General features: G+C 39.6%; 5 protein-coding genes across 20 annotated transcripts; 2 read left to right on the forward strand and 3 right to left on the reverse strand.

Moving 5' to 3' along the window:
- Positions 1-10,762: 10,762 nt before the first annotated feature.
- CIB2 (calcium and integrin binding family member 2) lies at positions 10,763-51,687 on the reverse strand. Of its 11 annotated transcripts, none has more exons than XM_048317580.1 (7): positions 51,414-51,436; positions 47,138-47,810; positions 35,099-35,133; positions 25,709-25,820; positions 17,810-17,957; positions 17,516-17,711; positions 10,763-11,873 (listed from the first exon to the last, which is right to left on the reverse strand). In XM_048317580.1, exons 4-7 carry the CDS (start codon positions 25,796-25,798, stop codon positions 11,852-11,854), a joined length of 456 nt encoding a protein of 151 aa, XP_048173537.1. In that variant the 5' UTR covers positions 25,799-25,820; positions 35,099-35,133; positions 47,138-47,810; positions 51,414-51,436; the 3' UTR covers positions 10,763-11,851. The 11 variants fall into 11 exon arrangements, with proteins under 11 accessions (XP_048173537.1, XP_048173540.1, XP_048173535.1 ...); XM_048317583.1 differs by lacking the exon at positions 51,414-51,436 and adding an exon at positions 51,397-51,411 and having other exon boundaries at positions 47,138-47,774; XM_048317578.1 differs by lacking the exon at positions 51,414-51,436 and having other exon boundaries at positions 47,138-47,179; positions 47,642-51,026.
- Positions 51,688-51,977: 290 nt separating this feature from the next.
- IDH3A (isocitrate dehydrogenase (NAD(+)) 3 catalytic subunit alpha) lies at positions 51,978-65,636 on the forward strand. The gene is made up of 11 exons (XM_048317576.1): positions 51,978-52,085; positions 54,156-54,218; positions 55,913-55,996; positions 57,150-57,264; positions 57,805-57,992; positions 58,207-58,340; positions 58,939-59,041; positions 59,121-59,185; positions 61,365-61,449; positions 61,953-62,105; positions 63,978-65,636. The coding sequence occupies exons 1-11, from the start codon at positions 52,059-52,061 to the stop codon at positions 64,059-64,061; spliced, it is 1,101 nt and encodes a 366-aa protein (XP_048173533.1). The 5' UTR covers positions 51,978-52,058; the 3' UTR covers positions 64,062-65,636.
- A 257-nt stretch (positions 65,637-65,893) lies between these two features.
- ACSBG1 (acyl-CoA synthetase bubblegum family member 1) lies at positions 65,894-105,985 on the reverse strand. 4 transcript variants are annotated; one of them, XM_048317571.1, is made up of 15 exons: positions 105,823-105,985; positions 104,862-104,966; positions 90,103-90,185; positions 81,420-81,637; positions 80,700-80,788; positions 79,808-79,928; positions 77,911-77,991; positions 75,328-75,477; positions 72,904-73,080; positions 72,237-72,418; positions 71,389-71,622; positions 70,603-70,820; positions 68,711-68,850; positions 67,466-67,712; positions 65,894-66,842 (listed from the first exon to the last, which is right to left on the reverse strand). In XM_048317571.1, exons 4-15 carry the CDS (start codon positions 81,549-81,551, stop codon positions 66,766-66,768), a joined length of 1,848 nt encoding a protein of 615 aa, XP_048173528.1. In that variant the 5' UTR covers positions 81,552-81,637; positions 90,103-90,185; positions 104,862-104,966; positions 105,823-105,985; the 3' UTR covers positions 65,894-66,765. The 4 variants fall into 4 exon arrangements, with proteins under 4 accessions (XP_048173528.1, XP_048173526.1, XP_048173525.1 ...); XM_048317569.1 differs by lacking the exons at positions 104,862-104,966; positions 105,823-105,985 and adding an exon at positions 99,052-99,220 and having other exon boundaries at positions 71,389-71,619; XM_048317568.1 differs by lacking the exons at positions 104,862-104,966; positions 105,823-105,985 and adding an exon at positions 99,052-99,219.
- An 88-nt stretch (positions 105,986-106,073) lies between these two features.
- DNAJA4 (DnaJ heat shock protein family (Hsp40) member A4) lies at positions 106,074-112,261 on the forward strand. 2 transcript variants are annotated; one of them, XM_048317572.1, is made up of 8 exons: positions 106,074-106,182; positions 106,270-106,410; positions 108,079-108,259; positions 109,159-109,263; positions 109,970-110,197; positions 110,277-110,507; positions 111,042-111,142; positions 111,225-112,261. In XM_048317572.1, exons 2-8 carry the CDS (start codon positions 106,279-106,281, stop codon positions 111,441-111,443), a joined length of 1,197 nt encoding a protein of 398 aa, XP_048173529.1. In that variant the 5' UTR covers positions 106,074-106,182; positions 106,270-106,278; the 3' UTR covers positions 111,444-112,261. The 2 variants fall into 2 exon arrangements, with proteins under 2 accessions (XP_048173529.1, XP_048173530.1); XM_048317573.1 differs by lacking the exons at positions 106,074-106,182; positions 108,079-108,259 and having other exon boundaries at positions 106,329-106,410.
- Positions 112,262-112,696: 435 nt separating this feature from the next.
- WDR61 (WD repeat domain 61) lies at positions 112,697-120,061 on the reverse strand. Of its 2 annotated transcripts, XM_048317575.1 has the most exons (10): positions 119,961-120,061; positions 119,807-119,834; positions 119,353-119,458; positions 118,365-118,537; positions 117,157-117,305; positions 116,744-116,837; positions 115,881-115,974; positions 115,139-115,231; positions 114,416-114,494; positions 112,697-112,976 (listed from the first exon to the last, which is right to left on the reverse strand). In XM_048317575.1, the coding sequence occupies exons 1-10, from the start codon at positions 119,970-119,972 to the stop codon at positions 112,887-112,889; spliced, it is 918 nt and encodes a 305-aa protein (XP_048173532.1). In that variant the 5' UTR covers positions 119,973-120,061; the 3' UTR covers positions 112,697-112,886. The 2 variants fall into 2 exon arrangements, with proteins under 2 accessions (XP_048173532.1, XP_048173531.1); XM_048317574.1 differs by lacking the exon at positions 112,697-112,976 and having other exon boundaries at positions 113,025-114,494.
- Between the last annotated feature and the right edge of the window lie 5,714 nt (positions 120,062-125,775).

Raw genomic sequence — 125,775 nt, forward strand, 5'->3', positions numbered from 1 at the left:
ACCTTCACCTTAGCGGAACCCCCTCGGTTCGTGCCTCCCTCCTTGAGTTCACGCACCCGCGCTGCCAGGACAGAGGTGGGTTTCCCATCCCACCTTCTCATGTCTTCCCCATGCTCACACAGGAAAAACCACAGCTCAGCTCGTGGGGTGTACCCTCTCTCTCTAGCAGGGGGACGACGGGCTCTGACTTGGGGGCCTGTGACTCGCACTGGTGCCACACTGACCCTCCTCATCTCCTCCCTCATCTCCTCCCTCATCTCCTCCCTCATCTCCTCCCTTATCTCCTTCATCTCCTCTTTGAGAGGACTGCTATAACTGTCACTGCTAAGGTAAATACTGGCACCCTGCTATAGCCTGATTATGTACAGTACTTGCATATTGTATCACAGATTATTGTGAATGCTGAGTGGTTTTGGCCTACTATTATTTATTTGGAGGTGGAAAAGATCTTTCCTAAGCTTTTTCTTTAACCAAAAACCAGGCAAAATATTTTTCCAAATGACAGTTCCTGATGCAGTCTGACATGTCATTTGACGTCCCCCTGCCTCTCAGTCACCACAAGGTCCGTGAAGAACATTATAGTATTACATTTCCAGAATATACTCTTTTATTCTCTGCAAACAAGCCAGCCAAAGAATTACATGGTTTGTTTTAACTGCTAGCAATGTTTCATTCTCCAGCATTATCCTTTAAACACTAGATGGTGCTCCTTTCCTCTTGCACATTCACTATTTTTGTTCCCCTCTCAAAATGGAAAAAAGATACAAGCTGTGAATAAGCAGGGAAGTTTAGCTGCAGTTTCTGATTCAGTAGGAAAGATTTTATTTAACTTCAGTTAACTGGCTCATCTAACACCAGTTGAGTATATGACAACATTAATACATTGGCTTTACTGGTTTTTGCTATTGTTGCACTACATTTTGTCAAGAACTCTTCATTGTGAAAAAGCAACAATTATACAATTCAGTGAATGGCAGCATTGATTTCTAGTTGGACATCTGTGATCTGACTTGTGAAGATATCCAGGCAAGTTGGTAGCCATGTAGAGGAGAAAGGGTCAAACTAGACCCCTTATGAATAGAAAAGCAGGAATTACTTAACTGTGGCAAGGAGCTGAGCAATCCATATGCACATAATCTTTGGCCTGACAGGATTCATGTGGATCCCCACTGGCTGGAGAGCTACTACAGGGCTTGGCAGGAATGCTGAAGAGGAAAAGCAGAATTTCAAGTACTGTTGTAGACATTAAATGATTAATGGATAAGAGATATAACCAAAGATAATGATGCAATTAATAAAACACAATTATTTCAGCTGCTTACCGTGTAGCTTACTTCCATTTATATAGACTTTCTTTATATTATTACATAAATGGATATACTTCCATGTCATACTTCATTCCTTTGAAGAACCAAAATATGTATATATATAATGGGGACTTATAGTAGTGTCCAGTAAAAAGAAAGATTCTGTGATCACCTAGATTTACATCTGATTACAACTGCTAAATAGCAGTTATACAGCCCATTAGTGTCTTAAGTTGTGCTTACTTTCAGTACAGCATTTCAGAGGCCCAGCCAGTTTTCTCACCTGTCAATCACACTGTGGCCTTTTCCCTGACTTTCTAACTCATTTCTTAGTACACTGTAGCCTGGCTGACACCTTTCCATTGTATTAACTGCAACCATGAAATTGCATTTCTTCGGTAGCTCCCGAGCTTCCTTCTTTCCATGTACAGTAGCTGTGAATCACTTTCCTCCCTCGATTTAAGCTGTAATAGAAACCTCTTCAAAGACAGAACAGCTCATAACTGAAGCTTAATGCTGATGTCAGATAATTGCAGTCATGGGCATACTGAGAAACCTTCACTGTCTTGTTCCAGTTTTTTTTCCCAGGAATTGCAGGTAGTTACAAGGCCAGACAATGTGTGTGCCTTGGTGGATGGTTCTGTATTATCTTATAGCTACAGTTTACACACAATGCCCAGTGCCACCAGTACCCACGGCTGTAATTCTTATCCACACATGCTCTTCTTATTTCTTACCATTTAATCTTCACTTTGAATGACCATCTCACAGAAAGCTCGGATTCCTCTCCCCAGTCTTCAGATACTTACGTGAGGCTTAAAGGTGCAGTGGCAAGTTCAGTATAATCCACAGATGGAAAGTATGCTGTGAGTGAGAAATCCATTCCCTCTAGTTTCCATCTAGCATCAATGGGAAAGCAGCAGATAATGATGGAGAGCAAATCATTGCAGTGTTTGAACTTCAGTGGGATGAGTTCCAGCCTAAATGCTTTGGACAGAAATTTTTCTTTTGGTGTGGACCATGAACTGCTTAACATACTTATAGGTATTAGCTAAAAATTACATCAAACAGTCACACCAGCTCTTTGCAAATAAGCTTTTCTCAAACCTTTTAATTTTTGAATTCTTAACTTTATAACAAGTCCATTCATCACTTTTCAAGAAATAAATATTCCAGTAAAGGGTAACTGTATTTGTCGAACCTGAATGGGATCAAAAAACCCTAGGGATGGTTAACTGAAAGACACTTACGTAGTTTTAAAAAAAGAAAAAAGCTATAACTAGTATAATCTGAACTAAAAATAGGGAGATTTAGCCAGACTACTTGGTCTAGAATCTAGGCTACATTTGTCACATGAAAATTATTTTGCAGGAAATCTCTATTGCTATTTGTTTCCGCTCAAGACAAACATTACCAGGCAGCTTTTCCTGTGGTTTTCTGTTCTGGAGCTCCTGGCTTTGGCTTTGTAGAATGACAGGAAGGACATGGACAACTGAGGAAATACAGATACAAAAGTAAGTCAAAACATTTAAATCTGGAGCCAAACTAACCCCAAGTCCTGTCCAACTGAGGCAGATACTGAATAGTAGTGTTATTTTAAAAAAGGTAAGGAGAAAATTATCCCCTCATATCTAGACAACTGTTCTCCTGTTTCCAATGTTTCTAGAATTATATATGTCAAATTTGCAATTGTACTTGTCATAAAACGCTGTACATGTGTGATCAGTCTGAGGAGTGCCAGCTTACACCAACAGCACTGCATTCTATTGCCTTCTGGGGTACTCTTCACAAAGTGAGGGAATAGATACCCTACTCAAAGCCATTAACAGCTCTTGAAATCACTTTTGTTTGGAATCTTCTGTAGGCTTCACTGAGTTAACCTCAAACATTTACCAGAACAGCTACCCAGTCACAAGACTGCTGTGTACTGACATAACCCAGTTATTTCCTGCATGCAACATCTACACACAGAAGCAGGGCCTTTGGTGAGAAAAGGAGTATCTCAAGTAATGTATTCTGCAAAGGAAGCAGAAAAGAGAGAGTGCTGACAGAAGGGTGTTGAGAGAAGGCTGATGGAAGAACTGAGAATAAGTAAGGGGCAATGAGGACAATTAAGATGGCTTATTTACTGTCAGTGCATTGAGTGTCAATCCAGGTTCTTCAGTCCCAAATGAGGCACAGTTCCTGAAGGACACGGAAGCAGAACCAGCTCTGGCTGGCTACTTCTGATACAATGTTTTGGCAGGGTAATTGTGTACCTAAATACAGGGTTGTGCTGCTGTGGCTGTACTGCTGGGATTGAGGATACCCTCAGCACCAAGGCTTTCTGGTAGTATTTTACACCAGGGTATGGTTTGATAGTTGTTATATCTCTGTTCAAACATCCTCAAGGTACTGTTAGACATTGCAGTTACTGCTGAATAAACAAGCCTAAGTAAAAAACAGAAATGAGCCCCCAAAAATACCATTTTTGGGGACAAACTTAATTACAGTAATTACACTTAATTACACTAATCTTAAAGCAGAAAAAATGATAGTACTTAAAGTGGAATAGCTTTTTTAACCAAGAAAAGACTCCTTCTCATAGTATCTGGACACTCCCCTGTGCTTTTTGGCTGACTCTGGATACAAACTATACATCTTGTTCCTAGTTCAGTGATGGACAAAATACAACCCTCCAGAATAAAAACCTCTGCAAACACACACCCATGAAAAAAAATAGTTGGTGACACAGCAGTTTGGGCTCATCTTCCATAATCTATCTAAAATTTTGACCAAAATATCTTGTATCTTCTTGTGAACTTTGGAAAAGCTCTATTGAAAAAATCTACTAGTACTCTGCTTTTGCATTTCAACTGGATTGAAGACACAAATACAAAGAAGAGGAATTTCTATCCTCCAGATCCCAAAGTATTCCAGAAGCACATGTAGCTATTTCCATTCTGTTCATTTGCTTTCACTGACCATGTGCATTCAAAGAAGCATCAGGCTGAAATTCCATTCTCAGTGGTACTAGCATTTGAATACAATTTTTTTTTTGTTTAAACAAATTGTTTTTAGCAGCTCATTATGCTCATAGATAAAAGATGCAAACCAGTCAAATCATAAATCCCTGCTATGCATCACAGACAATTATAAATCAAAGCTGACACAAACCCCCAAACTTCTATTGTGAGCTAACAAAAATCATTAAAGAAAGGATAAAAATTGCTTCATGAGTTTAAAAAAAAAAAAAATATATATATATATATATATATAAAACAGGCAGCCAGCAACACTACTCCAGTGTCACAGTAGAAACAATGAAAAGAAGGATGGTCTTAAATAGAAACCACATCCCATTCACAAAAATGAGATCACCTATGAATCTTGATTTAAAATTATTGCCATGATTGTCTTTTCCTCCTGTCCCTGTAATGGCCTTCTAAGATAAAAAAGTTTAGAAATTGGCTGCCTCAGCAGTTGTGGAGGTGATTGAAGGTCCTGCTTGGGGGCAGGATAAATCATTAGATGTCCAGGGAAGTGACCTTGAATCACTTTCCTTTGGCATACCCTTCATTTCCCCCTTTTTTAGTGAAATATAAAAAGAAAGAAAGGCCATGAAGAATCGCATTTGTATGTTATTGGATCTGACATCAATTAAATAATTCCACCTGCTTTATATCTTAGGTAAATAGGATAAGGAAAGGTAGGAGATTTTGTAGGGTTCCAAATTCAGGGCACTGAATCAAGCTTCCTGGGTTTCATCAGCATTCATAACCCCCTCAGTTTCATTTTACTCAGTCAAGGTTTTTGCTAGGCTCTTCTCAGATAATAGGCTCAAATTTCCCTGCCCTGATATTCTCCAGGTGAATACAACAGAGGAACTGCAGAAACACTGGGTGTTCTATCTGATCTCTGCTGAAGATACAAATAAGAGTGAACCTTCAAAGGACACACTGATATTTTCAGAGGGATATAACAAATCTCAGGTTTCTTCCCAGAAGGAGTTTGAGCAAGTATTTCCTCTGGCTTTACCAGAATTTGTTTTGTCAAATGCTTACTCATAATGCCGAGGGCAGTGGCATTAGTGGGAAGCCTGCAGCCTCTTTGTGTACACAATGTCCTCATTTCAAGCAAGCAAATAAGAGGGAATGTTAGCTGAGTTCTGTACAGTTCTACAGGAAATAAAAATAGAGTGAGAACTCTGATGCCTGTGTTCTTTATGAGAACTCCAATGTTCTTTGTTTAGTGTAGTAAAGCACAGACTTTCAAACAAAATGTGTCAGGTACAGATGAAATGGCTAAGGAAGTTTTTTTGCATTTTTCAGTAGTCTCAGATTAGCTATTCATGTTTCAATAAGCTCTTCAAAACCAAAGGGACATACCAGAGATAATTACCAGTTCCCAATTCCCCTTCACTTATCTGTCATGCAAAGTTTTAAGGTTTCCTTCCATTTCATGTACAGTCTCATAAAGAATGAGAATTTACCTGCAGTAAATCTGTTTTCCATCTCTGCCTGTGTATTAGCATTTCTTCAGAAACAGAATAATTTATTATCTGCAGGTTTTGATTTTTTGTTTATGCATTCCATGCTTGAATAAAGTTAAATATTATTTAAGGACCTGATCTGATCTCAGCCTGCCTACTGAAGTGAGTAGGAGTCTTCCTGTGGAGATCCAGCCCCCATGGATATCTGCCTACTACAGAATTATCACAGTGAGAAAAGAACCTCCTCTAAGCAAATCAGGCCGAGCTTATGGCATTAATAACTCCCTGTTTAACTTGGTGAATTCCTTGGAAAGAAAGTAGCTCAAAACACATTACCTTCTCTGGACACCAATTATTCTCTTCGCTTTTTCAGTTAGAGGAGATAACTGGAAATGGAAAAAATACTGAGAATTAGTCACATGAGACTAAGTCAGTCCACTAGGAATATTCGCTAGCAAATTCCACAGAAAACCAAAGTTTGAAGATGTGTAGTAAGAGGGATTTGTGAATGCAAATTCTAATGCTGTTGTCATCATGAAGATATGGGAAATTACAATAGAGAATTTTTCTATACTTCCTTATCATATTTGGTTATATCATTAGAAAAACAATAATCACTAAAATCACCATAGAAGAGACGAAAAGTTTTAAACATATGAAAGCCCTCACTGAACTTCCTGGAACTGAATTTATTTCTGTGAATATACACATCAATTAACCTATTTGTTTAGGCAGAACAAAAACAGTCTTTCTGTTTCAAACTTCTAGAGGGAATTGTCTCTGAATCTACAGCTTTTTGTATGAACTTTATATCTGTATGAAGAAAAAGAAAGCATCATCATTTTCAGAAAACCCAAAACACCATTTTGGTTAAATTATCAATAATCATTTTCCTCTCAGGTCCTACTAGTCCACAGTGACAAAGTGGTCACAGTACCAAACCTGACAAACTTGAAGAGTTTGGACAACACTCTCAGGCACCTGGTGTGACTTTTGGGGTGCCCTGTGCAGAGCCAGGAGCTGGACTCGGTGATCCTGATAGGTCCCTTCTAACTCAGCATAATCTGCAATTCTCTGATTCTATAAGCTGATGTCTAAGTAGGAGGTAATTTCCTTTCAGCTGGGATGGGGGGAAATGTGGTGAATATCAATTTATTTCTAAGTGCCATTGAAGTAACCCTGAATGTTAGATTGCTAAAAAAAGGTAACTAATGATCAGCATGAATTCACTATCAGTGCTGCCTCTGGGGTGATGTGAGGCAGAGCCCACAATCACTGAGGATGAGAGGCCTATGAAAAAGCTGGATCCAGCTTCTGGACAGATGTATACCTTCCCAGACTGAACTGAAAACCATTTCCATCAAGTAAACAGAGACACCTTGTACCTGCTTTCTCAGAGCTCTACATGAGGGACCCGACCAAAGTCTACCATTTAACCAGCAGCTACCAATTCCCAGAGCTTGTCAGCGTGCAGAGCACAGGGCAAGCTTGATCCCCGTTGAATTGCCCAAGCTGTGATTAAGCCCACAGCAATGAGTTGCCTTGCTCCTGGCAGGCTGCCACATCCACTGATTTCAGTGGAGAAAAGTTACAGTTAGAAAAGGAGGAGGCTGGCCTGGTGCCCACAACCCTCTTCAGCAGAGTTAAACCACTCTGCCCTACATTTGCAGGCACATCCGGCCCCAATCTGCCTGTGCAGGAACTGGAGAGCAGGGTACAAATGATGCCTTGTGCTGCAGGGCACGTGAGCTTGCACTCAACAGCCACTGATCCTGTACCTGCAGAATGGATACAACATGAGTCAGGGATTTATGCAGAGAAACATGTGGCTCTGAGCAGATCCTGACTGAGAAAGAGCAGAGGGAAGGACTCATCTACATTGCAACTGCAAAGCACCCAGGGCTGACACACGTGGGCTCATCACTGCTCTTGCCAATGTGAGACAGTCATAGGGAAAGAGCAGTGGGGAATTTCATTTGGAGTTAAGATCGTAAAATGTCTTGCAGACAAGAATGGCAGAACTTACAGTTAAATAAAGGCACTTTTATCTGAAATGATGATGCTCTTTGAATTCAACCAAGAACAGACTCCTCTTTTTCCCCGCCAATGAGAATTTGATAGTCACTCGGTGTCACTGACATCTCTATAAGACACCCAAAACTGCAAAATGATACAGAGAAAAGAGGAGAACATCTGTTCACTGTGTCCTGTATTTCTGTCTCAGACACACATCTTCCTAAGGACATGAACAATTACAATTCTATTATCTTTAATGTCTTCCTCATCGAATTTCACTCCATTGTCTGTCCCAGATGAGGTGTAGTGGGCAATAACATTATAAACTCTTCTTAATCCTGATGTTATTTCAGCCCAAATTGATTTACTGGGGATTCTGAGCTGACAAGCGTTAATATTTCCCATCAACAACGAAAACTCTACCTTACTTTATATTCTGTTATTTTAGAATATAATCTTAACCTATTCAAGTGTCTAGAGTATGAGTTTTTACAGTTTCAGCAAGAAAATCCCTTTTTAACTTCTAATGTACATTTCAATTTTCAGGTACTTTATTAAAACATATTTTTATTAATATGCTGTTGAAAAGAAAAGCTTTCTCTGTAATTATGTACAGGTTTAAAATCAGTAATTAATCACAGTTTCATATTTTTGTTTGTGGCATCATAGATTCTGTTCAGTATCGTGTATTTCAGGGATATTGAAACAGTTAAACGAAATGATGAAGTTATGACTTGCTATGGTGGTGTGGTGCCACCTTGTGAGGTTTCACCGTAAGTGCCTCTAACATGTAGAAGGAGGTAAGAATTAGCCCTGGGGAGAAAAGGAGACTGTTCCTCTGTGACTGCAAGAAATTGCAAGAGATTCCAACAGTGAGCCTGTTGACAAAGAGGAGCATGTGGTTATTGGTTAAGAAAAGAGCATTCAGCATTTTAAGTTTACATTAAAAGGGCATGAGAGGGCACAAAGAACTGCAGCAAAACCTCAAGTACTTTCCCCAACACAGATCAAATTACAGACATGAGTTAATTCCACTGAAGTCAGCAGTTACTGGAGATTAATGTGGAAGTAATGCAGATCAGATTTTGGCCTGAAGGCTGTTGCAAATCTTGCCTTACAGTATTTCCTTAAAAGAACAATTAAAATAAACAAGTTGTTTCTTACTTTTTGATACTGTTTTAGTTACTTTCACAACTCATTTTGTCCCCAAGATGCTTTAACTGTATATAAAGGAGAGATAACACACAGCTAGAGCTACTTTAATAGAGGCTTTAGGTAATGGTTTTCATTTTTCTTTGTCCATTTTTGAAGGAATATAGTAATGTCTCTTCACATTTAACACTTTTCTGCAATTCAAAATGCTTTTTGGCCAAATCCAAAACTGTTTTAAATCTATATCTCCTTTACTGGTTCAGTTTCTTTTCATGTGGCCGGATAGTTCTTTTAGAGGAAGGCTGGTTGAAGACACACTTGCTAGAGAATCTGTTAGATTGTGCCAGTAATACAATTGCCAAAAGCCAGCTGGTTTGGTACCTCCTGACAGGATTAAATTTGCATCATGCTGAACTACTCATTCAACAGTCTTGCTGTAAGAAAACTTTCAGTCACAAGACATCCAGCTACAGACAACTAAGAAAGTGCAAATACAAAGCTCTTCAGAAATCTATCCCTTACCTTTGCCATCAGCTGCCGTAACTGCTCACCCACCACTAGGCAATGCTGAAGTATTTAGTGCACGGACGGGGATACACAATGTTGCTCTGGTTTTTGTTACAGGACATGAACGTAAGTCAAAAAAATAAAGGCAGTTAGGACAGCTGCACACATTTGTGCCTGCAGTATTCTGCAAGAACTCGTCTCTATGGACAGGAACATTTCTTCACAATGTGCTCCTAATTTCTTTTTCTCTTTGTTTCTCAGCTCAGGTAGATGACTTCGAGGTCAAATATCTGGCTGTGAGCTCAAGTGTCTCTTAACTGCTTTGTGACATTTAGGTCAGGGAGGACACAGGAAAACAACACAGTGAGCACATTCCAAGGCAACTCTTCCTTTTAGAGGGGAGTATGATGCAACCAAGGAATGACACACAGTGCCAGGAAAACAGGAATTTTAACTAATAACAATCTTAAAACACAAAAGAAGGTCGATGTCAAAAGGAACTGACCTATGTCATCAGCACCAGATCCTTTTTGTCTGGATAATCTGATCCAGAATCTTGCAACTTGGTATTTTACAATATATCCTAATCGCATCCTCCTACACACCTCACAATACTTCCAGGATTAAATGTCTCTCTTGAAATAAATTTAATAAAAATTAGGTTGATACTTCAATTAATAGGAAGTTATTTTAACATAATCTCCCTTAATACCAATGTCCTGCAGATAGTTTGAATCAGCCAATATATCTAACAATCTGCTCAAAATGAAAAAGAGGCTTGAATCTCTTTTTACTCAATCAGAAATTAATAGTAGAATTGATTTCTGTTAATTTTAACTTGGGTGAGGGAATTCAGTTTTTAATTCCTTTATCCAAACAGAAATCAGTAGGAGGAAGCATTAAAATGCCATAAACATCACTGAACATGATTGGTCCAAGATATATATTAAAAATAAATGTTATTACTAACATGCAAGTGTCATTTTCACTGTGCTGTATACCTTGAATATCCAAAATTTCCATTGAAACTTTTACTGTACAATCATAGAGCTAGAGAAATATTTCTTCTTTATTCATAGTGTGTAATCTGAACAGCAAACTGCCCTGCAAGCTCACCACACAGAAGAGTTTCCAAGGTAGATAAGCATCTCCATCCCTACAGAAATAATAAAAGGGTTAGGTTCTCTACTTTAACAACTTTCTGTATAACACATTTCATCCTTTGAAAGATTTAACTTTATAGTAATTGGAAAAATGATCAGAAAGGAAATTAGTTTGTGGTCAGCCTAAAAATTCTCAAAGCACAACAGAATGCTTCAAAAGTTTTAATTGTGATGACTTTGATACAGAAGCCATGTAAGTGACAGAGCCCTTCTGTTGACTGTTAGAACAGTAATTAATACACATATGATTGTCTTCAGGCCCCAGTACCTAAACAATACTGGAAGTAAAAAAAAAACAAACAAAATGATCTAGCTGATTTCCAGCTGGAGGGAAAAGAGAAACATAGAACTGCATTCATGCATTTTATGGGAGAGATTGCATAGCTTGTTTAGAAAGAAAATGTCTTTTCATGTCCTTAATAGTAGTTCTGTGCTTCTTCAACTTCTTCATGAGTTACAGATGACTGTGTTCCTCCATTCAACATTATCAGCCCATAGAATGGTAAAATGCAGGAGCCCCTTGGAGAATAAGGACACAATTTAAACATTTATCTTGGGAAGAAATGAATCACATATGCAGTTATCATATACAAAAGGCAAATATTTCAAGTTTTATAAGGACACAACAATCCATAAAATATTGGTTGAAGGTAAGCACCAAACCCAGCAGTTGCCATTTCGGTGGCTGAAAGGCAAACCTGGGCTGTGGTTGTCTTCAACACCAGGAGCTTGATCTTGACTGCAGTTCTTTCACCTCAGATATTTTCCATGCAAGATCCCCAGCTGTATGACACAGTGATAGAGGCATCTCATTATTTAAGGCCCATGCTTTCTTTCAAATACTCTTGGAAAACACACCAAAGCTAATCTTTCTCTCAATCTTTTTTTGGTTTTTTTTGCACTTTTAAGAGCAGTATTAAATATTCATAAATATAAAAACTACGTGGAAATACCTTTAATAATATTCTGATTCTGACTGTAAAAAAAAGGGGGGGGGGGGGGGGGGCAAGAAAAACCACAATCCAACAACCAACCATCTTTGCCAGAGTGCTTGGCCAGCAGTGAAGATAAAAATGTGACTGTTCCAAATATCCATTAGATCACATGATGCTTCTGTCTCTTTGCGGACCAGAATTATTTCAGTACTTTCTGCTAAGTTCTAAGAAGCCCTCATTAGAGGACCAAAGGCCCTGGAGTGCCTGAGATTCAGAAAGGCTGGACGGGCAGAAACATCTTCAGATTCTTATGTGGAAAGTACTGCAAAAGAAAGAAAAATATTAAGACATACAAACACATCTGTCACTATGCACAACATTTTCCTTTAAGTACACAAAGGAAGGTGTTGTGTAAAAAAATTTTACTTTCTTCTTTCACATTTTGAGAAGATTTAAATTTCATGCGAGAAAATTTCATCTTCTGAAAATTTTAGCTCAGGGGCCAAGCTCAATACCGGATTAAATCAGGTGTAAATTGCCCAATTTATTGGATGTCAAGTAGAGCTAAATGTTTCCCAATGGTACTTTTGCTATGGCACAGCTCTTGGGTTCTAAACAAGACAAATTAGGCAGGTAAATTTTTTTCTCTTGTTGGGACAAAGAGATCCTGATTGTTATCCTCTATTTGCTCTGTGATACAGGCAAGCAGAATGTCTTACATCTGCCACAAGTCTTCAGAAGAGTTCCTGAGCATCTCAGAAGGACAGGGAGAGACAATTTAAAGAGGGTGTGCTGAAACCTCACTGCCTATAGGCAGCAAGCTCTGTTCTCTGTCATGACAGTATCAACTGTAAGTTTCTTTCCTGAGTGACTAAAATGAGAAGAGACTATTATGTATTTTTGTATGTAAATTCTGCAATCTTGTTGCCTACTCTGAAAGAAAACCTTTTTGGAACATTCGAGAGGCTGAAGGGTTCTGGATGCACACTTTTTGGATTTTGTTTTACCAAAAGAATACTCTAACTTAATTACAGCTATTAGATTTGAATCAGAAATTCACTAAAGGACACTTGTGGTGTGTATTTGGAGGAGATAAAATTTCATATTCACCATAGGGTCCTTTGTCTCCAGGAATTTATTCAATCTGGGTGACAGTAAAAGATATGCTGTATAGCAGCCTGGCACACCAGCCTAAGTACTGTGAGAGAAAGCAGATAGTGATGCAAATAGTTTACTAGCACTAAGGTTTTTTAAATAAAAGAATTATAAATATCTTGTTCACAATTCAAGAAATGTTTAGGGACTATATTAATCCAAGCTCTTAAAAAAATAACACCCATACAGGTAATATCTAGGAGCTAAAAATCCATAACATTGTATGTGAAAATATTTGAGGCATGACTCCTCAAAAAAATCCATCAAAATCCACCTAACTGGAAATCTATTTCTATTTTGAATAGCCAAAATTTCCGTTGAAACTTTTAGTGTACAACCATACAGACAGAAAAATATTTCTCCTTTATTCATAGTGTCTAATCTGAACAGCAAGCTGTTCAGATTAAAAAATTCTATTTTTTTATCAGAGTGTCACTTTGGCCTTTGAAGATTCAGCTTTTTACTAAGAAGCAGCTGAAATACTCTGTGAAAAATACTGACAAAAATTATTTCCTTCCACTGTTTCATTGCTAAGCATCTCTTGCCAGTTAGTCGCCAGTTCTACTATTAGTCCTTAAGAACTAATTAATCTGTATGTTGGGACAGTCTCATGAGATGCACATTCCCTATAAGGGACCTTCCTTTACTTCAGCATTTGGTAGGATTGGAGCCACAACATGAACTGGTGTATGGGCCAAGGCCCACAAAGGTTTCAGAAATGCTGCATTTCCAATGCCATCATCTTGTTTAATGTGTTGTTTCCCTGTCTAGTTCTGGCAGCTCCCAGGTATTACTGATGCCATATTCCTCTCAAACCCCATTACATACTGTTACAGCATGCTTCACCCTCAGGCATTCAAATAAGCTGAAACTTGGATGATTTATAAAACAATTTCCTGTGCAAAACGTAACCAGTCTTGTAGAACAGAACACTCAGCTAATGCCAGCTCAAACTGCCAGTGCTTCCATTAAACTACAAGCAGCTTCTTAATGATAACAATTTTGAGTGAAATAAAACTATTGGGATCAAATTTTCTGAACTAGTAACTGTCATTATCATTTACAGCTTAGTCCAGCTTCTGGGATAACAGCCAGCTGCATAGATCTTCCCTGGTTAATGATTAACAGTGTTTTCTTCTAGTCTGGAAAAAATTCCTCAACGACAGCAGTGCAAATCAAGCAACAGACTTTACTGCATCTTCATTTGCCTGACAGCAGCACAAAACTGGCAAAGGATGTCTGTAGGAGATTAAACCTACACAGGGTCATTAAGTAAAGGTTTGAGAAAGGAGCGATGAGATAAGAAAAATCAGTCAATGTAGAGTGGATGAATTTCAGCTCATACCAGGTCAAAGTCTGGATCATGGTGCCAAAGTTAACGCCTGCTGTGTATGTTAAGTAGGCATGATAATTTGACAGCTTAAAAGAACCCCAATGTGTGTAAAAAAAAGTGCTTTAAAACCTGAGTACACATTGCTATAAGAATCTGGCCTTCAAAGGTTTTCCACAGAGTAAAGAAGGTATTCCTCCTCAGCAACTTCCAATCTCATGTTAATGATGATGATGATAATTTACAGCTGGATGAAAGCTCTCACTGTTTGTCACAAGCTGGGTGAGCACCGGTCCTATGTAAGGGAGGAGAGAGAACAAAGCATTCTATGGCTTTGTACAGATCACCTGCTCAAGCAATGGCAGAGCCAGGGATAAAACTTAACTGCCTGTAATCCTACGTTTCCTCCTTTTACAATATGAAGAGGTGGCTTTGGTGGGGAGAAAAGGAAAAAAACAGAGTAAGAAATCCTTTACTACAGAAAAAAATCATCCAGGGCCTTGTAAGTTATTCAGCATTTTCAAAGGGCTCACATACCAGCTGACAGGAGGGTATTCTGAGATCAGATATTCAGAAACATTGACTGTCCAAGGCTTCACAGCAAAATCCCTGCAAACTGCAATTACTCAGCATCTCCAATTGCTTACTGGCAATCATTTTCAATGTGGCTATTGCTTTGGTTCCTAGGTGTTCTATTTTAACAGCTGCTAAGCGGCTGGAAGTGTAAATCATTAGACTCCTGTGCTTCCTTGAATTTAAATTCTGGAGTGCATTCAACTGAGCACAAAAAGTGGAGATATGCAAAAACAAATGAAATTGTGACTGTTTCTGGACACTGCTGGGTTGGTATTTCTTCCACATGTCTGCTTAAGATTTCAAGTGGACAATTTATTGTAGGTGAAAACATGTTTTTATATATTTTTGCAATAGTAAGAAGCTAGTTCAGTTTACCACTGACATATAGGGTTGGTGACAGGTCTGCTATTAAGACACTTCCTGTGCTTTGCATGCTCTGTATTAGATTACGCAGTGAAGCTGCACAGCCCTGCCTGCCCTTTGGCTGCACACAGCCCTAGACTATCACTTAAGACAACCATTACAGCTGAAGACTCAGAAGAGAAGAACATGAGAGGCCAGGAATAGAGCTGGAGATTAATTCACAAAGATATAAGAAAGCATTGTTTCAGTAACTGAATAGGTAACGTGTCCGAGACTGTTATGGCACAATTGAACTTCATGAACAGGAACTGGGTTTTTTGTAGTGAGAGATCAGCTACAGGAATTGCACTCTTGTCCCATGTCACAAAGTCTGTCACATGCTGGCAGGCACTGGCTATTGCCACAGAGTGCTTGTTTAGGTTCAGTCCTAGTCAGACTTTGGTGTACCTATTGTGGCAATAAACTTCTATGAATCCATTCCAAAAGTCAAATCACTCTCTCTCTTTAGAGTGCAACATTTACACAGTATTTTAAAAATTAGAATAAGTTCCTCAGAACATGAAGTTCAGTACTAACAAATATGTCAGTCTGTGATGCACTGCATACAGGAAAAATAGGACTAACAATGTCCTAAAAAAATAAAATACCTTTACAGGCAAAATGAACAGTAAACCACAGTAAGGCAGAGGTATCAAATCTTCCATATAGATCGGTTTGGATAAAAGTAGTCTCATGATCCTGTCACTTTCTTTTCCTGCAGCTGCTAACTGTTTAAAACAGAAACCAAACTAGAGAACCTACACGTTCTCTTCTCAACTCTGAGACTTTTTTTCATTACACTCTCATTTTCCAATATAGCTTCAAAGACACATGTTGCTGAACCATGAGAAGCATCAGATTCTTCAGAGATTCTAATATTTTCTTTACATATATTTCCAGCTAAGAAATGGTTTTCTTTGTACTGTTATCCCCATAGAAGCTGCTGTTATATAGAAGCTGCCTGGTCAGAGGCTCTAAACCAGTATTTTGGTTAGGAGGTGGAAGGAGACCCTTTTTTATGTCATTAGGAGCTCTTAGGCCTGAGGACTTCAGAGATGAATTCCATGACCCAGCTAAACTCCTGAACCTGAAAAGAGGGAGAAGATTTCTCTTGAAGCCAGGGATGCAAAACATCTGCCTTAAACATGCACATTGCCATCTCAGACATGAAGGAGGTTTCTTGTCACAAGCATGGATCCAAGTATGTGTGTTTAAACTGAGCAACTGGATGCTCAGTCTTCCAACCCTTGGCAGCCTCATCCTTTGATTTCGTTGGTACTTTCCACTTTCTCTTACCTAATCTATAGTACTTCACATCTCAGTTCATCCCACTTTTTACTCATCATGTTGCCCTGATGAATACCCAGATCAGTGGCTAAATCAGTGGGAAAACACTCAGTGATTTTCACTCATTTCCTCATCTTCTCAAAACATCACAAAACTGGAAAAGAAGAAAAATTGTGACAGTCATTCCACTGGCAAACATTCCTCTCTGCAACTTTCTCAGGAAATGACTGGACTGCATAGCATCCTCAGCTTGGAATTCTCAGTCAGCAGTTTGCAAGCCTCTACAACACAGCAGTTAAGTCAGTCATGGCACAGGAAACTTCTGAAATTGCAGCTTCTGCTGAATCTTCAGATCTGCCTTCAATTCTTCACATTTGATCACTGTTCTCTACTGGATTTGTAGGTGCAGCAGAGCCTTTTGATTGATTAAAGGAAACCCTACCTGACCCCAGCAGCTTCTACACAAATAGCAGTATAAAGGAAATGTTTTCTTAGCTGGAAATATCTGTAAACAAAATACTAGAATACCTACTGAGCTGAGCCTCACCATAATGATGATGTGTATCTTGTTCTAAAAGGGTTTCCATTGATACACTTGATTAGTCAAGGAACACCTGAAATGTATAAAAGACTTTCACATTAACTTTGAGCGTCTCCTTTCCAGAAGCTGATGTTTCTCAAGGTTCACAGGAATCATGGGCTCCTGGCTTTGTTGTCAAACCCTTTAACGTCTTTTCTCAGAAACTTCATTCATGAAAGAAATACTATTCTGTGTTCTGCAGGACACTTTAAAGTTCTTCAAAAATCACTCTCACTCTCTCAGATCAAACAGATCAATGTGTTTCCATGTATATTTGTAACATGTATACAATATTTACACACATTCCTATGCAGACAGCTGGGATCCTTGCTATGGGCTTAAGAAAAAAACGAATTTGAGCTGATAACAGATCAAAATATTTTCCTGAACCACAGCAACAGGGATGGAGGGGCAGGGAAGGTGATAACTAAAAGTCATTGAATTCTTAGTCTTAAATTAGGAGAGAACTGGAATATGCCCTATAAAAGTAAACTGAGTTAGGTAAGACGTCATCCCCATGTCAGATCTCTAGTAAAATACTTATGTCTGACACTTCTTGTATTAGACTGCACAGTGATATCCTAGAAAAATACCTGGAAGTATGCAAGAGACTCCCTTTTTCTTAAAATAATACCTGAGAAAGTCCGGTGCCTTGGAAATCATGTTTTCAAAATCTGCAAATCCTAATTTCCCATCACCATCCATGTCAGCTTCTTCTATCACTTTCTCGCAAACCAGAGTGATTTCCTCTGCTGTCAGCTCTTCCCGGGTCAGCTTATTGAGGGTTTTTTCCAAGTCTGCTTTACAAATGAAGTTATCTGTGTTAAAATCTAAACAACAGAAGAACCAAAGATCACCAAGAGTCCTACTTGTTTTACTCCAAACACAAAAAGCACAAAAAGCACACCAGAGCACCCCCATACAGTACCATAGATCTTAAAGGCATAGATTGCTTTAAGCTCTCGGGGAGCCATTTCACTGAGCACGGAGAACATATCCACAAAATCATTGAAGCTCAGGCTCCCCTCTCCATCTTCTGAGAAAGACTCCACAATCCTTTCTTTGAAGGGATTCTCCTGTGAAAGACATATATAGACGGGTATTTGGAAGATAAAAAAACCTGCAGACTTCCTGATAATGAATATTTAATTGCATGGTTGGCTCTTTGAAGACAACTTTTTCTTTTTTTTCCCAAAAATGCATCAAAAAATTTACATTTGTATGCTTTGGCAGGAAGTTTCAGCAGTCCTTGCTACTGCATAGTAGCACTTCTGGCCTTTTATTTTCTCTGGTACACGTCAATGTCCAACCTGTGGTTGGACTATTAAAAATCCCAGAGATTTAAATGAAATTTAATCTCCACAGGAGATGATCCTGAGATCATTTCTAGCACCCTAGAATACAACAATATTCTAAAACAACAAACACACAAGCAAGCATAAGAAAAGCTGCTTTATTACGCCGAAAGCCAAACCAAATGTTTTTATAGTAAAAACCCAACATCTTTCTCACAGCTATGTAAAAAGCCTAACACTAATTTGTAACTGTATCTATAAAACTCTGAAAATCAATTCAATTCAGTTGAATAGGAACAGAACACAAACATCACTTGGGCTGTGAGCAGCATCTCATCAAAGCTGTGCTACAGATTTTATCTGAAGCCAAGACACTGATTAACATATTGATCCATAAATATAAGCAGCTGTTGTGGTGCATATCAAGTTCACTGTTTTTAATATGCATACAGCATTTTGTTTGGCTTTAAAATGAGAAGTACTGTGAAAGCTCAGAAGTTCAATCATATATCCATTTAATTTCTTTTTTTTTCCTGTAAATTTAATTACCCAACAGGTATTCATAAACCATCCAATTATTTTAAGTGAAATTTCAAAAACCAGCTGTATTTGAGAGACAAATGACCAGAAAATGTTATTTTTCAGTTTACTTGAATTCTTTCTTGATAATTCACACATAGAACAAAAGCATCTATAGAATACATTTTTGGCATAACTGTGGAGACTGAAAAAATAATGGCCAGGAACAAGACTGTTTTAATGGACAGGTGAAGTAGGGACCACGGAACCGTAGGCTCAAATGACAGCCCATTAAAGTAGTCAATACTAAATACAAATTCTCCTGCAGGGTTTGATGACTGAAGAAATTCCATGATAGGGAACAGGCGTACAGATTTCAAAGGACAGGAGATTAATAAGTTCACTGTTCAGATGAAGACAAAACCAGGCCAGATAAAACAAAAATAGAATAGAAAAGAGGGGTTCCTGAAAATAAAAAGACAGCTGCCTCAAAAACCAGCAGGGGCACATCTCTCCAGAGCCTCAGAATGAAAAACAACACCCCAGAACCAGGCAGATGGCTGAGAGAACCTCACTGTAAAAGGATATGCAGTGATCACTCATGTCTCGTGAATGATGTGTAGGTACAGCAGGTGTGCATCTGTGGGTACTGCTCTGGTTAAAGTATCTCACTTAAATGCCTGGAAATGTGCCTGGAAATGTTTGTGGAATATACATTTACCTGTTTGTAGGATACACGTGTACCTGTTTGTGAGATACACACACAGAGACATGCAGACAAGAACAATTGGTTCTATTGTTTCAAACTGCCAGTTTAAAAATAAGCCAAAGTAAGATTCATTTGGGTTGAAATATATGAAAAGGCCCATTTTCTTCCTAAAAGCACACAGAAATGGTGTGTTATATGTTTAATATTTGAGAATGCCAAATATCAGAATGGACATCAAAACATGTTAGAAATTTATTTTTCATTTCTAAAATGCTGTATAGCTTTCTTTGGAACAAACCCGATCAGAAGGAGGTGGCATGGTAACAGCAGTAAACTGACATCTTAGAGGCAGCATTGGGTAACCAACCAGGTGCACACAGATGCAAATATGCCTATCAGCAGTGAATATCAAGCCCAGGACTTTGTGCATTAGAAAGGCAGGATCTCACTGACTCAATAAGCATATTGCAGTTGCAAAAGATGAGTTATTTATTTGGCATGTCAGAGATCTTGAAAATACAGATGAAAATTAAGAATTAATTAAATGGACCTAAGCATACTTCTTAAGTAACTCTTTGCCAAATGGATCTCTAAAACCAAAATGAAAAATAAAATCTTTCCTCATATTGATTTCTTTCCTTTAACTTTCTCATATTATGTGTCTTCAGGCAGTATATCTGTGGCTTACACAATGGAAAGTATTAGCTTACCTTCACAGATACTTTTCACATCCTTTCTGTAATTTCATTACCTCTACTCTAAAGAGTACAGATTAGGGTTCCATCATATTTAAAGGAAGAGCCATGGGGGAAGGGAGCAAAGGAGAAAATGATATTGTTCTTTCCTAGATTGTTTTCCCATAAGCACTAATTCTTGAAAAAAGAATCCTTTTAAAACTAGAAACTTACACTTGTCTTAGAAATCTTTTACTGTACTTTCATGATAAAAATGAGAGAGGAGACAGAAACAATAAAGAATTGCTGTAGATACAAAAATGCTGCTAGCAAGGATTTTCTTGCTATTTTCTAAGCCCGTGAGAGACTTTTCTCTCTCACAGAAGAGGTAGCAGAGTATGTAAACAACCAAACACCTGCAGCCTTGAAAATTCTTGTTTATGGTACAGTAGAAAAATATTTTGACAATGGATGTTTTAGGATTTTAGCCAATCACCCCAAGGGGTGGCTGATCCTTTGTCCAATTAGACTATGAAGAAAAAAGTCTATAAAAGAGTTTGTAAAATAATTAAATAAATCAATCTTGCTGCACAATTCCTGCCTGCTGGATCTTCTCTCCTCCTCCTACGGCTGTGAGACACGGTGATATACCCTAGGGTTGCAATAATAAATTGCTATAACTGAAAAACAACTCTGCTGTTTTGCAGATTGATGTTGTGCCATCCATCTTTGTAAGGAATACTTCTTTTACTCAGATAGTTGTGTTTCTGTGCATTTTTAAATCTCACACAGCATCTATTCCAACATATAGACTTATAACACCTTACAAGAAAACACAACCATTTGTTTTCTAACAAACTATTAGAGAGTTTATTCCTGAGATTGCAGCTAAATCACCTGTTATATTCCCCTGTCCTCTAGTTTCCATCCCAGACTCTAGGAAAGCACTTCAGTGGCCTTTTGCCTTATCTGTTTTGTAGCTTCAGGAAATAATTTCAAGCATCCAGTCCTATTCCCACAAGCTGACTGCATTTTGGAAATAAAAGGTTTCAAGTGAAGTTTGAAGATAGGCCAAAATAATTAGGTTGGAGATATGGAGAGTCATTACAAAATGCTACTTAATTCTCATATCCACAGAAATACAATGATGATACTCTCTTTTGTATTTGAATGTAAGTCCCCACTGACTTTAGAGAACATATCTCAAAGCACAAAGCAGTCTGTTTTGCAGACTACTGAAAGTCTGAATCCTTTTGGATGCTTTAATCAGGACTTTTTCAGCAACAGTAAAAAGCTAACCTTTCTCAAATTTCAGGAGTTATTAAAAAAACCCCAAAACATTAACTGCTATTAGACAAACATTAATATAAAAATGGCTAAATTGTTCATTACCAAAGCTCCATAGGAAAGACTGGTGCTTTAGAAGGGAAGTATAATAAATCCAATAGCAAATTGTTCCTGGAGCAGATAAAAGCAAGTTTCTTTGCAGGGTTTTTTTCTTAATTTTCTTCTTCCTCAAAATCAATAACTTGGGTTTTATGTGTCTGTGATTATATTAACGTCATCAAACTTCTCTGCAGTGCCTGCAGGGTACTGTTTAAGAAACTCCTTCAGAAACTAAGGCTAAGATAGAGCTAAATTGATATGTTAATGTCTTAAGAGCAAAGACCATTTCGTTCTGTCAGAAGACAGAAGCACAAGCTCAGCAGTGACTCTTTACTGAAGTCAAAACAGCCAAATAATGAACGATTCTGGCTGTGTACAGAATTGCTTGAATATTACAGAACTTAACAGTACGTCATGGGACGATAAGGCATTGTGACAAGAACTGATTCCTAACTGTGTCAGGGAACTGCACAGACAATGCTGCAGATTCTCAGGGAGGTGCAGGTCTGAGGTTTGACAGAGAGAAAACAGCCCTCACTTATGACACCTGGAGCACACACAGTTGAGGTGCTTGGGTAAAAAGGGACTTCAGAGAAGCAAGGAGAGTGGTCTGAAGGGAGTAAAACATCCCATCATAACTAGAAATAGCTAACAGAATGCAGCCAAGGATGTTAAGATGAGCTAGAGGCAAAGATTGGCCAGAGTAGGGCTGGGGCTTGGGAAGAATAGCACCCTGCTCTCTCAGGTGTCATTTCCCATTACATGGAAAGCTTTGAACCTGAAGACTCACTGAAATCACTTCTAAAACCTCATCCTATTAACACTGTAGGAAGTAGTTTTATTTTGAAGCAACTTGCATGCATTCATGTTTAACCTCACTAAAAATAGGGTGCTAACATTAGTTCCGAAATGTGCAATGGAGTCACTGTTCCCTTTGTGTCCTTCCCGTCTCCTGTCTGATTCCTGTGCCTGCTGCCCATCGCATTTCAGCAGTGGATTTATGAACTACCTCCCTCACTCCCCAGCTAATGACAGGGCCTGCGAGGATCAATGAAGTTCCTGTGTGAGCCAAAACCCAGAAAGCAACAGACTGTAAAGGGAGTGAAACAAAAATGGTTCCCCTCCAGGAGCCCTTTGCTGCCCAACTCCTGAGAGAAGGATTGCTCAGCGCTGCAATACCCACAGACAGCCCACACTCTGGGGGAAGAGGCAGACAATTTGAGATGTGGGTATGGACACCCACCCACTGCTACCAGTCACAGGGGTCTCTGGCACCAGGTTATATTGCCACCTGCAGCTCTGTGGAAATGACAGGCATAATGTGACTGAAATCAGTTTTAATTTGAAAAAAATATCACTTTTGCTTTCTCACTGATCCCACACTGAACAGCCAATATCATGGCTACAGTTTTGCAATATTAATTACTGCAATCTCACAGGTGTCCAGATGCCCCGAAGTTAATTTATTAGACTGGTGCCTGCGTAACCAAGATTGTCCAAATTAGAGAACAGAGACTGCAATGAAACTGATGGACTAAAGTAGCTCTGTTAACTTCAGTGTAATGGTAGACCTAATCAACTTAAAGTACCTTTCCCTTCTTTACTTATTTATTTCTTGTCCCGACTTTCAACTTCTAAGAATCAGGAGTTAGTGAATAATTCATTACCAATTAAAGTGAATGACCATCAGCATTTTTTTTCCTTGAAACACAAAAAACCTGGCTCAAAACATTAATGCATGAGGTAAAGACCTTTCTTTATTGTAGCAGAATCTAATTTAGAAAAGTGCATTATTGATTCTATCCGTTTGTCAGAACCTGCAGTGGTATTGAGCTCAACATTGCCAGTAACTAGAAATGTAATGTGTATATGAAAAAAAACAGGTGCATTGAAATTAGCACTAATTTTATTAGAATTCAATAGACATTCAGGTCATTTATTTCTATTTTAAGATGTAAATGTTGGCTTTGTCTTCACCTTGATGAAAATTTACCGAAGAAACGAAACACCATAATGATTTTTTAGGCAGTCTGGTCGAGTTGCAAAGGTTAAATATTTTCTTTTTCTTGGTATATGAGCTGGAGTTAGTACGTAGCTCATATAAAAAAAAAAATAAACTCTTCCCCCTCACCCCCATCTGCACAGGTGCACACAAGATGCTTCATGACCAAGATGGACCCCAGTTTATAACAAAGATCCCAGGCATTTTAGTATCTTTTAGTGTCAATGCTTTGAAAGAGTTACGGAATAAGACCTAGTCTCCTCTTACTGTGATTTTACTGAAAACAAGCTCAGTAGCTATTGAAAGCCCTTTTCTCTGTGAGCTCCTAGAATTCCTGAAATAAATTGAGTGGTTTGACACCAATATTTCTAAGGTTCTTCTACAGGCTTATGAGACCTGAGAGAGGATCTGTATAAAATTCAACACTAAATTTGTCCTGTTATTTTCATAAAGTCAAGTTCCATTACCCTGGAGACATCTTCTAAAGCAGTGTCAGAAAGGCTCATAGACTTGTGGTGCGAGAAGATAGATTATGATCCACTTCATGTATGGAAGTCTCTTAGGAAGTCTATCATTACCACCTAAATTTGCTAAGCTAGCAAGATATGCTCCTGTATCTCAATCTAAATATGATCCTGTATAAAATTTCTGGTTTGTACATCAGCTTAAGTACCAGACCTTCCATCTCTAAAGTTCTCATAGAATGAACTGTTCCTTAAGTGTTCAGTCCTGTATCACTGAAGCCAGAAAGACTCTGTATGACCATAATTTCTCACTTCCTTTTCTAAGCTTAGCCTTGATTTGTCACAAAGCAAATCTCTGCCATCTGGCAGTTAAACTCCGAGGAATCAAAGAACTGTGCCAAAGGATTTCATATTGTGCTATCAAGATCCCATAGATGACAATGTAAACCCTAAGGAATACCAATGCCATTAGAAAAAGCATAAACATATTTTGCTGAAGAAGCCCGTGCTTACTGTGAAAAAGAATTCTAAATTATTTCTCAGCTTCTTCAGAAACATAAGCTGTCCATAGGCATCTGCTGAATCAGAGTCTGAAGAATAACTGAAGGATAAAACTTTTCCAAGGTTTTCTATTGAATTAAATGCTTGTATGTGTTTAATGTTTCCATTTATATGAAATGCTGGTCAAGCACTTTTTAACAAACATAAATCAACAAAATGTGCTTCTTGTTCAATGAATTATGTTGTCCCAGAATCAAACACACAACAAGTGTGGTATTAAAGGAACAAGGAGTTCCGTGAACTTCAACTTGAAATCTAATTTAAATGTTTTTCATTTCATGTTGACTTAGCGTCCTCCACAACTGAATTTCTAAAGCACTGTTTCTGCTTGTAAAATATCAGATATTTGAAAAAAAAATACAACACTAAGGAAGAATTTCTAGATCATTAAAATTATGTGACCTTGTATCAATTGCAAGGTTTTTATCGCATTGTTCTTAAAAAGCTTAATAATTCTTCACGCAGCTATCAGATTGAACACATAGTTGTTTCCACATAATAGTAATTTATAGCTATCAATTGATTAGCATACATAAAAAATAGACTGTGACAAAACACAATTCAATGAACTGTTTAAAAAATAAATGCTAAAAATCCACATTTGTCCTGTTAAAACCATATTAAATTGTTGAATTGAGAATAAAAACAAATATTGTCTCAATTTTTTTTGCACTGATTGCTTTATACCTACTGCTTCTCTCATTTGCAGTTACATGGACTGTTTCTCCACTTCCTATCATGTAATGTCTCCATGAAAATGAAAACTCCTGATAATTAAGAAAAATAATATTAATTGTGCTTAGGTAGCTGAGAAAAAAGGGGAAAACCTTTACTTCTTATTAGCAATATTCTGCATGCTGCTAGCAAATTTCCTATGAACACACTGAGATAAGAACTTCAGATTTCTAACCAGTTCTTCACACAGAGATCCCTGGGGGGGACGTGGCTTCTATGGGGGATATACACAAAGGGCAACGATAGCTAAATTTAATTCTGTTTCCTATTCATTTCCTTTAACATCTACCCCAACTATCTCTGCAAGAAAGACATTCACCTAAATATTTTCCAGTTTCTGGGTTTGGTTTTGCCCTTGAACAGTAGCAGGAAGGGGAAGACCTCAGCATGCCAGAGTGCTTCTGGATATCAATCTTGGCAAAAAGTCTGGCAGACGAGCTACAGAAGTTAATATACCGTTTGTAAGCAGTCAGAAGTGATACCTTTAGCTCAGGCATGTTTATTATAAGCTGCATAGGTAGTTTAACATCTGGGTCCTTTGTATAGTCCATGGGCACAACGTTTGGTGCCATTTCATGGTATCGGCCGTGCAACCTGTAAACAAGCAGAAACAAACAGCCAATAACCAATTTTAAATAACCAATTCCATTCAGACAGTAATCAGATACAAATTTGTCTTGCAGCTCTAATTGTTGTTTTCAGTGCACAAGTATGAGCCCACCAAATTCCCATCTTTTTGAAAAGAAGAGGGCTTTGATGCAGTATCCAGCATAACTGCTACCAGCAGCCATGTGTTCCCTGAGGTGTGTAACTGAGCAGTGTTTCACACTATGTGTATGTAACGTTTAGGCACTGCCTAGGCATGTGCACAGAAGGCCTGAACCAAGGTATGTACTATAAAATGCAATTCTTATCATATGTGGAAGCTTAGCCTTACACCTAAATCATAAACTGCTTAGGGCAGAAAGTGGTTCCTTTGTCGTGTCCTATGTATTAACAGAGTGTATTCTGATCTCTCAGTAGGTCACATGTACTACTTGTATATATTAAAAAGCTGTATTTTGTGACTTCTTTTCCTTTTAACAAAAAATCCTGCCTGCTCACTAGGCATACTAATGATTAGATATAGAGATTACCATGTTGTGACAGCAGAACATAAAGAAAGCAGTAATACAGAAAGCAATGCCTCAGCAACCCCTTCATTTTCCAGCTTTAGATGCAGCAGCCCCACAGCCAGCCCCACACTCAACTACTTCAGATTCCTGTGTGTAAATAAACTCAAAAGCTATGAGAAAATAATCTACAGGCATCCATTTTCTCATTATTATGGTGTGCCACAAAGAACACATGAAATGAAACACAGAAACACATTTTTTCTGCATCGTAGGAAACTGATGTCTTCTCCCTGCACAGCAATATTTTGTGCCATACCGGAAACTGGATATCCACTGATCTAAGCACATTTCAGCTGCTCACCACAGCTCACCCTGACATTTCATAAATACTGTGTAATTCAAGATGCAATAGCCATTTCCCTCACTAGCAACTGATTTCTCCATTGTAAACAACAGCTACAAAGATGCTTCTAAATACAACAGAAAAAGCAGCTTAAAAGCATTTAAAAGAAAGCAAACCTTTCAAGTCAAATATCCATCTAAGGGCTACCTTCTTTTTTAAAATCTAGAATACTGAAATGGTGTTCTAGTCTTCAACAAAATTAAGCACTCATTATTGGCAAAACTTGATCGTTGTGGACAACACTTCGAAATTCAGGAGCTGACAATCCCTGCTTATTTTAACCGCCAAGATTTGCTTCTATACTTTATCTAATATTAGATTTGTCTCTTTATAACATGCAATATCAACACAAAGTACACCTGTCACTTCTTGCTGACAGAATTCACTATCTTGTCAATCTATTTATACTGAAGTTGTGCCATACCCTTCAGCTGCTGAAAGAAGGATACTGTTTCCAACTCTAGACTAGACTCCGCTAGAGTTGTCTGGGAGACAGGCACTGGACACAGAAACGTGAAGGTAATTAACTGCAGATTTGAGGGCAGCTCTCATATCCTGTTTTCCTCCCAGCTAACTCTGCCATTAATTCACCAAATAAGTCAAAGATCTGTAGATGTAAGACCTTTCCACCTGAGTGGATTTCACACTAAAGCATCTAAATGAGTCTGTAGGAAGTGGCTCTGATCTAACTCTTGCAAACTAAATTACAGCAATAAAATACATCTTTCACATGCTTTTATCTGCAAGGATCCAGCAACTCTATTTGTAATAGCCTTATCACATGGCATGATTAACATTTATGACAGTGTAAAGGGCCATAAGATTTCTCTATACCCAACATATAGTATGTTGCACTTGCTCCATCATCCTTTGAAATAAAAAAAACTCTAACCAACTGAACAACCACAAAATACAGTAACGTCTCTTCCCACTGGAAGATCGTTGTGCTGAAAGGTTCTTCAGGGACACTATGTACTGTTTTATAATAAACCGGATTGCCAATATCAAATGCTGGACTTTGTAGAAAAAATAACAGACCTGCTTCAGCCTCTTAAACGGATGCCAAGAAAACCACCCATCACAAGGAACACAGTCCTTTGTGCAGGAATTCCACCAACACTCCCATTTGGTTGAATAACTTATGTTACATTTTGGCAAGGAAACAGTGCATGTCTGATCAATTACTCTGTAAGACAATGTAAAGCTCAGTAGACATTTGGGTTATTTACACCCATAATCCTCCTGCCTGTATGCAATACCTCACTACACCTTGTAGTGTTGTGCACTATGACAAATCCTGTGAGTCACACTCAGTTACCAGTTCCCAAATGCTGCTCTCATTACTGACTGTTCTCTCACATCTCTCAATAACATTAATTACTAACTGCAAATAGAAAAGAAACAAAGCTCTGGTAAAGGCTCTGATACTTCTCCTGTTTTTGTAGAAGCAGAAGGCTCTTCAGGTGACCTGAACATATCAGAGCTGTTGTGACTTAGAGGAAAGGCTTCTTGTCATTTTACTCAGCATGCCCTTCACAAGAAGGATATCTGAAGACAACCTAAAGCTGCTTTCTCTATCTGTTCTAGACACAGAAACATTTATTTCTTGTCAGTCCTGTCTGAACACACGCAGATTTGGAAAAGTTGCCATTATCATACAGAGACCATCATGTATATTCAGAAGCCCAAGACCAACCTTACTGTCTTTGCAGCAGTAACTACTACAGATCCTGCAGCTGTATTTCCTTTAAAAGATTCTTCTGGATGCATGCAGAAGCATTTTCCCATTCCTGGATGTGCTCTCTTTGTCAGCAGGATTCCTTATTTACTTTGCATGGAAGTAGGAAAGGAAAAATTGGCAGCGTCTTCCCCGCCACAAATGAGAGTGGGAGGGAATGTGGTGATAAATTCAATGGCAAATTTCATTTACTTATGATGCTCTGTCCCCACAGGTGCTGGTATATGTTTATGCATCATGTACAACATTCAAGGATTAAGGCTGTGATTCTGTATCACTTTAATCCAGTCTAAACCCAGACTGCTGATCTGCCCTTGCAGAAATTTGAAACCCACCAGGCACTCATGTCCCTTGTATAAGCACTAACACTTAAGAATGTGCAGTGAAGTTCGGGGATCTGATGTGTTTGAAAATATAGAAGTTTTCACAGTCAGCTCCTTGAGCTTACTGAAGCAGTTGCAACAGCAGTGGAAGAAAATGAGGGTTTAATTTTCTATTAAATTAATCAATAAAGTAAAGGCAGAACAAGACTTACCCCTGTAGAGAGCAGTAGTTTTAAAATCAACTCAGCTGCCCATCAACCAGTGAAAACAAAAAAAGCTGTGTTCAGAAAAAAAATCCTCAAAACAGTTTTCTCCCCACAGCCTACTTTTGATTGATGCTAACTTTCATTCTACCACTTTTTACATGGCAAAAAAGGTGGGTCAGAGTCTGTTCTCACTTCTCAAGGGTGAAGCATCCTGGAGTCAGCGAGGGTGACACTGTGGGTATTTGCTGGACACAGTTTGGGATGTCGCCAAACTTACAACAGAGCCTCCAGCTCTACCTGAATAGATCTGAAAAAAGATATTTCTAAGCTTACACCCTGCAGCAACCATTTAAGTTCACTATTGAGCTTTGGGAAGAAGTCAGACTGTACCCAAGGTCACCAGTGTGTGTGTTAAAACAAAACAGCTCTTCCTTGGCTTGGTGTGCATTCATCTCCACCATTAAATGTAGTGACAACACATTATATAGCTGGCTGGGCTGCCTTTTTAACAGGCACACTGCTGAAAACAAAAGATAAAAGCTTGCAATGGCTCACTGATTAGAAATAAGTAAAGGCTTTAAAGCGGCCTTTAGAAATGAATAAACATCTCCCCAGTTCTGGTCCCACAGCAACAGTCACTTGATTTATGATGCAAGGGGAAAACATTTTTATTCAGCAATATATATCCTATTTATTCCTAAATAAAAGGGATGTATTCAAAGACTTGTACATTACAATCAAGACCACCTCAAAGAGTAAATTCTAGATTGCTCAGAATTGTTCTGCATGCTCAGAAAAGAAATAAAAAATGGCTTAACTAGAGCAGTGAAACCAGACAGTCAGTGCTGATGGACAGTCGCACTAGGGGTTCACAGCAGCTGTGGTATGATCTGACCACACACAGGACGGAATAACCTGTGCCAGCAGCAGGACCAGAAGTGCCCAGCTGCTGTTCAGCTGCAGTTCAGCTGCACTTTTGGTTATTCACCATAATCAGAGCTATAGGCTCCGGTCCAGATGCCAGAGCTGAACAGAACAGCTGGAGAAGGACTTTCTATAATACACAGAGAAGAATTCACCACTCCAGAGACAAGCAGGAAAACTGACAAGTCAACCCAAAGCCCTGGAAAGAGGCAGGTCTCAACAATCGGCCTGTCCAACCACCTGGAGACTGAGATGGCTAGAAGTAAAAGAAGCAACAACATTGAAGATGGGATTGCATGGAATGCAGGACAGAATGCACAAATGGGAACTGATTTACAATCCTTGCTACAGAGGCTGTAGCACTGTACTGATGCAAATCAGTGAACTGCACATGCTCTCTTGTCCTGCAGTGCTTTAATGGACAGATGGGGAACAGGGCCAGACAGACCAAAATCTACAAGTCTGCCACACAGAGAGAAAAAGCTGCTATAGCTCAAAGAGAAGGAGGTTCTTTAATCTGGGCCTGAAAACCTGAGGAAGGAAGGGCCTTTGGGGCTGTCAGCAACTGATAAAGAAAGTACTTTCAGGGTCTCAGATTTATGCCATACTTGCACAAACTGTTTTTGCAAGAACAAATGTAAAATGTTGCACATGATAACTGAGGCATAAATCTCTGTACTGCACCAATTCCTTAGTGAATTATTGCTTCCAAGGATTGCAAGAGGTTAGAATAGTCTATTAGAGAAGGGGGGTCTACCATGTGAAGCAAAATGACAGGAAACATGGTACAAGGAAATACAGACAGAAACTGAAACCACAACTCACTAAATCGCCACAGTTCAACAAACAGATAAAGAACAGAGAGCAATGAGAAACACAAGCAGGAAGAGTTGAAAGCTGAAGGAATTCTGTTACTGATATGCCTTGTCCCTTTTATGTTTTCCACTTAAGTTATTTTCATTGTATCAATAAAATACAATAACTGGACACAGAAATCAGATTTATAAAAAGGCAGCATAAGATGAGAAAAAGTGGATAGATGAGTCTTTGCTAGTTTTTAGTTAGCATGTAAAATATTTATTCATCTTTGCAATTCAAAATGAAGCAGCACAAATTAATTCAAAAATAATTCAAAAGAATACTAGATAAATATCCTCCCAAATCATCTGCAGTAAAATATAAAAGAAATTGCAATAAATGCTTTTGGCAGACAATTTATAATACATTTATTCTAAGTCTAGTCATAGTTAGGAAACCTCTGACTTTCAATACATGTACTCTACTGTTCCCAGAATTATGTGATGCATACTAAGTATAGATAAAAACACTTTATAATGTTTTCCCTTCCTTGAAGCAGCACTCAAAGCCCTGCTCACGGGCCTCTTTTCTGCTGGGGATTCAAAGAATCACAGAAGGACTGAGGTTGCAAGGAACTCCTGGAGATGATCTGGTCCAACCTGCTGCCCAGCAAGGGCACCTGGAGCAGGCTGCCACATGCAGATGGGTTTTGACTATCTCCAAGGCTGGAGACTTCACAACCTCTCTGGGCAGCCTGTTCAGCGCTTGGTCACCCTCACGGTGTTTCCGTATGTTCAGCCAGAACTTCCTGTGTTTCTGTCTGTACCCACCACCCCTTTTCCTGGCACAAGCATCTGTCTCCTTTGCACCCTCCTGATCTCAGCTCTCTCAGCCTTTCCTCACATGAGAGAGTCCTCAGTCCTTTATGGCCTCAGTCCTCTCAATGGCCCTTTGCCAGACCCTGGAGCAGCTCCTTATTTCTCCTGTACTGGGGAGGCCAGAACGGGACACAGTACACCAGCACTCCAGACAGATCAACGCTGACAGGGATCCTGTCCTCTCAGAAGCCTTAGCAAAACAGGTACAATCTGACTAAAATATAATATAGGAAAAGTTTATCAAACAGAAATGCAGGAACTGCCTATAAGTCTTTTTTTTTTTTTCATTCACAGAGGATGCAGAAACATTTTTAACAACAAGAATAGTAACATAATTAACAAGATCAATAGTCGCTTCAGGATATATGTTCTTCGTGTATGTAGTTTCTTGCCTAAAACTCAGGAAAATTCCCAAGGGTATAGAGTTCCCCTCAACTTCATTCTTTTGGCTGGTGTTTTTTCCCACAAAGCTGACATAGGGCAAGTCCCCGTTTCTGCATACAAAACTTCAAACTCTTTAAAAGAAAAAGAGGAGCTGTGTTCTAACTCCTCCTTCCATTTATGTAGCAAGTTGCTCTACAGGCAGCTGCATCCCAAGCAGTTTGCTGCATTTGTGCCCTTATAAGGAAGCTTTGCAGACACTCGAAGGAAACCACTGCTTAATTCTCTGGCAGATTTCAGATTTAAAATCCAGCATTTGGGTGGATTAGCTACAAGGGCTCCTCTCACCTCACCTTTCATCCATCAAGAACAAGCCAAGGAACAGACAGAGAAGAGAAGGCAACAGAAGAATTAATTTTCTTCTACAAAAAGGTTCAAAGGTTTGCTGACATCCCAGCCAGTGTCCAGCTTGATCATTTAGTGCCATACTCCTCTGGCAGTTGTCTAACTAGGTTAAGTCCATTTCAAGTAATACTTTGTGCTTTTTGGCTAGGACAGATATCCAGGAACACCTGCGTTTGAATGCTTGTTTGGGTGCCAAACAGTACCAGTCTACTGAGAGAAGCAGAAACAGATGGGCTGGTGAGCCGATAAGCATTATTGCTGGAGTAAAAGCTTGTCTGCCAGAAAATCAGATTTGTAACACTGAGTAAGAGAAATAATGCCTTATAAGAGACAACCTAGCCATTTACAATCACAAGAGAGGCACGTTATACAAACAGATTCATTGCTATGACTAAAGTGGTTTTCCAACTTTTCTTCATGTCATTTTTTTCTTTTTATTCCTGTTCCTCTCTACAGGATGTTTTCCAGGATAACAAATCTTTTTTGAATGGTGATGCCCAAAACTGGACAGTCTACTCCTACTGAGGTCCCAGTACAGCTGACTGGAGTTCTCCCATTTTATAAACACTGCTGACGCTAATGCATATTAGAAATTAATTTCCCTTTTTTGCAAGAGCATTGCTGGGGTGGTGTTGTTAAAATTATGCTCACTTTGCTTAGATCACTAACCCCCAGCCCATTTTTTTTAATACATTGCATTCTGCACTTGCAAATTTTTCCTCAGTTCTTAGGACTTGAGTGTGTGAATTTCCTTTTATTCACTTTGACTCTAGTAATTTCTCTAACGTACTGAGTACTGCTGAAAAAGCTAATCTTGATCTTCATAGCATCTGCAACTCTCTTCTCCTCAATACTTCTTACCATTCTCACCAATCTTCTATGTTCAGGAGTACCTTGACCAAGAGGTCAGTGCGCTTACACAAGTAGAAAAGGACTAACACAAACTGGAATATGCAAAAGCCTTTACCAAAATAAAGATATGTTGCAGCTGCTTCTTTTCTCTGGTTTACAAAAGCAGACACTCACAGGAAGATTTGCTTTTAACAAATCCACAGTGGCTGCCTCTGAGCATGTATTAACTTACAGTCTGATTGTCTACCATCGTGTTCTGGCATCTTTCCACACAGAAAAGTTGTGTCCTGAAGCTGCACACACTGGTCTCATTTCCACACTCTCCTTAAGAAAACCAGGGCATGTTTTCAAAGGCCTAACACCACCAAAGCAATCAGTAACAGCTCTAAAAATTTGTCAGCTGTCCTATGAGTATTTTAGATAATGTTTTGAGTCAGTGATAACATAAGTATATCTACAATAGCCAGCATTCTTGAATATGTTCTTGCCCTGGGCCCATGACTAAATGCTTGCAGCTGTGATCGGCACTTCCCAAAATTAACCATCTTTAATAAATACTTAGGAATGTGTTTAGGTTTTCTGGTGATAAACAGCTATCAAACACCAATAGTGAGCTATGGTTTCTATTTTTCTCTTTTACCAGGCACTCTTGCCTCTGGTGCAGTCTTACTTTATATTTTTTCCTAGATCCATTTTCAGCATTTTGTGAAAATTTTCTCTTCACTTTAAATTAAGAAGTTATATTATTTTCTAATAATTTGCAAATTATCCACACTCAGATTACTAATCAAAAGAATGTGTCCTCAATCCCTCTGACCACAGCCTGCATTTATGTTGACTTAAGCTGATGCTGACACTAAAGCCTTGCACAGTGTGTAAGTCAATCTAAGACCTTACTGGTAGGGAAACGCTAAGTCTTGCTCTCCTCTCCTTTCCTCATTTTCAGTTGCATTTTCTTGCTCTGGCTCTTATGCCAGCTTTGGAACTCATCTGATCCTTCAGAGAGCTGATTCAGCTTATTAAACCAGCAGAAAATAGATTTACTGTTGTTTGGGGTTTTGATGGGCTACTTTCCCTGTAGGGACAGATAAAAACACTTAGCTTATTTCACCTAATTGCAATCTCATGCTGGTTTACATCAGTTTATAGCAATTTAAATTGAAGCTGCCATATTAATCCCTTCATTCCCATCTACACAACAGTACCTCTTCCTCACTAACGGTCATTAACAGTCATGCAAATGGATGGTGAGCCAGACAGGGCTTTCTTTTTTCCTTTTCGTAAGGTTGCTCCTTGCTGGATCATCTCACTGAACTCAGCAGCTGCACAAGAAATTCAGTTGAGCCTAAAAAAGGACTGGACGTGCACTTCTTCCATCTCACCCCTGTGAGTATCTTGCAGTGCATAAATAAGTGCCCAGCAGTACCTGGCTGCCCCTTCAATGAGACAGAGAGATTCTAAATCAGTAAGTGCTAATTAACCAGGGGGTCATAACCCATTTTATTCCTGCTCAGTAAAATTTCACCTCAGATATGTAGAAACACCTCTGGATTCTACACTGACTGTAGGACGTGCCCTCACTGGTATCACTGAGCAGAAAAGCAGCAAATCCCTTTCATACAAGTCACTGGCTCAACCCTAAAAAAGTCTATGATATTCACCTTAAGCTAATCACCACCATCAATCTCCTTATGACAATTACACATTATAAGTGTATCTTAAGTCAAATCCTACTCTCATTGGTTCCTACAGAATAACTGGCTTTATCTGGTTTCCTCACATGCCAGATAAAAAGATTTAGCCTCTTCCACATGGATCACAAATGAGAAGTTTAAAACAATTTACTTACCGAAGGATTTCCTTCCGAGTGAAGAACGTGCAATCCTGTTAAAGAAACAAAATGTGTCATTGTACTGCAGAAATATCAAAAACAATTGCAAAGAATTATTTCTCAAGCTTTTGGAAGGAAACTCAGATCTGACAGAGAAACGTTAAAGATGCCATTTGGGTGCCATCTACTTTTCACTCAGAAAGCAATATACACTATAAAATAACAGAAATATTCCAAGGACAGGCCTATCAGTGAAAAAGAAGATATTGGCAATGTGATAGTTCAGGAGGAAAAAAAAACCAGGTTGCTGAGACACTTCTCCAATGTGGAATAACCAGACCAGAAACAAAATTAAATCCAAAAAATAAGGTATATGCCAAAAGTATTCAATAAATGAATATGGAAAACTATAAACAACAAATAGATGACAAAAACCGTCTTCTAACTTGAAGTATCCCCCTACTAGAGAAAACTGGTTTAATAATAAAATTATGTGGTTATTTTTTAGTTATTAACTCTTTTTGCTAACTATCAGTTTGCACTATGGTCACTTTGGTGAAGGCCGCAAACTCCTCTATATTAGGAGCAGGGATAAACAGACAGCCCCTGCTCTGAACAGCAAAAAACTATACAGCTCTCTCTGTGCTGTCACAGAGTTAGAAATAACTTACTAAAATGCAAAGTAGAGCTTGCTGAACATGAGAGAAGAGCATACAAGCACTTGCATTCTAAATGGCTCTGTGATGTGATTGAATGTACACTGGTTTAATTCACTTCATGAACAGCTGTGTCATACTAGAATTCAAATACTTCACCAAAGAACCAGAACGTGAGCAGTGGAAGAGTTTGCATTTCATGCATTTCTACATCAGTCACAAAAAAAGTAATGATTTCAGGGGCTGTGAGGAAACATAATAATCAGTCCTATCCCATTCAAAAATAATCCCCTAACCTCCACTATCTTACCTAGCATGTACTTAATGGAAATTCTGCCCTTCATCCAAGACTAGGAACACTAGTAGTAATGAAATATTTGATAATCAGTTGAGAACATATTCATCAATTTAGAGAATATGCAACTTGATCTCAGAGCCAGCTCGTGAGAGTATATATATAGGGAACAACCACCAACACAGAAAATTCTTCCTGATTATGTGATGTGATGTGGCAAGGCATTTGCCTAACAATTCAGCTCTGTAGTTTTCCCCCTTTAATGTAAAGATACTTAGAATATATCATCTTTGAAAATCAGCTTGTGACAAGATGACAATATCACACTTGGTAAGTCATACTTAAAGGGTACAAACAACTACTTTGACTCTCCCAGTCCTGCTCTTCAAACAGTGAAAAGTATTTATTTCCCAAGCTGAGACTCATTTGGGCTAAATGCCTGCTTCTTCCAAGGAGGGGAGAAGCAAAGGATCCCAGCTGGCTGAAGCAAACAGCCCGTCTCAGGTGTCCAGGAACACTATCAGTCCCACAGGGTATCAATTATTGAGCTGACTTGCTCTCCTCCATCCAAAGTGGCAAGAGCAGCAGCTCTTCCTTCAGTGGATTGTGCAGTTACAGAACCCAGGAGGAAGCACCTTGGGAGCTGCTGACATTGATGTCACATTGTCTGGGACTGCACAAAGTGACACTGGAGCCAGGTGCTCAAGTCTTCCTTAATTCCACACAATCAACACAGTCAAACTGTCACTTAAGGATGCTTCATTTACTAAGAAAGGGCAGGTGTAATCTCGCAAATAATTGTAATGCTCTCAGCAGCAACCATGTGTCACTATACAGGCTGGGGAAAACAGCCAGCCACTTAACTAGAAGGGTGACAGGGAAGCAATACACAAATGGAGACAAAGATTAAAAAGAAAAGTTACCCTTTGCCTTGTAGAAGTCCTGCAAAATGCTATGGAAGACAAATTAGGAGGTCAAATAATTAACCATTTTTGCTGACAGTCCACACATTTTTTTATATTTTATTCTGAGTTGCTTCATGACATTGACAACACTGCTGCCTGCCTGTTTTTTAATCAACAAAATTTTTACTACTATAATCTAAACCCCAATAATATTGAAAACCTCTACAGCAGAAGTAGTTGCAACTATCTGCCTGACCACTGTTACTGACAGCACTATTCCAAGCACGCCTGCCAATTGCATGGAATTGTCAGGGATGAGGGATGTCAAAAAAAAATTTAAGAGTGGTCTCACTCTTAAGAGAGATCTTAAAGCTACTCAGGGTCAAAGTACCACAAATTCATTGTGACCTGGCCTCTACTTCTGATCCAGCCAGATGATACCACTTATGAAAGGATTTACCATTAAAAAGCCTGTCTGGTGGCAAATGGCAAATGCAAAAGCCACAGCTCCACGTGACCTCTGATAGGGAAGTCCAGCCATCCCTCTTGCTCCTCCCACCTTCTTATTTCTGCCTTTTCCTTTATGCAGACTTCACCTTGATGAACAGAATAACTGTATCAGAGAACTCTGAAGGAAGGAACTAATGTGTTTGTAAATGAAATAATGGATGTCTTTCCAGCTTGGATCATTTCCTTTTAGTGACTTAGAATATAGTGCTGGCAGTGCTGGTACAAGAGATGAAGGTGAATCAAGTATCGATCAATGGCAGGAAAGAGGGTGCAGAACTGACTTTTTTTCCCTTTTTTTTTTTTTTTTTTTTTTTGGAAAGCACAGCCCTCATTTGGATTAAAATCATGATGGAAAAGAGGTCTAAATAACATAATTACATTTTATAGTTGCTGCAACTTTAGCAATTTAATTCCAATTTAATTAAAGACTTTTGACCAAAGAAACATGGAGGTGAATTGTCGGAAAGGAAAAAAAAGTCTGACAACTCCAGCGAGAGGAGAAATTGCAGTCCAAAACCAATGTGGTTGATAAGAGCAAACTCCGTTTATTAGCAATCCAGAAGCACTTATATAGTATACCAGCTTGTTAACTCTTAAGTGGCTTAAAACTTATCAAAGCACATTTCTACTTCTACATAATTGGACTTACATTGGCAAGCTTCTACAGTTATGTTATGATTAAAAGAATTCAGAGTTCACCTCCCCTTCTCCAGGTCTTATCTACACAGCCGTAAATCTTCAAAACTCCCTTTTTGTTCCCAGCCCTGTTTTTTCCACACAGGGATTTTCTCATGGAGAGATTTTCTCACACACAGGCCTTTTGCTTGCAGGCCTATTGCTTGTATAGTTCTTTTATTGATCCCATAATTCTATCAGTGATCTATGCCCCTGATCCTCTAACCGAATGCCAACAGTGAATCATCCAATTTTCTTCTGGCTACTTCATTCATACAGAAAATACACAACGAAGGACAGTAAATAGTAAATTAACATGTTAAATTCACTCTCTCATAAGGAAAGGTGAAGTGGGCTCTGGAATGCATTTGTCATTTATGCACACAACTTTCATTTTCCTGCAAGCCAGACGTATCATGGAACACATTTGTTATTTTGTGGACTGTATTTGGGTTTGCTATGAACCTAAAAAGCAACCTGTCTGGTCTGTTTGGACACTAAAGCAACTGGGAGTCCCCCTAGAAAAGCACAAACTAAATACTGAACAAATAAACATTACCAGAGTTTTCATAATTCTTATTAGTTCAACAGTTCTGGCAAGAATTGGTCCTGGGAATCATTGCCTTTATTTCTAGTGGGATACACAGGCCTGTGAAAGGCTTCTGCTAACAGCAGGGCCCTGGGGATTTTAGCCTGTTTAAAACAGAGGCTCTGCCTTGACAGGTCACCTATTCCAGCCCCTGAGAACATACATGCCCCTTTTCCAAGATCAACTGTCCCACTCGGTCTATCCTTGTGCCTTTAATAACCAAGTTCATTAGAAGTCCAACGTGGGATCACTGATGGCTGTTTGGAGGTAAGATACTAAAATCCGCAATTATCTACTTAACGTCTTATAGCAAAGTGAATAAAATCAAGTATACAGAAAATAAATTTCCCGTTGATTTTCATGAGATCATGACCTTGTATAATCAGACCTGATTCTCAAATTTAGTGTTTAGATAGCTTAACTGCTTCTTAAAGTACTTGGAAGAGAGAAGAGGCAGACAGCTGGTGTATTTAGGTTCCATGGGTAGCTTGGCTCATGGCTGGTATTGGGACTTCCTGCAAGTCACTCAGCATTGCTTGTAAAGCACAGTTAACGATCTCTGCTCTTAACACTCATTTTTATAGAAGAGCGGCACGCACATGCTGTTAGTTTTATTCTTTTATTTCCTATGTCAGATGAATGAAGATTTAGGACAGAACAGACTGAAATATGGTGGTCCACCACCTTCTCCACTTGTCTGTAGGACCTTACTGCAAACTCCTAGGTTGGTTCTGCTTCACATTGATTTCTACAGTGATTAGAACAAAAATAGGGAGAGACAGAGAACTGCGCTGACAATGCTGCTGCTTAACTCACTGTAGTGTCCATACCCAGCAGGAGGTGTGGCTCCACCCTCTGCCCACACGTCAGCTCTTCAGGGGGATGGATTGCCAATTCCCGAGGGCAGCACACAGCTTATGAATGGCAGCAGAGCCCAGTGAATGGGAGGTGACCAATCACCACTTCCAGAAACAAGTATTGTGCATAAAGCACAGCTCTGAAATAAAGCTAATTTCATGGGGGTATGCAAAACACTTCACTACAGAACAAAAATTGGAGAAATGAACAACGGAATGAAAGAATAGAAATATTCAAGTATGCTGTGAAACAGTATTTCTTAAAGCCATTAAATGCATATTTCTCTTCTAAGGCAATACATATATATTCTGCTTTATATATGTATAGTTTCATAAGGTCAGGTTTACTCTGATCCTGCAACAGCTTCATTGGAAAGTTTTATAAATAAGAAAATAATATAAATCAGTCTTACACAATCAGTGCAAATTTAAAAAAAAAGTCTCAAACAAAAGCCAGCAAACTACAGATAATGCAGACAACTGTAAACCTTATAGCTATCTGAGAGACCAGCTCTTAAAAAATATTAACTACTGGATGCTGCAGCACTTTAAAATGTAATATTTCAAGCAAATTACTTCTGAGGTTTCATTTTGAAAATCACAAATGATGTTTTGTACTGTGCCAAAGTACAAAATACATGTAAGAGCATTTAATCAAAACACCATTAAAACATCATCCTGTGAAGCGACCAAGAATCTGGTACCAGACAGAAGCAAATGAACTTTCATTTAAGATCTATTATTAACTCTATTCTGGTAATGTTTTACAAATGCAATACTTTTATTCTACATTCCATACAACTAAGACTGGCATAGAATTGTGCAAGACTGAGTCAGACAGATTTTTACATATTTTCATCACTGTGAGTGTATGAAGAGTTAACAGAGTTAATGAGTTAAAAATGCTGTTTGCATCAGACCACCAATGAAAAATTTACCATACAGCTCATGTTTATTTGTCATCATATATACCTTACAATTACCCCCAGCCAACCAAAACACCCACTGAGTTTCAGAAGGAAAAAATCTGCAGCTGTAAGAAGCAGTCTATATATTCATACTGCAACAGGGAAGTAAAAACAAGTCAGACTTCAGCAAGGACTGAGAAGAAGCAAACTGCCAACTAAAGTAATTTCACTCAATCTATATATCCACCAAATGGTAACGTGAAACCAGAACCTGACCAAAGGATATTTTCACAAAAAACTTGCTCCATTATTATGCTACTTTTACTTGCATAGTAACAGCAATACTCTATCAAGTGGAAAATACTTTTTGCAGAACATCCTGGGGAATCTGCGAATGCACTTTTTGTATTCTTGCAAAGGGTTAATTTTCCAAGACCATGGATGAAGTCAAGCATGGCTTTTTAAAAGAGAGCTTGATGAACTTGTTTTACTTTACAAATGGTGTTTCTTGACAGATCATAACATAACTTGTTTCATCTGGTTTTGCATAATTCTCATGAAATACAGTTGAATTGCACTTTGGCTTCAATTTTGATAAAAGGAAAAAAGTGAGCTCTGTAATGGAGAAATTCTTGTGTAAAAGAAGCCAGTCATTATTTCATTACAGTACATATAGTACTGTATTGTATTGCAATATTGCCTATAAGACTGCCAGGGTAAACATCAGTTTTGAGACTGCATTAAATAATGCAAAGTAAATAATACCACTAATGAACAAATACAAATGACTAGCAATAAAATCAGTAATATGCCCTATAATCTCTAGGTTCCATAAGGGAAAAAAACCCTAAACAAACAAAAAAGAAGAACCACTGAATTTGTATCCAATTCAGATCCCTTATTCAAGTAATCCCAGAAAAGGGAATGAGATTGACTGAACAGTGCAGGAGTTTGTCCATAGCCCAAGTGCAGTTTCCTACTCAATACAATCTGCATTTCCTACTCAATACAATCGTTTTTCAGTTAGAAATGCTGTGCATTGAGGTGAATATATGGCTCTGATGTTGCTTTACTGCATACCTGTATTTTCCATTGCTTCAAGCATCTCTACACAGCATCACTCAAGACCCCCTAAAATTTCAGTTCATTTTCTTTTCTCAATATGAGACTTGACCAAAATCTGTAGGCAACTTTTAAAACCTTTATTTTAAAATGTTCGTTTATTACAATGAAATCCATCTTTCTTGCCTATCAATACTCACCTTTTCCCTCACCAGATCTTGGTTAGATTTCACATTTTCTGTATAAAAAAACCTCAACAAACAACCAAAACCCCCATGCACAAAACCCCCAAAAAACCACAACCAGAACTCTAAGGGCATAAGAATCATCAATGCCCAGTAAAATTCCTTTTCTTACAAGGCCAGCACTTTAAATGACGTGAATCTCTATGAGCAAACCAGTGCTAGCAAAAGCCTAATTTGCAGAACAATTCACTAATCTTATGAAAATGTAAAGAGGTGCCAACTAGAACACTATCGTAATAACAGGTGATATGATCTTAACAGCAGATACTACGGCAAGGTGTTAGACTGGAAAGCTGCAAATCTCCTTTCTTTAATTTGCCTCTACCTACTTTGATTTTAAAGAAAAGCTGAAAGGTTTAGTATTATCAAGTTCTGTTAGAGGTCTCTTTTACAGTTTCAACTGGCTACCCATCACGAGTCTTAATAAAGAGCACTTAAAAAATTTGTCCACCGACAATACTGAGGTCATCCCTGTGGGTGACCAGATTTACAACTCTTTAATTTAAATTTAAAGGTACTGCTAAAAAGTGGCTCTTCAATATCACATTTACAGGCAAAAAAGGTGCATACATATGCTTTTCAGAAAGCTTTAGATAAATCAAACATATTTATTTTATTTCATTGATATCATACTAATGATCTGAGATTTATGTACACTAGTTCTTCAAGCAGGTGATTTTTCTGCAGCTTAATCTCCACTCTCTAAAGTCAAAGCCACTTGCACAGGTTTTACCATACTTTAAGCCCATAAAGTCCTCACTTTTCCATCTCATAGTGTTTTCTATGGAACAAGCACGTAAAACATAATGAATTTTTAAAAAATTATAAAAATCTTCCTCCTGAAACAATATTTAGCTGTTATAAGCACAAAGCAATTTGTGCTAAAGACAGAAATAGCAGAAGTTACAACTGGATAATACAATGTCCAGAAATATATTTCAGTAAAGAAATTATAGGTCTAACCATGAGGTGAGTGAGGTTTTGAACAGTCTTCCAACAGGAACTGGAAGGAAGTAAAAAACCAAGATATATTTCACAAGAAAGACTGACTCTTTTGCTTCTGCATGCTGATACTATGAACACTGTACCCTGGACTACTACTGTAAGGAGTACAGTACTAACTCACAGACACATAAATTCACAAGAAACTGTTTAAGGGGGGAAAAAAAAAAAAAAAAAAAGATCCATTTATAAAAGCAATTTATATGTAGAACCCTTCCTGGTCACTGGGGTACAGATGTGAACAACAGACTGTTGCAAAGTGGACTGGTACACAGTGTTTTACTTTGGCCCAGGGTTTAGAGGCCCTGGTAACTTAGTGCTGGCCCAAGACATGAAAAACCTGCATTAAAAAAATTATGGAAACATTGCCGCATTCTTCTCTTTTCTATTCTGAAGAAATTCCACGAATGAGAAACAGGCAGGTAAGATGGCAAACTCCAAATCAAATAGCTCCACTTGTGTTATACAAACTGCCTTCTCCGCCAGGATGCAGTGGAGATGCAAGAGCTCTCTGTGTGGGTGGCTCCAGCAGTCAGCCCAGGATCTTTTTGTTTAAAAGACTCAAGAGGGATGCAGAACTAATGGATCAGAGGCAAATCACCATCAAAATGACATCTTTGTCTGATTCTTCGGAGCATGAGGCTAACGTTCCTTCCTAACAAATTCAGCAGGTCAGTTATTGTCCTGAAACCTGTTATTTTATGGTACTTTCCAAATATAACAAGTGCTATTACCAGGCAAAAATTAGCTCTGCACTAATGAACTGCAAGTCTGCCTGTAACAGAGAAATCCCAAAGGCGACTCAATCCACTGGGCCCAACTCCTGCCAGGCTTCGAGATCAATTACCCAGCATTATGAAAGGCAGGGGCTGCAGAAGCCATTAGAGAGAGGCAATTTCTACATGAAGAGCACTGAATTAGGGATGACATTTCAGCTCTTGCATTTGCCAGTTTATGTCAAGAAGATAACATTAATTACATTTGGATTTTGTTTTGTTTTGCTGCAGTTGTGCTCTGTTCTGTGTTCACTTTTATTGTTAGTAGGAAGACAGACACTGGTGCTTTACAGATCTTTGATTTCTCTCTTGCCTATCCAGCAGGAATGTGAAAAAGCTTTTTTGGATCTTGGACTGTTAAGTCTAAGACCATTAGCTTAGATTAATACATTACAGACTGCTGGTGAGAAGCATGACAAAGTGGTAATTAAAGAAGGTCCATTGTCACGTTTCCTACAATGACAAAAAAAGACTAGGTATTTATAAAATCATTTAATTTGTGCCTTATTTTCAGCATGGGATAATGGTTCAAGGCATTTTAGCATATACACCTGGCCTCACTCTGTGGCTCAATATTTACACCTGTGACAAGTCCATGCTAGAAGCAACTTGAAATAAAATTAGTAACTAAATTTATAGTTTCTATCTCAATGGCTTTCATCAAAGATCACAAGGGTAAAATGTTATTAAGTTACCCAGTCCCTTGAGGGTCTGCGTCTGTCCATTGGTTATCACAAGATAAACTAAATCTTGATCTCCTGTGCTGCTAACTCAATGCTTGTCACTTCATGTAGGAGAACAGAGCAATGCAGCCAGCCTGGCTGCCTCTCTTAAGTAGTCAGCTGCCTCCTTCTTTGGCACACTTCTACTCAATGCTTTGCCTCACTGTATTTTCAGAAACTTGTTCAAGATGCCCACTGTGCACAGAACTTCCTGCAATCCATTTCAGTGAGATTTGCAGTGTGCTGAAACATGACTAAAACCTGGCAATTCTTTTTTTTTTTCCCCCCCCTATTTAAAAGCAGTTGATTCAATGTTAAGTAAATAAAGAAGTACCAAGTTACTCCTGACATAAATGCACACTTACTTATGTTCAGGTAAGAAACTGCTTTCCAGGAGTGGATGCAAGCATAACGACACCTATCCTGGGATTACGTTAAGCCTATTTCTGTGACTTATCCTTAGAAGTGAATTTAGACAAGATCTCTTTTTTTCCTTTCTACTCTATTGTCAGCAAAGGCATCAGGGAGAGAAGGTGCTACACTTTTGTCAAGCTAGTCACAATCTTTATTCTGCTTCCTAGTTCAGACATTGAGGATGTGACTCTTCTCCCTCTATATGGAGAGGGAATTAAATGAGTATATTCAACAACCCAGCCTTAGAATATTATTACAGCTGCTGGAAGGAGCAGTAGAATATATGCATGTAGGTTACAAAGGAAGCTTTCAATTATATTAGAAAAAAACACTCCCCAAACCAAACAAAAACCCAAATCATAAACATATGTAGATTACTCCCTTCCATCCCCTAAGGCAAACCAAGATATCTTACCTGATAGGCATCTAGCTGTTCATCAGTAAATATCGTTTGCTTATTACCCATCTTAAACGAGGAATTCTTCCTCTCTGCAAATGCATCCCATTAGAAGTAGCTGGATTCCTCTGTATTGTAGGCATTTAGAGCACGTATACTCCGTGAGTGTGCTGAAAAAATCCCAGAGCCTGCATTGAACTGGTTTTGACTGTACCTGCTCAGTGAAGAAGGCCAAAGTCTGGGAAATCTTTGTAAAGGCTTGACTGGAGCGTGCCAGGAAAGAAAGTGTTAAAATCACAGGCGGGTGTCGTGCAAAAACAGGGATACCAATCTGCCCCTTTTCAGATGCTTTTCTAAGAGGCATACGGAGCTTTTATAACCCAAACCCCAAGCAGCCGCTCCAAGCAGAACGCAGCTCTCTCTTGCCTCGGGGTCCCACTCAGGGCGCTCCTCACGGCACCTCCAGGTTTTGGAGCAGCTCTGCGTCAGCCGGTGGCGCTGGGCAGCGCAGCCGTATTGCCAGGCACTCACAGCCAGCCTGGGAACTGGGGAGTGCAGGGGCACCGCACACAGACCCCAGCCAGCTCTGCGAGCTGCCCTTGCCCCAGGCTGCCAGGAGACGCGAGGCCGGGTGCAGCCTCACGGTGTCCTGAGCGGCCCCACTCCAGCGCCAGGTGCCGCGGGGGCTCCGCAGTAAACGCTCATGTCTGCACTGTGCCTATCGAGGATGTGAGTTCACTACCAGAGGTACCAAACTCCCGGGTACAGCAGTGAACGCAAGGACTCCTTCGCACACTAACTAAATTTTTTTAAAAGTCAGCAAGATTAAAGCAGTTTAACAGACGCTAACCTGACTCCTTAGGCTCTAGCAAGAACAGCTGGGAAGGAAAAAACGCTACCAACAGCCTAAGGCGAAAGCAGAAAGGGCCAGTAGAGGGCTCACGGGGTGTTTTAGCGCACCACAACCCTACCGACGGGAAAATAAAAAAAATTAAAGAGAATCTATGAGAAGCAGACAGACAAAATTATATTATCTAACATCTGCAGAAGGATAAGCTCTTATAACAACAGCAGGAAGAAGTCTAAGTGAGAAAGGATGGCAACGGGGAAGAAGGACCCGTTATAAGTTCACTTTCCATTCATGCACATAGGAACAGGAGAGGGTAAAATTCCTAACTTCTTTATTTACAGTCTACCAATGGTCATTATTTCCTCATCAAGATAGCAAGTTTAAAAAAAACACTTGGAGAATTATCTTGTGCTTTTCCCTACAGCTTCTAATGATCCTGGCCTGATAGCAGGGTTGGATAATAGGAGTTCACTTTACTTTGGCATATAACAACAAAGAACAACCATTTAAAAGTAATAGTGAAAGCAAATATATTGTATACATAGTAAAAATATCCTATGAAGTGTGTTGGATATATAGTAAAAACATTCTACAAAGTGCTGAACCACAGACTGTTGTAAGAGATGGCTTATTCAAATTATAACATTTAGAAATGCAGGTTTGATTAGCTGCAAACCAGCACTGCCCTGAGCTACAAAAATTACAAGGTATATCACATACACAAAATAAATGCCTTGGGATGAGAATGTAGGCAACAAGGTTTATTAGTAATAAGCAAACATCAGAATTGTAACATCAAAGAAGTGGATTCTAGCAATAGAGCATATTGCAGCACAGTTTCAGAATAAGAAGGAAGAAGCTACAGTAGTAAGGAAAATACAAACTGAATTATTTACCATCAAATCAAGAGTGCAAGACGCACCTGTTCAAATATCATACAGTTGTACTGACCATTACATGGTCAAACTGATCTCTGTTGTCCCAGCCACCAGTGGGTTTTTTTCTTTTCCCTGTTGTGTAGTGGCATTGGATTCTTATTATGTTCCAAAAAGCTCGCAATAGGTAAGTCAGAACATTAAAAACAATTGTAAAAAATCCACAAAATACAGTATTAAAATTTCTTTTAAACCAGAAAACAACAATCTATAAAGGCCCCTTGAAATTAAGAACTTGCACAGTTCTGAAAGTTCTTACCTGTCCTCAACTGTGAATGAGCTCCATCGCTGGCTTTAGTGGCTATATGTATAATGAAGCATGGTTAATATTTCTGATCTGGTGCTAGTGAAACACAAAAAATAACAGCTGTTCTCAATCAGACCAGACCAATATTTAGGCAAGTGATTTGCATGAAATAGCATTCCATTCACAGCCACCTACTTCAAGCTGCCCATCTATGCAAATCAGATTAAATATAAACGGCCAAATTACCTCTAATGTCATTATACAGAAGTTAATTGACAGCAGGACTTGGCTCCATATCTTTTAATCTTGTGATTCTGTACACTTAATGGGACTCCTACAGTGAAAAGCTGATAGCACATCTCTTCGTTTTTCACCCTGCTTTTATGTCCCTGGCTGCTTGGTCCCACTGTACCCCAGATGACACACACATCAGGAAGTCTCTATCTTTTGAATCAGAATAACAGCAGAAAAACAGCAGCAGAGCTTAATGGAAAGCATTAACCAGGTAAGGCGTACTTGTGGTTACACTGTAGGCCAGAGGTAGAGTTCCTGAGGTTCATAGACGTACTCCTGTTTCTTCCTTTGGGCCTGGCTTTCCACCCTGCCACCTCCAGTTTCTCTTGCGTATTAGGAATGCCTTGGGTTTATTCTGTTGTAGAGAAAGTATGCAGGGAAACCTGTATGGCTGAAGGAGTTAATTGCTTTAAAAGAAAGACTCAGCTTACCACGGGAACAGCATCCTCTGAGTATATGGACTGAAAAGAAACAGTTTCTCAAATTCTTCTTGCCATACTCTGAAGAGTATTTTTTTTTTAGTAAATAGAATTAAAGTACACATTTTAAAAAAGACAATTCAGATTTAACTGTTGAGGCTTACACTACACCAGCTAGCTCTTCTCAAGCATATCATAGTTAGTGGTAACTATATTTCAATGCATAATTATCTTGCTATACTAATTGGGTAAAATTTAAAGGCAGTATAACGCACAAAGTCTTCTTCACTCCTATTTGTTTGTACATGTCAAAGTTCAGATGATCTTCCAGTTTACTCTTCTGCACTTCTTCTATCTGTTCATATTTACCAAAGATTAGTTGTATTTGCCAGTTGGGCGTTAAGCAAACTTACTCCCAGCATGTTGCAGCAACAAATCAATACTTTTCAATGTGCACAACAAGAACTGACCTTAAATACTACCAGCACCACCACATTTCACTGTGTTTCAGTTTTTAAAAACTGTTTGCCAAACCAAGTGGTTTTAAGCTATTAGGAATACATAACATACATCTTGCAATCAGTTGCAGATAAAGTTTAGTAAGGAGGACAGTATATATAGAATAGTCTTGCCATTTCACTGCCCATTATACTAGAGACAATAGTTAAATAGCAACTGCTCATCTGTTCTAGAAGCTTAAATCCCAGAGCAGAAAACACAGTTACTCACACCCCCCAATTTAGTATTTGATAGCAAGATGGCTGTCAGCTGCAATGGCCTCACCTGACCACAGCTGCAGGAGTTTGTTTCCACAGCCACAGCTCAAGGGAGTGGGACACACCAGACTGGCAGCTCCAGACAGCCTTTGGTGCAAGTTTCTCTGCTCTGAAGTGTTGCAAGCCCTGGCTGCTACAGCAGGTGACTGCTCTGATTTATTAGGAGAGGTGTAAGTTTAACGACCTCCAACAGCCAGGTCAGAGTACCTTAAATTGCCTCTGTAAATTATGTAGTGAGAATGCGACCGTGGTTTAAGTATGAAAACTCTTCCTCCTCAGCAAAGGAAGATCAAGCTACTCAGAGCAGATCACTTTACCTGTTCATGAGAGGATCTACACAGAGTTTTAACAATCATGCCACACATCTGCTGCCTTCACGTGCTGGTTTGCTACAGCTTTTAATAGGGGAGAAAAGAATCTAAGAAATTTCATACCCATTATACCAAGTATTCCAACAACTTCCCTCTCACACAGAGGTGTCCTTGCAGAATAACTGTTCATAAAGAGTTACTCTGTTAGCAAAACAAACGGTTTTGATTCAGAGGGGCTGCCTGTACATTTATTCTGTTGTAACCTTTTATGAGTCCTTAGGGCCTACTGCTACTGCAGGTGTGAGTAACAGTGATCGCTACTTGCAATGGGAGAAGTTCTATCCTCCACTGGTGCTGTAGAAATTCCCCCTGGTATTTGGGACTTGTTTTATTTACTGGAAAGCTATTCACAAATCTGTTTGCATACAGATAAACAAGGAATAATAACATTCACCTACTACAGCTACTGTGGAGCTAAAAAAAAAGTTCCTTAAAGATGCTACAGAGCTACAAAACATTACAATTGCAATATGCTACACTGACTGTTATAACTTGCCCCCTATTTAATACTTATTGTGAGCTCTAAATAAAAAATGAACTGTAAATACACAGTTATGAAAAGGTAAAATATATGGAAAATGACAGTTTTTGCTACTTCAACGGGTTAAAAAGTTGCTTTTCCAACACATGGTGGATGGGAGGATGCTCAGACCCCACTAAATTTGTCTGGAAGTGCTATCCTGTGAGAGAAGGCTTCATGGGTCTGAGCCCTGCTCAAGGAATGAATAAACAGCTTGAGAAAGATGCAAGACTCATGTCTCTCAAACCAGGAAATGCTGCCAACTGTGTGACTAAATTGCATTCGCTATGAGGAGCAGGAATTTTCTAGGGAGTTGTATTGCTAAAGAAAATAAACAGAAAGGAAAACCTTGTGTGAAAAATTGTTGGTTTCATGATCTTATCTATCTAGCTTAAAAAATACACTATCTTAGAAAAGGGTGATTTCTGACTGCATTTCATTAAGCCTAATTTATCCATAATAAATCAAATAGAAATTACCTTTTTTTTTCTTAAGATGTTTTACACAAGACAGTGTCCAGCCTCAGGGACAAAATAATCATAAAAAAATAAGTAATGGTTGTCTAAGCAGACTAAACGTCATATAATGAATTTCCCTGTAGGGAGTCTCAGTATAGTGATCACTAGGGGAAAGACACTGCTGCTGTCTCCATACAGGCATCGTTTTCTTAGGCAAAATAACTGCTCATGGGTTATTACTGTGTTGTTCAGCCCTTCTCAGAACAGATCCAAACCAGCCACTGTTAACACCTTATTACTGTAGCATTATTATGGTAACACCCACAAGACATGGACAAATGGGTGTTGAAAATGTGTAAAAAAATTCTCCACAATATCTCCCCTCAATTTACAATCCAAGAGCGACCCAACAATGTAGATGCAGATATAGTCACAACACAAGAAAGCAACATGAATATATCTGTTAACTATGTATATAGTTACCAGAAGAAAATCAGTATTAAGAGAATCCAGCACATCTGCCATTACAGATATCTGAATAACAATTCTCAATTCAAAGCAACATCAAAACCAAGATAAAACACCAATAGAGGAAATGTTGTAAGTACCTCTTGTGTCCTGTCACAAAAAAAAAAAAAAAAAGCAATGATTCTCAGAAAATAGAGGCTACTAGTGCTGTATATAATCAAATATCAATTCTAAGAATTTCTACTCACACATTTAAGATAATAGGAAACTAAACACACAGTCTTAGTCCTCAGCTTTCAAGCACACCCAGGACTGAGCTAAGTAACTGGAAAGGCTGCAAGTAATCTGATAACTCTATCACCAAAAACTGGTACGAAATTACTCTGAGACAAACCCCAAATTTTAATGTTGCCAAGTGTAAGAAAGATAGGAAAAGTTTTTTAAAGCGGTCATTCCCAGAGGTATGAGCTCAAACTGCCTTAGTTCTAGTTTGGTGCTTTACCCCGCGGAACACGCCAGGCTCTCTGGCCACCCTTCAGCGCGAGCGATCCGTACGAGCGAGCTGCCCTGGGCAGGACTTTCGAACAGCTCCGTGGTGCGGCCCTCAGCCGGCGCTGCTTGGGAAGGGGCACTGCGCCCTCAGGGCCTCCCACGGCCTCCGCCGCTCCTCGAACTGATACGGCAGCAGGTTTTAAAAATAATGAGACAAGTACCTCAGAAATGAAGGCAAATAGAAGTCTTAAATTGTCCCGATTTCAACAGCTTTAACACTTTAAACTACATAGGCTTATGAGGCTTCTTATCTACTTCAACAAAAGTCTGACGTCTTTCTTAACAAGAACTATTTTTTTCCCATAAACAACCCAGTTCTAGAGGCTGAGATTTTACAAAACCATCGAACGCTTCAAAACTGGGGCGTCTTTGAGAACTGCTTGGTTGTCTCCACACAGATGCCACAACGGTACCTCCTCAGACACCACACCTGGAGCTCCCGCGTCCTCCGGCGGCAACCGGGCCGTCCACCCCCGCACCTCCCGCACCGCCGCGAGCGAGGTCTCCCCGGTATCACCCTCGCCAGGCGGACGGATGAGGGTTGAGGGCCGGGGGAGGAGGCTCGGAGCACCTCAGGCAGCCGCGGACGGGAGCTGAGGGGCCAAGGGATGAGGGCCGGGAGAGGAGGCTCGGACCGCCTCAGGCAGCGGCGGACGGCAGCTGCGGGGCCATAGGCTGAGGGCCGGGAAAGGAGGCTCGGACCGCCTCAGGCAGCGGCGGACGGGAGCTGCGGGACCATGGGCTGAGGGCCGGGGGAGGAGGCTCGGACCGCCTCAGGCAGCGGCGGACGGGAACTGAGGGGCCATGGGCTGAGGGCCGGGGGAGGAGGCTCGGAGCACCTCAGGCAACGGCGGACAGGAGCTGCGGGGCGCGGGATGAGGGCCGGGGGAGGAGGCTCGGACCGCCTCAGGCAGCGGCGGACGGCAGCTGCGGGGCCGCGGGCACTGCCGCAGCGGCGGTCCCGGGGCGGGGCCTCGCGAGGCGGGGCGGGGCCGCCGCTCCCCGCGCGCCGGTTCCGGTTTAGCGGCGGGCGCGGAGCTCTCGGGCCTCGGCAGCCGCGGTGCCCAGGCGCATCATGGCTGCGACCGCGTGGATGCCCACGGTAGGCAGGGGGACGGTCCGGACTCTGCCCCGCGGCGCCCGGGACGCGCCCCGGAGCTTGGTGGCGCCTGAGGCGCGGCCGCCTGGCCGCAAGGTCGCGGTGCCGCCGGGCCCTGGCAGCGCTCCGAGGGTGAAGGGCCGCGGGGCTCGGGCTGAATGGCGGCTCCGCAGCGCTCGCGGGTTCTCTCTCTTCCTCCTCCCCGGGGCGGCGGCGGGAAGGGGCCGTGGGGGCCGTTACTCGAGCGGGCCGGGCCGGGCCGGGGGGGCGCCGCGCCATCCCTCGGAGCGGCCTGCGGGGAGGTCGCGCCGTAGAGGTCACAGCAGCGGCGGGACCACCGCGGCTGCGGGCAGCTCCCGATGCGCGGCTGACAGACAGCGCAGCCTGGAAACGCCATTCCCGCGGTACTAGGCACTGCAGATCCGGATGGGGAGAACTGCTACCGGGCTCTGGCTGGCGGCTTTCTAGCCCCCACACCTGTCCTCTGGGATTTACTGCTCTTGAACCATTCGGAAATGCAGGCCTTATCCCGGGGCTGTCACGGAGATGCTGCTTTTTGCTTTGAGTAAATGAAATTTCTTTTGCACCTTTAAATAACAGCCTGCTAGAGGCAAAGTCATTGAGGCCGCCCCATTTAACCTATCTGCTAAAAAAGGAAGAACTGTCAAGACCTAATCACAACATATGACTTTAAGGTCAGAATGGATCAGTTTTCCTTAGGTGGATTCTTCGTTGATGTTACCAGTGTTGAACTGTATAACGTACTAGGCCCATGATTTCTGACAAGACAGACTGTGCCCTTTCCAGGGTTACCCTGAAATGTGAATCCTGATTCTGTATGCAGGAACTGTACTATGAGAACACTTGCACTCTACAGTCCACTTCACGTTTCCGTTTGATTGCTCTGCCTTTATCCTCAACCATATGGCTTGCTTTGGTAAACACTGCTTGCCTGTTGCAGTGACCTTGTACATCTCATGTGGGGCTACAAGTAAAAATAGATCTATCTTAGATTACTTCTCCCCCAGCGTTCATTACAATATACATGAGAATTATATTGTTTCTAGTTGTTTCTGTTGGTGCCAACATAGTTTGTTCCTTTTGCCATACACCATACCCATCAGTAAACATAAGAAATAACAAATACAAGTGGGACAGGAGAGGAATACAAATTGTCAAAGTCATTTCTAGCCTGATAGCTGCAGACAGCCTGCATATGTGAGTATGGCAGAATTGAAGTAGTGTAAGTCTCTGCAGTTAGAAGTCTTCTGGCTCTTAAGTCACAGAGGCATCAATATTCCTAGAGAGGAGGGTAAGATTGGGAGGCTGTGATTTTTCTGCAGATTAGGGATTTTGTCCATGGTGCTCAGTTGGGCAAGAGCCCAGGCTTAAATAACATCCCAGTTTTGAAGCTTAATGCCAGTTCAGAATACTCAGAAAATGTAATTCTTTGACTATGCTGTGTAAACTTGTTGCTATGGTGAATTTCGTCTTTAATGTGCATTTCAGTTCCACTTTTAAAAAACCGTCAGGCAAGCAGAAGGCAACAGTACAACACCTACAGATATAAAAGGTAGAAGAATAAAATCCACCACAGTTTGAATGGAAGAAGTGACACTAATGTAGTTTTGGAAACATTACCTAAAATGTGTAAAGATACTGTCCACCCAACTGCTACCAACAAAGCATTTAATTTTTCACTTTGCTTTCCACAAATCTTCATCTGTAGTGTATCATGTATTTAGTTAGAGTTCCTGCAGCCTGGCTTCCAACATGTTGTGTGTGAGGACTTCAGGTAGGGTGCAGTGACCCCCAGGCAGGAGGGGAACGAGGCGCAGGGCAAAGTGTGGCTGTCCCAGGCTCACCTTGTGCTAAGAATACCCACGAGGCAATGCTGCACTGCAACTTGGCAAAGCACTGGGTACTCTGGTTTCACTTGGACTTTTATACTAGTTTGAGATAGGAGATTTAAAGCAGTATGACTTTAAAAGGCAGATTTGTTGCAACATTGTTAAACTTTTAAAATCCCATTTGTGCAGTAAAACAGGATCTTTTTGGTTTGTACTTTTGCAGGTTTCTCGATTGCTAGGTGCTTTCAAAAACCAAAAAAAGGTGACCAGAAGTTTTGGTAATGCTGTGAGTATAATAGTCCCATTTTTTTCTTTTAAGAAGTTTCTCAATAAACGGGTTTGGAAATTTATAAGATCACTGTTGTTATTCTTATGTTCCCAAAAAATAAGGGCCAAACAAGTGAACATGCATGCTCTTAATGCCATCCTGGATTTATATCAGTTAATCACTGTCATTGGCAATTGCATATCAATGTGGGAATACAAAAGGCTCTAGCAAAAGATAGAAGTGGCATGGAAAGTTTTCACAAAATATGGACATAAGCCAGTCTTCTGAAATTCATCTGGGAATGGGCAAATACTGGGCAAAGTAGAAAAATTGTTGAGAACCTTCTCATTTTCTTTCTTTTGCAGACTTCCCTCTAAGCACTAGATTTACTTTACTGCTGCTTGTAGAATTCCTTGCATCTAAAATTCTGGCTTTTCAAGGTCCTCTTTAAACTATCTTAGACATTGATTGTGTATTTCCCTGTAGATGTTTTACCTTCTTTATGTGTATGTGTTTGAAGTGCCCATGGGCCTTCTTTTCAATGAGGGCAGAAGCAGGGCTCAGCACCCCTAAGCAGGACTTAATCTTAAAGAGGAACCGTGGCTTTTCAATTTTAAGTTTTGTAGAACAGCAGGTACAACAGTTAGAAAAGAAACTGAAGGGTCACTTATACAGTATAAAAATCAGAAGGTGAGGCACCCCTGGTTCTGTTTATAACACAACTGTTTCACACTCAGGTGGAGCCCTGCAGTGCTGTCAGACAGCACAAAACTACTCTGGAGGCATTCCGTCAGTGACAGCTTGCTCAGCAGCAGTATTCTTTTATCTGAAGCTCTGGTTTTTTGTTGTGCACAGTGAATTTCTTTGGCTCAAAAGTTAAAAAGTCAGTCAATATATATTGAAATTCTGCCTTGTGAGTTGGTTCTATTGGGGGTTTTTCAAATAATGTACGTGAGCTGCTTTTTTTGTAGGTAATAATGAGCCCTTAAAAACTGTTGGAACTCTTTAAATAAAACAAAATGAGCTGGAGCACATATCCTTAAAGCAGTGATCATATTTTTTTTTTCTTCAAAGCAGAATACATTCTTCCCCTGCTATTCATTGAGCCTGGGCTGTGCATTTTTTTTTACCTGTTTGATGATGATAAAACAAACAAGACCAAGGACATTATGAGAGGAAAATAAGTTGGTATTGTTAAAAATGTGTCTGAGATTTTTAGGAGGTCACTTGAGAAGTTTAGCTTGGCATGACCTTTTTTTTTAAGGTGAATGTAGCTTTTCATACATGTAATCATTTCTAGCATGTGCCAGTGTTATGCGGCATGTTGATAATATTGTAGACATATGTGGAACGGAGCCATAACTAGGTAATGGAACTTTCTCTCCAGATTTCCAGAGGAAAGGATGCTAAGTTCATTAATTTCAAGGAGTACTGAGCAGGAATCTGCCTTTCACATTCAGCCTCTGTTTTGAAATAGGAATAGGTAGTAGGCAAATTTTTAAACAATTCTCTCAAAAGATTTGCACACTCCTTTGGAAAGCAAGCTAGTCCTTCTCACTTCTGTCCAGGATGCTGTTCTTCATAGTGAATATTTGGAAAAGGAAATTTTTTTTTGTTTTCCAATAGTTACTTTGTTCCTACAACACATGAAAATGTTTTCTATGTAGAAAACAAACATTCATTTGTTGTACTACTGATATTTCTTCATCTAGGTACAAACAGTAACTTTAATCCCAGGAGATGGCATAGGACCTGAGATTTCTGCTGCTGTCATGAAGATCTTTGATGCTGCCAAAGTAAGTCGTATTTGTCTTGCTATAAGCATTGTAAATTTAACTGCAAGAAGAAATATTAATTAGGCATATTAAGAAAAGCTTTATCTTTAGCTTCCAAGAGATTAAGTCATATTTAAACTATTAAAACTTCTTTCCAGTAGAAAGAGTTTGAAGCTTCAGCTAATAAAAGACAGGAATGTGATACCAAGGCAGGGCTTGAAACTGTTAGCTGACAGAAGAGTAGAGACTTGAGAGCAAATGCTGTGTTTAATTTTTGGAAATATGAACTCAATGTCATGTGAGATCATCTTGTTGATGTAGTAATCCTGAGCAACTGATAGAGGATGTTCTTTCATTCATTATGACTTCCAGTGCAGGTCAGAAGTGTGTGTGAAAGGACTGGCTCATTTTAGCAATCCAGCTGCTGTGCTGCCAAACACGTTAACTTCAGTGATATGAAAACTGACTGTACCCAAGAACAGTTCTCTTACCTATCTGAGAAACTTCACCAGAACTTGTCAAGTTTCCTGGAAAGGAAATACAGCTCTTCAGGCAAGATGCCTGTTAAATTGTTCCACATTATTAACAGCACCCAGGCATCTTCCCTTTTTATTACAACTATCTAACTTGGATTTGAAAATGTGAAGTTCTCTTTAATTATGTTGTATCTTTTCCTTTATGATCATTCCTGATGAAATGAATGGGTAGCAGTCTCCACTTAGATTCCTGTGGTGAATGCAAATTCAGAAAGCATTGTGGAGCATGTGCTGATAACAGATACATATCTATGTCATGTACTGTCTTCCAGGCAGTAGGGATGATGAGTTTTCAATGAATACAGCTTTAAAATGTTGTATCTTGTATACAAGGAGCTCAACAGCTCTAAAATCTTGAAAGAAATAGGGCATGTGTTGCAATTCTAACAAATTCTGTGTGTATGACATCTAGGGTGGCATTCAAGTTTATGATAATTTGCTGCTCACGCTATTTCATTTTCACTTAATTACATTTTTTAAAAATTACTTTAATTCAAACATCTCATGCTTACCCTTACTCACCAGAGAAAATCCAGGAAGGCCTGAACAAAATTCCTTACACGCCTTTTTATGGAAAGAAGGTTAAAACTTGAAGCAAAACCATTACGTTTAAGTTAACATAGAGTGTGTATGTTTAGGCACCTATTCAGTGGGAAGAGAGGAATGTTACGGCTATCCAAGGACCAGGAGGGAAGTGGATGATACCTCCAGATGCCAAAGAATCCATGGATAAAAACAAAATGGGATTAAAAGGTATTTTAGGGGTTAATACAGAGATATTAAATACTGTTGTGTTTATTATGAGTCTGATGTAAGGCCAAAGTTCTTCATCCGTAGCACAATAAAATTGGTAATTATAGGGGACAGCCTGTCAAGTAGTTGTCTGTAATCTTGAAACAGTCTTTCATTTCCAAGCCATAAGTTTGATAGTTTTTGTAGTTGAAGGTGAGTACATACCAACCTTTGGACTCTCTGCAGAAGGCATTTCTAAGGTACACAATAGTATGCAATAACTATATTCCTATAATGAGTAGTATCTTTATATGTGTTTAATGAAAACATTTTGTAAAACCTCTTCCAGGTAAGGGTTGCAATTTGGCCTTTAACCAGCTGATTAATGTGCCTGTGCAGTATTTGACAGCACGGAGAATTCCCATGGTATTCCAGCATAAGGGTTAAACAGGAATTTGGAGATCTTCTGTAGGAATCCCACTTGACCTAGAGTTTCAGCTCTCAGATCCATGGAGGGGTTTATCTTCTTGTTCATCCTTGTGTATATTTTTTTTTCTTTAGGGCCTTTGAAGACTCCAATTGCTGCAGGGCACCCGTCGATGAATCTGCTGCTGCGTAGAACCTTTGACCTTTATGCCAACGTGCGTCCCTGCGTGTCCATCGAGGGCTACAAAACCCCCTACACAGACGTGAACATCGTCACCATCCGCGAGAACACCGAGGGCGAGTACAGCGGCATCGAGCACGTGGTAGGTTCCTCAGCTGCTGCCTTCCTGCTGCCTTTTCTGCTTCAGCACTGCTAACTTTGCCTATCTCACTGGGGTTCAGTGGGATTTTTACATTTGGCACCCATAAAAAAGTTCCTTTGTTGTGAAATGCATTCTGCCTCACTCAGAATTCTGCTGCTTGGTTCCAAATGGGAAGAATTACACTTACACTGTTGATGCAACTCCTCTCTTTCAGATTGTTGATGGGGTTGTGCAAAGCATCAAGCTGATCACAGAGGAAGCCAGCAAGCGCATTGCAGAGTTTGCTTTTGAATATGCCAGAAACAATCAGAGAAGCCACGTGACTGCTGTGCACAAGGCAAATATTATGTATGTTGATACTTCTTTTGAGAAAAACAAAACAAAACAAAAATCCCCAAACATTTAATTACAAATAACTTCTTAAGTCTTACTCAAATGTGAAACTTCTGTTGATGGCACCAGGAGTCAGTAAAATGGGAAAAAAGTCAAGTAAATGCCTCCTAAGTAGAATGGGCAGTACTGACCTGGTATTGACAGGGCTGAGATAATTATGTACCAATGTTCTTACTAGCAAGTTGGTAGTAATTCTTCCTTCCAAAGCTCTTATTTTAGAAGCTTTTACATAAGGAAAATGAATTTTAAAACTGAGGATGAAAGTGGCTGGTGTCTTTTGCAGTTTCCATACCACTTTATATGAACTGAGTCCTAACGTGTGATCCTATGTGACACCACCTTCACAAATTCAGTAAACCTCTCATAAATGAATAGAAGTCATTCTGAGAATTACTGTATGCCTGTTAAACCACTGATACAGAAATATTTTAAGAGGGATAAATGGTCACAATTAAGTTTCTGAACTCTAATTAAACCTCTGTTGCATGCAGTTTTATCTTTGGTACTGCTTCCTTACAATAACTGCAATATTCTCTTGCTTATCTAATTGCAGGAGAATGTCTGATGGGCTTTTCTTGAGAAAATGCAGAGAGGCAGCAGAAAACTGTAAAGATATTAAATTTAATGAAATGTATCTGGATACTGTATGTCTGAATGTGAGTATTTACATGTTTTAGTTGTGGGGTTTTTTTTAATTTAAATTCTTAACCTTAATGAAAATATACTTCCTTCTAGATGGTTCAAGATCCATCTCAATTTGATGTGCTTGTTATGCCAAACTTGTACGGTGACATCCTCAGGTATGGAGATTTTCATTTAAACTCCCAACATATAAAATACTAATACTTTCCCAACAATCACTGAGGTCATATGCAAGCCAGATGGGTGATCATCTTATGCATTCAGACTTTTTAAAACTGCATAAATCAGACACTAACTGGGCAGAAAGGATGGCATTATTACACTTCAATTATTAATATACTGATGGGAGGGGCTATATAATGATAATGTACTTATTATTGAAAAAAATCTGTTTCTGCCTATGGAGGCTATGAATATTGTTCAGATGGGGCAGAAGAGAAATTTCTCCAAATGTGTGAAGAATATAATGGCTTACATTGTAATAGAGAATGAATTCCTGGTTAGATATTAGAGAAAAACTTTCTCATCCTCAGCACTAAAATAGATTGTGTAGGGTGACTGTGGGACCATGATGAACACAGGGAGCTCATCATCCAGTTAAATGAGTCTGCATAGTCACTGAAGAATTAAATATGTGGCCTCGTAATATTCTGCTAGCTCTTGGTTTATGTATTACTTTTCCTTACCTTCAAATTAAATTTTATATTTGAATAACATTAATACTAGAGGTACTTTATGTCTTGAAGGCAAAACCCATCAACACGCATTTTCTATTCTGTAAAATTATTAGGTAGAGTGTAAATTCCATTAAACACTTGTAAAATGAAGTGTTTTGATGCAAACTCATATGTGTAAAATGTAACGTAGTTTCTACTCACATCTCTAAGGAGAGATTGAGAAAAGAGCCTGAATCGGAATTTTTATTTAAATGTTCAACTATTTACTTCTTAGAATCCATCTCCTGGTTTTGTACAGATAATAAATTTAAAGGTAACTTATGTATAAGAAGAAATGGTTCTTAAGCTTCTTTTAAAACAGCACTCTCTCTGTGATAAGGCTGTCTATCCACTCTAAGAAAAATCAGATTCTAACTGATGTTTCGTGCTTTAAGAATTGGTAAAGGAGTGAACAGGGCCCTCATAGCAGCTCATACATGGTTAACTGAAAGAGGTGAAATCAGAGGAGTCTCATCATCAATACCATTTCACTGAGTTCATTATCACCCATTTTAAAGTTCTCATAGAAATTCCGTAAAAAATTTCATCATTCTAAAACTTTTCAACAAATTTGATTCTGTTCTTCAAGAGGGCACTGTCACCACTGGATGAGGTCTCACCTGTTGGTCTAGAAGTATGAACAAAATGCCAGGCAGGTTCCTTAGACTGTATAGGTCTGAATAGGCAGAAGACAATCTCTTTAAGCATTAAATACCTAGAGTGACAAATGCAGACTGTATGCAGTTTTTCCCCAGGCTCTATGCAACTTAAGATAATTGGTTTATTTTAGCTTAAAATATTATTCTGCAAAGTCATCCAAACTTTTCTCATTGGTAGTCCTAAGCTAAGGATTAACTTAGCTTAGTATGAGCTAAGTTGTGGGCAATAATTATGGATGGATGTGAAAATACCAGAGTTTTGAATATACCAGCTTTGTTCATCAATGTGTTCAGCTCTGAGGGGACAATATGATGACAATAGGCACAGTTGGTTTGTCCTTCCCCATGGTAATTTTGGTGGAAACCAAATGCAGATTACTTATATCTGATGATCTGCTAATGTCAGATTTGTGACCTGAAGGCTGTTGAGTAAAGAGAGGGGGAAAAAGCTAGTCTAGTGTCACTTGGGAAGTGTTCCTTAAGGTGCACACAATACACTACAAAACCACCAGTAACTTACCTACCTGAGCAAAATTCTTCCACATTTTTTAGAAGGACTTTACATAGGAAAAGTTGTTCTGGACCCCTTCAGAAGAAGTAAGATTTTTGTATAGTTACAGAGAACTGTACATAACAATTAGTTTTTGAGACTTCTACACATATTCTGTGCTTCTAGTACTTCTCGTTGTGCCTATGTCTTATCAGGTTTATTCTAGTATTTGGAATTTCCTTTTAATTTTCCTTTATTACATTGTCTTCTGCTAGTAGTTCTAAGAATTTTCCAATGTTCTGATGGGGTACAGGTGGCCAACAGCATCTGTTCTTTCTCCATATTATTCTCAGACTGTGCAGGTGTATAAATTTAGTTGCAATTGATTAAAATATTTTAATACCTTGCAGAGAGGCAACTGTATATGGACAAACTTGTGGGGTTTTTTATTTGATGGTTGGGTTTTTTTCAGTGATTTGTGTGCTGGACTCATTGGGGGTCTTGGAGTAACACCCAGTGGAAACATTGGTGCCAATGGAGTGGCCATTTTTGAATCGGTAAGTCTTGTTACACAAGGCAGAGCAGTAATAACTTTGTCTCAACTTGAGAATCTAAAACTTTTCCGTGCCATACAATGTGGCTGACATTTATCTAACAGAGTTCTTTGTAGAACTCTTTTTTACTGGGAAGATGCTCAAGCTTTAGCCTGAGAGACCGGTTAAAGTAAATATTACACGTAGGTTTTTCGCATGTCCTTTTTTTGACAGATACTTTATTTTCCCACTTTTTCATAAGATAAATACTCCCCATGAAATAGAACCTGAGGGGCACAATTTAAATTATTAAGTGATCTAGTTTTCCCTTTCTGATGTCTTTGAACTGAATTGTTTTGGTCCTTGGTATCTTCTTTCCACTGACTGTATCACAGCAAAGCCAGTCCTGTTTTAACATGCTGCTGCATGAAGACCTATGGCTCAGGTTACTTGCACACATTGAACTGCCTAAGACATTTTAATCAACCTAATGACATTATAACAGATGGGTTAATTCTCATTTCTAGGTTCACGGAACAGCACCAGACATTGCAGGAAAAGACATGGCAAATCCAACTGCCCTCCTTCTGAGTGCTGTGATGATGCTGCGCCACATGGGACTACACAAACATGCCACAAAAATTGAGTCAGCTTGCTTCGATACAATTAAAGATGGAAAGGTAACATGAGGGTGTGCAAAGAAACGCAGTGAATTAAAATCATTGTATCAACGCAAGAATTAACTTGGAAGAGTCACACCAGAGCGAGGGATGGCCTGCTGAGCTGGCCTGTTGCGTGAGCAGTGTCACTGTCCTTCTCTGATAGTAATTATATTATCTTTGATGATATTAAATCTGCCCAGCTCAGTAATAAGGGGATAGGCTGTAGCATTCCTTTTGTCTCAGCAATGCTCATCTTACATTTCCACAGCTTTACGAACTCCAAAATAGTGAACTGGATGGCTGTTTTTCAGGAAGGGAATGAGAGTTTTAAGTAACTTATGAAGTTTATAAAACATACAAAGCATATATAATGAAATCTGGATCCTGAAGGACACTCATTTGCCTTTCACAAGCTAAATCATCCACTTTGCTCATAGGATTTCAGTCCTGACTGTAATACTTCTGTTTCTGTTTTTTCAGCTCAATTATCTTCTTTTTTTAATTCTTAACTGCTTTCACTCTTTTTTGACTACAAAAGAACAGTTTTTATCCAGTATTAACTTTTTCTCTTAAGATTATATATGTTTCCTTTTGGAAGTGAGTGTCTTCAGATTCACGACTCAAATGGGATATTGGAGGGAGGGGGGCTTATGCTCTGTAATTTGACAAATTTGTGGTCTTACCATTATTGGTTCACTCCTCTACATTGATGTCCATCTCTTGAAAACATAGTTGGAAAGATCCTGAAGATTGCAGTTAAAGAGGATTAGCAGCCAGTCATGCTGTTTCAGTTATGTTAGGCAGGACCATGAGAGGCTGCTTTGTAATTAAAAGTAACAAGAATGCTGAAACCAAAAGTTGTTATCATTTTGTAAGTTTGCAGCTATCTTGCTGTGTATAGGGGCCAGTTAAAAAAAATCTAAACTTACAACTGAATAAAGAGGTGCTCCAGTAAAGTTCCCATTTACTGCTCTGGAAATGAAATCCTCCATCTGCAGGTCAGTAGTTCCTTGGAAGATAACGGTGCAAGTTTTGTGACATGGCTACTTGTTTACTAGTTACTTATAATGTCATATGCTCACAATGGAGAGAATCTTTTTAATTGAAAATACCCCATAATGCAATTTAAATTACAAGATCCTAAAATAGTGACCTTGATCGCTTGCTATTCCTCCCTTCCCCATAAGCAGTAATTAAGATCTGTGTGAGTGCCATGTAGGTGGGGAAACTAATGATTTTAATTATCTTCTAGAGTGCTTTAATCTAGATAGGTTGCACAAGCAATGTTGCCCACTTTTTAATTTTTATTTTACTGTCTTCATGATGCCAGACAGTTGTACTTGATGACAGAGACTTTTAACTCTACATTTTCTATCTATTAACTAAACTAAGCAAACTTTGAGAATTGTTAACATGTAGCATTAAGAGTTATGTGTGCTTGTTCTGTGTGGGTTTCTTTTAAAAAAGACCCAATCTTTCTGAATGACTCTCATTAGTTGTCCTTGTGCTGAGCCTTCATATATGAATTTTACCTCCGAAGGACAAACTTCTTACTGAAGATGTAAATACTTAACCATTAATTACACCATTAAAGGACTTTGTAGAGCTTTGACCACACACTTTCTTCCTGTAGTTAAGATAAAATCATGTTCAAATCATGTTCAAATCTGATAACATTAGAAGTACTTCATGTATACTCAGGTCTTCTCTACCTGCACAGTCCTTATTGATGAAGTCTGTTTGGGATGCAGAACTCAAACTTGATGTATTCTTGCTCACCTTATTTACTATCCATACACAACATACCACGAGATCATCTAGAACTGTTCAGAGACAAGACTGGCCCCATAATACAATTCAGTAATATTATTTTTTCTTTCTTTCTTTCAGGTCTTGACAAAAGACTTGGGAGGCAATGCCAAGTGTTCAGAATTCACAGAGGAGATCTGCCGCCGAGTACGGGACAAAGACTAAACTTCCTTCATACTCCTGCTGATAACTCTGGAAGGACACATCACACAGAGTACAATATATGTAACCTGATATCTACATGCATATAGTTTGCTTATCTCTTGAGAGCAAACTTTTTAGCTGAGGCCTCTCCATTAATAAATCTAGTCCAAATGGCTACAAATGATGCTTGTGCCTGCTTTCGGTGGACTTTTCCAAGTGCTTTGTCTTATTTATTTTTTTTCTATCTGGTGAACATTTTTATGTAAGTGAATTCTTTTATTGGCACTGTAACTGTCTAATCTTTTTTATTTCAATTAGAGGGTTTTACTTTCCAAATAGAAAAATTATGCAAACAAACCAGTAACAGAATTAGTGAAATATAAAAGCACCTTAATGTTTGAAAAGATAGGTTTTCAGCCTAAGAGTAGCACAAGACGATCTTCATAAACAGAGACGGGTATAAAATAACTTAAAATAGCAATTTTGTGTTAGAAGCAACGAGAAAACCATTTTAGATACTCTGGTGATTCATGAAATACAGCCCTGCCCACCAAAGGCATGAATTAAGAAATACAAAATTCTAGAGATTTACTCTATTTCTGTATGTTAAAAAACCTACAACCATTAACAAGGGGTGAGAATTAATGCTGAAGTGAAGTTATTTTTCAAATCTATATACCAAAATAATTCTTACCAGTTTTCCTCTCTGAAACACACTTTACAATAGAGTTCTAATGAGGGCAAACTATACAAAATTACTTCTGCCATTCCTCCCCCATGTGAGGGGGAATTACATTCTGCAAAATTCCCCCCCCATGTGAGGGGAAAGTATTAACTTTGCAAATTTATACTAAATATTTCATGACTTCTGCTAGAATGCTTTTTGTGTTGTAGTTTTCTGCACAGTCTGTTGAGCGTGTCTTCCTGTATTGACTAGTAATTTTATTCTAGAAACTCTGAATCTAAGGGACTAGTCCTAAATGGATTAAGACAGATCAGCGGTTTGGCTCTGGTGCCTGTGTTCCAGAAATACATTTCATCCCTATTCAAGGGGATCTGAATCTATTTTCTCCTTGCTTACTAAGCTTAATGGGTGCAAAAGCAACTCTTTGCCCTCCCCTCCCCATCAGATGCAGATCATCACTCGAGTTGCTCTCATCTGTAGGTATCAAGGTATTGCTTCCATTCCTGCACCTGACAAGAAAAGATATATTTTCAAACTCATTAGTATAGCACAGGATTATCCCTACTGCCAGGAGCAGGCTTCTTACAGCTTAGTTCTATTCATAGACAGTAACTAAGTGGAGTAATATCTATTAAGACTGTTTTGGGCTGGCTGTTTCAGAAGTGAAACAACTTTGGAGTAACGACTTCTCGCGTCACTCTAAAGTAAGCACCCCAGCTTTTTTATACAGTCTAACAACATGCTGGAGGAGCTTTATTCCTCCCACACTCTGCTTTTGGTGAATAGGGCAACATTTCTTTCCGTGTTTTACAAGCTGCTGCTTCCTTGTTTCCTTCAGATTAATATTGTTAAAGAAATTCTGAATTACCATTGCGCACAAAATGGGGAAGAATAAACTTTTCAAAGTCCTATTGCTTGTTTTGTTTTTATAATCCTAGGCTGCTGCTTTGTCTTTTGTGTTGAGCTGATTATTGGTACTTGCAACAAATCTTAAGTCTGTAAGATGTGTGAGACTGGTAATGTAACTTTTATGGAAACCTTACCCTGTTCCGCATAATTTCTTTTGTCTCAATAACAGTGGCTATGGCCTGCCTGCGTGTGTGAGCTACTAGAGCTGTCTGCCAAAGATCACTTACAGCACACCCTTTAGACAACTTTGTGCCAAGCATTTCCTTCACATAATGTGATTTATTTTGCATATGGGTAAGAAGAAATGCAGCCCACATTTGTCAGAATTAGTGCAATGTGAATACTGAAACATGCAGATACACACTGACAAACACTGCTCAAAGAAAAGCACTGTAAACCATTTAAAAGAAATTTCTGTAGTAGCATTTTCATGTGAGAGCTCCTGTGGTTACTGCTTTGTGTTTTTCAGTCTTAGGGAGCTGTTCCCCTGCTTTTTCTGATTATTTGTTTTTAGGAGAAGTAGTAACGCTTATTCCAACATGGACTTAAGAAACGAACTGCTGTTTTCCCAGAAGTCTGAATTCTAGGCACTACAAAAATAGGAGAGGAGTGTCTTCACATTCTCAAATATATTAGTGAACAAGAAAGTTGTTCTCTGGGAGGGGAAAAAAATCCCAGCCCTTTTGATTTTTATATATTTTTAAAATAATTATCACTGGAGTGGTATGGCAGTTGCACTAAGCAGTGCTGCTATCTACCAAAATATATCATGAGCTACAGGAAACATCCTGTAGAACAAAAGGAAAAAAAAAAAAGGAAGAGCACTGTATAAAAATTTTATGTTTCAGTCTAGAGGAATTAGTTATATCTGCTTTATACAACACAGAAGGATCTTTTTAGTCATTTAGGTCATAAAATAAAAGCAGCATTAGAGAACGGACATACTGTAGATGCTTCTGTAAAAAGAGGACAAATGATCAGGTGAGTATCAGGAACAACTAAACTGGCAGCAGCTTTCTAGTGGTTTGGTTCAATAGACTACAAACTCAAAGCATAAATCCTCATTAACGCTTTTGATTAGAAAGCATTTCCTTTTGCTCACAGATCTTTCTTAATGCTTGGAGGAAACACTTATTCTTCGTAGAAGGAGTCTACTTCATTTCGGTATTTCTCAAGCACGGTGAGCCGCTTCAGCTTCATTGTGGGACCTTAAAAGAGGGAGAGTCAGTTCCAGAAATTGGAACAAAAATTCCTACTCAGTTTGAGCTTTGGAGCCTAAGTTTTTTATTGAAGAGCCTGTTGGGAAGAACATGCCCCACTCTAAGCACAGATAAATGCTAAAAGTGAGAAGCAAGCGTGGTATGTGAGGTTGCCTCCACATAAGCATGAGGACTTCAAAGTGAGCTGCACATAAGAGCGTGGTAACTGGCTAGTATTTTTTCATAAAATATGTTTTTGAAAGCTTTTAAACAATTCCCAGTTTATTCAAAGAGCCTGGTAATGTACTTTGTGCTCCATTACCAGGCTTTCACTCTCTTGCTGTGTCTGGGTTTTTTTTTAAAGAGAAACTTTCAGTATTATTACTGGAAGTTATTAATACTATAATGCACAAGGAATTAACCAAAATTGATTAATTACCCAAAGCAATCTGAAATTTATGAGCTCTACTTGCAAATGAGCACAGATTCATAAATGTGTGCACAGCTAGAAGTCCAATTTTTGTATTCATTACCACACACTGCATAAGCATTTTTCCTTTCCCTGTACTGAATATTCTTAGATCAGCAGCCTCTTAACTTTGTGTACCTCAAGATAAATCAGTAAGTCTTACCTAGTTCTCCCCCAGAAATGGAAAAATCTCTCGGCAGGACTATCCATTTTTGAATGCAATGAACCCTGTTGGTAGCATTGCTGTTGACTCTGTTGATTCCCTCCTGGATGGCCCTGTAGATTGCCGGGTCTCTCGTAGCTACAATCTCGGACACTTTTGTGGCTTTACTGCCACTCCTCTGGCAGAAGACTCTAGCTTGCTCTGTGAGAATGTCAGTGGGATCAGATGTATCTGGGTCCACCACACTCTAAAATATCAAATGAAGTGAATCATCAAATGCTCACTCCTAAAAGGCATTAACAAGTTCTCTGACCAGGCCCTCCCCCTTACAGGATAAATACGCAAACATTCTGTAAGCCTTAAAAAGCAGAAATACCTACAGATCATAAAGGGCTTTTCTTTCCACTTGGCTACCAAATGCAAATATTTTTGGCTTATATGCAGATGTCATGAACAGACTTAAAACGTGTGAATGAATTACGCAGTAGAGTCCATCTCTGACCTTGAATTTCTGCCATATTTTCCAAGTGACTCCATTGTTACGGGGAAGCATTTAGCTCATCATTCAATGGAATTACTATGGTGTAACGTGAACAGCTTGAGATAGAAGTGTTCCTTAGACTTCTTAAATTAGTATTTCTATTCTACCTGAATATAAGGGAGTATCAGTCATAGAGACAAACAACTTAAAAACACCTGAAGTGGCATTCTCTTGGTGTGTACACAGAACTGAAGCGCAAATGTTTTAGGAAAACAGTGATTTCTCAATTGAAGCTTATACCACAGCAAGGCTATTAATTATTTTGTTCCACAGTCATCCTTCTTGTGTAATAAAAATAACAAATTGTAAAGAAATGTTTCTGTTAGAAAGTTTCTGGGTTTGCCCATAACAGAAACATTTATTGGTTTTGCTCATCTGTAAGCATGAAAGCTTTTGTTGTTCTGTTACAGAGACTTCTCAATATTCCAGCATTTCTTATATAAAAATTTGCATTTAAATAGAAAATACTTCTTATTGTATATGTAGGAGAAACAGCAGTAAATACATGGATGGTTAGCAGAGCAGGTAACCCTGAGTTTAGACCCAGCAGGATTTGGTCTGTAGTTGCTATACGTTTTTTCCCTCTGCTAACAAAACATCCTCCCATCTAATTTTAGGTCTTTTTACAAATGGTTCAAAATTATTCTTCTGTTTTTAGGTGCACGTGTATAACTTCACTGAAGGCAATATTAAAACTGGTTTACCTTTAGGGTCAGGAACATTGACAAAAACTTCTTTTTATCTCCAATCACCATAGCATTACTAACAATTGGGAGTTCTTTTTTAACAGCATCTTCGATTGGAATTGGAGGCACATTTTCACCTCCAGCTGTAATAATCAAATCTAGGCAAAAAAAGAAAGGTAAATAAATTCCAAATAAATTCCAAAAATCGGGTTAATGTCTGGCTCAACCTGCTTTTCTTAGTCTGACATAAAAAATAAGAGATTTTTTTTCCAAGATAATCCTATTAATTATCTTCAAAATAAAAATGCTACTATTTTTCAAACATACTCAAGTTCTCAGATCTCCTTCAGTATATCTGCTCCAGGTATTTTTTACATAATCCAGTAACAGGTTAACCTCAAGGGACTGTTACGTAACTGGAATTTTTCTGTGAGAGATCATGTCTTCCAAATTAGCAAAGGATTCACCCTCTATTCTATTGTTGCTATCTCACCAAAAAGCAAGTTCATTGTTAACATCATGAGTAAAACCAATTCTTAAATCTACCAAGAGGGGTCAGACAAAAATAAGTTAATACTGCAGGAAGCCTCCATAAAAGCAACATTTGTTCTGAAGTGTAATACATATATTCAATGAAATTATTACAAACTTGAGTATTCTCTAAGTAAATTCCAGTTCTTTGCTTTTGTTGCATTGGTGACTTCTCATTGTCCTTAAATAATTGTCTTTGCAGCATTTCAGAACATGTTTCAACAAGTAACACAGACATACTTTCCTAGGTCTAACTTTCCCTTTCATTCCACCCTCCTTTTGCAATAGTCCTGTCTTTGTCTCAGATCCTCTACCAATCTCTCTGGCCCTTAGTTTTTCATTGTCCTTATTTGGACTTGAATTTAAAACTTCAATGATATTGGACATATGGTCATTTTATCCCAGATTGTCTACCTTTCCTGTAATTTAGGGTAATTCCTATTAGTTCAGCAATCAAGACAGATATAAGAGAAACACAAATGTTCAGATGGATTGAGACAAGGGGTTGTTACTGCTGTACTAAAGGAAAATGAATCAGACAAGAAAACAAGTTAAAAGCAAGACAGCTGCATTTGGTGCAGGCTATTAATAGTACCAACTTCAGTCCTGACTCCCAGCAGGACATGATGCCACCTGTGACAAATTCACTCCTCTGTGTTATCTCCCTAGTGATTCGTCTTACATTCTAAGATATTTACTCAGTTCTTAAATCTTCCTCAGTTACATCTTGCCTGTGACCAATCCCACTGTCTGAATAAGTATCATGAAAAAAGCCTCCAAGTAAACAAGTGACCAGTCTCAGTCTCGTGAGACTTTACCCAATGTCCTGTAATAACACCTAAGTTCACGGCTTTAGCTTTAGCTTTCCCTTCTGCTCTCAAGCTTCAGCTCTGGTCTCTGCAAACACTTCACCTAAGGCACCAGAGGAACCTACCTCTGACCTACAGCAACAATGTCTGTATAACAGAGGATGCCTCTCCTTACTGTCTAAACATTCTAAAGTGCAATTAAGACAATTTGACAAGATTCAGAGGGAGACTGGACAGCTTAATGGTATCATTCAAATCAAACAAGACACATTAAACCTGTGTTAGTAGTTTATACTGCTAATTGTAATTGATACTGAGTAACGGTCTGGGAGATAAAAGGCCTCATTGTAGGAACTGAATCATCTCCATCTATTGCAGACTAGAGGGAAACCTTCCCTGAACACAGAGCACGCTGTGGTTTTCTCATAGGAAAGTTTATTTTACCTTTCTGTTAGGGCAATACTGCTGGCATTAGAGGAAAGACACTTCATTTAGATGGACCACATCTGAGACATGACTGAATAGTGCTGAACATTTACCATAAACATACAGCAAGATTTTGCCTATTACCTTTAATTCTTCCAGTGACATAGAGAAAGCCATCCTTGTCTAGCTTTCCTAAATCTCCAGAATGCAGCCACCCCTCCTCATCAAAGGCTTCTTTTGTTCTGTCTTCCATATTTAAATAACCCATGAAAACAGTCCTTCCCCAGAAACAGATTTCTCCATTGCCTTCTGCATCTTTGTCCACCAGTTTCACTCTGCATCCAGGTGCTGGTTTACCACAGCTACCAGAGAAGAGCAGAAAAACCCCATAGGATCACAGAAACATCAAACATAATACTGATAAGTTGGCCAACGTGCCAGATCCCTGAAACTGTCAAAGTATCCGTGACTGCAAATATCACTGTGCTGTAGCGGTCCCACAGCTATGGAATATTCGCTCACTAGGGCAGATTTGTCAGGGTGTCTGAGTACTTTCTGGCAGTCTGTCTTGCCCTGTGCTTGCTGCTTGTTTCCCCCCTGTATCTTCAGGCATAAAACTACTGTTGTCTTTGAGGTCTTGCATTCCTCCCCTGGGCCAGGGCTAGGGTATATGTCAGATGTAGTCACCGTGTTTGCCTAGAATGTTGTAGCTCAGTTTCAGTGCTCCTGGCATGGTGTGCTATGGAGTCAATGTGTTCAAATTCTGACCTGGAAATTATTCTGACTCCCAAAGTCACAACAGAGTGGCAGTGCACTCAGAGAAAATAAAATAAGTTGTAATATCTTTGCTGACCTTAGTAAATACTCTTTTCATAGATAAAATGGAACAGATCATATTAAAAAAATAGCAATAAAAAAGAGCAAAATTACCTGTGCTGCCTGTAAATATAAGGCCCAGACAGGCAATGTGGGCCTGTGGTCTCACTCATCCCATAGGCCTCATACAGGGTGATGTTCAGACCCAGGAAGAAATACAGTGTTTCTGTATTGAGAGGAGCAGCACCAGAAAAGTGCTTCTGACAGGAAGAAAACCCCAGTGCATTGCGTATTTTTGCAAGCACTAAGTAGTCTGCTAATCTTGTCCAGAGCTGCTTTAGATCACTGCTGAGTACAAAATACACAAGTAAGTCAGAGCAACCTAGGAAGTTTTCAAAACAAAATCAGGCACAGATTTTGCTTAGAGATGTATTTGTCATTTGGTTTTGGGTGTTGACAGAAGTTTGAACATAAGTAAGGTGATACATTCATCCTTTCTTCATTTATTCAGTTTCTTTCATTTCTCCAGCTTTCCTATCTCCAACTCTTGAGGTATCTGAATTCAACAAATAATAAAGAATCTATAAAAACATATTGCATACAACATGGCTCTTGTATTCCTGATTTTTTATCAGTTAAATGTGACTTTGAGAACTTACATCATTGAAATCTGAAATTTGCAAGATCTATCTGAGAAGCTGAATGATCAGACAAGCAAAGCAGTATCATGGAACGATCTTTTGGAATACCATTCTGCATAAGAAATTTTTACACTTCATTGTGAAATAAGTGACATCAATAATAATTGACAACTACCCCCTCCCCCTTGCACTATATTTGCTGTGTCGCCAAGCCAAACTTTACCCACTTATACAAAGAGTCTCACTGAGGCTTCACAGCTTATTACAGTAGCAAATTGCTACTTCCAGGTTGCTGGAAATCTCACTCATTGTACTACATACCTGCTTGAGCTGTTCAGGTTCGTCTCTAAGCTAAGAGACATGGCCCATGACAGCATTTTCTTCTTCATAAATCCTGACTGAGCAGAAGCATCCTTTAATTTCTCCATGATTTTCTCCCATACTCGGGGAACTCCCATGTGAGATGTTGGCTGCACTTCTTTCAGTGTGTTAATCAAGCTGCCCTGTAATAATCATAAAATAATTTCAACAAAAGGCACACAGTAGAGATAAAGAAGTTTGGTGAAGTAAAACCTGCATCTTTAGTGATGTAGAATATCACTAAATATGTAAGATACACAGAAGGGCTGCTAAGCCCACTTGAGTCAGCCATATGCACTAACATGTGTCAGGTCTGACACTTCAGGGGAGGTATGTACACAAGGAGGAAAAACACACATGGTTTAGTTCCTCCTGCATCCCTTTCCTCCAAAAACTGCTTATATTTTTTTTGCCTTAAAAGAACCTTACAGATATGAATTATATATTTTAATTGGAATCTAGAGCACTGGATCACAAATATAATGAACTTTATTTTTCCATAACTCTTACAATAATGGACACTCATTCTTCATCCTCTACAACTTTCCAAATATCATATTGTCTCATTGGGATGTTTTCTAAGAGAAAGAAGTGCAATCTTAATTAGATGTAATGCAAGACAAGGTACCTTTAGAGCATCTGGTTCAGCAAAGTAAACTTGCTCTCCCCATTTGATTCCAGTCCACAGGTCATAGATCTGTGCAGCTATGTGGCTGAGTGGGAGATAACTGACTATAGACTCCTGTTGGATCTCTGCAGGTTGCATATCTCCTGCTCTGCTGCAATGGGCTGATGTCCAAGTTATCTGTTTAAATAAATAATTAAATGCATTAGGTATGGTGGGGATTTTGGTTTGGGATTTTTTTCCTTTTTTCCTCTTGACACAAACTAAGGATCCTCTTGCTATGTTAATGAAACTGAAAAATCTGTGCTCACAGAAATTGCTGAAGACACTGCAATATTGGCAACACACCAGACTGTCAGTTCCCTGGGGACACTCTGCCAAAAGCCAGATGACCTTTGCAGCAATACAGAAGTGCAGGTAACATAAGTAAATAACAGCATTTGGGCTGCCTGACTGGGCTATGAATGCTAGCAGCTCCCCATGCCCTAGTGACACACTGAGCTGGGCAGCCATGGGCTGGATGGACAAGCAACAAATTGATCTGTCCCTTCCTTTGCAACTCTCCTGCTCTGCAGGCTTTCTATTAAACTGGCACCTTGCACCAGCGCTGTATCTACAAGTTAGAAAAAGAACAATAAATATTCAGTGATCAGTGAGCTCAAAGGACAATTTAGTATCAGCCATAAGCTCATTGCCTTGTCCTGATCATCCCCTGGCTAAGCACTAAGGAGGAAGATATGAGCTGGAAGCCTCTGGGATATTCACTGCAGTGGTTCCCAAGTGACACATACACACACCCCCTCATGAGAGGTAGCACATATATGAATAGTTTTGAAGTTGTGTTGCTTGACTTCTTAGTGAAGCTGGATGATGTTCCCCCTTCCTTCTTCCCATTTCCCACTTTATCTCAGAAGATGCAGTTCAAGGATGTTAAATATGCATAGCTTCATTATCAGAACACAGCATAGGGAAGACCCATAAATATATGTGATGGTGTGAGAGGTGATAGAAAAGATATATGTGCACAAAAATAAAAACCAAAACAAACACCACCTCCCAAAAAAACCCCAACCTACAAAAAGAAACAGCTCTTTCTCAGAGGAGTCTGTAATCTAAACTGGTAGTGCAGGATACAGAAATGAGAGTATTCAAGATGGCAGAGCACGGACACAAATCACATGTATTCCTGTTATCACAGTATGTTCCTGCCAGCTCCTTTGTAATAAATTAGAAGGTGCAAGTGTAGGCTTGGTCTAAGGAAACAGAGATTCTCAAGAGAGAGTTTTAAGGAGCAGCATGCTGCCAGGCCAGACCACCCCAAGTTTAGATGGCAGCATTGGACAAGTGGCTATGGGAGATGTACACAGTAGGAAGAATGGGATGTGTTTAAGATGTGTCTGTATTCATTGCTTGTACTCTAGGCCTCACAGCACACAGGCACACTCACAGCAGATCTGCATGGGTCATACAGGACTGATTCAGCACTGGTTTTGCATATGAACAGTGGCAAACATCTTTGACTAAACAAGGCAGCAGCAGAGCTACAGGCATGGCATGCTTTCCACTGTTTGTCAACATAAAAATAGCCTGTTTGTGATCAGCAGCCAAGAATAGTTTGGCAGCTGGCATGGAAATGACACCAGACTTCTTTGAGATAGAAGAGCATAGATTTGAACATCAGATCAGTCTTTTTGTCTCCCAAGTTCATTATGTTCTGCTTCCAGGTACCACTGCACTAATTCCCTACATTTGGGTGAATTGCTGTTCACAGTGTGCATGTCTGCAATAATTTCTGTTTTATTTTAAGGGGTGAGGCCTCAACTTAGACCATCCCATTCACAGATTCTCTGTGTTTTCAGAAAGGCTCCCTTTCCACTCCTGCTCAGCCGCCAACCACGTATCTTTCCTAGCAAACCTCTCGGGAAGTCCTTTTAGCAAACAACTTTGCTTTTCTCTATAACTGAAAATTTTCTGTTTGCAGCAATGCAGGTAGGGCTACTGTAAGTACCAGCACTGAGCACTGGAGCTGTATTATCCTCCAGGGACAGATGCAGAAAACTGCATACAAGTCCAGGAACAAAAAACACCACAGTAAATAACCCACACATCCACCCTCAATTTTAATAAAATCTGCAAAAGCAGTCCATTGGGCTGCTTTGATAGCAGCTCGCTGATGTGTATGATTTGTTCATAACGAACTGTTCAACTTTGTGAAGTGCTGTTTGAATGGAGTTTCATTCTTTACCTTGCTTGTACTTTACCACAAGCAGCTGACTGCACTTGGACATTGCTTTGCAGTACAGCATCCATGCTGTAAAAGCAAAAGCATTTCAGGGCTCTAGGATGTACCAGCCATTTCAAATCACAGGAATAAATACCCTCACACTTTGCTGTTTCTCTGCTACAGGAAGAACCTGAAGTACCTACATTGTCGTGACTCAGCATGGCTCCTTTTGGCTTCCCAGTTGTTCCGGAGGTGTATATCAGAACACAGCACTGATTTGGCTTTTGGGAGTTAATAATGTCATCCAAAGTAATGTCAGAGACGTCACCTCCCAGCTCCAGAAACTCTTCCATCTAGAGCACGGAACAGAAAATTCAGGATATCAAATGGCTTCTTACAAATTGACTCAGTACTGCATCTTTCCTGTCTCAAAAATGTTAGAACATTTCCGTGCCTTGTTCTGAACATGTATCCAAGGCAAGTTTCCCCAGACCTTGGCTATGTAAGAAATATGGTAAGTCTATCTTAGAGCTTAATGTGAGAATTGCAAACAGACTATCTAAAATTGTGCTGCCAAGAGTCTTTTCAGTGTCTAAGAAGGGAATAGTAATAGTAATATCCTCCAACGTGGATACTATGGGTAAGTCATGGAGGCTAAAATTCTGTTACCATCTCACACTTTAAGAATGATTTTGTGTCTGCTTAAAGGAATCTGGATGCATCATTTTAAAGAGTACACTTGTGACAGCCCATCTATAATTCATCGTACACTATATAAATATAACTATAAAGCACTTGGATGAATGCTCCTTTGCAAAAGCATCATTATCTAGATGTGTGAATGTTTGCCCAAAACATGTGCTATTTTATAGGGAACAGCATATGATGCTGGTCACAACTTTCATTCAAATTTGTCTCATTCTAGAGATAAAACTTTTATGACACTGGACTTTTGTGCCACATAAATTGGCCCAGAAGAATCCTGAACCTGATTCTCTGTATTATATTGTTGCTCCCAGATACTTCTGTTGCACACCCCTGATATGCCGCCAAGTGTACCATTGATTTCAATGCTAACTGGAAGAAAATTGATAACCAAACTGTCAGTTTCCCATTGCAATCATGTGATTTATACTGTGCTATAGAACTGTCTTGTTTAAATGCAAGGTGCAGCACCTTCATTTTTCAGTGATTTCTTGGGGCTGTATCTAGGACCATAAAGCAGTAACGGGCATGATGAGAAAGACAGAGGTAAAAAAGGAGAGTCTCTGCTTGAGGGTAGTTCATTGCTTCTTTTAGACCTCTGGCATTGCCACTTGGCTACTAAGATTACAATAGTCAGCCTCTGGGCCACCTTAACTTCCTTTTCTTGGGTGGCAAGGCTGTCCTAAGGATTATTCATCAGTTTTATGCTTTCTTCCAACAAACCACACCTCTGAAAAGAAAGGCACTGCACAGCTCTGTAGCAAGTAGAGGATTTGTCACATTCTATCCCTTCCCACAGAATGTGGCTGCATCAATTTCACAAGCTCCTGGAAAGCCTGAGGTGTCAAGGATGTAGTTGTTTGTATGTCACTAAGCAGTCGTTCCTGTTTTCCTGACCTTTACTGTATTCACACAGTGGAATGCATTGATCACTGAGAATCTGTTGCCCAGGCCTTGTTTACTGAACAGCACCTGCAACAGATGGTGTTGGCCTTCCAGCGACTGTGGAAGGTACAGAACAGTCACACCACACTCCTGACTTTGCATTTGCCTTCTGGAAACACACACTGCTCAGCCAGCTCTGCCCCTGCAGCCGCTCATTACATGGCACAAATCCCTTTTATCAAACACCATGTGGGCTGGTGGTTTGCTCTACATCACACCTTATCAACAATCATTTCTGCCTTTGCTGATCTGATCTCTAATTTTTTCTTTACATGACAAACTGTGGCAACTGTCAGACACTCAACAGCTACCCTGCTCCTTTGAGAAAATGTCCAACATGACACCTGAACACCGAACCAGTGTTTAAAAATATTGCAATTCTCAGACATTTAGATTTCAGCAACTGCAGGTTGTTCAAGAATTAAATGCTAGCACTTAATCTTTTTAAATAGTAAGATCATCTTTGTATTAACGTTTTTATTGTCCAAGAAGCAAGGCATGCTCTATACCAATATGTACAGTATCAGAACAGTAATGGTTTATTATTAAGTTATATGCATGATATGAAAAAAAAACACCGAAAACCTTTTTCTTATCAGATTATCAAAATTGCAAGTATTTTAAAATATTTCTATGCTGTTCACTCCTCCTTCATTATATTTTTATATACTGAATACATTATACTTCTCTTCAATATATTTTTTCCACAGTTGAAGTTTTTCAGCCTAAAATCTGATAATCTGTAGTCCAGTTAAAATACTGGATTTAAAAAAAAGTTACCGAATTCACGGGCATCAGGGGACAACTTTTATTTTTAACTATTTGAGAGTACACATTCCCACCTAAAACCTACAGGTGTTTTAATAACCCAGTCAAGTTAGAGATCAGGAAGACACAAGACAAACAGTTAAGCAAGGTAGCTCTTTTTTTAAATGTGAAGAATCAAAGGTAAATTAAAAAAAAAAAATCTGATGAAACTTTTGAACATGTTTGCTGGAACACAGCAATGCCTTCTAAATGGTAGATACTCACAGTAGAAATTTATCAAATAAATAATACCCCACGTATTAACTAGTAATACAAGGGCATAACTCCATGTATTATTTGGTTATGCCTCTGTTCTAGTATTCACTCACCGTGTACATATTTGGATGTCTCTCTGCAATGGAGTCCTTATATAGCACCACAGCCTTCAAGTGTGGCAAACGATTCCAGATCTGTTGGATTTTTTAAAGCAAAATTATGATTTATTACTTATACCTTGTGTGGGCTTTTATCCACTCAAATGCTGCCAAAACTGTAATGGCTTGACAGGCACAAAAATCCTCCCATTTCCCTCCACCCCCAAATATTTTCCCCTAAACTCATCACCACCTAGCTCAACTAGAGGAGGTGGGAAGAAGGAGGGAACTACACAATCTACACAGACTGCTCTAGGAAATCTGGTTTCAGTCAAAAGTTTAAAAAAAATGAAAAATACACCAGAAATGGCTCCTCAGCATCCTTTCTCATAATGCACAAAAGGGCACATCAAGGAACAGTGCAGGTCAAGCTAGAAGCTGACCCTGGCTGTGATTACCAATAGAGATAAAGTCCCTCAGCAAAAACTGCCATTCAAGTGCTAAAAAAAGCTCTACTTCCTTAAGGAAAAAAGAACAGGAAGCTGTATGCACATTGTAAGGATAAATAAAAATATAAAGCTGCAGGCTTACGGGCAGACAGCAGTGGCTGCTGCTTTCAGCAGCTCTTTGTGTGCTTTGCATGGCCTGCAGAAAGCATTGATTTCACTGAATACTGGGGGACCCGGTGCCTCACAGACGCCTTTCAATTGATCACATTTTGAACTGAATTTTGCCAATACAAAAGCAGTGGCTTGATGGTAGCCACTATGTACATATTATTAGAAGGACAGCAATTGAAATGTTATGTTATTATTTCAGTCTTGGGTCCCAGAAAAAAAAGTTTCAAAAAATCCTCTGCTGGATGAAGCAGTGCTGGCCAGAGCTCTCTTTTTCTACATAGTTGAGTATGAACCAAACCCCTCGAGTTCCTCCATTTGGATTCTTCTCTCCATGTTCACAACAGCATAGCCTGCTATTGTGTCAATGACCCTGTAAGAAGGCTTGTCTGATTGTGTGTTTTTATAGAATACTTAAAAAAACCCCCTCTTCCTCCGTATTGCATGTAAAACAAAACTACAGAATACAAAGTAATTAATGAACAGCTTATATGAAATATATTTGAAAAAAACCACTGCGTATTTTCTCTCTGGCAGGTACATGGTTTTGGCAGAAAACTCCATCATGGAGGCCCCTCTTGCTTCAGCAAAGAGTGCTATTTGGTGCAAGTTTGGTGAGGCCACAGGTGTCCCTCGATATCTGACAGACAGACAAGCCCTTCCCAAGGAGCTGCCTGTGCCCCTCTCCCAAGTCATCTTTCCATCTAATTGGTCTTTCCATCTGGCACTATTGCTGAAAGGCAGTCCCAGCTGCCCAAGAGTTTTGTCAAAATTGTGGCTGTTCACTTCAGGAGGCTCCTCCTTTCTCACTAAGGTCTATCTGACGTTAACAATCATGCTATCAAAGTGCAGTAAACTCAAGAGCCTTAATGGCTGATATTACACGCAGGAAAAGATAATACCTTGGAAAGAGGAAATTCTGAACACTGACATCCTTAATATTTTAATAGCAGACCTTTCCAAACCTGCATCAGCATAATCTCTTCCATTCAAGTGGACTGTGCTTTTCCAAACAGAATCATGTGGTGACAGTAAAAACATGGGATTAAAATGTGGGGTTTTTTCAGGTAAGCCTGCAGCGAACCATCCAGTGAGCTCTCTGCTGGAGCCACAGACACTGTAGGTCAGAGCCACCCACAAGCTTTAACACCAGATACCAGATTTCTGAGTAACAACACACACCTCACAAAGAAAGTTTTTGTGATACAGGGAGTGTACATAGTATTTGGGACCAATACAGCATTGAGAAATGAAAAAATTGTGGCTTTTCAGTAACCATTCAGCCACCTCATTACCTGCATTATCTTGTCCAGCTGTTTTTGATTTTCCACGACCATGATATCAGTCTTGCTGTCATGAGCAATGTAGTGACAGGCCTCTGGAGAATTGGTTGTATATATTCCTGTGACAATTCCTCTGCATCAGAAAATTTATATATATAAGAACATATATTTACATACATACACACACATACACATGCACGTAGTATCAAAAGAGAATAATAATCAAAGATCAGATGAAACCTGAAGGGGTATGAAGACGTGGAAACAAACAGCAGGACAGCTCTAATGTTTGTTTCACATATTCAGATATACACGAATCTCTGATTTATGCACATTGCAAAAACTAATCTTTGAACTATTCATCAAAAGATGCTGTAGGCTAGGACACAGTGTTTTAACCCACTTAAGGCTACACAGGAGTTAGCTCAGGAAGTGGTAAAAAAATCCCCACTTAGGTCCTTTTTTTGTTCAAGCTGTACACAGATACTAATTTGGATTTCATTGGTACAAAACAGCTTAAGAACTAAAATCCAAATTAACAGGTATCAGAACAGAAGAAATCAGGGTAGCTAGTATTCATATGTTACTTCATCTGCTCACTGTAGACAAGTATCATTAATATAAAACTGTGATTCTCATCTGTTTCCCACATCCTCCATGGATCAGATCCTGAACAACAGCCTCTCTGTAACTGTCACGGTTAAGCCCATGGCAAACAGGATCCATTTATAAATGCCTGGACTATTTGGGATATGAGACTCCAGAAGGTTGCTGAATATGTTAATCAGTAGCAACACAACTTCCAAGATATGACACATAATACTGATCTGCTACATTTCCAGACCTAGCAAAACAGAAATCCCCAAATCCCCTTTGAAAATTAACCCCCCCCAAAATGTCTTACCCAGCAAAAACAGCTCCAACAGCTGAGATGAACCATTCTGGAGAATTAAATCCAAGGATTGCTACACTATGGAATCGCTCAAGACCAAGCTTAAAAATAATATACATAAGGTTATATAATACAGGCACACTGGAGAGAAACATACACACAAATATAAACCATGGAAACCTTTGATTTATTATTACAGTATTGACAAGGCATGTGAAGGCACATTTTGGTATCCATAACAAACATGGTATTTATCAGCAATTAACAGGATGTGAATTTTCTACTACCTTCTCCTGTCTGGTTGAACTCTGCTGTCCAGAAAGGCCTAAACCCCAGAATATTTCATATGAATAAGAGCCTAATGAGTACTAATATCACCCTATGTTTAGAATGTTTTAAAGATTGTCTTTATCTCACCAAATTCATGATAGTAGTTTTCCCCTATTTTTCTCAAGGCCTCAAGCTGAGCTCTGCACCTATGTCCCACCGAGAAAGTGGAACACAGCAGCTCCTCACTTGCAGTCAAGGTTCCCTGAGAGCAGTGTTACCTCTGACCAAAACTCACTTTCATCACTATCATTTCAATAAAGAATATGACTACTGATCTTCAAGTAATGCAAAAAGCCTCTTACATTGTGGGTTTTGAGGTTGGGGTTTTTTTGTTTATTTGTTTTTTGGGTTTTTGAAGGAGACAAAAGGATTCAAGGAATTGGTTTTGTTTCCTGTACCTACCTTCAAGAAGCTCTTGGCCGCTTTCCTAGAGAGGGAATAATATTCTGAAAAAGTTATTTTCTCCCATTTTCCATTCTTTTTGCTGGCCAAAGCATTAAGGGATCCATATTTTTCCAGGCTCTCCTTGAACATCTGATGAACTGTTATGGGAGTCTGTGGACATGAGTTATCTATTCTCAGTCTGACTCTGCCATCAGCAAACGAAGTCCACAGGGACTCTGGAAGGTAAAGCACCGTTGTCAAGGTAATCTATAATTGAAAATTACCGGACTGCATACCAGACAACAAGAGGATTGAATAAAGACCACAGGACTAAGCACAACTCTGGCACTTCCCAGCTCTTGAGAGAAGGGCTTTCCAATTTTATATTATCAAATAGACCATGTAGAAAGAGAAATCTTTATTTCCTATTCTTTGTTCTGCATAAAAGTGCCATACAGAATTATGCTGATGATTCTGTGTGTTACAGGCACACCACCAGTTCCAGAAGAATCTGTTTGCCTGTACTCAGCTCTGTACTCCCCCTCGTGCCAATGGAGTAGCTGGTGAATCAGGAGGCTAAAGAGATCCAAAAGACATGAAACCTCTGCCCCTGCTCAATATCCAAGCTCCTTTTGCTTGTTATAACTCTTCCCTCCCTCCTGTCCCTCCAGCTGTTCTCCTTCATCCTGTCCCTGTTCCTCACTACTTCCCACAGTTTTTCCCTCGTTCTAATGTGTCCATTCCACTCACTCCTGTCTCACCCTGGTTCCATGCCTCCATTTTTCATCTTCTGCTCCTGTCTTCCTCAACCTGTCTTTATACCACCCACTTTTTTCTCCTTGTATTTTTTCTCCCCTTCCTTGACAGGACAAAGACGCAGAGCACCAACAAATGTCACTTGGCTCTCACCACTGGTGCCAAGGACTGGGACAGTCCCTGGCATTCACAAGAAATACGTGTCTCAAAGACTCTCCTTGGTTCTTGCAAACCTGCAAGAGGCTGAGTATGAATACATTCCTTAGAGAACCTAGGGGTTATCAAGTTGGCAAAATTCAGGTGAATTCTCACATGCAAAGCACAAACATTCCCATAACTCCCTGGTCAAACAGTTCGTATACTTATGAACAGAATAGTATAAGAACATTTTAACAACATTTTTTTCCTTAGATTTACTTCCATAAACGAAGCAATATTTCTAGCATAGACATAAAAAAATATATACTCTACAGTGAGCTGATGAAAAAATTTTAGACCAAAGTGCTTGGGTTTGTCAGAATTAAGAGCAACAGAAAACAGCACTTTTTGAAGTTCCTAATACAAGTTAATAAGCATAACTGTCTTTTACTACACTTACAGAAAGCAAAAGTTGTAAAGCAAGCTCAGTTAGTATCTGTGCTGTTTCCTGCCACCTCAGTGGCTGAAAAAGAGCAGTTTTGGAGTGTTAAAAGTACAACATGCATCACATCCCTCTCCAATGCTATTCTAGTTGCTTCAGAAGTCTGGGAACTGCCTCTCTGAGCACTTCTGACAATATATGAATACATCAGCCATAGCTGGAGCCACACCAGTGCTTTAGAACACACTTGCAGCCTCCCTCAAGTCAGGCTAGCAATCTGCACCAAGAGCCAGAGGCACAGCAAGATGTTGTAAGCTCACAAACATTTCATTCCATTCCTGCTCCTGGCTGGCAGATTTGCCAAATAGAAGGTGCTAATGACAACAATAAGTACAAATAAAGCTGCTTCATCTCCACGTGCCTTCATTTTCTCATGTGTAAATTGCACATAGTGATTTTCAAAACAGGTGGAGCTGTGCTGAGGTCAGTGGAGAAAGGGCATCATAAATCCAGACAGTTTAGAAAACAAATAGCTCTGAAGGATATTAGGTAATAGACTTTATCAAAGTGTAAGCAGTAGCACCCAATAAATACTTTATGAGTTGAGAAGGCAAAGCAGGTGTTTGCGCACTTAACCCCAATGCAGGTGTGAAAAGGTTGAAAGGTAAGACCGGTCAGACACAGAATCTATTGTTAATCCAAAGGTTTACTGTCTGCAGTGACACACCAAAGCCCAGATGAAAAACTCTATATAGAGATGTTCTGGCTTCTAAAACAACAAAGGTGTCAGGGATTGCAGGCGTGCTTGGACACAGGTGGGTGACTGTTCTGTTCAAAACAAAATCATACCATACAGAACTAAAATACAACATTCTGGTCCATGTATTAAAAATGCTCCTGAATAAAGGGTACCTCTCTTGAAGGAAACAGAAAATATTAGCAACATTCCTACAATAACATTACAGAAATTGCATTAATAGTGATTTTCATCTCAGATGTGCAGCAGATAACTGCACAGTTCCCAGAGAAGAATGAAAATCAATCAAATGCCTGAAATATACATAGAAACCAAAAATGTACTTGAAAACTGGGTTTCCTTTTGTTTTCCTTATTCAGGTTTTTCCAGCATTAAAAAGGCATATTTGATTCATATAAAAGACAAAGAACAGAACTGGTTTCAGAGACTGTGTGCACCACCTTAATAATACTCAAGATACAGTGCAAATAAATATAAACTTGAATGCCCATTCAGCGTCCACTTTTGCATGTTTTTGCAGGTAGAACTTAAATCTCAAAAACTGTTCTGAAATCTCAATAAGCCAAATAATTCTAAAAATCTATTTAGTCTGTCCCCAGAGCTAGTAAAAACAACATGAACAATATATTCCTCTGTCAGTTTGCAGAGGGATTTTGAGCAGAGGGCTCATTCTTTGCAGAAAGTGCCTGGGAAGGAATGCCTGGCTAAATACTAAATGCATCAGTTATAAATGTTGGGAGAAGCAAAACAGGTGCTCTGCCGCAGTAGCGTCTGAAAGTTAAACTGCAACGTCCAGGCTGGAAATCAACTCAGTACCTCCTGAAACCAAAGTGGAAATCAGAATAAGACCCCTCTAAATACACTATTATCATTGGTTCATTATACAACTGTAGCTTCACAGAGTACAAGGAAAAAAACCAGCATTCCAGCTCAAAGCACTCAATGCCACTGAAAGTTTTCTGTATGCATGAAAGTTGTTCCTTTCCTCTTTCTTCCACTAACTCCTGCTACCTGCACTATACTTCAGACCCCAAATACTTCTCCATCCACTACTATGTGACCTTGGCTCATGTCCTTCATGTGAATTCTGAAGGGCAGGTATGTTGCAAAAAGATTTCTGCTTAAAGAAGGCTATATTGTAAGGTAAAACAAAAAGAGCAGAGATTTTATCCAGGTAATAAAATCTTGACTGTCACTGTTTGAGACCCTTGAAGTACACTTTTTTCCCCATGTCGTTCTCCTCCAAGGCCAAAAACTCCACGATCCAACTGCATTTTACATGTTTCACTGTCTTCACTACTAAAGGAAGAGATGGCTCGGGGTAGTCTCACACATAAGTTATATCAGGATGATTGTACTGCAACTTGTCTTGGGAACTGTTCTAAATACCTGGGATTTCAGGTGGGCAGTTTTCCCCCTAAGGTGAAAACTTAGGCATAAATTTTCAACAAGGAACTTTACAGGAGAAAAAAAATAGTTAAGAACCACTTGAAAGATACACTTGCAGTTTTCAACTGATCTTTTACAATACAATCCTAAAATTAGGAACCATTTACATGTGAATACTGACTTATAAAAGTACATTTGTTACTCAGACATTTTCTACCAAGTTTGAAATGATACACAACATAAAACACATTTTGTATTTTTAACAGCCAGTTTATTCCTTCCACCATGTACAATGGGAAGTTTTGACATGGTACAAGCTCAGATATCAAAAATTACTTTAAACAAATAAAGGAATTGTTATTTGTTTGGTTTTTGGGGGTTTTTGTTCGTTTGTTTGGGTTTTTGTTTGGTTTTTTGTTTGTTAGTTTTGGGGGTTTTGGGGGTTTTTTTCATGAATACTCAGTCTGGCTGAAACTGCTGGGCCTCTGGGATATATGAAGGAGACTCTGTAGTAGTTAAAAAACAAAGACAAGAGAAATACACTAATCTACAGCTTAAAGCTAATATAATTAGTGAAACCTTTTCTCTGTTCACTACCTGACCCACAAGTATTCTGGTGACTGCCAAAAAGGATTTGAGAATGTAAATGAATTCAGATGTTTATGGAGGAACAGTTTTGAGAGTCATATAAAAAGCAAAAGACCCAAGGTCACCTTTCAGACAGATAAACAAACAGACAGGCTGATTGTGGAATGGCCCTGCTGCATGACCTGAGCCACTCCAAGTGATATTCCATAGATGTGCCCTGCGAAGCAAGAACTAAACCAGTAATTTAACTTCTGCTTGAAAATGAATCAGATTTAACTCACAAAACAGTGTCTTGATTATATGCCAGATGCTGCAAAACAACACTCTGCCCTAATGATGAGAGAAGGAATTCAGCTTTTTGCTGGAGGCATTCCTGATAGACAGTCATCATGCAAGATTCCACAGCTATGATGTCATCACATTCTGCTGACAACAGAAATACATAATTCCTCCTCTCACCCACTATTTTTTACTTTTCTTCAAGATGTTTGGGACCCTGAAAGATTAACTTCTTTTTAGTAGAAGCTCTAGCCGAGTATACACTGCTTAGAGTCTGAAAGCTTAGTATCTGTGTCAAACTTCTCCTTGTGCCAAGAAACAGATTAAACAAAAGTACAGAACTTTGCAATTTCAAGTGAACCTGAAAGTCTCAGCCAGCCTAAACACATGGTGATTCTTCCAATAAAATACATAAACCAGCTCCTGTGGCTTGCCTTTCAACAGCTTGGGGAGGAAAAGGGTTTTCTTCTATATTACCAGTTTTCCACAATAAACATGTAATTTTACCCTCTGTAACAGAAAAGACAATAAATAGAGGAAATCTTTTTAAATTAGCCAAAACACACAAAAATACTTCACTTAATGGAAACTTATACTTTTTCCACTGGAGGAAAAGGGAACAATTATTAATTGCAATAAAATACTCTGCTCTTCACATCAGTGAAAACCCCTACCAGTGTGCATCAGAGAAATAAGATATGGTCCAAAGAATGCCTTCACAAGCTGACGTGGAGGGAGTGGTGCACCACGACAAGTACAAAATAAGCTTCATAACAATACGGACGCTTCTAAAACTGATTACGATGCACCAAAATGAAAGTGTGTAGAGGGTGTAATCAGGAGGAAACATCACTACAGAAACATTGCCCAGGCATGCAGAAATAGAAAATCAAAACTTAGAATTGAAATTGGTGAGTAATGTGACAAAGCACAAGAAGGGCTTCTACAGGTACAGTGACAGCCAAAAGGATAACCAGTGATACTGTGGGCAACTCACTGGCACAGGACATGCAAAGGGCTGATGCTCTCAGTGCCTTTTTCACCTTGGTATTTACTGGCAAGGTCAGGCTTCCTGAGTTTCCATGCCTAGTGGCATGTGAGACACATACAAAAGAGTTGATGGGACCACATGGGATCCTTCAGAGCGGACACTAAGAAACCAGGTCAAAGCCATCGCAAGGCTGTTCTCTGTCATCTTTGAGAAAGCACAGCAATCTGCTAAGGTTCCCATCACAAGAAAAAAGGCAAATGTCACACCAGTCTTCAAAAAGCAGAAGAAAGAGGATTCAGACAACTAAGGGCCAATCAGCCTCACCTCAGTCCATGGAAATGCTATAGGACTCTCCTATAAATCATTTTGAGCCATAAAATGGTGACTGACAACAGCCAGAACGGACCGACCTGACTTGGCCCTGGTAAATCTAACTCACCTGGCTTACATCATGGCTCTGACACGGTGAGAGCAGTGGAACATTGCTTACTTTACCTTTAACAAGGTCTTTGACAAGTTCTATATAGCTCAGCATTCTTGGAAGGTTTGAACCAGCTGGAATTGGAGGAACAGGTGGATAAAAAATTGACTGGATAAGTAGTCTTTGAGAACAGTGATCAACAACTCTAAGTCTAATTAGCAGTCAATTCCAAGTGACATTCATCAGGGGTTACTTGTGAGAATGACACTGTTCAATGATGGCACTGTTGTCCTGGACAATAGAATGCAACCTCACCAGCTTCAATGACGACACCAAACTTGAGGAAGTGACTGACAGGACAAATGGCAGGGCAGCCATCCAGATGGACCTCAGCACACTGGAAGAATGGGCTGGTATGACCTGAAAGCTCGACAAACTTGCAGCCAAGTCTTGCACTCTGGGGAGGATAACCCCATGGCCCCGCATGGGCTGGATGCCAGCTGGCTCAGCAGAAAAGCCCATGAGGTTTGTGGTGGACAGGTTGGCTGCAAGTCAGCTGTATGCCCCAATGGGGGCTAACTACACCCCTGGCTGCATTGGCAAGATCATAGCCAGCAGACCAAGGAAAGTGATTATTTGCCCCTACTCAGTGCTCCTGAGGCTGCACCTGAAGCAGTGTGCAGCTTTGGCAGCCCCAGTGCAAGAGAGAGATCCAGACAAACAAACTGGCACAAGCCCAAAAGAGGGACTCCCAGGCAGTCAGGGGCCCAGTGCACACCATGTACGAGAAGCCCATGCAGGTCTGGAGGAGACGAAGTATGAATCTACCTGCAGTTTGCCAAAGACTAAAGCAGGTGTTACAAGGAAAACAAATTCTTCTCAGAGGCACACATCAGAAGAACAAGAGGCCATGGACATGAGCTGCAGCGAGGAAAATTCTTGCTGGATCAAGAATTTCACAATGTAGGTGACTCAGCCTAAGAAGAGGGACTTGAGAGACTGTACAATATCCATCCCTGGAGGTTTTCAAAACTCAGCTGAACAAAGCCACAAGGCTTCCTATGAGCAGAAAGATGTCCTAGTTGCCCTCCATTGGTCTTTTCCAACATAAATTATTTTGTTGATTCCATCTGTATAAAACCAGCATGGATGAGTTCTCTTCTAACCTCACACTGGTTTTAAGTCAATGTAATCCTTGCTGCCAACAGTAAGGATACTCTGGATTTACATATCCATTAGAAACCACAAAATCTGGCCTGCTTCCACAGGAATGAGCTTTATACATTGGTGGAAAGGAATGAGGAAAAAATTCCAGAACAACCTGTGGTCTTCATTAGAAAAATTTACTCCTGAGGTTGCAGAATGAACCAATTATAAAGTGAGGAAGACAGTTCCGCACAACTACAAAATACCAGAATCTCCTTCTTTATTCTTTATATACAATGTAGACCCCCTGCAACCAGACACTGAACTTCCTTCTCACAGAGTATTTTTTGAGAGGAGTTTTTGAAATTCAGCCCTCACTTCACCACACAGCATCTGCATAGCAGTGTGATGTTTTCAAGTTAAACACTGCTTCTCATTTAAATGGATAACAAGTAGTGCCACAGATTCCCAAAGCCAAATAGAAGACAAAGTCTAACAAATTGTAAGCTCCTGATTCATCAACTTAGACACATACCTAAACACCAATAAAGGAACTGCTTAATTAAAATGGATGAGGTGTGACTTGTGTTTGCAGGAAAATTATGATGGAACAGCTGGAATGGCTTCTACCCTTAGCTGTTCACCTCACCTTTGTGGCAGAGGCTGTGGTCACCTCTGTAGGAGTGGCTGAATGGCATGTGCATTCCTTCCAGAGCACTGCTTTACAACCCAGCTTACTTCTCTAAACTGCAGCCAGCAGCAACCTCTGGGAGAGAAGCAGGTAGGCAGCTGACAGCATTAACCACTGTCCCAGATAAATTCTTAGAAAAATAGGTCAGAGCCTTCACAAGCACACAAGCAAGTATTCTGCAGAATCACAGCCTCAGTGATAATCTACATATAGAACGTGTGGCTCAAACAGTTCAATAAGATACCCTGAAAATTTGAAAACAGGCATTTGTTATCACCTTTATTCATTTATATCCACATTTATTTCCTGCTCACTGAAAGCATACAGCTAGCAGTTCACTTCTTGGAAAGAACCCAACTGTGTATCAAAGAACTGCCTTTTGAAAAGCAACTATATAGCCACACAGATAGATTTATACACGTGTATAAAGTCTGCGTGCAAGACTCCTACATAGATCTGATATCTGTGTACTCATTGCTTCAGTTTTCTCCTAGAACAAATATTCTGTTTCAATGAGCATATTTAGATAAAAGTAACAGCCTCACCAAGGCAACAGGGAGCTCCCTTAGGGCTGCAAACCTTCCAAAGAACCTCAGAAAGTTCTGCGAGCGAACCTCTTTTAAGCCACATGATAGCACATTCAGGCAAGTCATTCACCGCTGCAGTTGGATTAAATGACACCGCTATGCACATGCTCTAACGCAACACAGAACTGACCAAAGCACAGATATTCCTTTAAAGCCTCCAGTCATTACACTGCACACCAAATCCTCCCCAGTCGACAGCTGGTGAGTAGGCTGTGATGCCAAAGGTAACCCAACAATTTGCATGATTCCCAATGGGATCAAGCTATTTTTCATTTTTATCTAGTCATCATCTCAAATACAGACAAACACTGGCAGAAACTATTAAATCCATGCAAATTTACAGACAACTCCTGAAATTTTTTCAGCTGCCCTGACTCACTTCAGTTTTATTTTAATTTTGTCTTACATTATCTGAGAAATTGTCAGTCATAACCTGTTAGAATAGACACAAAAATTACATTAAAAAAAATTCTAAGAAGAGCTCGAATTTCCAAGGATCACCTTTTACATGCTTACCTGCTGGCTCTATGCCTTCACCCTGGGCCTCCTCCAAATGAGGCAGCAGATCTCTGCAGACAGTCTGTGCATCTACAAAGGTTCTAAAAGCAAACAGAGCTATTAAGATGTTATCCAGGAGTAGGATCTACTACAATCAACATACAATATGCAATATAAGTATCAAAAGGGAAACAAAAACACAGCTTGCAAGCACTTTGAAATTCAAGCAGGTGGAACCAGAAAGCTCAGAGCTATCAAATACATTTTGTCTCTGTTGCAAACTCCACTACAACCCAGTTAAATGGAAATGTCTTCACTCTAAGGATGAAATTCTTTATTTCACACTTTTGGTTTTAACATCATGGGATATACCAGATGAAGACACTAACTTTGAACCTCCACAAAGAGGCCGTGAACAATACAAGTATGAAAAATGAGTTACCAATCTTAAACCTGATCACACTGCCACTACTAATATCACAACACCTTGTAAATTGCCACTGTTAATACCTGTTGAAGCTCTGAAGTCAGGGGGGGTTATTCTAGGCCAGGAAGAGAAGGCAATTTAGTTAATAATAATAATAATAATAACAATAACAATAATAATGAAGTTTCTCAAAAATTTCACCAGCACAACAAATTATCATTAACACATGGATGAAATTAACTTTTCCTGGCTAAAAGTAAACAAACCAAGTTTAAAGCACAAAAACAAATTCCAACCCAAAAAGTCTGTAAGGTGACAGACTGCAAAGAATTCCATCAGCAAAATACCTAACAATCAGCATTTAGAAATGACTGCATATAGCAATGCACTGCAGATTATTAATGAATAGCAGCATAAAGATTTTTTAATTTAATTAATTCCATTTCATAGAACAAGTGGGAATCAGCAGCCTTTAGAGGCTAAGAAGTTAAGATTTCCTTCATTCCATCTCCATAGGTACAACAGAAGAGTCCTGAGTGAAGCTCAGGAAGTCCTTCCTTTCCACAGTGCAATAAATTAACTCAAAACATAGAAAAAGAAAGCTGAAACAATGCTCTTCACAGCTCAAATAAATAACAACCTCAAAAGCAGTTTTTTACACAGTGGTGACGGGGAGCAAATGGCAGGACCAAACACTACATCAGACGTTATCACCTATTTCATATTAACAACTACACTTGTAAAATACTCATATGTGGGACACTCCTAGAATTTATTATTGTTAGTCACAATGAAATAAAACTGCAAAAAAGCCCTAACCAATTTGTATCCCTTTTACAAGAATGCAGCAGACTGCGTAACTCTTCACCCCTCAGAAGTGACAACCACAGTTCTTTTCCTGCCTTGCTCCGCCCCGCAGGTCCTCTCGGAGGAGGGCACAGGTCACAAAAGCAGCTGAAGGAAAACAAGGAGTCATCACTAATGTTGCCTGTGAGGATATTTCCTCTCTTGCTAATGGCATAATAGGACAAAACATGAAAGGGCTTGTCTGATAAGCAAAATGAGGCTCTGAAAATAGTTACTGGCTTGGTGAAGGCAGATGCTGATGAGAAACTGAGTAATTTAAATATAGAAGGGGATTATCCTGCACTTTGAAAGGTAAGCCTGTGTTTGATATGTGGAAGAAATGGTGACTTAATGAAGTGGGATTGCAAAGACAGAATGAAAGACCAGGAAGACTTATTTGGCAATAAAACCAAAACAAAACATCTGAAATAACCTAAAAAAATGTGTTTGTCTGCCATCTCAAAGCACTTGATATAATTCTTGATTCTTTTCCTATTTTAAAGAAAACCTACATTTGATGTTTAGTAATCCAGTGGAATCTTTTCCTTTAAATATCTTGGGAATAATAAAGCTTTTTAAATTTTACTATTTTACAAAACAAATAAGCCGAAGTCTTGGTCTAAAGATAACTGAACATCCCTTTTGATGAAAACAAAGAGCAGAAAAGCCTTCAGAATAAAACAACTCTGATTAGTAATGTATCAGAAGAGCCTCATTTGAAGATACTCAAAACTTTAATAAACATCATTAATGTCTTTTCCCAGATTATTACCTCTTTAGTTTGCTTTAGTCTTATCTGTTATAGGATACTGGTTCAGCTTACATTACGTTCCCTTTATAGAAAACCAGCCAACCAACACCTGAACTTCTGAACTTCCTCTGGTAATGCTTCAATGTGCAGAACTTCCGTGAGGAGTCCTACATGTTCAGTATCTTCATGAACGTTAAAGTTGGTAACACTCCATGCAATAAAGTTGCTACCTGTCCCCATGAATTAAGCAGCTTGTTTGAGAGTGAAGTTTTTTGCCCTGAAAGTACAATTAAGAAATTTTCTCTTCCAACAACAATTCCTGTGTATATTCAGAACCATCGTTTCCGACTGAAAGAATGTGGTTTTGATGTCCTTACTTTTACCTCCTATTAGGACTTGTTCTTTAAAAATTAAGTAAATATCCAAGAATGGTTATGGTATCTGGAATTGTTCAAGACTGAACTGAGCAGAATTTGGTGGGGCTGCCTGATCAACAGCTTACTGAACATATACTGCAGCAAGGAGGAAAGGCACTGCAGAACCACGGCGTGGTGCCAAGATGCCCCAGCAAAACCAAAATGCTTTGGAGATCTGGACTTTGTCTCTTAAATTTTTTATTAAGACTGAGGTTCTGCATAAATTATTCAGTGTTATTAGTGCAGGGCCAGCATCTTCCAAAATCCAACTACCAGTTTAAAAGTTGATTTTCTATGTCTGATTCCTGCAAGTTTATAGTTCCAAAGATAATATGCAAAAACCTCTACGAATCACACAGAGCAAGAATTTAACAGTAGAGGTCACTTCAACAAGTCAATTAGACCAAAATGAGATCATGTTACAAAACATTGACCAGCTAGAACTATCCAAAGCATATTTCTGTATAACTCCATTAGCATGGGTGATTTTTGAATGACAGTATTTCCTGATGTAATTTGGACTTTAATTTCAAGGTACCATTCTAGCAAACACGACCTCATCTGCTGCCTGAATTCAACACACTGCCCTCACCTGAGACAGAAGCACAGCTTAGGCTGACCAGCTTATCCAAAGGTCTGGGACAAAGCCCAACCCACCCGCAGCTCCCACCACTCCCCTGTGCCCCTTGGATGCTATTTCACACTGAAGCTGTTCTCACACACCAGGCCAACCTGAAAAGCAAGAATCTGAATGCTCTCTATACTGGATTAACAAAGGGACAGCTTCCTTTCCGTCTGTCTTTCCATGATTGTAACAGCTCTAGTGAGATTTATCTTTGCAACCCCGTGGAAGCAATGTGTGTGTGAGGTAAAATAATGACTGATGTAACTGACAGCCCTTCCTGCTGGGTGTGAGTCACCAGAGGAGAAGCATCCAATCTGGATTTGCTGGCATAGCAATTACTGGTTTTATCTGAGTGTATTTGATAGCAACCACTGAATACAGTATCATTTCTTATTGTAGCTACAGAAACTGAATGCCACAGCTAAATCTCTCTGCTTTTATCATTGCAAAATGACAGTGCTCTTTTGCTAATTGCACACTAGAAAAACTGTTTGTTCTGTTACCATAATGATGCTTAGTGCTTTATGGCACTACTTACTGCAATACTAATTTCCATAATTTTTTGTTGTTGTTTTAAGGGACTTCGGAATTAGCCTTTTCCTTCCACAGGCTCTGTTTCCTGGTCTGGCAATTAGAATTTCTGCTTACACCTCATACTCTAGGCCAAATACAGTCAGATATTTGCTGTCCTCTAAATTATTTCCTCATAGTCAAATCTGGTGAAAATACAAACAATAAAACTGAAGAGAATCTATGAAGTCAGTCTTTAATATGACAATAAACCATTTCTTCTATGGGGAAAACATTTTACAGAAATTCTCACTCAAATAAGTCCTACAGGACACGCTGATTGTCCTGTATAATTAGGTTAGCAGCTTTTCTCTCAAATTTAAAAACTATGAAATTTATGTTCTAGGATACATTTTGGCCTTGTTTCTGCAGAGGGATTTCTACTATCACAAACTGGACCAAACGAACACTGTTATGCAGCCATCATATTAATATGAAATTTAAGGGGAACCTATTCATTAAACAGATTATGTATGGGAACAAGTAAAAAGACATCTCATTCTTTTGGTATTCCTATTCCTGATCACTGTTGTTCAATTCTTGTAACCTTGTCAATATAAAGTTTTTACCACTTGGCTCTCTACAGGGATTATTAAAAATTTTAAAAGATCAACCTTCCTATAGAAAGAGAGACTTTCTGTAAAGTTGCAAAAATAAGCTGTTTAACAAATAATTACATACATAAACTGTTAGTACATTATTCAGCACAAGGTGTTCCTTTAGACTTCAGGATATTTACTGATAACCCTCTACACACATATAGCAAGTCAAAGTACTTTGAAGTCTGGAAATCACATTCACGACTGCTCATGAAGAAGACTCAAATAAACATTTTTTTGCCATGAAACCAGTAGGTAGTTCAGACTACACATTCACCCAGAGCCATATTCTGAGCTTCCAGACCTGTGCTGTCAGATTCACAATGAAGATACCATCTTCTCCTCCCTTTCTTGGTATTCCTGTTGCAGAGGCTTCTCCATTACACAGCTTCTCCACTCCCACCCTGCTCCTGGATACTGTTGTACCACATATGTAAGATTACCATACAGCAAAATTATTTTTATTAATTAATTATTTCTATTCTGGTTTAATGTATGAGACATATGCACTTTTGAAGATAGTGCATTCATAATATACATTATTAGATAAGATGAGGTTTATGTGATGCCTAATTTTAGAAGAACAGTATGTTCAAGGTGCAAAGCTCTGGCTGTGGTCAACCATGTTACTGCAGTTCAGGTCCACTTAAATTCCAAAGCTTTTAATATAAAACTATTGCATGATTTTTCTGCTTTCATCCTTTCAAAAAAAATTATCTTGCAGAATGTCTGCAACAGAGAACACAGCCAATAAGGAGGGAATGCTCAGTTACAGTGTCTGCTGAGTGCATACAATTTCTCTGTCACTTACATGGTTTTTCCAAAAAGCAATCCCATTTAGCTGCTCCTGGGAGTGCTCTCATGGCACTGCTTCCAGACTCAGTGGCTCTCAGGAAGGCTCACTGGTGTTCTGCCCTCGCTGTGATGATCCAAAGCAGTGCAGCTCCTTCCTCTGACTTGCTGTTCCTCCGAGCATATCACCTACAAGCTCACCCACCACCAGGCTGCATTCATGTGGCAGTAGGCATGTTACTTCATACTTCTTACAACACAGTCCCCACCTTTTAATTAAACTCCTTTCTCTGCTTGCCTTGCCCAAAGAAATATTTTGTAAGTCACAGGTGTTTATCTTAGGGAGCAACGTGTGCAGATCCCCATATGCACAAGTATTTTTTTTCCCAAACACTTCTTTGTTGAACGGGCTTTCCTAACTATTAAATATTAATCCTATTTAATATACACAAAAAAATAGACTGAAGTGGAAAATATGCATTTTTCCAACACAGAACTTTTTCATAAATTTTGTTTTTATTTTTCACTACTTGCTTCTCATGAGGACAACTTAATGAATTCCTTCTCTAAACTCCTCCATCTTGGTGGTTTGATTATTTATGGAATCCATTATAAAGTGGATGATAAAACATTCTTCTTCCAATCAAGTGTCCATCTTTTGCTGTGTTAGTCTTGGTGACAAGCATCCTAAATATTGATCTCTGTTCCAACACTGAGAAATTCCCCCCTCCAAGCTTTTGTTGCATGTTCTCCAGGCTATATACATTCCAACAGCATTACTCTCCATTAGAGCTGCTTTGGGTCTACATCTGCACATTCTTAAAAACTTTTCATTGGGTGTCAGACATTTTCAACAGCTCATTGTGGCATTTGAATTCAAGATGAAACCATTAAGTATTCATCCAACAACTCTTCTGGCAGCAAAAAGCAATGGCTTAAATTACCTAGAGGTAACCTCCGAAAACTGTAATGATTCTGGCATTTTGCCTAGAAACTTTAGAAACTAAATATCATCATCTGGATCCCATTCATTTGAAATCCTTTCCCAAATCCCCATGTATCCTGCAAGAGCCAAATCCAGTATGTTAAAACAGAACTCTGGGGACAGATTGTAGGAATGAGCACAAGACAATAAATTTAGAATCACAAATATATCCTAGAATTCTAGACAAAGACAATAAAGTCACTCTGATTTAAGTCAACATAGCACTGCAACTTTGATAGCTCAGCAGCTAAATAGAAACGTGTGACTGGCACAGAAATAGCCAAGCAAATACTGCATCTCCAGACTCTGAGGTGCTGTCAACTGTTACCTAAGACATTCTGAAGATGTTTTCTCATTTTTTATGACATAAGAGAAAAAAAACACACAGTAATGATGCACCACATTAGTTCTATAAATCCACATTTTCTGTCATGCAATATTTTTCCTATAGTGAGTAGAGTCACAGGAGTTCCCCATGGCCCTTTAGACATTGCTGTCTACTATGACTGGTCATCTTATTTCCTAATTACTCCTCTATTCAAATGAGGGCAATATTATAATACATTCCTTATTGATTCTATTTAAAAGTTCCCATTTGTCCCTGAAGAACGAGTTAGATTTAGCTGTTAATTGGTTTCCATGCCCTCACGAGACTTAAAAACAGGGCCACGGATCAGCCCAGATATGTTCCTACTCTTGCAAAAAGGCCCAGCTGATTCGACAATTCCTTTGCTTTTCACAGTGCACAAGAAACCACTCTTTGTCAAATTACTCATACAACTTCTTCTCTCACAAAGATATATTTAAAAGCTAAAAAAATGCTTTAATAAATAAAAAAGAACAAATTACTAGTGATAAAGTTAACAGCTAAGATCTATTTTACCATATAACACAGTTGGCATACACCTTGTAGCAAAACCTATCTCTTTACTTGCAAAAAATAGATCTGAAGTCTTTTTTTCTCTTGTTAAGAATAAATATTCTCAAAAATCAGGTCATTTATTTTGGTGAGCAGACCGGTTTTATGGATAGCTGAGAACTACATGGTTGAATGGGAAGAATTGAACAATGTAACGAGCCTTTTTTATTCTCCCCCCAAAAAGGCTCTATTCAGCAGTTGGGAGCAAACTACAACCCTGCCCTGACCTTGGTACAGATTTTCTGGCTCTGTTCTCCCCTGCACAGCAAAAACCTAGACCTGAAGCAGAAATCTTCCAGTAGCTGGCTCTGTATGGCTATTTGCAGGGAAAGCAGCAAAGTTAGGTCACACAGAACTCATTATTTCATCTCTTCCTCATTTTTTAGGTCACAAAGATTCAATTTCAGCCTTATAAAAGGTCTTTTTTTCCTATTTCCATTTGATACAATTTTATTTTCTTTGTCTAGTCCTTTCCACCTGGAATCCTACTTCCAGCATATTAAAAAAGGTATGATAAAGTTTGTTACCTAACTTCAAATCACTACCAGGTAAACAACAGCATTTAACAGGACAACATGCACTGGCTACTTCAAAAAACACAAACAAAACACACAAGTTTTATGCCAAGGACTTTGAATGCATCAAAAGTATTTAGAGTTCTAGGGTCTGATATTCTTTCATTAGAAATACAGAAAAAAAACAAATTCAGAAAAAACATCTTTCTAATACAGCAAGTTTAAGCTTAAACTTCCTGTTTGCAGTGGACCCAAACCACTGTACTTTTAAATTCTCCTATAACTTTTCTCTTTAATGAAGAAAACACAGGAACTTTTTTTTTTTTTTACTTAAGCATGTCACAAATAGAAGCATACATGGACTAAAAGAGAGGCATTATTACTAACTTAGCAAAACCTAACTTTCATGAGTCAGAGTGTACATATACCTATATTGACCATAAATCAAATACGTGTTTTATGATCTTTGGACAGATTAAACCAAAAAGTGACAATTCTACTACCAACTACATTAGGATTCCAGAAGCAACAACAATATATTCAAAAGTTTTCAAAGATTTCTTAAACTTCTTCCTGTTCTGAAAACCTTAAGTCTTTGGATTGCTCCTCATGATTCTTATCCAGGATTACAAAGCCCAGAACAGAAGAAACCATTATGGCAGAAATTATCCCAACCAAACCTTTACCTGAAGGGATCAAGCAAATCTTTCAAGAGACTAACATGCAAGTTGTTCCCTAAACAAATGTGAAGTTAGATGTAACAGAAGACTAAATATCATACAATAGTTCAGTCTCTGGAAATGTATATTAGTACTTAGCAAAACTGACAAACTTCTAACAATCAGAAGCTAAAATATTTCCTGTGAGATGTCTTGTTCTAATCTTAAGTACTTCCAAAAACTCTAGAGATGGGAAGATTTCTCTATCAGAAGATAGCATTCCAGTGACAGATCAACAGGTAGAAGAAATAATGCCTTCTTTTTGTGCTGCCTGGGGCACAAAGGAGAGAGCAGCCAGTAGGATTATTTTACATGTAAAATGTAACATAAACATTAAAATACACTCTTCTAAAATTCACTTCCCCACTCCTGTCTCTAAGAAATGAGTTACCTGGTAAAGTTCTGTTGCCTTTGACAGGAAGAAGATGGTCTATCATAAGGATCAATTATTATCTAAGGATTACTCCCCCAAATCCAGAAGAGGCTAAATAGCCTCTGTGCTATAAAATAAACACTATACAGATATATCCTCTATGCCAATAGGATACAAGCAACATAGTCCAGACTCAATGATGGCTATTAGGTTTAGTGTCAAAGCAGAATTTAGCATAGGAGAATAAACCTATTTAGAATCTTCATCAACAATTTTCTCTCATTCTAGCCTCAAAAGATACACCTTATTCTTCATTAGATAGTAGACACCAGACAAAATTCTTGTGCATCTGCACAGTAGTACAAGACAAACTTAAGCTATGAAAAACTGGTAGATCAGTTTGTTAAAATAAATGCTCAAGCTACTTTACCCATTTTCACAGCTTCCTGAAACATTCCTTGCATTTTCATCCTGCAATTGTTTTGTGAGAGTCTCTCCACTGTTAGGCATGCTGACAAACCCTCCAAAACTGGTCACAAATGTGCTAAAGAACTGTGCAGGTCAGGCATAAATGAGCTACTTGGAGAACCAAAGAAACCAACAGTAACTTGTTATTTGTTAGAAAAAACAACACGTAATACAAGAGGAGGAGACTACTGCTACAAAAGCTATTTCTTTCTGATTTTAACATGCTTGAAATGTCGCAGTGCTTGTGAGCTGCTTACTGTTAAACTTTCCTTTTAATTCACTTTTCTTTAATTATCCATGAGAAGAATTTTAATGAGTTTACAACGCTTTAAGATGCAAATCTTTTCTTTTGCCAAGATTTCAACAAATTTGTTCACACAAGTTGAAGCAATTCTAACTTTACTAAGTCTAGTTTCAAAAAAGAACATTCAATGAAGCTATTTTCTTAAGGAAAACACAGATTAATTACATTAGGAAATGCCTTCAAGTCAATTATACCTATAAAACCCAGTACTGCAACAGCCAAGCACCTCCTCCAGCACCACAACTACAGCAGCACTTCCTGCGCCTCATCAGAGCAGGCCTATGGTGTAATGTGAAAGTTTCTACACACAACTGAACAAATTACTTCCCAGGATGTAAGAGAGTCCAGTTCAGCTACTTAGGCTACTTCTGTACTGGTAAACAATCCAGAGAATGGCTCAAGCCACTCACTGTGAGCACCTTCCCTGGCATGGTTTTGATCTGTATGAACAGGCATTTCCCTGGGACAACCCAGGCCAGAGGCTGTCACTGGAGATGATATTAATGACTACCCTGTCTGGAAGAGGAAGACAGATGCAAGCCATGCCATGTCATAGACTTCAGAGCCAGAGAACATCATCTAAAATGTTTTGCTTACTGGTACAAAGACAGCCATAGTGATCAGGAGCATGTAAGATCAGCAAATATTAACTTTATAGAAAGTGTGGATTTTATTCCAGAGTGTCTTGCACCATAGATAAATGTGTAATTGTAGACAATGCAATCTGAAATGAAAGAAAACTTCGAAGTGAGATTCTAAGGGATCTATTCTCAACACCAGAAACTTGATTTGAAAATATCTGAACACATAATGGAGGATATTTCAATCGTAAAAATAGGTCCTCATATGCAGCAAAACTCCGTATTTGTCAGGATTTATTTAGCTCCTTCATTTTGGGATAATTCTCCAAACTCTTTGTTCCAAAGATTCTTTGCAGAAAGCTACAAGGTCTCTTCCTTGCAACCAACTTTCCAGTAATAGAATAAAGAAAACTCTGCTGCAAGAAAACTCTTATTTTTCTTCTTCAGGTCATCTAAAGTGTTTTACGTGCTATATGAAAGAATCCAATTAGAGAACTGCTAATTACTTTGCTTGAGTTGCTTCTTGGGTGTTTAGTGGCTGGATAATAGGCTGGTCTCACAGAACGAAATGGCTGCTCACTCTCTAAGACTTGTACTTACAGTAAATAAACAGAAAACCTCAAATATACGTGTCTTCTATACACACTGTGTTTATGAAGGGGTTTTTGTTTTGTTTTTCCTATAATTTTCTTTAAACTTACTGATGGTTAGCAAATTTTTTGACACAATCAAGCATTCTCCAACGATAAATCGCTCCCCCAGTAACAAGGGCAGCTGCAGGGAAGCCAGGCTGTGAAGCAAGGGGAATTTATCAGGGGGAGTTGGTGGAGAAGAGTTGCTTTTGGACTCTTTATTGTGTGACTGTAACAGAAAACTCACATGATCGTGATAAACTGTGTTTCCTGCAACTGTCAGCTACAGTCTTGCCACTTTAACAGTAGGCTCATGAATGTCAAGCTGTAATAGTTCTATGCAGACCTTGCCTTTGTAGTTCTAGTTCTACACAGAACCCGCCTTTGCAGTTCTAGTACATTTCTAGGTTGTCTTCAAGTTTCAAGAAATAAATCCTATTAAACGAGGCCAGCAACTTATATAGAGTTCAGCAGAAAAGACCTTCATCTTGAAATGATTTTTACATTCTGCACCTTACAAGATGCTATGATCCTTTTCTTTTATGCCTAGATCTACCTGCATGCAAGTTGCACAAGACTGTACTAGACTCAGACTGAATTTTTGTGGTGGGATGGGCTGCTTTTTGCAGCTACAGGTTAAGATTTCTGGGTGTTGACAGGCTTACAAAGCTATGAAGGAACAGAAAAGCCAAATAAAGCTCACATACTACTCACATCCTTTGCTCTGCAATTAGGACTGGTATCTTTCAGAAATTTGCAACTGATACCTCAGAGTTGAAGACACTGTCACTATAAATTTGCACTGTCACAAGATCCCAAACAGAAATATCAGAGAGGTTAAAACAAAGCCGTGTTGTTACTAAGGTCAGTAACCAATAGAACCACAAGGCAGACCAGCCTCGGCGTGGGTGGAGCATGTTTGGGACAGAATGTTTCAGGTTTAATTTACAATAACATTATGGCAAAATGAAACAACCCAGGGCTGTGCTGCGCTCCCCCATCTTTTTATGTGTAAGGCAAGAAAGTGAATGTTTCACCACAAAACTTGTATTTACTTAAAATGAATGGATGAGTGTACTAATTCTGGATGCTCCTTGCTACTCATCCCAATTAGTTTAAGCAACTGTATGATAGGTTCCCTTTTTTCTTTTTTTAGTTACGTAACTGGTAACAAATAGTGTAAAACAATACTTTCTGGTACAAACATGACATTAAACTGGTAGTCCTATTGTTATCCCTATCTTTCAGCACTGAGTCTAAACCAAAACAAAAAAAGCCTTACCCCACAACAACCATCAGCCAAACATCTAATAACCTTTATGTTTCCTATTTCAAAGGCTTTGTTACATGTCTTTACATAAATGGCACTACTTCTAATCTTTCTTTCATTATTTCAAATCAGTGTTCTTGTCAACTTTTCAACTTGCTACTAATTGCAGCCCTCTGCCTGCTATGTTCTGTTAACTGCATTTACTGTGATTATATATAGCTCTCTTTTTCCCACTTTCTCATAAAAGACTTCACTTGGTGTCTAAAACATTTTCGCTAAAGTAAAAAAAAAAATTAAACTCCACAGATACTACTAAATGAGACTAGGTTTCCGGGTTTATGCAAAATTCTAAATCCAAACATATCTTCAAACATTGCTGTGGCAAAGCCTCCATTAAGTCTTACTAAACAAGTGAGTCTCAACACATACCTTAAGGATCAACCAATTTATGCTACCTTGGGCCAAGGAGATGATGCTGAGGGCAGATTCCAGAATTAAAAGCTCCAGACAAGCAATAACTTTTTAAATTCACATATGCTTTTTATACTAATTCATTTCTATTGAAGGAATTCAAGTTAGAGAAAGCTGTGACTGCTACTCACTCACTATACACTACCCTAAAATAGCTCAAAACAAATGCCATCATTTAAATTTTCTTGCAGATACAGACCTTTTACTTTCTATCTATAGCAAAAAGATTTTCCTAAGAGCTCGTTTCTGTACGAAATATCTTTTTCGTATATCAATTATGGGCCCAGGACCATTAAAGGTTCATTAAATTAAACTGTCATACTTTACTGTTTAACATATATTTTTAAAAAGACTAAAAATCATAGCCTAAAAATATTATTTAAAAGGTATTTTCCTAAGAGGTTTGTAGAAATTGTGATAACTTTTGAGGCCTGGATGCTTGAAAGAATCCACCTCAGCACCAAGGAAAGTCTGCTGTAATTCTAACTTCACCTTATACAGGAACTACTGAAGCTCTTTATGCAAATTTAGTGTGACTGAAAAGAAACACAAGTTTCAATCCCGCAGATTCCTGACTTTTTTTTCCAGTGTTTGTAATAAAAGTTACTCTTGATACTTCTTTACAAAAATCAAGGGTGCTGCAAGAAGATGCAGCTGCAGTTCAGCAGATTGTACTCTTACCTGTGTCTCCAGTATGCTGCTTTCAACAAGAATGAGCAATAGTAATATAAAAGAGAGAAATGCAAACAAGGAGATTCTAACAGTGGTTTATATAACGGGATTAAAAGATACATGCATAATTCTTGTAGCATATAAAGATACTGCATGGTCCCAAGGTCAGGGGGAAGCAGTTTTAACTCTTGTTTTGTGCTAACAGTGCAATGCCTGTTTCAGAACCAGAGTCCTCTGGTGGTTAAATGAAACGGGCACCAGATCCAATTACTCCCCATTCCCAGTCCAGTCCTGCCTCCTTGCAGAGAACAGAAATTCTCTGCTTGTTTTCCCGTTGACACCCACACGCAAGTTTGATACTGTGCAAGTAAAAAGTGACAAGGTGATTCATGTTACATGTAGCAGGAGGGAAGAGAGGAAAAAAACATTAAAAGAAATTAGCTGTTCATCTCAAAAATGCGTAAGCAACTGCTGGTTAGCAACAACCACAGATTTAAGGAGGCAAGGTGTGCACCAAAAGAAACAGAGTTGGGCATATACACCCTTGATCACCAGGCTGGTTGAGTACAGGAACCACCACTGTAGTTGCTGAGAAATATGGCTGCATGTGTAAAGGCTGTATGACATTTATTACTAATTATGACAAAATCAGCTGCTGAGGATTCAAACTCTGTTCCATAAATACAGTATTGATAAATATGAAATGTTTTGCTTCAGACACCTATAGGACTGTATTCCTCTCAGGTATCAGAATGAGTGCATCGCTCAGGCTAGAGTGATGTAGGAGATGTGCATGATGATGCAAATCATATACGCAGCCTGGTATCTCTCCTGTTTTTCTAATCCCAAGCACCAACCCTTACTACTTGTCCCACTAATTCTTTGAATAAACAAGGACTTTGATTGTACCAACTGGAACCAAAGATGGAGAAAACAAATACTGCATATTAAAGTAAACATAACCTGATAGGTCTCCCTAATAAAATAAAAGTAAATGAAGCAGGAGGCTCAATCCTCTTAAGCAAAGATCCATACCAACCAAATTTTTGGCTGTTATTACTAGTAACAAATGTTAACAGTAAGAAACCACCCACCAGTGTGAGTTCTTATTATATTTACCAATATCTACACACACCTACATGAGGATTTCTACTCACAGAAATTATATACTCTTTTTATGACATACTAAAAATTGAACTCTAAAATTCATTATGTGCTTCAAAAGCTTCTCATCTGTTGAAACATTCAGCTGCTACAAAGCTATAAGCAGATTTATTGCTTCTTCTTAAATGGAAATATTATGTTCAGAACTACAGATTATAGCTCATCTATCTTTAAGGTGAAGACCATTATGAGAATAAACCTTTTTTTGCCTTAAAAAGGGGATATTTAGTTCTTGGCCTACAAGTTTACAGAGTAACTTACCATAGTTATTTTTAGAAAATAGTTTCTGTATTTACTTGTCAATGTAATTTCACAATTGCAAAACACAGATTTACATGTTCAGCTGCTGATAATTATGCTTAGAGAAAGTAATAGTTACCAACACTGATTTCTTTCTTGGGGTTTTGAACTGTTCCTTTCATTGATATTTTCTATTGATTTCCTAGCTCCCCCTCCTTCAGTAAGTTTACATGCTTAATATAAGCAGATTGTATTAATTTAATCTTCTAATAGTATTTACCTGAAATACAGTAGGAAGTTCATTATAACAGAGCTCTAAAAAATGAAAATTTTTCATTCAAATCCCACACTGCTGCTTGTCCTTCCCCTTTTTCCCCATTTCCCACTGTTAAACAACACAATAGGGCCCTCTCCTTCAGAGTCATCCCGACTCCTTACCTGGGCTGTGGTTGGCAGCACAGGACACTGGAACCTTTGGGTTATCATAACCACAGGAGATGCTCTGGTTTCATAAAACTATTTCTAGGGATAAGGAACTGTTTCCTGGAATTAAAAAGCAGCTTGTAAGCATTTCTACTCAACTTAAGTTTGAACAAAATCTGTTCACAGTTCACGCAGCTTTTCTGTATTTTTCACTTAAGATTTTTCAGCATTAGTTGCCATCTTCTATGAAAATATGCTTTTGGTCAGGTCCACACCAGTACCAGTTATCTCCTTTCCCCTAAGCAGTAAATAATTAATTGAGAACCTTTGGTTACCTGGAGAAAGATGAAAACTAGCCCAGCTTCCAAGTCTGCTCCAGGCAGGCCGGCTTGAGGAAAGGGCAAATACCAAACAGGGAGAGCAGGGGCACAGCATTAGCCCAATTGATTTAAAAGGCTCAAAATACTGAGGAATAAGGCATCAAGAAAGCCACCTATTAATTAACCAGAACAAGATCTAACACACAGCGTGGGGCAGGTCGTACCAGGGTGCTTGCTAGGCTCTCCCAGAGGTGAATTAATGGATTTCACAGAGCAGGGAGAGAAACCAGCGCCAGTGAGGAGGCCCCCTCAGGCTAAACCCCGGTACCTCGGCAGGGACCCCTCAGGAGGGACCCCTCAGCCCAGCCAGGCCCACGTTATTTTAGATTAGTCTAAAGCTGACATAGGTAGAAGCTTTCTAAATTAGGCTGAAAATACTGTTTCTACAATACAAAGGTATAAAATATGGGGTGGTTTTGATGTATTTTTAGCCCCACAGAATAGTCGCATTTTAACCCTAATGGAAAGCACATCTAAAGCTTCCCTATAATAAACTACTGAGAAATGGTATTACATATAAGTCTAAAAGCAATAAAGAAGAGGTAAGAATAGACCTGCCTGACCACATTAGCATAGATAACCATTTTTCAGCTCACATTCAATGCCAACTCCACTGCCCGAGTACCGATTTGTGTGAGCTGTACTCAGGGAATGCCAGGCACGACCCCTGGGGAACCTCAGCTGTACGGACTGTGGGCTTAAAGACAATCAAGACACTCGGCCGTAAAACCCCAAATTAAACACCAAGCGCAAGCCCCGGGCCCGGCCCGAGGCTCCTCCCCCCGCGCGCACCGGCGGTGACGTCACGCGCCGCAGTTCTAGACCGTTCCAGCCCCGTGACGTCACGCGCGGCGTCATTCCAGAAGATTCGGCCGGGGCCCGTATAAAGCCCGCGGAAGAGGCGGGGCTGCCGGGATCGGTGAGCGGGCAGTGGCGGCACCGGAGGGACCGCGGCGGTAAGCGCGGCCGGCGGGGCGCCGGGCGGGGTAACGCGGGGGTAACCCAAGGATAACGCGGCGCTAACGCGGTGCGTCCTCCCACAGGCACCCACCATGGTGAAGGAGACGGAGTACTACGACATCCTGCAGGTGAAGCCCAGTGCCTCCTCCGAAGAGATCAAGCGGGCCTACCGCAAGCTGGCGCTGAAGTACCACCCCGACAAGAACCCCAGCGAGGGCGAGCGGGTACGCGGGGCTGGGGGCCGGGGCTGGGGGCCGGGGCTGGGCCGGGGCCCCTGGGCCGCCCACCCTCCGTGAGGCGGCCGCGCACCCAGTGGCACCTGCGGCCCCTGCGCGGCGCAGGCCCCGTCTGGCCCTTCTGGCGGGCCGGGGCTGAGCCGGGCTCACTGCAGGCGCTGCTGGGCCGCGGGATGGGCGGCCCTGCAGGGAGAACCGGGAACTGGCACAGGGCCGCCCACGAGGGGCACCGCGGATCCCCCCATAGATAGGCTGTTGTTATATCCGGCGTGCACGCAATCGTAGTTTAAATTCTGCTTTGCCCTTCCTGCGGCGTAGTGCCAGTATGTGAAGGCTCCCCTACTTCCAGATCTCTATTCAGACCTGTGAGCCTGGCAGCAGGCCTGACGGCCCAGCTGTGGCAAAGGGGATGCGGCATTTCTTGTTTTTGGATGTAGTGCTTACCAGTTTCCCTGTAGTTGCAGTAGAAAAATCGTCCTTAAAGGTGCTGGTTAAAACAGGCAAAGCTGGAAGGATTTCTAGTGCTCCAGTGGCCATTATGCTGTCAGATGTTGAAAAGGCTGGTAGTCGATCCAGCTGCCAGCGTTGTTGTGCTGGATGGATTTGTGTTCCTGAACTGGATGGGTTTTCTTCAGAGAAAAATGCTAATGCAGATGTCCGAGGTAACTATCCCCAGGGAATCACTGGGCTGCACATGGGTGGACTGCTTACAACAGAACTATTTTACAAGCTATCAGCACAGACCTGCTCTGCTCCCTGTGTTGGCTTGGATCATAAACGAGCACCGCAATTGGGGAACTATGGAAAACATGAATGATGGGATTGTTTATCTAAAAGCTGGTCTGCTAAATACCTTAATATAGGAATAGAAGACCCATATTTATGTCTCTAGAATACTAATTTACAGAACTCAAGACAAACAGTAGCCTAGTCAACGGTAACCTTTCCTGCTTTTATTTTGGGCCTGCTTTTTTTGCTTACACCACTTTACATGGCCATGAGTAAATTAAGTTTAAAATGGAAGTGGTCATTCCAGCAATAGCAAATTATGTTTAAAAGTTGAGTTGGTAATCTTAGTAATAGGAAATTCTTTATAGCTATTTAAGAAAATTCCATAATTGTTTTTTTAAAGTATGTGTTTTGATTTGTATCTAAGTCCTTGTGTTTGTGATGAGTAAGCAACACCAGTGTCTGGTCACATAAATCTCTGTTGTAGCTGGATGTACCAGCTCAGCAGGCATGGAGGATCCCTGTGTAGCTCTAGGCTGACTAGCACTGCTGTGGCCATGAGCAATTGGGGACTTCAGGGATAGTACCATATTCCTTTCTAAATGGATTTGTTAGAGGTTATAATGGTTGTTGGAACTACCACAATCAACAAAATGCAGTTGGCATATACTTGTAAGGTGGATGTGACTCTGAATTAAGCCCACTTAAAACATGGGAGGAGGGGGGAGAGGGAGGAAAGGGGTGGTTTTCCTGGACAAAAGTGTACTGTTATAGTCGGTTACCCATTTGTTTAGGGAGTTTCCTTTTGGAAACAGACAAATACTTCAAGAGGGTGCTGTAGTGGCTCGATCTGTAGATGGAGTTGTATATGAGAGGGCTACTTTTCCTCTTGGTCATAGTTGTTCAGAGCTTCTTTTTTCTTTTTAGTTTAAACTTATATCCCAGGCATATGAAGTTCTGTCGGACCCAAAGAAAAGGGACCTCTATGACCAGGGTGGGGAGCAGGCTATTAAAGAAGGAGGCCTGAGTGGCGGCAGCTTCTCTTCACCCATGGACATCTTTGACATGTTCTTTGGTGGTGGAGGCCGAATGAATAGAGAGAGAAGAGGTACACAGTTCTAAACAAGTTCTAGAAACTCTAACCATGCACTTAAGCATAAAACACCTGTGCTATGGTACTGCTGTTCTGCTAAGTGCACATAGTGTGGATATTACTTGTTGCAACAATAGAATAAGTAAACTATGATTTTTCTAGTTACTCTAGCATTAAGATTCTAATAAAGTAGATAACATGACTTAGCCATAGCCATCTTTCTGCTAAGTTCTGTTTATTTTTTGTTGAAGGGGGACTGGGTAGCCTGTAGGGGAGGGGGAAACGTTAGTAAGTCAGCAGTTGAATTAGACCTGTTTAAGTTACCTGTTTTCCAAATCTGTGCCTCACTTGCTCATACGCTTTTGGGTAACTTGCTTCAAAGGACACCATCAACTTAAACTTCAATAATTTTAAATCTCATGAAAATATTTGGGAGAAATAATGCGAAACTGAGTGCAGTGTGCTGCCAAAGCACAGTATGATTTTTGTCTTTTCCATGCCCAGTGCCTGTTAAAGGAGCAAATAGTAACTTGCTGTAAAATCATTGAAATTATAATATGAAGTGGCATGGAAATTCATACGCAGGCATAATAGCAACTTCTAAATCAACAGAGCTGAAGCTGGTAGTGTCCTTGTATCTTGCTGTTTCAGTTAAGCTTATAAAATTAGGAGTAGGAGCAGGGACAGGGTGGCTTTAATGATGCTTTGCCTAATTACAGCTCAGCTTTTATGTTTGGACATAAATGGGTGGAGCTTAGTGGAAGCTGATGGAACTGCATATTCTTTTAAGGGGGCTGAGTTGTGTTCAAAGTTTGGAATGAACTCTGCATTTCTTCATTGAGACTGTGCATGAACATTTGTCTTCACAACAGCTGAACAAGTACTAATATTTCCCTTTTGTTTTTTTTTTAAAGGCAAAAATGTTGTGCACCAGTTAGGTGTATCTCTTGAAGACCTATATAATGGTATTACAAGGAAACTGGCACTGCAAAAGAATGTCATTTGTGGAAAGTGTGAAGGTAAAAAACAAGTAGTGGTTTCAAACCCCTCTTCAAGTTTTTTGTGTGTGTTTGTGTGGATTGTCTGGGCTGAGAAAAAAGTCTGAAGGCTTTCTTACTTTTCTCTCTCCTTTTTCTTTGCCTGATTCCTGAAAGTCTGCCAGGGTTATTTAGTTCTACTTAATGCTTGTCCAAGAATAAGTCTCTCGACCACAATGTTACAAAGTGATTGTTCTAATGGCAGACTAAAACTCACTGTGAGTTACTGTTAGGGGTACCTAAATTAAAACTATCTTCACCCAGAACTTGGATGTAAATGTCTATTCTGTAAAACTTTTTAAATTGCTGTGGGTGGAAGTCTAGCTTGTGTTATGTTACTAATTTTACAGTTATTAAGTATTCCCTAATGAATTTACTTATTCGAGGTAAATTTTAATAAAGTCTTGTATCTTAGTACTCTGTTAAATATTTAGTAAGCAGATTCTTTTCCAAGTATTAATGGAATGTTTATGTCTTGAATCTGGTATGCTGACAGTTCCTTGGAAACCAGGATTTACTGGGGGGTGGGGCAGAGGCTAATACAACAAGCTGTATAAACATTTTGTTTGTAGAAACATCCAGCTTGTGGGGCATGTTTTGTGATGGCAACTAAATTCCATTACTGAACTTCCAGCCTGACTACTGTAATTTTTTGAGACTGAGATCCAACTTAACTCTTTTGTCATAGGTTATGGCGGAAAGAGAGGGGCAGTAGAAAAATGTCCTGTGTGTAAAGGAAGAGGGATGCAAGTTATAGTTCAGCAGATTGGACCTGGCATGGTGCAGCAAATCCAAACTGTGTGTCCAGAATGCAAAGGCCAAGGTGAAAGAATAAATCCAAAGGACAGATGTGACAACTGCAATGGCTGTAAGGTTGTAAGAGAGAAAAAGATCATAGAAGTTCATGTTGATAAAGGTAAGAACTGTATATTTGTACTGGTTCCCTAGTAAAAGTCTATAGTTCTGTAGAGAATAAATGGGTTTCTTTTCTTCAGGTATGAAAGATGGTCAGAAGATAGTATTTCATGGAGAAGGTGACCAGGAGCCTGATTTGGAGCCTGGTGATGTTATAATTGTGCTTGATCAAAAGGATCACAGTGTTTTTCAGAGACGAGGGCATGACTTAATCACAAAAATGAGAATTCAACTCTCGGAGGCTTTATGTGGTTTCAGAAAGACAATTGAAACGCTGGACAACAGAGTTCTTGTCATATCTACTAGGCCAGGTAGGTCTTAAAGAATTCTAATACTGTGTAGACTGTATCAACTACTTGCCTGGACTGGCATTTTTGGGGGAGATTGTTCTGTTTGGGGGGTTTTTTCCTAACTACAGATACAACAGATTATCTAACTATGATACAACAGATTCACGAGGTAGTCAATTTAATTGGTTCTTTGTTGTTACTCTTTCTAAAGCATGCAGAGTTACAGTTAAAGCTTTCAAATATGTCTTAATAAACCTCAGCCCCAGCTGGTGGAAAGCCAGGAAAATAAATTTAGGAGGCAAGAATCTAAAATTCTACTAAATTATCTGTTCATTCAGCCTGAAGGCTGTGCCAAGAAAAGCTGATTTCTCTTATAGCAGGAGAAATAGTCTAAATGACCTTAGTTCTGTACAGCTTGGGTTTAGCTCTTTTCTATGAATTGGTTACAATCTCCCTGAGGTGCCATGGGAACACTCCTCGTGTACAGCCATGCCTTGTGGGGCGCTGAATGCCTGTCACATCACATCAGCTTACTTACAGCTCTTGCCTCCATAGGTGAAGTGATAAAACATGGTGACCTAAAGTGTATCTACAATGAAGGGATGCCTGTCTACAAATCTCCAATGGACAAAGGCAGCCTGATTATACAATTTTTGGTAAGCTGCATGCTTTTCTGTAGCCAATATACTTGTGTTTGCACATGAATAAATATTCATTAAAAAATGTGTAAAATTGTAGGTCCAGTTTCCAGAGCACTACTGGCTCCCAAGGGAGAAACTGTCTCTGCTGGAGGCTCTGCTTCCTTCACGAGAAGATGTTATGGTTACAGATGAGATGGATCAGGTAGACCTTGAAGATTTTGATCCAAATGAGCAAACCTACCGTAACAGTGTGGGAGAAGCCTATGAAGAAGATGATGAGGGTCCAAGAACAGGAGTACAATGTCAGACATCTTAAAGCAAGGGGGAGTGGATGTCATCTAAGATGTAAATTTTCACAATGAAAACTGCATGGCTGTAATAGCCACTGCTTGTGGTTTTTGTGTTCAGCAAATTGAGTTGCTGCGCTGTCAGTATCACCTTTTTGTAACTAATTTATATTGTGTTCTTGTAGTCTTTCTATATAAACCAAATGTCATACAGCTGAGAACCGAGTTGGTATACATTTTTCTTGCTGTGAAGGTTCTCAATTTATTTCACCTATGCTATTTCTATAAGACTTTGGCAATATTGATAGAGGCTAAATGGAGTGTCTTATGTAAATACTTTCATACTGGAAAATTAATTTCATAGAATAAAACATAGCAGAATAACTTCTAATAAATAGTACTTCACCTTTACTCATGCTTCTCTTGTACTTTGTAAGCCACTCTGGAACCCTCTTTATTTAAATAAGTTTTTCTAAGCTCAGACTCATCTTACCTAGTCAAGATTATTCTCAATATCAACTTTGTGTTAGTTGCACCACTACTACCTGTCTTCATTTTGTATTTCAGAAGCATTTTGTGCATGCCCCCCTCTCTGCCTCATAGCCCTCTTCCTGTGTTCTGTGGATTTACAGTAGCATTCCTTCAGCTGCTTCTCTGTGTAAGTGTGACTTAAGGTTACAAGCTGTCCTCTAATGTGTTACCAACAGGCAAATACTTCCAAATAAAAGTTTGACCTTTCAGAAGCTCAAGCTTTGTATTTCAGCCGTCCCTAGAAAGGGTTTTTACTTCCTGCTAGGCATTGTATACTTGTGCCTTAACTAAAATGAATAAACCAAAATCACATGCATTGGCTATGCTGCTGCTGTTTTATAAACACACGTGATACCACACAGATACCATTAAAGCTTTTTTCACTTTTACCTATTTTCTTGTAGTGTTTGTATTAAGTCAGGCTTAGAAACAACTGGTCCCCTTTAGTGAAATTAAACCATGATGCATGATCTCCATGTACCACACAATTGTTGAAACAGGTGTTCAGCTTAAGTGCTCCTCATGCACTCACTGGGCTCACATCAAGACAAGGCCAGGCTGTCATTTCCCACGTTTATAACAGCCTCAGTCACTTTCCTTCTGCTAAAATAAGCTGCTGTGAGCCTTGGCCTGTGCTTTCCAGCTCTGCTCTATTTACAGTTAAAGGCAGGGGCGATTAACTGAGCAGTTACTTCAACCCCTGACTACATATTTCCAAAAATACTTTTTTCCAAGAATTAGACACAAGGACTTGCAGCTGTAGCTTTTATTTTAAAAAAGTAAGGCTTTCTCTCATGCTAAACAAAATCAAAATTAGATATAAACATATCTGGTTTTGCAGCTCAGTATGAAATGCTTTTTTCGTACTAAAAAATTACATAGGGCAGTAGTAGTCCTTGCAACTGCCACAAGAGTTTAGTGAAGCATTGGAATCAAGACATTTAAACTGGACAGTCATAAATATGAATTTCTTGGTCATCACCAACGGACACAATTTTGGACCCACTTCCATTGTATTTCACTCCCCAAACCTGTAAATAAGACATACGCAAGCTTACCGAGAGAGGACAAAGTAAAAGGAGCTTTGTAGCAGTCATATTTATTACAAGGAGAAGAGGAAGGAGTATTTTAAAGGTCACCTGATTAGAGCTGGTGCAATATGGCTTCTGCTTTTACAGCAGCTAAGGCTGCTGAACCAGAGCAGGACACTGCCATCTAGGAGCTTGACGACTTCCTACACCCACTCCCACTGACAGGATTATACAAGCCAGAGATACTTGGTAAGGGCTGAAAAGTACTCGCCCCAGTTTGCATAAATCAACCCAAGCATTTTCACTCTTACCCATCCTGCAGCCCTTTCTGAAAATAGTATTTTACAGTGCAGGAAAGCAAGAGAGGAGGTATTTGTCATGCAGACTGACACATCATGACAGACTGAAGAATGATCTGGTTTATCCTTGAGCTCTTTCAGAGAGCCATTTCCGTACCAGTGCAAAGCTTACTTAGAAAAATTCAGGTCAGTCCTCTGATTTACGACAGTTACACAAGCTCTTAAGTGACACCCTTCTCCATCAGAATGACATCAGGAAGGGTGAAGGCTACCCAGCAGCACATTAATGTGAAATGCAGAATGGGTATATTAACAACAGTATGTTTTGGGCATTCTTGTATTATTAATATTTTGCATTAATACCAAAACCCAGCATTCCCAATAACTGATACATCTCTGTTTGCCACAGACTTAATGAGATTATAGGTAACAGCTAAAACAACAGGGGAAATCAAATCCCACTTGGTACTTCAGTATTAAAACCCTCATACCCGTAGGTAACTGAAAAGAAGGTTACCAGCAAAACAGTACTACAGAAGAAAGAGTTCAAATAAAATCTAGAAGAATAGCCTTTGTTTCTTACTCAGTGATCCATTAAAATATAATATTGTTCTATTTATCACCTGATGTTTGGACAAAGAGTAAATAGGTAGAAACCTAACTCCTTCCCTCACAAGTAGCTAGCACTCAGCAATAAATACAAAAACCACAGTATTACAGACAGTGGAGGAGGAAAAAGTCCCAAGTTTCAAGGCTGCTTTCAAGCATCTGTTTAGGTAATTCCATCCTTTTAGATAAGTATTTCCACCCTTACACATGCATATGCTGTGTAAGTGACAGAAATAAGTAAGACCAGAGACAAAGCTAACAGAGTCTGGTAAGATTTTGGCCACTCAGGCTTGCCTTTATTTGAGCCTGAAAAATGTTAATTACTTGGAAGAGATCAGCATATACACTTGGGAATACTAGTTCAATATTAAGTGCCAAATAACCACAAACAACTTCTAAAATGTCATTACAGCAAGCTAAAGTTACTGCATTACTGCAAGGCTGGAGCTGCAGCGCCAAGGTGACACACAAATGTGCACAACTACACAAGCTCTCCTGGGAACATGGTGACTTAGGGAATAGCAGCCATACCTGATCTTGGTGGTCAAAGAAGGTATGGACACAGGTTCTCGTTCCAGCATCCCAAACTTTTACACTTTTATCAGATGAACTGGAAGAAAAATAATACTGATCAATGTTTAAATTAATAGATTAACTAAAGTTTAATGCAAACACTAAAAGGTCTCATATGGTAGACACAAGAAACCTTCTTTCACCCATCAAATACAGGGATGAAGTAGCAAAGGACTGCATCTTCTGCCAGGTTCCATTACCTTTAAAAGAAATTTACTGTTCCAACATCTGCAATGTGAAAATAAAGACCCGCATTTTGGCCAAAAAATTCTTTCGGGCAAGTTCTTTGGATAAGGAAATTCCTGTTACATATACTTGGTCCCCCAACTGCCTCAGCTGTTTTAAGAATAAATACTAAAGTTCAAGTAGATTAATGTACTACTAGATTAGGTTGTACTTCTTGATTCAACAGCAATTTTTCAGCTATTTAGAATCAAACTGCCCTTCTCTTAGGTGTTTTTCACTTGTCAGGAACTACAGTGCAGTGAGATGACTTACTCTGTAGAATGCTCTCACTACAGCTGGTATCACATCACAGATTGGCTCTTGAGCTTTAAATTTTATGTTATTTCATTATAGATCCCACTGCAATTAATTTGTACACATTTAATTTTTATGATCCATCTTCCCTTATAATTTTTTTTTCTTCAGTAATCACAAACAATTAAAAATCCTCAATACCTGGAAACAAAATGGGTATCATCAGGACAAAATGCTACGTTTAAAACCCAGGATCCATGACCACTTAATGTGCCAGCCAAGTTTGCATGTTGCCTGTGGAAAGAATGCATGTTAACATTTGCTTTGTGAATTCCAGGGAAAAAGCAACAGGAGTATACTCTAGCTAGTGCAATCAAGAATGATTCAATGGAACGTGACTTCTGGACATTTGTTCACCCAACCTGAACTGGTCTTACAGCAGATTATGTTTTTTCCATTTCAAATAGTTAACATAAGAGTAAGTCACTAAGAAGATACACTGGAGGACAAAATAGTTTCACCAAAGTCAAAACAATGCAGGTTTAGGGGAGTGAAGACCATTGAAGCAGGGCCTTTTCCTCCCCAGGGTCTTCCAAGGTATTGCAAGATGCAACAGAAATAGGTCATAAATATAATTTCTTATGTACAGAACAGATGTTTAGGAAGGGTGAATACAAGCTCACAGGAAAGATACACAGAACAATTAGCTTGTTGCTTACAGGCAAATATGAGGAAAGTAATTTGTTTTCAAGTTGCAGCTGTCTTCTACCTATACACTTTAAAAAACTATCTAAGGATGTAGTATTTTATGATTTATTATATAAAAAGTCACCAAAAGCTGAAAGGAATTCTAGAGAGCAGAGGGTCTGATCTATTTTTAACAGTATCAGCCTCTCTAAACAGGTGTTCTCCTGCCAGCATGGCTGGCAGAGTCCCCACTCACACGTCGTAGATTTTGATGTAGCCGTCATCGGACGCGGTGACGAGTAATTGGGAGTCTGGGGAGAACGTCAGCGAGCGGATGGGCATCGCATGGCCTGCAAGGCACAGGGACACAGATTAGGACGTGCTATTACTCTGGCTAATGCCAGTGTTTGGCAAGCTATACCACAACAGCACTCCCTGCTCAAAGAGAGCAGCCTCTGAAGCCTCTTCCTCTCTAGAGGCTTCTTCCCACAACAGAAAATGGAAACGGACAGCAATTCTCAATTTTGAATGTTAAGACATGTCTGCAACACAAAGAGTATCGTATTTTTTTCAGCTGTGGATCTTTATTAGAAATTATGTCCTACTTTATAGTATGATTGCATATTTAAGTTGTTGGGGTTTTGGTTACAATTGGGCAGAAACTGCAAGAGCATTAAAAGCCCATATATCTGTTAGGAAAATGCATGCGTTCTACAACATAAAATGTTCAGTTATTTTTTAAAACAGCAATAAATTGCTATAGAACAGATACCATAAGAAAAAGAAAAACCATATGCATGGCAGCCCACATTTGGTTTAGCTTCATTCCCTTGTACTTTCTGCAATACATGGAACTACTATTTAAGAATTTAGTTAAGCATTACTGACTGGATCTTTTGAAAAAAGGCATTTATGATGCAAGCCTGAGTTTACGGTTTGCCTCTAATATTTTAAGTGGTTTAGGTTAGAGCACGCTAAATAACTAAATACTGTCTAATGGACAAAAATGTCAACTCACTGATGCCAGGGCTGTTGTAGCTTATTCTGACTTGCATTATATCCTTTGATTTTGTCAGAAATGAGGCCAGAATTTGGGTGTTGCAAATAACCAAACCATACCTTCTAGCGTATGCAGAAGTTTTCCAGTTGCAATATCAAAAATATTGATAATGCCATCTATTGCTCCACTGGCCAAGTATTTTCCATCTGGACTCTGTAATAAAACACAAGAAGTGTGATTCAACATCTGTGTGCATTTATGCTGTGTAACCCCTGACATTCCCTTGCCAACTTTTCACAAGTAATGATCTATGCAAGATACCTGGACTCCAAAAATCCTGAAGACTATAAGCAAGATTAAAATGTATTTTCCAGATGTGCATGGGGGAAACGTCACACAATTTGTATTTGGACCTACAGCTGTCACTTAGTATTATTGTAGAGATAAACTGATAGATGGAAACAAAAATACCTATTTACAACATTACAGCAGTAGCAATTTCTCATAAGAAATTATCAATTGTGCTTCTTACATATGCAATGCTAAGGATGAACTTTCCTCTGGTGTCCAGAGAATATTCTTTCTTTCCAGTTTCAACACCAAAAATATTTACTTTCCCCACATGACTTCCTGTTGCAAGGTACTGGGAATCAGGTGAAAAAGCCAGGGACCAAGCATCAACTGTATTAAAAAGAAAAAACCAGTTAGCTGGATCCTGTTTCTAGTTCTTATTCAACAGTGTCAGTTCTGTATGCATCTGTTCAGACATTTAACCCTCTAAGACTGTACAAGCTTATCACATTACCCCTTCTATGTAATTAATGGAGCATATCTTGAGCCATTTACTTACACTTAGTAAAAGATTACATTTTCTAGTAAGACCTTGATCTTATGAGGCCCTCCTGTAACAATAAATTTAGAATTTAAGACTGCATCAGTTAAGCCTAAATTCTTACTTTTCTCCTAGTACCAAAAGATTGAAACTACTGAAAAAAGCAACACATAGCAAAGCATAGAAGATGCAGGAGAAATGCAGATATACAAACATAACACAGATAACATTCCCGCAACTGAATGTAAAAACCCACTGTTTTTTATAGCAGTGCAATGTATTTATCTGGCAGGATGTAATTCACAGGTTTTTTTCTATAAGCTTAATATTAATTGCTTAAAACACTGCAAGACTGTTCTTAAATTTGTGACTTCCAATGTACTCATGAAATATTTGGAATAAGACCTTAGGCCCTTGGAGCCTAATTCCATCTTGGAAAATATTAGCATTGTTAACATTGATAACTGTTTTAACTTGCTCACTCAGGATTGGACGTGCTGGATAAAAAAGGATCACATGCATGACTCAAATTCATTGCAGTGTGATGAAGAATGTTCAGTTTCTTTGTAAATCAATCTGAATAAGCACCTGAATTCTTTCTTCCAAATATCCTTTTATCAATACATGTGTAAGAGCAAGCTGGTTTCCATTCTGCTTTATGCATACAGCAAAAAGCCAATCTATGTGTACCTGAGAAAGCACAAATAGCCTGTAAAAATAAATGCAAAATTGTCTGATGCTGCTTTGTCTTGAGTTCATAAAACCACTATGATTTCTGCAAATAGAGAAAGATTAAAGCCCCCAAACACCTTAATCCCCTCATATACCCCACTCCCCCACTGTTCAGTATTTGCCAGGAAGAGTAAGCATTGTTCTCATGCAGAGCCAGCTCAGCACTGGTATCTTACCAGGACCAGCATCTATGGACTTGATCTGTTTGCCAGTCTCTAAATCCCAGAGGCGAATGTGGGCGTCCAGGGAGCTGGATGCTGCAATGGCGCCCGTGTGGCTGATGTCCACAGACACCACCCCCAGCTGGTGACCCTCCAAAGTCCACTGCAGATCCAGCTTTTCATCATTCCTTTGGTGCAAGAGAAAGAAAAGCCTCATTAGGAACAGCTGGGGGTACTGAACCATCCTCAACCTCACACAAAACAAACAATCCACATTCCTCCACTTGATCAACACAAGGCAATCCAAGTCCACCCTTGAAATGTGAAGGGCTACACACAAACTCTCTGTACTCAAAGAACTGACAAATCAATCATTTACCATATTCCTGCAAAGCAGGTACTTCATCCCACCAAAAAATGTCCATCACACACCAGTCTATGGGTGCTCACAGAGCTGATGTTCACCTGTGAGCTCAGCACAAAGTGCCATGATTGACATTTTCACAGCCACCACAGCCAAGCTAACCTGTCACTGAAGTGAAGCACATCCTTCACACTGCTTTGCCTAAGAGACAGAATAACTTCTTTGCAAAAGCACACTTCCGTAAGAATTATCAGGATTTTTCTTTTTCAATAAAAAAGGAAGATGTCTTTTCTTCTTTTCCACTATTCCCATTACTGCTTTCACAATACACATCTCCAAGGGCATTGTGTCATCAAAAGATGCATTTCTCATTCTTTGGTTTAGAAATACATCAAGTATTCTCTGACATGCATTTTCAAAAGGATTCTCATTCTTTGGAAATGAAAGCACACCAGAATGCCACCACTCCAAGAGAAAGCACACACCACTGGAGATAAGCTTGCTCAAAGAAGCACCTCTGTGTGCCAGGCTACCCCTCCTGTGAGGCAACTTCTAACATCCCTGCAGATGGTGGAAATTCAAGACTGCTCCACGCTGACTACTTCCAAGGCCTAAAACAGGTTAACATGGAACACTTACCACTTCCAGACCTTCACCAGATCATCCAAAGAACCAGAGATCACTGTTTCAGAACCATCATTTTTATTTTTTCCCCAGGCAACTGACCAGATGGCATCATCGTGAGCTAAAAGAGAATATAAGCACAGGAATTAAATATTTTCTTTTGATAGAAGACCACAATCAGTTTTGGTAATGCTGAAATGGCTAACTGCAATGCTGGCAATAGACCCCCCTGCTCCTCCGTTCTATTGAGTGCTTCGAGAGCCTTGTCACTGTTTTCTTTGCTCCAAAACATGCAATGTGTTGTGTGACCAACGTCACTGCTGAAAAAGCAGCACAGCTACCTCTGAGTTACTCAGATTTATGCCTAATATAAACATAATCAGGTCTCCTCACACGGATACCTGCCATTATCAAATTTACATCATCCCAGAACACCGACATTGCTCAATACCCGTTAGCGTTTGCTCACCTTGCTCTTGCTTGAAGAGAATACCGTACTAAAAAGAAAAAATAATTAATATTACACATCAGCACCCTATAGATATATATACACATATATATATATATATATATATATATACCTCAAGCCAGCAGTTAGCCTAGCTAACGCTGTTTTTAATTACCTGTGTGGTCATGTCTTTCTGAAAACGATCCCGACGGGAGCGCTCTGGAAAAAGCCGGACACAGCTCCTGCCGCCGTCGCGCCTTGATGACCTCAGTGACCACCGAGAGCGCCACTCCCCAGTGCCCGCCGGCTCCCGCGCCCTCTACCGCCGCCCTGTGGCCGGGAGGCCCAGGCGGACACATCCCGCCGGCGGGAACGGCGCGCGACGCCTGCAGCGCCCTCAGGGACAGCGGGGCTGAGTTCCCCGGCCTCGCGTCCTGACCCTCAGCGCCCTCAGGGACAGCGGGGCTGAGTCCCCGGCCTCGCGTCCTGACCCTCAGCGCCCTCAGGGACAGCGGGGCTGAGTCCCCCGGCCTCGCGTCCTGACCCTCAGCGCCCTCAGGGACAGCGGGGCTGAGTCCCCCGGCCTCGCGTCCTGACCCTCAGCGCCCTCAAGGACAGCGGGGCTGAGTCCCCCGGCCTCGCGTCCTGACCCTCAGCGCCCTCAGGGACAGCGGGGCTGAGTTCCCCGGCCTCGCGTCCTGACCCTCAGCGCCCTCAGGGACAGCGGGGCTGAGTTCCCCGGCCTCGCGTCCTGACCCTCAGCGCCCTCAGGGACAGCGGGGCTGAGTCCCCGGCCCCGCGTCCCGCAGTTGTGTCCCACAGCTTACATCTTCATGGCCGCCTCTCACTCATCCGTCCCGCTCACCCACAGGAGCCCCAGGCGCGGGGCTGGCGCCGCCGCTGTCAGAAGCCCTCAGCGTCTTCGCTGTGTGATACCATTGCCAGTGATGCCCTGCGGTGCTGCGATGGCAGGGATGGTGTAAGCTGTGGGACACACCAAGGACTGAGGGGTGCGTTCAAGTCCGCCTGCCCAGCCGTGTAGGAAGCTCCTGACGGAAGGCTGAGCTGGCTGCCTGTTGTCTGAGGTGTGGAGGGGGCAAGGGGCAGGCTGAGCACAGCACGGACCGACCCCACGCTCCTGGGGCTGCAGCACTGCCCATGGCTCTCACCACGGCACAGAAGGCTTTAACTTCACAGAATCACAGAATCATTAAGGTTGGAAAGGACCTCCAAGATCATAAAGCCCAACCTTAGTTCACCGCCTTGTCAACTAAGCCAGACCACAAAGTGCCACATCCAGTCATTTCTTGAACACTTCGGGGATAGTGACTCCATGACCTCCCTAGGCAGCTCATTTCAATGCCTGACCACCCTTTCTGTGAAGAAATTCTTCCTGATGTCCAGCCTGTGCCTCTCTTGACGCAACTTGAGGCTGTTTCCTCTGGTCCTGTCACTTGTTTATGGGAGAAGAGCCTGAGCCTCACCTGGCTACATCCTCCTGTCAGGGAGTTATAGAGAGTGAGAAGGTCCCCCCTGAGCATCCTCCAGGCTGAGTCCCCACAGGTCCCTCAGCCACTCCTTGTGCTCCAGAAAGGAAGTTTCCCTACTGATCATCTGTGTCAGACCAGGAAAAAAAGGTATGACTTTTGTTTTGGAAGCTGAATTTTTTCAAGTTGCTGCCTCTGCTTGAGTTAGAAGCGGAAAAAATGTCAGAATTAAAGTTCAGGAGAATAAATCAGATTCCCTGAGGCTTAAAATTAAAGACAAAGGATCACTGGTCTTTCACAGCTCTTAATCAGTTTTTATGTGTACACAAAGCTCTTTGAGATCAATAGAACTTGTCTGAGTAAGCAGAGTAACAACCAAAACAGGAATTCTGAATGTGTCTTAACACAGTTCTGCAGTCAAGAATGAAAATCTGGGTAAAACTCTTACACATAATTACAGACTTTTACATATAATTACAGAATCCTTAGTTCTCTGATTAGGTTGAGTTTTGAGAAGATTTTAAGGCATATGGCTTTAATGTCTTAAATTTCAGAAATCCTTATTTTCTCGTTACTAATGACACAACGGTAAACATTTTCCACAATAAAAGACGTTGTTCTATTTCTGTTTCTTGCCAGGATTCTTCTAAGAATTCTTCCATTTAAATTTGCACTTAAAATGTAATACTTTCACCTTATGTTCAAATAATCAAGCTTTGTTTTGCAGTTCTTTATAGAGTGCTGCAGTATTGTAACATAGTCTTTGACAGACAAAGTGTTTCTAATCCCTCCAGAGGTTTTGTATCATGCAAAGTTCTCTCTGTGCACTGGTATTTACTCTGTACACTGATCACCTTAGGCTTTCATGGCAAAAGATTGTTATTGTTCTCCTGTGAGAGTGCAGAGTGAGATTGTGGGTTATTTCCTACATTACTTATGACACACATCTGTATTTGTTAGAGTGAAAGCTGATTAGATGCTGTTTTGGTGCATCAAGAGGACAATCTGAAGCAAAGTGTGCCACATGTTTGATTTACAGATAAATTGCCTCTGTGGAATAGTAACTGAGAGCAGGTTTCTGTATGTCTGTCCTTGTTCTGGAGCACTGTGTCTGTATGGATATTTCAGCCCTAATGACAACAATGCCGTAGGAGTGTCTCTGGGTTCAAATGACAGTTTTTAAAACAATGTTACAGGGAAGAAACCTGACGTATTAAAACCCATTATGATCACCCTCATTTTGTGCTTACACATAGAAGTGAATTAGGTCAAGGCTTTGGATGCCACATAAACATCGCAAAAGGCATTTCCCAGCCCAAAGTTCAGTTGCAGAGAACACATTGAGAGAAAGACAATTTAAAAACACAGGCTGAGTGCCATTGTGGCCGGTTACTACAATCCCAGTTCAGATTACTACAATCCCAGTTCAGATCAGCATTCACAGTTCAACACCAGCCTCGCACACAAGACGAATGCCAAGTAAGCCTGGATTCGTTAAGGTCTTGAAGATGCATGAACTTCCATAAAACGGGAAGGCTAGATAATTAACTGGGAGCTCCAGGTCTGCAGGTACATGAACACTGCAGCATTCAAATGCCAGACATGTCAACTCCTCTCCCTGCTCCACACCAAATAATTCATTTGCTTGTGAGTTTGAGGAAGATGAGAATTATACTTAAGTTATGTGGTGGTGTTTGCCAAAGTGGATAATACAGGAATATGTATTTTTGTGGTTACTAATGTCAGGCCATGACAGTTTAGAAAAGGGACTGTGTAATACAACTGTACCTGCAGAGAGCTGGATTCAATTCCAGGCTCCATTCAGGACTGATCCATCAATTTTGGGTTTGTTTTTCCATCTTGGGGTTCAGTGTAGGATCAGTCACCCACAGGTGCTGCAGAAACAAAGGGCGACTTGTGACAGAGCACAGAGCCTGTGTGCAGATTTACACATATGTGTGTATATATATGTATGTAAGTATATACCATCTGCCATTGTGGGGCAGCAGCAGCAAGAGCATCTCCATCCTCTTTCCAGGAGGTTGGCATTCATAATGAAAAATTGATCATTTCACTTCCTTCTGTGTCTGGGGACTCTGAACAGTTGTGGCAGGAGCAAAGAATCCTCTGCTTATGTTGCATACTGTGTCTCTAGGAAATCATTAAGGGACTGTGTTCCTGGGAGTGAATTGGAATGGCGTTTGCAGTGTTTGCTCATGCATTTCAGATCTCTGTCTACTCCATCAAGTCACTCAGAGTACCTACACCTTTTTTGTATAGCATGTGTCAGCATTGTAGTGCATTAGCATTGGGGCAGTTGAGGCAAAAGACAAGAGCCACAGAAAATCAAATCCTAATACAGCCTTCAGTTCCACTTTTGAAACAACTCCGGTTCCTTGCATGCAGATTTGATGAACTTTCAGCTTTTGTTGGTTTTCCTCTGCTCATTTATTTCTTTGTTATATCTTTTTGTCAGCTACTGTCCCCTTCCCTTTTCTTGCAACTTCATATGCTTTTTCACTGATAAGCTTCTTTTTGATGGTTCCAGGCAGCTGAATTGGGATTTGAAGTCGAGTATAAACCTTCCTGAAGTTTGAAGAGTTTCAAATCAAAGCTTTGCTTTAAAAAAGCTCCTGTCTTATTTCCAAAAACATCCTTTGTAAAGGCATTGCAGCAAGTGATGGCACCAAACCCAGTCACCACACTTTATAGGATACAGAATTGGAACTACAGTCACATCTGTAGTCCAAGGGCTGGCCAAAACAGGGAAATGATATAATGGAAAATCTCTTCTTCAAGAATCAAGAAGCCAAGTCCAAATATTAATGACATTCTTGCCCTATGAGTTAAGAAAGGATTATTATCCCATTTCACAGATGGGTGAAATCTGAAGTAAGGTGATGAATTTAGTCAGTGGTAGATGGAAGAATGAAACCAGTTTCTCAGCCTCTTGCTATGTGCTCTAGCTCAGTGTGTACCTACACAATGACATTGCTTCAAGTTTACACTTAAATACTAAATTGTTTTGCTAACAAGAAAGGAAGTATTTCAATGTATTCATTCAACAAGCAAGGAAAAGTACTTGGGACAGACAAAAATGGAAAGGAAACTCAAAACTGCCAGAGACTTGGCCTAACAGGAATGAAAATAATACTTAGCACTTGCAGAAGGAAATCTTTCTCTGGCTGACCGTATGCAGTTCCAGCTCAAGGTGTCCTGGTGGGGTTCTAGTCACGGGAAAGCTTGGCCTGGAGAGTACTTTCCTTCAGAATGGATCGGGTTCCTTTGGAATGGATAAGGTGGGCAGTGAGATTGGAGTGAATGAGCAGCTGCTTCTAGGAAGAAAAGAAGAAAATGAAACAGTTAATTAAACAAATAAATCCTAAAAGCTAGGCTTGCTTCCCCATGGAAGGAACCTCATCCCCAGTGTCACCTGCAGAGAAGCCAGAATGGTTAGATGTAATTACAGACCTTTTAACCTCCTCCTAATGGCATGTATAGGTCAAAGAGAACCTTTCAGAGCACTGTTGTTTTGAAAGAAATAAAAAAATAAGCAAAAACCAGCAAAACTCATTGTTCTTCATGAGAGATTTTCTAACAATTGGTCTTGATGATAAATGAACCCAGACATTATTTTCTACCTATCTTCTCTTTCTCTTTGTGAAAAACTTCAGTTCTTCCTTCATTTATTAACTTAATCAGAATTATCGTATTTTATTCTTTATTTTATTCTCCCTCACAGCTTTCTTTTTTTTTAAGGAGCAAGAGGTTGATCAGAGAGAATTTCTCAGACCTTAACATGAGCCTAAAATGTTGAATGACCATATAGAATGCGACTATGATAAAATAAACATCTGATGCTCTTTCATCAGGGTTGAAACAAGGCCCTTTAAAACATCATGCATGTAGTTGGGACTGACTTACAGAAAGCACAAGTTTCAACCCATACATCAAGTCTAGCAGTAAAACTTTTCTCTCCAGGATGATGAATTTTACATGTTTTACCAAAATTAATGTATGTCCCTTGCTTTTGTGGCTTCAGATATATGAGACAGCTGGGGATGACCTGATGACCTTATGCACCAAAACTGAACTACCTGAGCTCTAGGAAAACACTTTTGGCTGTCAGTTAATAATTGGCTGTTTAGTTGTGAGCAACTAAGTATTCACCACCTAATCTAAGGCACTCTTCTAAGCCTGATTGTGTTCTTTTTATTTTGGTATCCATACATAATGTGTAATGGAAGGCTCTTCTGTGCCAACCCTCAGCCAAGGGCTGTTCAATCTTCAAGTGCCAGTGAATGTCTGCAGTCACTGCCTGTGCAGAGTGAGATGCTGTTCTCACAAAGCAGGAGGAGGAAGGCATCAAGGATCCCCTGCACTTTACGCAGAATGCTGGCTCTACTTGCATCTCAGGCATGTGAGGTTATGATGAGTGGTAGTAAAGAAGACAAGAGAGAGCACCTTTTTTTTCCTTTTTCTGATCCATACAGACAAAGACTT

The sequence above is a fragment of the Corvus hawaiiensis genome, chromosome 13 (genome assembly GCF_020740725.1).
Source record: "Corvus hawaiiensis isolate bCorHaw1 chromosome 13, bCorHaw1.pri.cur, whole genome shotgun sequence".
Lineage (NCBI taxonomy): Eukaryota > Metazoa > Chordata > Aves > Passeriformes > Corvidae > Corvus > Corvus hawaiiensis.

Coding starts and splice junctions, on each gene's coding strand:
- ACSBG1 (XM_048317568.1), bottom strand. CDS start 99,131: ATGCCTAACAGTGGAGAGACTCTCACAAAACAATTGCAGGATGAAAAT. Junction 90,186..99,051: donor TCAGGAAGCTGTGAAAATGG/GTAAAGTAGCTT, acceptor GTTTGCTTTTAG/AACCTTTGTAGATGCACAGA. Junction 73,081..75,327: donor CCATGCTGAGTCACGACAAT/GTAGGTACTTCA, acceptor TTATTTAAACAG/ATAACTTGGACATCAGCCCA.
- DNAJA4 (XM_048317572.1), top strand. CDS start 106,279: ATGGTGAAGGAGACGGAGTACTACGACATCCTGCAGGTGAAGCCCAGT. Junction 106,411..108,078: donor ACCCCAGCGAGGGCGAGCGG/GTACGCGGGGCT, acceptor TTTTCTTTTTAG/TTTAAACTTATATCCCAGGC. Junction 109,264..109,969: donor CATTTGTGGAAAGTGTGAAG/GTAAAAAACAAG, acceptor CTTTTGTCATAG/GTTATGGCGGAAAGAGAGGG.
- WDR61 (XM_048317574.1), bottom strand. Junction 117,306..118,364: donor GTCCATAGATGCTGGTCCTG/GTAAGATACCAG, acceptor TTTTTAATACAG/TTGATGCTTGGTCCCTGGCT. Junction 115,232..115,880: donor TACATCAAAATCTACGACGT/GTGAGTGGGGAC, acceptor TTCTTTCCACAG/GCAACATGCAAACTTGGCTG.
- IDH3A (XM_048317576.1), top strand. CDS start 52,059: ATGGCTGCGACCGCGTGGATGCCCACG. Junction 54,219..55,912: donor CCAGAAGTTTTGGTAATGCT/GTGAGTATAATA, acceptor TTCTTCATCTAG/GTACAAACAGTAACTTTAAT. Junction 59,042..59,120: donor TGGATACTGTATGTCTGAAT/GTGAGTATTTAC, acceptor ACTTCCTTCTAG/ATGGTTCAAGATCCATCTCA.
- CIB2 (XM_048317577.1), bottom strand. CDS start 45,162: ATGGGTAATAAGCAAACGATATTTACTGATGAACAGCTAGATGCCTAT. Junction 35,134..45,111: donor AACAGCTAGATGCCTATCAG/GTAAGATATCTT, acceptor TTTCTTTAACAG/GATTGCACGTTCTTCACTCG. Junction 11,874..17,515: donor AAGGCACCGGACTTTCTCAG/GTATTATTTTAA, acceptor TTTCTTTTGCAG/TACTTTCCACATAAGAATCT.